Here is a 144,179-nt window from a genome sequence, read left to right as displayed (position 1 = left end):
CCTTGCTGCGCCGGGACTCCGAGTGGCTACTGCGTCGCTGTGAGCCTGTGGGATCCTTCTTTCGGTGGCTTTGCTGCGATTGGCGCTGTTGCTGCTGAGGTCCTGTGTCGGAGGACATGTCCCGCAGCTGCTGCTCATCCTGTGCCAAACTCATGATTTCAGGGGACAGGTCAGCGTGGTGCTTCCTGCGCCTTTCAATCGAGCGTCGGCTTTTTTTTTTTATATATATATATATATATATATATATATATATATACACGCTGGCACCCAGTGATGCCTAGCGCTGCCCTCACGTGACACTGCGATGTGCTCCCCGCGCGTGCGCACTCCCAGGCTTCCCAGTGATGCATTGCGTCGGCCTCACGTGACCACGCTCCGCCTCCCGCCTGCGCACTGCCGCCACGCGGTTCCTGCCGTCTTGCGCACCCGTCGGCCACTGGTCTCCGGTACCTGTCCCCGGCCGCCCAGGCCCGCTTCTAAGGGGGAAGCTATCTCCGGGGGAGGCGGTCTTCTGGGGCCACGACGATGGTAAGCCTGTAGGTTCCCTATGGGGACAGGAAACCAACTGATGCGGGAGAGAGGTACCGCCTTTTGATCTGTAGGTTTCCTGTCCCCGTGGGGTGGATCCCCTCTCTCCGTGGTGCCGTCATTGGGGAAAGAGAAAATCCTCAGCGTTTTCTGGATGAAGCTGGAAAGTTTTTATACGCTTGTGTGAACACGGTCTAATAATAATTTCCACAGCGGTCATTTTCTGAGTGTGTGAAACCGTTCATATCCCCTCGGTGTCATTGATTTCCCCTGTGTGCTATAAAAACATATCCGTTTACCAAAATCACAGTGCGCTTTCCCTTATAAAAGTCCTTTACTTCTAAGTGCAAATCAGAAATCATATACAACATTGCAAGATCACAGCCAAAAAAGTTAATTTCTCAAAAATTCATTAAATATTAACAAAATCATTTCCACACTGGGAGCTACTGTCAATTAGTCCACAAACCCCCCGCATCCATCAGACCACATTCAAATATTGAATATTAAGTGCATAAGTAGGATTCTCAGACGACGACTGTGCTCGCCCCAGCTCAGGACTCCATTGTACATCAGCGTCCAGTAATTACAATGAAGAGACATCGTACATCGCTCCTCGTGTCCGCAGAGTCTGATAGTAATCCACGCCTTCACTTATTGTTCAAAACTTTGACTGTCTTTCGTCCATAATAGTAGTAGCTGTACCCAGAGGCCACAGTGGAGAACGCAGTGATACACCTGGAACAAAGCACACCGACATCAGCATGAAACACAAGAACATACTCCTCATGGCTCTAACAATCATCAGGATTAGAACCCCTCCTCAGTTCATGGTTAGGGGGTGCATACAAAATGTCAGCATGCCCCCACATTCCCAGTACAGAATGCGGGAGTATACCCCATACAGATCACCTGTACGTATCTACAGTAGTAAATGGATATAGGGGTTATATGTAAGTAACCAGGAATGATACCACCATCTACCTGGGATAATTATAGGGGTTGTCCAGTGTAAAAGGACAAGTTCTGACTGTAGACTTGTGAATCTTCACATCACGCGCACTGCAGACTGAGGATTCTCCGGTGTCAGAGCTGGGAATGGTCACTATCCAACTAGACCGTTTCTGGCCTCGCTCAAAGCAAGTGTATTGCGCAAGGCCGTAAAAAGTCTTGTCGGATTGTGTCTGGTAGTATGCATATCGCATACTTGCAGTCACATGACTGTTGTTCCCGGTGCTGACAGTGGAGAATCCTCACAGAGGACAAGATAAGCCCAATCCATATGCCCTATGAGGGCACATGTCCATTAACCCCTTTCCTACATTAGACGTACTATTCCGTCCATGCGACCTGGGACCTAAGTCCCAAGGACGGAATAGTACGTCATAGCGATCAGCGGCGCCCACCCGTGGGGAGCGCCGCTGATCGCGGCCGGGTGTCAGCTTATCACAGCTGACACCCGGCACTATGTCAGGGGCGGTCACAGACAGCCACCGGCACGTTAACCCCTGGCACACTGCGATCAAATACGATCGCAGTGTACCGGGGTTTAGGGAAGCATCGGCAGTGAGGGGGCTCCCTCCATGCTTCCCTGACACCTCCGCAGCAGCGCGATGTGCAGCGCTGCTGCGGGGGCCTCCTTCCCTGCAGGTCCTCGGATCCAATATGGCGGCGGGAACCTTCGGGGGCCTGCAGGGAGCAGTCCTCCTCACTGCCTGCAGAGCGCAGGCATGAGGAATCCTTGTGCAGCGCCTGTGTCAGATCGTTGATTTGTCACAGTGATGGGACAGTAATAGTTTAAAAAAAAAAAAAAAAGTGTAAATCGCAAAAAAAAAATTAATATATATATATATATTCCCTAATAAATTCATTTTTTGAAAATCAAAAAAACAAAAGTACACATACTTGGTATCGTCGTGTCCGTAACGACCCGCCCTATAAAACTGTCTCATTAGTTAACCCCTTTAGCGAACCCCTTAAAATATAAAAAACGAAGCAAAAAATAATTCTTTACCATCATACCGCCGAACAAAAAGTGCTATAACGCGCGATCAAAAAGACAGATATAAATAACCATGGTACCGCTGAAAACGTCATCTTGTCCTGCAAAAAACGAGCCGCCACACAGCGTCATCAGCGAAAATATAAAAGTTATAGCTCGCAGAATAAAGAGATGCAAAAATATTTTTTTTATATATAAAATTGTTTTCATTGCATAAAAGCGACAAAACAAAAAAAGATATAACTGAGGCATCGCTGTAATCGTACTGACCTGAAGAATAAAATCGCTTCATCAATTTTACCACACGCGGAATGGTGTAAACGCACCCCCCCAAAAGAAATTCATGCTGGTTTTTGTTCATTCTGCGTCCCAACAATCGGAATAAAAGCGATGAAAAAAAGTCACGTGCCCGAAAATGGTACCAATAGAAACATCAACTCGTCCCGCAAAAAAATAAGACATCACATGACTCGGTGGGTCAAAATATGGAAAAATTATAGCTCTCAAAAACTTACAATAAAAAGCGTCTTTTAGCGTGCGACAGCTGCCAAACATAAAAACCTGCCATATATAGTAAATCATACCCCCCTTTATCACCCCCTTAGTTTGGGAAAATAAAATAAAAGAAAAATGTATTTATTTTCATTTTCCCATTAGGGTTAGGGCTGAGATTAGGGTTAGGGATGTGTTGGGGTTAGGGTTGGAGTTAGAATTGGGGGGTTTCCACTGTTTTGTTACATTAGGGGCTTTCCAAACACAACATGGTGTCCAATCTCAATTCCAGCCAAAAAAGTCAAACGGTGCTGCTTCCCTTCCGAGCTCTGCAATGCGCCCAAATAGTGATGTACCCCCACATGTGGGGTATCAGCGTACTCAGGACAAATTGCACAATAAATCTTTGGGGTTCTGTTACCCTTGGGAAAATAAAAATTGGGGGTGAAAAGATCATTTTTGTGGAAAAAATATGATTTTTTAATTGTACGGCTGTACGTTATAAACTTCTGTGAAGCCCTTGGGGGTTCAAAGTGCTCACCACATATCTAGATAAGTTCCTTGGGGGGTCTAGTTTCCAAAATGGGGCTCACTTGTGGGTGGTTTCCACTGTTTAGGCACATCAGGAGCTCTCCAAACGTGATATGGTATCCGATATGAATTCCAGCCAATTTTGCAGTGAAAAAGTCAAACGGCGCTCCTTCCCTTCTGAGCTCTGCCATGCACCGAAACAGTGGTTCCCCCCCACATATCAGGTATCAGCGTACTCAGGACAAATTGCACAATAACTTTTCCAGTCTATTTTCTCCTGTTACCCCTGGTAAAATAAAAAAATTGAACCTGAAGTTAAATGTTTATTTTTTTTTTAAACATTCAAAAAATTCCTGTGAAGCACCTGAAGGGTTAATAAACTTCTTGAATCTGGTTTTGAGCACCTTGAGGGGTGCAGTTTTTAGAATGGTGTTACTTTTGGGTATTTTCTATCATATAGACCCCTCAAAGTGACTTCAAATGTGATGTGGTCCCTAAAAATAAAATGGTGTTGTAAAAATGAGAAGTCGCCGGTCAACTTTTAACCCTTATAACTTCCTAACAAAAAAAAATTTTGGTTCCCAAATTGTGCTGATGTAAAGTAAACATGTGGGAAAAGTTACTCATTAAGTTTTTTGAGTGCCATATCTCTGTGATTTAAGAGCATAAAAATTCAAAGTTGGAAAATTGCGAAATTTAACATTTTCGCCAAATTTCCGTTTTTTTCACAAATAGACGCAAGTTATATGAATGAAATTTTACCACTAACATGAAGTACAATATGCACAAGAATAGCTTAGCTACTCACCGATAACGGTGTTTCTCAGAACCCATGACAGTACCACGGAGAGAGGGGGTCCGCCCATCAAGGACAGGAACCTACAGATAAAAAGGCGGCACCTCTCCTCCGCCCCCAGTTGATTACAGAGCATCAGAGGGTCTCCCGGTTAGATAACAACAAAAGTATATACATAACATTATAATATTGCATATTATGGAGAAGCACCGTGTCTTACAAAAGCACTCTACATGCATTAACTCGTGCTCACCGCACACGTGAAGGGGGGGGGAATAAGCGGGTGCCGTCATGGGTTCCGAGAAACACCGTTATCGGTGAGTAACTAAGCTATTCTCTCTCACCCATGACAGCACCACGGAGAGAATTTCAGAGATTGGTAGCTTAGGGAGGAACCACCGCCTGAAGGACCCTTCTCCCGAAGGTTAGGTCAGACGCAGAGGCTAGATCTAGTCGATACTGCCTGAAAAAGGTCAAAGGCGATGACCAGGTGGCCGCCTTACAGATCTGTTCTATCGATACCTCTGATTTTTCTGCCCATGAGGTCGCCATTGCTCTTGTAGGGTGAGCTTTTAAACCCTCCGGGATGGTATTCCCACTGGATGAGTACGCCAGGGCAATCGCATCCCTTATCCACCTTGCTAAGGTACTCTTGGACGCTTTGAGTCCCTTCCGAGGCCCCTGGAAACACACAAAGAGAGATCCTTCCTTCCTATATTCCTTGGTGGCCTCTAAGTACCGAACTAGGCACCTCTTCACATCTAGGGTGTGAAATCTCTCCTCTCCCCTATTCTTAGGGTTTGGACAGAAGGAAGAACTACCTCTTGGGACCTAAGAAAATGTGTCGCCACCTTGGGTAGGTACGCCGGGTCAGGTTTCAGTATAACTCTATCGTCTAGGATTTTAGTGAACGGGGGTATTGCTGACAAAGCCTGAATATCGCTCACTCTGGGAGCCGATGTTAGGGCCACTAGAAGTACTGTCTTTAATGATAGGATTTTTAGGGGTACCGACTGGATGGGTTCAAATGGGGCAGATAACACTAGGTTTAGATCCCATGATGGCAATTTCTGGGTGGTTATTGGTCTAGACCTGGCTGCGGCTCTCATGAACCGTGCAACCCAAGGGTTGCCTGCCACGTCTTGGTTATAAAGGGCACCTAGAGCCGCTATCTGTACCTTCAATCTACTGGTCGCCAACCCCTGTTCTAGCCCCTTTTGCAGAAACTCAAGAATTTTTTCAACCTGGACTCCATCCTGAACCCTTGCCCCAGAGCTGGACAAAAATTTCCTCCAAGTTCTCCCGTAGGCCCTGGTTGTTATTGGCTTCCTACTTTTTTGTAGAGTGGAGATCAGGTTTTCTGAGAACCGCTTCCCCCTTAGCAGTGTCCTTTCAAATTCAATGCTGTTAAATGGAGGTTCACTGCTCGAGGGTGTAGCACGGGACCTTGGGAGAGAAGGTCGGGGAGATCCGGTAGAACCCAGGGGTCAGTTATTGATAGTATTCTCAGCCAGGAGAACCAGGTTCTTTTTGGCCAGAACGGGGCTATTAGTATCATTCTTGCCCCGTCTTCTCTGACTTTCCTTATGACTGCCGGAATGAGAATGGCTACGATGACTGTCGGTTGCGTTCTGTTATAATGACTGTCGTTGCGCTCTGTTATGATGACTGTCAGTAGCTCTCTTTTATGCTGACTGTCGTTTGCGCACTTTTATGATGACTTTCGGTTGCGGTCTGTTATGATGACTATCGGTGGCGTTCTTTTATGACGACTGTCGGTTGCGCTCTTTTATGATGACTGACGGTTGCGCTCATGTACGATGACTGTCGGCTGCTCTCTTTTATGATGTCTGTCGGCTGCACTCTTTTATGATGAATGTCGGTTGTGCTCTGTTATGATTGTTGGTTGCTCTCTTTTATGATGACTGTCGGTTGCGCTTTGCTAAGATATCTGTCGGTTGCGTTCTTTCATGATGAATGTCCGTTGCGTTATTTTATGAGGACTGTAGGTTGCACTCTTTTGTGATGACTGATGATTGCGCTCTGTTACGATGACTGTCGGTTGCGTTCTGTTATGATGACTGTCGTTGCGCTCTGTTATGATGACTGTCAGTAGCTCTCTTTTATGCTGACTGTCGTTTGCACACTTTTATGATGACTTTCGGTTGCGGTCTGTTATGATGACTATCGGTGGCGTTCTTTTATGACGACTGTCGGTTGCGCTCTTTTATGATGACTGACGGTTGCGCTCATTTACGATGACTGTCGGCTGCTCTCTTTTATGATGTCTGTCGGCTGCACTCTTTTATGATGACTGTCGGTTGTGCTCTGTTATGATTGTTTCGTTCTGTTATGATTGTTGGTTGCTCTCTTTTATGATGACTGTTGGTTGCGCTCTGTTATGACTGTCAGTTGTGCTCTTTTATGATGACTGTCGGTTGCTCTCTTTATGATGACTGTCGGCTGCACTCTTTTATGAGGACTGTCGGTTGCGCTCTGTTATGATGACTGTCAGTAGCTCTCTTTTATGCTGACTGTCGTTTGCGCTCTGTTATGATGACTGTCGGTTGCACTGTTATAACTGTTGGTTGCGCTCTGTCATGATGACTGTCAGTTGCGCTCATTTATGACTGTCGATGGCGCTCTGTTATGATGACTGTTGGTTGCGCTCTGTTGACTTTCGGTTGCGCTCTTTTATGATGACTGACGGTTGCGCTCATTTACGATGACTGTCGGCTGCTCTCTTTTATGATGTCTGTCGGCTGCACTCTTTTATGATGACTGTCGGTTGCGCTCTGTTATGATTGTTTCATTCTGTTATGATTGTTGGTTGTGCTCTGTTATGATTGTTGGTTGCTCTCTTTTATGATGACTGTCGGTTGCACTTTGCTAAGATATCTGTAGGTTGGGTTCTTTCATGATGAATGTCCGTTGCGTTATTTTATGAGGACTGTAGGTTGCACTCTTTTGTGATGACTGACGATTGCGCTCTGTTATGATGACTGTCGTTGCGCTCTGTTATGATGACTGTCAGTAGCTCTCTTTTATGCTGTCGTTTGCGCACTTTTATGATGACTTTCGGTTGCGGTCTGTTATGATGACTATCGGTGGCGTTCTTTTATGACGACTGTCGGTTGCGCTCTTTTATGATGACTGACGGTTGCGCTCATTTACGATGACTGTCGGCTGCTCTCTTTTATGATGTCTGTCGGCTGCACTATTTTATGATGACTGTTGGTTGTGCTCTGTTATGATTGTTTCGTTCTGTTATGATTGTTGGTTGCGCTCTGTTATGATTGTTGGTTGCTCTCTTTTATTATGACTGTTGGTTGCGCTCTGTTATGATGACTGTTGGTTGTGCTCTTTTATGATGACTGTCGGTTGCTCTCTTTATGATGACTGTCGGCTGCACTCTTTTATGAGGACTGTCGGTTGCGCTCTGTTATGATGACTGTCGGTTGCACTGTTATAACTGTTGGTTGCGCTCTGTCATGATGACTGTCAGTTGCGCTCATTTATGACTGTCGATTGCGCTGTTATGATGACTGTTGGTTGCGCTCTTTTATGATAACTGACGGTTGCGCTCATTTACGATGACTGTCGGCTGCTCTCTTTTATGATGTCTGTCGGCTGCACTCTTTTATGATGACTGTCGGTTGCGCTCTGTTATGATTGTTTCGTTCTGTTATGATTGTTGGTTGTGCTCTGTTATGATTGTTGGTTGCTCTTTTTTATGATGACTGTTGGTTGCGCTTGTTTATGATGACTGTTGGTTGCGCTCTGTTATGATGACTGTCGGTTGTGCTCTTTTATGATGACTGTCGGTTGCTCTCTTTATGATGACTGTCGGCTGCACTCTTTTATGAGGACTGTCGGTTGCGCTCTGTTATGATGAGTGTTGGTTGCGCTCTGTCATGATGACTGTCAGTTGTGCTCATTTATGACTGTTGATGGCGCTCTTATGATGACTGTCGGTTGCTCTCTTATGACTGTCGGTTGCCCTGTTATAATGACTGTCAGTTGCACTCTTTTATGATGACTGTCGGTTGCGCTGTTATGATGACTGTCGGTTGCGCTCTTTTATGGTGACTGTCGGTTGCGCTGTTATGATGACTGTCGGTTGCGCTCGTTTATGATGACTGTCGGTTGTGCTCTTTTATGATGACTGTTGGTTGCGCTCTTTTATGATGACTGTTGGTTGTGCTCTGTTATGATGACTGTTGGATGCCCTCTTTTATGACTGTCGGTTGCTCTCTTATGACTGTCGGTTGCCCTGTTATAATGACTGTCAGTTGCACTCTTTTATGATGACTGTCGGTCGCGCTCTTTTATGATGACTGTTGGTTGCGCTCTTGTATGATGACTGTCGGTTGCGATCTCTTATGATGACTGTCGGTGGCTGTCGTGTATGATGACTGTCAGTTTCTCTCTTTTATGATGACTGTCGGTTGCTCTCTGTTATGATGACTGTCGGTTGCGCTCTTGTATGATGACGGTCGGTTGCGCTCTTGTATGATGACTCTCGGTTGCGCTCTCTTATGGTGACTGTCGGTTGGCCCTCTCTTATGGTGACTGTCGGTGGCGCTCGTGTATGATGACTGTCGGTTGCTCTCTGTTATGATTTCTGTCGATGGTGCTCTTGTATGATGACTGTCGGTTGTACTCTTGTATGATGACTGTTAGTTGCGCTCTCTTATGGTGACTGTCGGTGGCGCTCTTGTATGATGACTGTCGGTGGCACTCGTGATGACTGTCGGTTGCCCTCTGTTATGATGACTGTCAGTTGCACTCTGTTATGATGACTGTCGGTGGTGCTCTTATATGATGACTGTTGGTGGCACTCTTTTATGATGACTGTCGGTTGCTCTCTGTTATGATGACTGTCAGTTGCGCTCTGTTATGATGACTGTCGGTTGCGCTCTGTTATGATGACTGTCGGCTGCTCTTTTGTATGATGACTGTCGGTTGCTCTCTGTTATGATGACTGTCAGTTGCGCTCTGTTATGATGACTGTCAGTTGCTCTCTTTTATGATGACTGTCGATTGCGCTCTTGTATGATGACTGTTAGTTGCGCTCTCTTATGGTGACTGTCGGTGGCGCTCTTGTATGATGACTGTCGGTTGCCCTCTGTTATGATGACTGTCAGTTGCACTCTGTTATGATGACTGTCGGTGGTGCTCTTATATGATGACTGTTGGTGGCACTCTTTTATGATGACTATCGGTGGCACTCTTATATGATGACTGTTGGTTGCGCTCTGTTATGATGACTGTCGGCTGCTCTTTTGTATGAAGACTGTTGGTTGCTCTCTGTTATGATGACTGTCAGTTGCGCTCTGTTATGATTACTGTCGGTTGCGCTCTGTTATGATGACTGTCGGCTGCTCTTTTGTATGATGACTGTCGGTTGCTCTCTTTTATGACTGTCAGTTACGCTCTGTTATGATGACTGTCAGTTGCTCTCTTTTATGATGACTGTCGATTGCCCTCTTGTATGATGACTGTTAGTTGCGCTCTCTTATGGTGACTGTCGGTGGCGCTCTTGTATGATGACTGTCGGTTGCCCTCTGTTATGATGACTGTCAGTTGCACTCTGTTATGATGACTGTCGGTGGTGCTCTTATATGATGACTGTTGGTGGCACTCTTTTATGATGACTATCGGTGGCACTCTTATATGATGACTGTTGGTTGCGCTCTGTTATGATGACTGTCGGCTGCTCTTTTGTATGAAGACTGTCGGTTGCTCTCTGTTATGATGACTGTCAGTTGCGCTCTGTTATGATTACTGTCGGTTGCGCTCTGTTATGATGACTGTAGGCTGCTCTTTTGTATGATGACTGTCGGTTGCTCTCTTTTATGACTGTCAGTTACGCTCTGTTATGATGACTGTCAGTTGCTCTCTTTTATGATGACTGTCGATTGCGCTCTTGTTTGATGACTGTTAATTGCGCTCTCTTATGGTGACTGTCGGTGGCGCTCTTGTATGATGACTGTCGGTTGCCCTCTGTTATGATGACTGTCAGTTGCACTCTGTTATGATGACTGTCGGTGGTGCTCTTATATGATGACTGTTGGTGGCACTCTTTTATGATGACTATCGGTGGCACTCTTATATGATGACTGTTGGTTGCGCTCTGTTATGATGACTGTCGGCTGCTCTTTTGTATGAAGACTGTCGGTTGCCCTCTGTTATGATGACTGTTGGTTGCGCTTTGCTAAGATATCTGTCGGTTGGGTTCTTTTATGATGACTGTCTGTTGCGTTATTTTATGAGTACTGTAGGTTGCACTCTTTTGTGATGACTGACGATTGCGCTCTGTTACGATGACTGTCGGTTGCGTTCTGTTATAATGACTGTCGTTGCGCTCTGTTATGATGACTGTCAGTAGCTCTCTTTTATGCTGACTGTCGTTTGCGCACTTTTATGATGACTTTCGGTTGCGGTCTGTTATGATGACTATCGGTGGCGTTCTTTTATGACGACTGTCGGTTGCGCTCTTTTATGATGACTGACGGTTGCGCTCATTTACGATGACTGTCGGCTGCTCTCTTTTATGATGTCTGTCGGCTGCACTCTTTTATGATGACTGTCGGTTGTGCTCTGTTATGATTGTTTTGTTCTGTTATGATTGTTGGTTGCTCTCTTTTATGATGACTGTTGGTTGCGCTCTGTTATGATGACTGTCAGTTCTGCTCTTTTATGATGACTGTCGGTTGCTCTCTTTATGATGACTGTCGGCTGCACTCTTTTATGAGGACTGTCGGTTGCGCTCTGTTATGATGACTGTCAGTAGCTCTCTTTTATGCTGACTGTCGTTTGCGCTCTGTTATGATGACTGTCGATTGCACTGTTATAACTGTTGGTTGCGCTCTGACATGATGACTGTCAGGTGCGCTCATTTATGACTGTCGATGGCGCTCTGTTATGATGACTGTTGGTTGCGCTCTGTTATGACTTTCGGTTGCGCTCTTTTATGATGACTGACGGTTGCGCTCATTTACAATGACTGTCGGCTGCTCTCTTTTATGATGTCTGTCGGCTGCACTCTTTTATGATGACTGTCGGTTGCGCTCTGTTATGATTGTTTCGTTCTGTTATGATTGTTGGTTGTGCTCTGTTATGATTGTAGGTTGCACTCTTTTGTGATGACTGACGATTGCGCTCTGTTACGATGACTGTCGGTTGCGTTCTGTTATGATGACTGTCGTTGCTCTCTGTTATGATGACTGTCAGTAGCTCTCTTTTATGCTGTCGTTTGCGCACTTTTATGATGACTTTCGGTTGCGGTCTGTTATGATGACTATTGGTGGCGTTCTTTTATGACGACTGTCGGTTGCGCTCTTTTATGATGACTGACGGTTGCGCTCTTTTATGATGACGGTTGCGCTCATTTACGATGACTGTCGGCTGCTCTCTTTTATGATGTCTGTAAGCTGCACTATTTTATGATGACTGTCGGTTGTGCTCTGTTATGATTGTTTCGTTCTGTTATGATTGTTGGTTGCGCTCTGTTATGACTGTTGGTTGCTCTCTTTTATGATGACTGTTGGTTGCGCTCTGTTATGATGACTGTTGGTTGCGCTCTTTTATGATGACTGTCGGTTGCTCTCTTTATGATGACTGTCGGCTGCACTCTTTTATGAGGACTGTCGGTTGCGCTCTGTTATGATGACTGTCGGTTGCACTGTTATAACTGTTGGTTGCGCTCTGTCATGATGACTGTCAGTTGCGCTCATTTATGACTGTCGATTGCGCTGTTATGATGACTGTTGGTTGCGCTCTTTTATGATAACTGACGGTTGCGCTCATTTATGATGACTGTCGGCTGCTCTCTTTTATGATGTCTGTCGGCTGCACTCTTTTATGATGACTGTCGGTTGCGCTCTGTTATGATTGTTTCGTTCTGTTATGATTGTTGGTTGTGCTCTGTTATGATTGTTGGTTGCTCTTTTTTATGATGACTGTTGGTTGCGCTTGTTTATGATGACTGTTGGTTGCGCTCTGTTATGATGACTGTCGGTTGTGCTCTTTTATGATGACTGTCAGTTGCTCTCTTTATGATGACTGTCGGCTGCACTCTTTTATGAGGACTGTCGGTTGCGCTCTGTTATGATGACTGTTGGTTGCGCTCTGTCATGATGACTGTCAGTTGTGATAATTTATGACTGTCGATGGCGCTCTTATGATGACTGTTGGTTGCGCTCTGTTATGACTGTCGGTTGCGCTCTTTTATGATGACTGTCGGTTGCCCTCTGTTATGATGACTGTCGGTTGCGCTCTTTTATGGTGACTGTCGGCTGTGCTCTGTTATGATGACTGTCGGTTGCGCTCGTTTATGATGACTGTCGGTTGTGCTCTTTTATGATGACTGTTGGTTGCGCTCTTTTATGATGACTGTTGGTTGTGCTCTGTTATGATGACTGTTGGATGCCCTCTTTTATGACTGTCGGTTGCTCTCTTATGACTGTCGGTTGCCCTGTTATAATGACTGTCAGTTGCACTCTTTTATGATGACTGTCGGTCGCGCTCTTTTATGATGACTGTTGGTTGCGCTCTTGTATGATGACTGTCGGTTGCGATCTCTTATGATGACTGTCGGTGGCTGTCGTGTATGATGACTGTCAGTTTCTCTCTTTTATGATGACTGTCGGTTGCTCTCTGTTATGATGACTGTCGGTTGCGCTCTTGTATGATGACGGTCGGTTGCGCTCTTGCATGATGACTCTCGGTTGCGCTCTCTTATGGTGACTGTCGGTTGGCCCTCTCTTATGGTGACTGTCGGTGGCGCTCGTGTATGATGACTGTCGGTTGCTCTCTGTTATGATTTCTGTCGATGGTGCTCTTGTATGATGACTGTTGGTTGTACTCTTGTATGATGACTGTTAGTTGCGCTCTCTTATGGTGACTGTCGGTGGCGCTCTTGTATGATGACTGTCGGTGGCACTCGTGATGACTGTCGGTTGCCCTCTGTTATGATGACTGTCAGTTGCACTCTGTTATGATGACTGTCGGTGGTGCTCTTATATGATGACTGTTGGTGGCACTCTTTTATGATGACTGTCGGTTGCTCTCTGTTATGATGACTGTCAGTTGCGCTCTGTTATGATGACTGTCGGTTGCGCTCTGTTATGATGACTGTCGGCTGCTCTTTTGTATGATGACTGTCGGTTGCTCTCTGTTATGATGACTGTCAGTTGCGCTCTGTTATGATGACTGTCAGTTGCTCTCTTTTATGATGACTGTCGATTGCGCTCTTGTATGATGACTGTTAGTTGCGCTCTCTTATGGTGACTGTCGGTGGCGCTCTTGTATGATGACTGTGGGTTGCCCTCTGTTATGATGACTGTCAGTTGCACTCTGTTATGATGACTGTCGGTGGTGCTCTTATATGATGACTGTTGGTGGCACTCTTTTATGATGACTATCGGTGGCACTCTTATATGATGACTGTTGGTTGTGCTCTGTTATGATGACTGTCGGCTGCTCTTTTGTATGAAGACTGTCGGTTGCTCTCTGTTATGATGACTGTCAGTTGCGCTCTGTTATGATTACTGTCGGTTGCGCTCTGTTATGATGACTGTCGGCTGCTCTTTTGTATGATGACTGTCGGTTGCTCTCTTTTATGACTGTCAGTTACGCTCTGTTATGATGACTGTCAGTTGCTCTCTTTTATGATGACTGTCGATTGCGCTCTTGTATGATGACTGTTAGTTGCGCTCTCTTATGGTGACTGTCGGTGGCGCTCTTGTATGATGACTGTCGGTTGCCCTCTGTTATGATGACTGTCAGTTGCACTCTGTTATGATGACTGTCGGTGGTGCTCTTATATGATGACTGTTGGTGGCACTCTTTTATGATGACTATCGGTGGCACTCTTATATGATGACTGTCGGCTGCTCTTTTGTATGAAGACTGTCGGTTGCTCTCTGTTATGATGACTGTCAGTTGCGCTCTGTTATGATTACTGTCGGTTGCGCTCTGTTATGATGACTGTCGGCTGCTCTTTTGTATGATGACTGTCGGTTGCTCTCTTTTATGACTGTCAGTTATGCTCTGTTATGATGACTGTCAGTTGCTCTCTTTTATGATGACTGTCGATTGCGCTCTTTTATGATGACTGTCGGTTGCGATCTGTTATGAAGAATGCCGGTTGCGCTCGTTTATGATGACTGTCTGTTGTGCTCTTTTATGATGACTGTCGGTTGCGCTCTTTTATGATGACTGTTGGTTGTGCTCTGTTATGATGACTGTCGGATGCCCTCTTTTATGACTATCGGTTGCTCTCTTATGACTGTCGGTTGTCCTGTTATAATGACTGTCAGTTGCACTCTTTTATGATCACTGTCGGTTGCGCTCTGTTATGATGACTGTCGGCTGCTCTTTTGTATGATGACTGTCGGTTGCTCTCTGTTATGATGACTGTCAATTGCGCTCTGTTATGATGACTGTCGGTGGCGCTCTTGTATTACTGTCGGTGGCGGTCTTGTCTGATGAATGTCGGTGGCGCTCTGTTATGATGACTGTCAGTTGCTCTCTGTTATGATAACTGTCGGTGGCGCTCTTGTATGATGTCTGTCGGTGGCGCACTTGTATGATGACTCGGTTGCGCTCTTGTCTGATGACTGTCGGTTGCGCACTGTTATGATGACTGTCGGTTGCTCTCTGTTATGATGACTATCGGCTGCGCTCTCTTGTATGATGACAGTCGGTTGCACTCTTTTATGATGACTGTCGGTTGCACTCATTTATGATGACTGTCGGTTATGGTCTTTTATGATGACTGTCGGTTGCGCTCTTTTATGGTGACTGTCAGTTGCTCTCTTTTACTATGACTGTCAGTTGTACTCTTATGATGACTGTCGGTTGCGCTCTCTTATGATGACTGTCGGTTGCGATAGTTTATGTTGACTGTCGGTTGTTCTTTTTTATGATGACTGTCGGTTGCGCTCTTTTATGGTGACTGTTTGTTGCACTCTTTTATGGTGACCGTCGGTGGCGCTCTTTTATGATGACGGTCGATGGAGCTCTGTTATGATGACTGTCAGTTGCGCTCTCTTATGATGATTGCTGGTGGCGCTCTTTTATGATAACTGTCGGTTGCGCTCTTTTATGATGACTGGCAGTTGCGCTCTTTTATGATCACTGTCGGTTTCGCTTTTTTATGATGACTGTCTGTTGCGTTCTGTTATGATGACTGTCGGTTGCGGTCGTTTATGATGACTGTCGATTGCGCTTTGTTAAGATGACTGTCGGTTGGGCTCTTTTATGATGACTATCAGTTGCGTTATTTTATGAGGACTGTAGGTTGCACTCTTTTATGATGACTGTCGATTGCGCTCTTTTATGATGACTGGCAGTTGCGCTCTTTTATGACTGTCGGTTGCGCTTTTTTATGATGACTGTCGGTTGCATTGTTATGATGACTGTCGGTTGCGCTCTTTTATGATGACTGTCAGTTGCGATCTGTTATGATTACTGTCAGTTGCGCTCTTTTATGATGACTGTCGGTTGCGCTCTTTTATGACGACTGCCGGTTGCGCTTGTCACGGTCCTGTTAGGGTCAGCGTGCAGCCACCGCTGAGCAAGAACTTACCCACACTGCAGAGGGGCCCGGGGTCAGACACGGCCGGATATTTCAAGCAAACAGGACCTGGAGAAGCTTAAGTCAGTGAGCAGTGAAGGACCTACGGTCATGTGACCACAAGGGGGCGGGGCTTAGTGTCCTTCTGTCAGAGATAGGCAGAACACTAATACAGGAATTCTCAAAGTCAGACAAACCGGGTCATACACAGAGATAACAGTAAAGTACCAGGGATGAGACAGAACGGAGAATCGGGGCCAAGCAGAGATCAAAACCAAACAGACGTAGAAGGTACCAAGCAGAATCCAACAAGCAATATCCAGAGAACAGACCGAGTCATACACAGAGTATCAGATAACCAGAACACAGCACAAACACACTCAGGGGTCACCACACAATGCCAAGGGCGAAAGTATAACTGACGGGAATGGGAGCGTCCTGAGGCTATAAGACGCTTTCCCAGGACCAGGGAGAGGCCACAATCATAAGCCCCAGGTGTGCAGGTAAGCCTGCACTGGGATCACAACCTTTAACCCCAGAAATGCCAGTCATCAGCACTGGTTTCAGACATTAACCCCACGTGTGCGAGTCAAACCCGCACTGAGATCATGACAGCGCTCTTTTATGATGACTGTCGGTTGCGCTCTGTTATGATGACTGTCGGTTGCGATCTGTTATGATGACTGTCAGCTGCACTCTGTTATGATGACTGTCGGTTGCGCTCTTTTATGATGACTGTCGGTTGCGCTGTTATGACGACTGTCGGTTGCACTCTTTTATGATAACTGTCAGTTGCGATCTGTTATGATGAATGTCGGTTGCGCTTTGCTATGATGACTGTCGGTTGCGCTCTTTTATGATGACTGTCGGTTGCAATGTTTTATGATGACTGTCGGTTGCACTGTTTCATGATGACTGTCGGTTGCGCTCTGTTATGGTGACTGTCGGTTGCTCCCTTTTATGATGACTGTCGGTTGCGCTCTGTTATGGTGACTGTCGGTTGCTCCCTTTTATGATGACTGTTGGTTGCGCTTTGCTAAGATATCTGTCGGTTGGGTTCTTTTATGATGACTGTCTGTTGCGTTATTTTATGAGTACTGTAGGTTGCACTCTTTTGTGATGACTGACGATTGCGCTCTGTTACGATGACTGTCAGTTGCGTTCTGTTATGATGACTGTCGTTGCGCTCTGTTATGATGACTGTCAGTAGCTCTCTTTTATGCTGACTGTCGTTTGCGCACTTTTATGATGACTTTCGGTTGCGGTCTGTTATGATGACTATCGGTGGCGCTCTTTTATGACGACTGTCGGTTGCGCTCTTTTATGATGACTGACGGTTGCGCTCATTTACGATGACTGTCGGCTGCTCTCTTTTATGACGTCTGTCGGCTGCACTCTTTTATGATGACTGTCAGTTGTGCTCTGTTATGATTGTTTCGTTCTGTTATGATTGTTGGTTGTGCTCTGTTATGATTGTTGGTTGCTCTCTTTTATGATGACTGTTGGTTGCGCTCTGTTATGATGACTGTCGGTTGTGCTCTTTTATGATGACTGTCGGTTGATCTCTTTATGATGACTGTCGGCTGCACTCTTTTATGAGGACTGTCAGTTGCGCTCTGTTATGATGACTGTCGGTTGCACTGTTATAACTGTTGGTTGCGCTCTGTCATGATGACTGTCAGTTGCGCTCATTTATGACTGTCGATGGCGCACTGTTATGATGACTGTTGGTTGCGCTCTGTTATGACTTTCGGTTGCGCTCTTTTATGATGACTGACGGTTGCGCTCATTTACGATGACTGTCGGCTGCTCTCTTTTATGATGTCTGTCGGCTGCACTCTTTTATGATGAATGTCGGTTGTGCTCTGTTATGATTGTTGGTTGCTCTCTTTTATGATGACTGTCGGTTGCGCTTTGCTAAGATATCTGTCGGTTGGGTTCTTTCATGATGAATGTCCGTTGCGTTATTTTATGAGGACTGTAGGTTGCACTCTTTTGTGATGACTGACGATTGCGCTCTGTTATGATGACTGTCGGTTGCGTTCTGTTATGATGACTGTCGTTGCGCTCTGTTATGATGACTGTCAGTAGCTCTCTTTTATGCTGTCGTTTGCACACTTTTATGATGACTTTCGGTTGCGGTCTGTTATGATGACTATCGGTGGCGTTCTTTTATGACGACTGTCGGTTGCTCTCTTTTATGATGACTGACGGTTGCGCTCATTTACGATGACTGTCGGCTGCTCTCTTTTATGATGTCTGTCAGCTGCACTCTTTTATGACTGTCGGTTATGATTGTTTCGTTCTGTTATGATTGTTGGTTGCGCTCTGTTATGATTGTTGGTTGCTCTCTTTTATGATGACTGTTGGTTGCGCTCTGTTATGATGACTGTCGGTTGTGCTCTTTTATGATGACTGTCGGTTGCTCTCTTTATGATGACTGTCGGCTGCACTCTTTTATGAGGACTGTCGGTTGCGCTCTGTTATGATGACTGTCAGTAGCTCTCTTTTATGCTGACTGTCGTTTGCGCTCTGTTATGATGACTGTCGGTTGCACTGTTATAACTGTTGGTTGCGCTCTGTCATGATGACTGTCAGTTGCGCTCATTTATGACTGTCGATGGCGCTCTGTTATGATGACTGTTGGTTGCGCTCTGTTATGACGACTGTAGGTTGCGCTCTTTTATGATGACTGACGGTTGCGCTCATTTACGATGACTGTCGGCTGCTCTCTTTTATGATGTCTGTCGGCTGCACTCTTTTATGATGACTGTCGGTTGCGCTCTGTTATGATTGTTTCGTTCTGCTATGATTGTTGGTTGTGCTCTGTTATGATTGTTGGTTGCTCTCTTTTATGACTGTCGGTTGCGCTTTGCTAAGATATCTGTCGGTTGGGTTCTTTCATGATGAATGTCCGTTGCGTTATTTTATGAGGACTGTAGGTTGCACTCTTTTGTGATGACTGACGATCGCGCTCTGTTACGATGACTGTCGGTTGCGTTCTGTTATGATGACTGTCGTTGCGCTCTGTTATGATGACTGTCAGTAGCTCTCTTTTATGCTGTCGTTTGCGCACTTTTATGATGACTTTCGGTTGCGGTCTGTTATGATGACTATCTGTGGCGTTCTTTTATGACGACTGTCGGTTGCGCTCTTTTATGATGACTGACGGTTGCGCTCATTTACGATGACTGTCGGCTGCTCTCTTTTATGATGTCTGTCGGCTGCACTATTTTATGATGACTGTCGGTTGTGCTCTGTTATGATTGTTTCGTTCTGTTATGATTGTTGGTTGCGCTCTGTTATGATTGTTGGTTGCTCTCTTTTATGATTACTGTCGGTTGCGCTCTGTTATGATGACTGTCGGTTGTGCTCTGTTATGATGACTGTCGGTTGCACTGTTATAACTGTTGGTTGCGCTCTGTCATGATGACTGTCAGTTGCGCTCATTTATGACTGTCGATGGCGCTGTTATGATGACTGTTGGTTGCGCTCTTTTATGACTGACGGTTGCGCTCATTTACGATGACTGTCGGCTGCTCTCTTTTATGATGTCTGTCGGCTGCACTCTTTTATGATGACTGTCGGTTGCGCTCTGTTATGATTGTTTCGTTCTGTTATGATTGTTGGTTGTGCTCTGTTATGATTGTTGCTCTTTTTTATGATGACTGTTGGTTGCGCTTGTTTATGATGACTGTTGGTTGCGCTCTGTTATGATGACTGTCGGTTGTGCTCTTTTATGATGACTGTCGGTTGCTCTCTTTATGATGACTGTCGGCTGCACTCTTTTATGAGGACTGTTGGTTGCGCTCTGTCATGATGACTGTCAGTTGCGCTCATTTATGACTGTCGATGGCGCTCTTATGATGACTGTTGGTTGCGCTCTGTTATGACTGTCGGTTGCGCTCTCATAGAATCATAGAATCGTAGAGTTGGAAGGGACCTCCTGGGCCATCTGGTCCAACCCCCTGCTCAAAGCAGGATTCGCTAAATCATCCCAGTTAGATGTCTGTCCAGCCTCTGTTTGAAGACTTCCATTGAAGGAGAACTCACCACTTCTCGTGGCAGCCTGTTCCACTCATTGATCACTCTAACTGTCAAAAAGTTTTTTCTAATATCTAATCTGTGTCTCCTCCCATTCAGCTTCATCCCATTGCTTCTAGTCTTTCCTTGTACAAATGAGAATAAAGTTGATCCTTCTACAATGTGACAGCCCTTTAGATATTTGTAGACAGCTATTAAGTCTCCTCTCAGTCTTCTCTTTTGCAAACTAAACATTCCCAAATCCTGCAACCTTTCCTCATAAGACAGGGTTTGCAGACCGGTCACCATTCTGGTCGCTCTTTTCTGAACTTGCTCCAGTTTGTTGATGTCTTTTTTAAAATGTGGTGCCCAAAATTGGACACAATATTCCAGATGAGGTCTGACCAAAGAGGAGTAGAGGGAAATAATGACTTCACGTGATCTAGACTGTATGCTTCTGTTAATACATCCTAGAATTGCATTTGCCTTTTTTGCTGCTGCATCACACTGTTGACTCATATTCAGTCTGTGATCTATTAGTATACCCAAGTCTTTTTCACATGTGCTGTCACTTAGCCCTATTCCTCCCATTCTATATATGCTTTTTTCATTTTTATTGCCCAGATGTAGTACTTTGCATTTCTCCCTGTTAAAAACCATTCTGTTAGTTGCTGCCCACTTCTCCAGTTTATTTAAATCTTTTTGAATCCTCTCTCTCTCTTCTCTAGTATTAGCTATCCCTCCTAGCTTTGTGTCATCAGCAAATTTAATCAGTTTACCCTCAATTCCTTCATCTAAATCGTTGATAAAGATGTTGAACAATACAGGGCCCAGGACAGAGCCCTGTGGTACCCCACTTGAGACATTCTTCCAACTGGATGTGCAGCCATTTACGACCACTCTTTGGGTCCGATCACTAAGCCAGTTATGAATCCACCTAACAGTTGCCTTGTCCATTCCATACTTAGTCATTTTTTCAATAAGGATTGTATGAGAGACTTTGTCAAATGCTTTGCTGAAGTCAAGATATACTATATCTACAGCATTTCCTTGATCCACCCAATCAGTAATACCATCATAGAAGGAAATTAAATTAGTCTGACATGACTTATTAGTTACAAACCCATGCTGACTCTGTTTAATCACTTCATTCTTATCCAGGTATTGACATACATGTTGTTTAATAATTTGTTCAAAGATCTTTCCTGGTATAGAAGTCAGACTCACCGGCCTATAGTTGCCTGGGTCCACCTTCTTCCCCTTTTTGAAGATAGGAACAACATTTGCTCTTCTCCAGTCTTCTGGCACTTCTCCTGTTCTCCAAGAATTTTCAAAGATTATGGAGAGGGGTTCAAAAATTTCTTCTGCTATCTCCTTCAGTACTCTGGGGTGTAATTCATCTGGACCTGGAGACTTGAATACATTTAGGTTAGCTAAGTGTTTCCTCACTATCTTTCTGTTTATAGATATCCTGGATTCTTCTATTCCCTTAATAGGACAGTGAATAACAGTTGATGTTACATTTCCTTTCTGAGAGAAAACAGATGCAAAATAGGAATTTAAAAGTTCAGCCTTCTCAACATCCTGTCTTACCATTTCATCATTTTCATCCTGTAAAAATCCTATAGCATCTTTGACTTTTCTTTTACTTTTGACATATCCCCAAAATCCTTTATTATTGCTTTTGACATCTCTTGCAAGCCTCAATTCATTTTCAGCTTTAGCTAATCTGATTTGTGCCTTGCAGGTTCTGCAGACAGCATTATATTCTTCTTTAGATATGCCTCCTTCTTTCCATTTTATAAACATTTTTTGCTTCCTTTTTAGCATGTGCTTAAGTTCTGTGTTCATCCATCCTGGTTTCCTTAAATGCTTCCTATTCTTCCCTCTTTTCGGAATTGTTAACAACTGTGCTTTGAGAATTTCATTTTTCAAGATTTCCCATCCTTCCTGGACATTTTTGTCTTTAAGGATATCCAGCCATTGGATCCCTCCAATTCTCTTTCTGAATCCCTTAAAATCTGCCTTTCTGAAATCTAACCTTGACGTCTGAGTCTTCACAGGTCTTCCGCCTCTAGTTATCCAAAATTCTAAAATAGCATGGTCGCTACCTCCTAGGGTCCCAGCCACTTTTACCTCCTCAACCATTTCCTCCCTGTTTATAAGGATTAGATCCAAGGTAGCAGTTCCCCTTGTTTTCTCCTTTACCTTTTGGAAGATAAAGTTGTCAGCAAGAGAGGATAAGAATTTCCTTGACCTGTTAGTTTTGCCTGAGAGAGATTCCCAACAAATGTCTGGATAGTTGAAATCTCCCATGACAACTATGTCATATTTTTTGGAGAACTTGGCCATTTGATGCATAAAGAGTTCATCCATATCTTCAGCTTGCACAGGCGGCCTGTAGTAAATGCCTACAATGGTGTCCTTTCCATTGTTCTGTCCTTGTATTCTTACCCAAACAGTTTCCACAGAACTCCCAGTCTCTGAAGCTTCAATCTCTGTGCAGATATACGCATTTCTAACATACAATGCGACACCCCCTCCTCGTTTATCAAGTCTGTTTCTTGCAAATAAGTTGTATCCTTCTAGTCTTGTATTCCAATCATGTGTATTGTCCCACCAAGTTTCAGTGATTCCAATGACATCATATTTCTTTTCCTGTGTTAGTAGTTCCAATTCTCCTTGTTTGTTGCCCATGCTTTGTGCATTAGTATAGAAACATTTTAGTTTGTGATTGGTTTCTCCTTCTCCAATATTTTTTTTAATTAGATTCTTTCGTCTTTGTTCTTCCTTTCCACTTCTAATAGCAGAGTTCTCAGTAGCATTTGTCAGGTGTATGGCTTTTTCTGGTCTTTTGCTTCCCTTCCCATGTTGTTCTAGTTTAAAGCTCTCCTTACAAGTGTAGCAAGGCGACTTCCAAATACCTGCTTTCCAGTCTTTGTAAGGTGCACCCCATCTCTAGCAAGTAGTCCATCGTATAAGTAGTTCACTCCGTGATCCAGAAATCCAAATTGTTGCTGACGGCACCATCGACGTAGCCAGTTGTTCACCTGCAGAATCTTATTCCACCTCCTTGTTCCATGGCCATCCACTGGGAGGATGGAAGAGAAGACCACCTGCGCTCCCAGTTCTTTCACTTTCTTGCCTAAGTCTTCAAAGTCTCTGCAGATGGTTTCCAGGTCGTTTCTTGCGGTGTCATTTGTCCCCACATGTAGTAGCAGGAATGGGTAGTCATCTGTAGGTCTGAAGAGTCCTGATATCCTGTCAGACACATCTTTAATTTTTGCACCTGGAAGACAGCACATTTCTCTTGAAGTTATATCCGGTCTGCAGATAGCGGCCTCTGTTCCTCTCAACAGGGAATCCCCCATGACCACCACTCTCCGTTTCTTCTTCACAACATTTTTCTTTCTCCATCCAGGAGGACTCTGAAGGCGTACAAGGTTGCTGTTTGTTGGCAAAGTCTTATCCTGATGTATTTCTTCATCGTTTTCCTGCGTGAGAGCCTGGTACTGGTTTCTGAGCAGTATGGGTGCTGACTGCCTCCTGATCCTCCTGCTTCTCTGGGTCACGTGTCTCCATTCCTCTGTTTCTTCAGGTGCACTTCGAATTTCTTCTCTTTCTGTAACATGAAGAGATAATTCTGCTCTGTCCAAGAACTCTTCACCTTCCTTAATGATCTTCAACGTAGCTAACCTCTCTTCGAGATTTTGCAACTTTTCCTCCAACAGGGTCACAAGCTTGCATTTGTGGCATGTGAAGTTTGGCTTTTCCACTGGTAAATCTGTGAACATGTAGCAAGACATGCAGCTCACCAAATGGCTCCTGGCCTCTTCCATCTTGAGATTTCTTAAAAATGGTGAAAGATGACTCTTTTATGATGACTGTCGGTTGCGCTCTATTATGATGACTGTCGGTTGCGCTCTTTTATGGTGACTGTCGGCTGTGCTCTGTTATGATGACTGTCGGTTGCGCTCGTTTATGATGACTGTCGGTTGTGCTCTTTTATGATGACTGTTGGTTGCGCTCTTTTATGATGACTGTTGGTTGTGCTCTGTTATGATGACTGTTGGATGCCCTCTTTTATGACTGTCGGTTGCCCTGTTATAATGACTGTCAGTTGCACTCTTTTATGATGACTGTCGGTCGCGCTCTTTTATGATGACTGTTGGTTGCGCTCTTGTATGATGACTGTCGGTTGCGCTCGTTTATGATGACTGTCGGTTGTGCTCTTTTATGATGACTGTTGGTTGCGCTCTTTTATGATGACTGTTGGTTGTGCTCTGTTATGATGACTGTTGGATGCCCTCTTTTATGACTGTCGGTTGCCCTGTTATAATGACTGTCAGTTGCACTCTTTTATGATGACTGTCGGTCGCGCTCTTTTATGATGACTGTTGGTTGCGCTCTTGTATGATGACTGTCGGTTGCGATCTCTTATGATGACTGTCGGTGGCTGTCGTGTATGATGACTGTCAGTTTCTCTCTTGTATGATGACTGTCGCTGGCGCTCTCTTGTATGATGACTCTCGGTGGCGCTCTCTTGTATCATGACTGTCGCTGGCGCTCTCTTGTATCATGACTGTCGCTGGCGCTCTCTTGTATCATGACTGTCGCTGGCGCTCTCTTGTATCATGACTCTCGGTGGCGCTCTCTTGTATGATGACTCTCTGTGGCGCTCTCTTGTATGATGACTCTCTGTGGCGCTCTCTTGTATGATGACTGTTGCTGGCGCTCTCTTGTATGATGACTCTCGGTGGCGCTCTCTTGTATGATGACTGTCGCTGGCGCTCTCTTGTATGATGACTCTCGGTGGCGCTCTTATGATGACTGTCGGTGGCGCTCTCTTGTATGATGACTCTCGGTGGCGCTCTCTTGTATGATGACCGTCGGTGGCGCTCTCTTGTATGATGACTGTCGGTTGCTCTCTTGTAAGATGACTGTCGGTGGCGCTCTCTTGTATGACCGTCGGTGGCGCTCTCTTGTATGATGACTCTCGGTGGCGCTCTCTTGTATGATGACTCTCGGTGGCGCTCTCTTGTATGATGACTGTCGGTTGCTCTCTTGTAAGATGACTGTCGGTGGCGCTCTCTTGTATGACCGTCGGTGGCGCTCTCTTGTATGATGACTCTCGGTGGCGCTCTCTTGTATGATGACTGTCGGTGGCGCTCTCTTGTATGATGACTGTCGGTTGCTCTCTTGTATGATGACTCTCGGTGGCGCTCTCTTGTATGATGACTTTCGGTGGCGCTCTTATGATGACTGTCGGTGGCGCTCTCTTGTATGATGACTGTCGGTGGCGCTCTCTTGTATGATGACTGTCGCTGGCGCTCTCTTGTATGATGACTGTCGCTGGCGCTCTCTTGTATGATGACTGTCGCTGGCGCTCTCTTGTATGATGACTCTCGGTGGCGCTCTCTTGTATGATGACTCTCGCTGGCGCTCTCTTGTATGATGACTGTCGCTGGCGCTCTTATGATGACTGTCGCTGGCGCTCTCTTGTATGATGACTGTCGCTGGCGCTCTCTTGTATGATGACTCTCGGTGGCGCTCTCTTGTATGATGACTCTCGGTGGCGCTCTCTTGTATGATGACTCTCGGTGGCGCTCTCTTGTATGATGACTCTCGGTGGCGCTCTCTTGTATGATGACTCTCGGTGGCGCTCTCTTGTATGATGACTGTCGGTGGCGCTCTCTTGTATGATGACTCTCGGTGGCGCTCTCTTGTATGATGACTCTCGGTGGCGCTCTCTTGTATGATGACTCTCGGTGGCGCTCTCTTGTATGATGACTCTCGGTGGCGCTCTCTTGTATGATGACTCTCGGTGGCGCTCTCTTGTATGATGACTCTCGGTGGCGCTCTCTTGTATGATGACTCTCGGTGGCGCTCTCTTGTATGATGACTGTCGCTGGCGATCTCTTGTATGATGACTCTCGGTGGCGCTCTCTTGTATGATGACTCTCGCTGGCGCTCTCTTGTATGATGACTCTCGGTGGCGCTCTCTTGTATGATGACTGTCGGTGGCGCTCTTATGATGACTGTCGGTGGCGCTCTCTTGTATGATGACTGTCGCTGGCGCTCTCTTGTATGATGACTCTCGGTGGCGCTCTCTTGTATGATGACTGTCGGTTGCTCTCTTGTATGATGACTCTCGGTGGCGCTCTCTTGTATGATGACTGTCGCTGGCGCTCTCTTGTATGATGACTGTCGCTGGCGCTCTCTTGTATGATGACTGTCGCTGGCGCTCTCTTGTATGATGACTGTCGGTTGCTCTCTTGTATGATGACTCTCGGTGGCGCTCTCTTGTATGATGACTGTCGCTGGCGCTCTCTTGTATGATGACTGTCGGTGGCGCTCTCTTGTATGATGACTGTCGCTGGCGCTCTCTTGTATGATGACTGTCGCTGGCGCTCTCTTGTATGATGACTGTCGGTTGCTCTCTTGTATGATGACTCTCGGTGGCGCTCTCTTGTATGATGACTGTCGCTGGCACTCTCTTGTATGATGACTGTCGGTGGCGCTCTCTTGTATGATGACTGTCGCTGGCGCTCTTATGATGACTCTCGGTGGCGCTCTCTTGTATGATGACTGTCGCTGGCGCTCTCTTGTATGATGACTCTCGGTGGCGCTCTCTTGTATGATGACTGTCGCTGGCGCTCTTATGATGACTGTCGGTGGAGCTCTCTTGTATGATGACTGTCGGTGGCGCTCTCTTATGAAGACTCCGATGTTGTCACCTCACCTTTCACCACTGAACTGTGAAGAGAGGAGGCGGTAAAATGACGTACTTAAAAATCCCCTCAGAGCTGGACGCGCCCATAGGGCGGGGTTTCTGCTTTCCGTCAGCAAGGTAACGCCGCCTCCAGCCTCGACAGGAGGCGCAGCAAGGGGTTAACGCCGTAAAGTGTGCCGCCTGTCGCACAGACGCGGCCGGGAGTGAGGGCAGGGCGGCCGCATGGGGAGCGGTGAGCCCCAGCTGTCACCATCGCGATGTCGGTGCTAGCGCTGCTGCTGGGCCGGTGCTCGCCCTCTGCGCTCCGCTGTCCGGCACGGCGGCTGATAAGGGGCCGCCATGTGTTCCGGGGCGCCCGGGCTCGCCATGTGCTGGGTGTACGGGACATTCCGGAGAGGGGCCCCCCGGTCACCAGGCCGCTGCTCTCCGCTCATCTGCTCCGGTCCCTGCACGGCCGCGCCGCCCTGCTCCTGCTGCGGCCCTGCGGGAGAACGGCGTGCGGGCGGCACAAGTCCGGGAGCCCCGAGGAGGAGAGCGGCGCCGCCCGGACCCCCGAGCCCGACCTGGTGAGTGTAGGCGGGAGGGAGGGTCACCGGGGCAGCCGCCACTAGGTACCGCTGCTGCCAGTCACATCACCTGTACTGGAGCTTGTGCACATGTTGCAGATTTGGTGCGTTTTTGCCATACATGGTTGTAAGCAAATCTGCACGCCCCAGGTTGTCATGGCGACCCATCGTCGTGTGACACGGGCGCTCCCGGCGTGTGCATGTAGTATGTCGCTGTCAGAGATTGACAGCGGCATTTAACATGTTAACAGCCGCGGTCGGATCACGATTCCACCCACGGCTGTTCAGATCAGCTGTCATGTGCCGGAAAAGGTGTGGGTTCTGTGCGGAGCCTGCACCAAACGGGAAGGCACCCAATGACGGACCCTGCACGTCGTTGGGTGTTAAGGGGTTAATACTACTGCTATACTGCGCTTGTCACTAATGCTAAAAATATATTTACAAAATTGGAACTTGCATTACTTCCATAGTAAAAAGGTGACTGCTACATTATGTACATATGCAATATTGGTACTCAGCACCGGGTGCCCAAGAAAGCGCTCATCATCATTCTCCCCGGCTCTGGCTGTTATCAGCGCTAGCGGGGAGAATGTTGGGAGTTGTCTTCAACTAATAACAGCAAGAGGTGGCGGATGGGAGTACTACACCAATCAGCCTACACCCGCTGCCGCTAATAAGGCCGGGATCACACACAGCGAGATACGGCCGAGTCTCGCAGGTTAAAACCAAGCTCTGGTGCCGGCACTCTGGAGCGGAGCGTGCAGCCGCACAGCAATTCATGGAGCTCCGCTCCGGAGTCAGAGCTTGGTTTTAACCTGCGAGACTCGGCCGTATCTCGCTGTAGTGTGACTCCGGCCTAACAGTGAGAGCAGACGGCTGATGGGATTTTATCAGATGCCGCCTATGCTATTAATGAGTAAATAAAACTGCGCGGGCTACACTGTGTTATTGATAACCAGTTAGGCAAAACTCAGCTGTCAGCAAGATTGGTTATCAAGAGTAGAGGGGGGCCCCATGCCGTATTTTTAATTATTTCAATAAATAAAACAGTGTTGGTTCCTCTACCCCTCCCCTCCCCTCATTTTTGACAACCGGCTTTGCTAAAGATGACAGCTGGGGGCTGGTAATCTCAGACTAGAAAGGGGCCATGGATATTGCACCCCCCACCCCAGCCTAAAAATAGCAGCCCGCAGCTGATAATAGGTGGGCACTGGGAGGTTGTGTATTCCTGGGCTATGATAGGTGGAGACCGGGAGGTTGTGTATTCCTGGGCTATGATGGGTGGGCACTGGGAGGTTGTGTATTCCCGGGCTATGGTGATGGGTGGGCACCGGGAGGTTGTGTGTTCCCGGGCTATGATGATGGGTGGGCACTGGGAGGTTGTGTATTCCCGGGCTATGATGATGGGTGGGCACCGGGAGGTTGTGTATTCCCGGGCTATGATGATGGGTGGGCACCGGGAGGTTGTGTATTCCCGGGCTATGATGATGGGTGGGCACTGGGAGGTTGTGTATTCCCGGGCTATGATGATGGGTGGGCACTGGGAGGTTGTGTATTCCCGGGCTATGATGATGGGTGGGCACCGGGAGGTTGTGTATTCCCGGGCTATGATGGTAGGTGGGCATCGGGAGGTTGTGTATTTCTATACTGGTATTAACCCTGGGAATGTTCTTCATTCTGTTTTACAGTATGAAAATCCATGGACGATCCCAAATCTCTTGTCTATGACCAGGATCGGTCTGTCTCCTGTACTCGGTTACCTGATTGTCGCAGAAAACTTTAATTTTGCTCTTGGAATTTTTGTTCTCGCCGGTATAACGGATTTGGTGAGTGGTCATCAGCTCTGGTCATCAGTGTATAAACCAGACGTTGTTTACTCTTAACAAGGTGTCTCATTTACGTTATACTGCAGAAGATGAGGTGGGTGGGGTATTTGTGTGGGAACAGCAACTTAGTCTTCACATACCATGAAATGGTGGAAGCACAAATAGCCGTTCAGTTTTTCTCATTTTTAGAGTCTGTAGGATGTGGGTTCCATCTCGCGGTCTCTCGCCTATATCTAGAGCTGGTTCCTTCCACCCAAATCCCTTGTGAGAAAGGGGCCGAGCCCCATATTGGATACAAGTGCAGATCCTAGAGGTGTGTGCTGCACCCATCGGACATTTATGATGTCATCCGTGTCTGTGATGGGAGCACCCTGGCAAATTTGTCGATCTGTGGTTCTGAGTATAAACGTGTTTGGCTCGCAGCAATCTCTTATGACCTTTCTAAAAGGCAGGCTTGAATGACAATTTCCACACGTATTTGAGATGGAGATCACTGATTTTTGGCTTTCTAATGTTTGTGTTCTGGTTATAGCTGGATGGCTATATCGCAAGGAACTGGGCCAATCAGAAGTCTGCGTTGGGAAGCGCTCTGGATCCACTTGCAGACAAAATCCTCATCAGTGTCCTGTATGTCTGCTTAACGTATGCAAATCTAATCCCAGGTAAGTAGGTGGCAAGCCAAGATGTCGAATGTCAGGATTTATATGTTTCATGATCGCTCCATCCACCACATTTGCTTTCAAGGGGTTGTACCACAATCAACTTGTCACCTGTCCGCGTGATCAGTCACGAGTGTCTAATCCTTCCAACCATGAGAAGGAGAACTGGGGTCCTGTGTCCCCAATTTGAATGGCGCATGGGTTGTGTGTGTTCACGACCAATGAAAACCGTAACCCTGTCAGTCCCATTAATTTCAAACAGGTGGGCTGCGAGAGTGCAGTCAGCACGCCAGTCACAATGGGGACGCGGGACCATCCTTCTGGTCATCGTTGTGGAAGTCCAGTGTTTACTGGTTTAGTCGCTTTTCAATCACTGGTGTCGTATTTTGTCCTTGTTCTGTGCGGCTCTCAGGAGTTTTTGACTAATGGGTTTGAGGTTAATGGGATTTCATTGTATAAAACTTGTGCACTCGCTAAATGTGCGCATGGGGGGCTAGAGTAAATGAAGTTAATCAATGCGATCCAGTGTTGGCGCTGCTATCCGGGTTAGATGGGTCATTCAGAGAGGGCGTATATAACCACCAATGTAACGCCCAGTACCAGCTCCTGCAATGGCATGTAGTGGGGCCTGGTACTGCCAGCTCTAGATTCATCTAAATTTGGCACTTTTCAGGTATCTGTCCGGATGTGGACACACATCCATGGAGATGCTATGGCCGTGTAGGCTACGTGCAGATAGGGCCAGCAGTAAGTTGATGGCACAGTCATATAATTTGGCTTAGCGGCGGATCTGCGCACGTCAGTTGTTCGTTTGATCAATCATTAATCCTGTGCTGTGTCTGGTGTTACTGTTTTTCAGTTCCTCTGACAGTCATGATCATCTTGAGGGATGTTGCGTTGATCGGTGCTGTTTTTTACGTCCGCTACAAAACCCTTCCACCTCCAGTAAGTACGTGTGATGTGTGCACGCTTCCCCGTGTGTCCACAGCTTAAAGGGGTATTCCGTTGTTTTCTTATACCACACTACTATAAGATTAGTCGCTTCTTGGATTCCGTGAGAATCTATTGTCAGAACCCCCCCCCCCCCACCCAATTTCTCACCAAAATCCTATTTTTTTTTTTTTTTTTTCTTTCCAATACTACAACGGCTCTACCATTGCTCTTTGGTTGCAGATTAGTGATTAGCGAGTGTGCTCGGATAAGGTGTCATAATCGCGTATTTTCAGCGTGCTCGGAAAAAAAAATTGCTTGAGGCGCAGCAGCTGATCTACAACCCCAACATATGCAGGGATTGTCTGTTTGCTCGGGAATCCCCTGTATGTGTGACAGCTGTTGAAGAGCCACGAGACATGCGGTGCCTCGAGCATTTATTACGAACATGCCGAAAATACTCAATTAGAACACGAGCATGCTGGGATAACCCCTTATCCGAGCACACTCGCTCATCACTATTGCAGATCTCTAGAGGACCGGTCACAAGGTTGTGTCCAGTGTTTGCCCTTATTTTATTCCTGCTGCTTCTTTGAGTATTTTGCTTGTGGTATTTGTAGAATCTGCCATACGGTGCCCGAGATACACACATTATGTATCGTGCTAATTTTTTGGTCTTTTGTAGATGGGGTGTGGCTCTGTGGCTCACAGGGCAATAAAGCAGAAAAACCTAAAGACCCGCCCCAGAGGATCCTCTGAGACACACCCCTTTACTAAACCCCCCCCCCCCAAAAAAAAGTGTTAAAAAGTGAGGTCCATATCTCTAGCATCATATGATTGATTAACCCCTTCACCCCCAAGGGTGGTTTGCACGTTCATGACCGGGCCAATTTTTACAATTCTGACCACTGTACCTTTATGAGGTCATAACTCTGGAACGCTTCTATGGATTCCGGTGATTCTGACATTGTTTTCTCGTGACATATTGTACTTCATGTTAGTGGTAAAATTTCATTCAAATAACTTGCGTTTATTTGTGAAAAAAATGGAAATTTGGCGAAAATTTCGCAATTTTCCAACTTTGAATTTTTATGCCCTTAAATCACAGAGATACTGCACACAAAAAACTTGATAACTAACATTTCCCACATGTTTACTTTACATCAGCACAATTTTGAAACCAAAATTTTTTTTTGTTAGGAAGTTATAAGGGTTAAAAGTTGACCAGCGATTTCTCATTTTTACAACACCATTTTATTTTTAGGACCACATCACATTTGAAGCCACTTTGAGGGGTCTATATGATAGAAAATACCCAAAAGTGACACCATTCTAAAAACTGCACCCCTTAAGGTGCTCAAAACCACATTCAAGAAGTTTATTAACCCTTTAGGTGCGTCACAGGAATTTTTTTGAATATTTAAAAAAAAATGAACATCTAACTTTTTTTCACAAAAAAAATACTTCAGGTTCAATTTTCTTTATTTTACCAAGGGTAACAGGAGAAATTGGACTGCAAAAGTTATTGTGCAATTTGTCCTGAGTATGCTGATACCTGATTTGTGGGGGGGAACGACTGTTTCGGCGCATGGCAGAGCTCAGAATGGAAGGAGCGCCGTTTGACTTTTTCAATGCAAAATTGGCTGGAATTCAGATCGGACGCCATGTCACGTTTGGAGAGTCCCTGATGTACCTAAACAGTGGAAACCCCCTACAAGTGACCCCATTTTGGAAACTAGACCCCCCAAGGAACTTATCTAGATATGTGGTGAGAACTTTGAACCCACAAGGGCTTTACAGAAGTTTATAACGTACAGCGGTACAATTAAAAAATCATATTTTTTCCACAAAAATGATCTTTTCATCCCAATTTTTATTTTCCCAAGGGTAACAGCACCCTAAAAGTTATTGTGCAATTTGTCCTGAGTACGCTGATACCCCACATGTGGGGGTAAACCACTATTTGGGTGCATGGCAGAGCTCGGAAGGGAAGCAACGCCATTTGACGTTTTTGGCTGGAATTGAGATCGGACACCATGTCGCGATTGGAAAACCCCTGATGTACCTAAACAGTGGAAACCCCCCCCCCGTCAGGGCTCGGAAGGGAAGTAGTGACGTTTTGGAATGCAGACATTGATGGAATGGTCTGCGGGTGTCATGTTGCCTTTGGAGAGCCCCTAATGTACCTAAACAGTGGAAACCCCCCACAAATGACCCCATTTTGAAAACTAGACCCCCCTAAGGAACTTATCTAGATGTGAGGTGAGCACTTTGAACCCCCAAGGGCTTCACAGAAGTTTATAATGCCCGGGCATGAAAATAAAAAAATCGTATTTTTTCCACAAACATGATCAATTAGTCCCCAATTTTTTTCATTTTCCCAAGGGTAACAGGAGAAATTGGACCGCAAAAGTTGTTGTCCAATTTGTCATGAGTATGCTGACACCCCATATGTGGGAGAAAACTACTTTATGGACACACGTCGGGGCTCGGAAGGGAAGCAGTGCCATTTTGGAATGCAGACTTTGATGGAGTGGTCTGCGGGTGTCATGTGCGTTTGGAGAGCCTCTGATGTACCTAAACTATTGAAACTCCCAACAAGTGACCCCATTTTGGACACTAGACCCCCCCACGGAATTTATCTAGATGTGTGGTGAGCACTTTGAACCCCCAAATGCTTCACAGAAGTTTATAACGCTCGGACGTGAAAATAAAAAAATCATTTTTTTCCACAAAAATGATATTTTTGTCCCCAATTTTTTATTTTCCTAAGGGTAACAGGAGAAATTGGACCCCAAAAATTGTTTTGCAATTTGTCCTGAGTAGGCTGATACCCTACATGTGGGGGTAAAACACTGTTTGGGCGCATGGCAGAGCTTGGAAGGGAAGGAGCACCATATGACTTTTTCAACTCAGAATTGGCTGGAATTGAGATCAGACGCAATGTTGCATTTGGAGAGCCCCTGATGTGCCCTAACAGTGGAAACCCCCAATTCTAACTCCAACCCGAACCCCAACACACCCCTAACCCAAGCCCTAACCCAAGCCCGGAAATAAATACTTTTTTTTAATTTTATTATTTTTCCCTAACTAAGGGGGTGATAACGGGGGGTTTGATTTACTATTTATGGCGGTTTTTATTTTTGGCAGCTGTCGCACGCTAAAAGACGCTTTTTATTGTAAAAATAGTTTTTGCATCACCACATATTGAGAGCTATAATTTTTCCGTATTTTGACCCACCGAGTCATGTGAGGTCTTATTTTTTGCGGGACGAGTTGACGTTTTTATTGGTACCATTTTCGGGCACGTGTCATTTTTTGATTGCTTTTTATTCCGATTTTTGTGACGCAGAATGAACAAAAACCAACGTTTCATGAATTTCTTATGGGGGAGTGCGTTTACACCGTTCCGCGTGCGGTAAAATTGATAAAGCGGTTTTATTCTTCGGGTCAGTACGGTTACAGCGATACCTCATTTAGGTCGTTTTTTTATGTTGGTTTTATGCAATGAAAACTATTTTATATAAAAAAATTATTTTTGCATCGCTTTATTCTGCGAGCTATAACTTTTTTATTTTTTCGCTGATGATGCTGTGTGGCGGCTCGTTTTTTGCGGGACAAGATGACGTTTTCAGCGGTACCATGGATATTTATATGCGTCTTTTTGATCGCGCGTTATTACACTTTTTGTTTGGCGGTATGATAATAAATCATTATTTTTTGCTTCGTTTTTTATTTTTTAAGGGGTTCGCTAAAGGTGTTAACTAATGGGACAGTTTTATAGGGCGGGTCGTTACGGACGCGGCGATACCTAATATGTGTACTTTCATTGTTTTGGTTTCTTATTTTCAAAAAATGAATTTATTGGGGAATATTTTTTTTTTTTTTTTTTTACTAATTTATTTGGCGATTTTTTTTTTTTTTTTTTTTTTTTTTTTAATTATTTTTACACTTTTTTTTAATTTTTTTTTTTTTTACTTTATTACATAGTCCCAGGTGGGACATCACTGTCCTGTGACAGATCGCTGATCTGTTACATCACAGATCACGGTGACAGATCAGCAATCTGTCACAGGCAGTGCACAAGGCTTCCTCATGCCTGCGCTTTGCAGGCACTGAGGAAGCCAGCTTCCTCCAGGCCCCCGAAGGCCCCCGTCGCCATCTTGGATCCGGGGGCCTGGAGGAAAGGAGTCCCCCGCAGCAGCGCTGCACATTGCGCTGCCGTGGGGGGCTCAGGGAAGCACGGAGGGAGCCCCCTCCCTCCCGATGCTTCCCTTTAACTCCTGGTACACCGCGATCATGTTTGATCGCGGTGTGCAAGGGGTTAACGTGTCGGGGGCGGTCCGTGACCGCCCCTGACACATAGTGCCGGGTGTCAGCTGTGATAATCAGCTGACACCCGGCCGCGATCAGCGGCGCTCACCACGTGGGCGCCAACTGATCGCGCTAGACGTACTGTCCATGGGCATAGGGGCCCGGGGCCCATGGACGGGATAGTACGTCTGATGTCAGGAAGGGGTTAAAAAAAAAAAAAAAAAAAAAATTTTGGCTGACACTTGCACACTGTTTGGCACCATGTATCACTTGGCATGTTCCTTTTAAAGCCTTCCTATGAACATTTCCAGGAGTGGTTCCAGAAGGAACTTCCTACTGTTTACACTGTGTTCCAAATTATTAAGCAAATGATATTTTTCTCTGATTTTTCCTAAATAGTCGGTACAAATGACAGTCAGTCTAATAAAAGTCATCACCCGTTAGAGTATACATCAAATTTTATTGAAGAAACCTCCCAATGCTAACAGTATAATTTCCAAAATGAATAAAAGCTCAAATTGCACTGTTCCAAATTATTAGGCACAGTAGAATTTCTAAACATTTGATCTGTTTTAAAGAACTGAAAATGCTCGTTTGTGGAATTTGCAGCATTAGGAGGTCAAATTCACTGAACAAAAAAGCGATTTAACTCCAAAACATCCTAACAAGCCAAGTTACATGTTAACATAGGAACCCTTCTTTGATATCACCTTCACAATTCTTGCATCCATTGAACTTGTGAGTTTTTGGAGAGTTTCTGCTTGGATTTCTTTGCATGAAGTCAGAATAGCCCCCAGAACTGCTGTTTTGATGTGAACTGCCTCACACCCTCATAGATCTTTTGCTTGATGATACTCCAAAGGTTATCCATAGGGTTGAGGTCAGGGGAAGATGGTGGCCACACCATGAGTTTATCTCCTTTTATGCCCATAGCAGTCAATGACTCAGAGGTCTTCTTTGCAGCATGAGATGGTGCGTGGTCATGCATGACGATGATTTTGTTCCTGAAGGCAGGTTTCTGCTTTTTATACCATGGAAGACAGCTGTCAGTCAGAAACTCTATATACTTTGTAGAGGTCATTTTCACACCTTCAGGAACCTTAAAGGGCCCTACCAGCTGTTTCTCCATGATTCCAGCCCAAAACATGACTCCTCCACCTCCTTGCTGACGGCGCAGCCTTGTTGGGACATAGTGGCCATCCACCAACCATCCACTACTCCATCCATCTGGACCATCCAGGGTTGCTCGACACTCAGTAAACAAGACTGTTTGAAAATTAGTCTTCATGTATGTCTGGGCCCACTGCAACCATTTCTGCTTGTGAGCACTGTTTAGGGGTGGCCGAATAGTAGATTTATGCACCACAGCAAGCCTTTGAGGGATCCTACACCTTGAGGCTCGAGGGACTCCAGAGGCACCAGCAGCTTTAAATATCTGTTTGCTGGTTTGTAATGGCTTTTTAGCAGCTGCTCTCTTAATCCGATGAACTTGCCTGGCAGAAACCTTCCTCATTCTGCCTTTATCAGCACAAACATGTCTGTGCTCAGAATCAACCACAAATCTCTTAACAGTACGATGATCACGTTTAAGTTTTTGGGAAATATCTAATGTTTTCATCTCTTGACCAAGGCATTGCACTATTTGATGCTTTTCAGCAGCAGACAGATCCTTTTTCTTTCCTAAATTCCTTGAAACCTGTGCCCTGCTTAATAATGTGGAACATCATTCTTAAGTAGTTTTCCTTTAATTGAGCTCATCTTGTAAACTAATTATCACAGGCGTTTGAGATTGATTTCAGTGATCCAAAGAGCCCTGATACACAATACCATCTATGAGTTTATTTGAAAAATAAAAAATTACATCTTTAGGACACTTAAATCCAATTTGCATAATAATTTGGAACACAGTGTATATTCGTGTTTCCTGAAGGTATGACTGATGGAAAAACCTCCAGATAAGCTTCCTGTAAGAGGAGGATAAAAGAATCTCTAATTCTTATCCAATCTATATATAAAGCTTGTTTTAGCAGGCTGTGATCACTCTTCCTACCATTTTTTGAAAGTGAGGGGTCTTTTGCTGTCTCTGTGGACCCTCTAATCAGTGCTGTGTGCAGCGGGAGGTCCAGTAACGCTCTGTGTAAGAGTATCAGGCCTTGTAAGGATAGGATGTCCCTTTTGGCAGTTTGTCCTGCTTGCCTGTAACTATAGGCCGATCGGTCTTGACAGCTGGCACTGGACAGTTAGGCTAGTTTCACATTAGTGTTACAGGGCGCAGCGCACAGCCGCCGCTAAACCTGGGCCGCGCCCCCTCCGGTCAGTTCCTTTTCTGATCACATGACGCTGCATGCGATCAGCGTACCCTATATTTAGCATTGGGTGCGCTGGTCTACTTTTGCTGGCGCTGCGCCCAGCGCACAACAATGCATCACATCACGCTTTTGTGCGCTGGGTGCAGCGCCAGCAAAATCAGACCAGCGTAACCAACACTAAATATAGGGTACTCTGAACTCATGCAGCGTCATGCGATCAGAGCAGGAACTGACCGGAGGGGGCGGGGCTTAGCAGCGGCCGTGTGCTGCGCCCTGTAACGCTAGTGTGAAACTAGCCTTAGAGGAGAGCCACTATTTTTGGTAATCTATTCCATTATTTCTAAACACTGTTTTTCGGTGATTCCTTTGTATCCCCGTTCATACTGCAGGCACACACACAAATGATACACCATTTTAAAGGTAAACTTGCCCCCTTCAGCAAGAAGATAGCCAAACAAACCACACATCCACGATTTGATCACAATATACAGTTTAAACATTAATTTTCATAAACCTGCAGTAAGGAAAAATGACCTGCAGGTGGCACCACAGTACCCCAAAGCACACTACCAACACATTTGTATACATGCACTGCTTTTTCGTTGATTACTTCGCCCCACACACGATACACCATTTGAAAGGTAAACTTGCTCCCTTCAGCAAGAAAAGAGCCAAACAAACCACACATTCACGATTTTATCACTAAATACAGTTTAGTATTGTCTTTCATAAACCTGCAGAAAGACACAATGACCTGCAGGTGGCACCTCAACCGGAAAACATTTTTTGGCCTCTACTTATCAAAACAATTTATTGTATTAACAATCTACGTATATAAATACTGTTTTCAATCCGTTTTTTCCTTGCTCAGCATGGTTTGGGAGACCCCACCCCCCTCCTGTGTGACATGCACATAAATGAGCTATCTTACACCACAAGCCCATATACTAGGAGGTGCCTGTCTGTATCCTGTTCATTTAGACACTGTTCACATATTCAGGTTTGAAATACATTAGATAGGGACTGCTTCGTGAAGGGTTACCGTGACGTGGTGAAGCAGCTTGGTATACATTTTTTGCAAAAAACGTATCAACTACGAGGGGCGATCCAAAAGTAATAATGATCAATAGAGTTGAGCGACTTTTGGTTTTTTAGGGTCGAGTTTCTTTTCGTGAAACCGGACTTTTCCAAAAGTCGGGTCGAGCAAGATCGGCCGATTATAGGGAAAAGTCGGGGTCGTCCCGAAACACGAAACCCAATGTAAGTCAATGGGGAATAAAAGTCGGCAGTGAGAGGAGGACAGGAAACACACCTACAGTGCCCATTTGAATGCCAAAAGCATCAATTCTTCTTACTTAAGCTTGTCAACCTTAATTAACTTCATAATACAAGTTACGCACTGAAAAATGGGGGTTATTTGGCTAAAGTTGTGGGGGGGTAGGGCTGGCTCCAGGTTTTCATGTGCCCTGGGCGAAAGAGCGCCCCTTTAACACATACCACAACTCATCATGCTCCGATACGGCAGAGAAATAGCGGTATAGTACAATGAAAAATACTTCACTTTTTACATCTCATGACGAGGCCCATCTATTTCTCCATACAGAATCATTGGTCCCATATAATGTTTGAAACAGTATATGATGAGCTCCACATAATGCTACAGTATATGTTGGTCCCCATGGATGAAGCTCCACTGTCTTATGGGCCCAAATAATGCTCCAAACATAATGGGCCCCATTTCTAATGTTCTAGTGTATAATGGGCCCTGTAAATGCTGCTCCAGTGTCTGATGTCCACCTTTGGAATGTTCCAGTGTATGGTGGGCCCCATCTATCATTCTCCAGAGTATAGTGCTCCCCAAAAATTGCTGTCCCAACATTGAAAACAATCAAATAAGTCTCCTCGCTAGGGAATCCCTGTACTAGTCTGGACTCCTCGTCGTCCCCATCTTCCATCTCACTGCACAGTATTTCAACCTTGCAAGTGCTGTGATCCTGAGCAAGCAGGGGGGGCCCACTCGTTGGCGACGGCACTGGCACAGGGCCCCTGATAGTACGGTGGTGTCTGATGGCGGGTGGGCCGAACCTGCACTTTCATCTGCAGCTTCCTCTTTGTCACCGTGTAAGATGGAACTGTATATGGGAAGGGTAACCTGAGTTTCATCAGTGTCAGATTCAGGCCGTGTAGCGTGCGAGGGGAATGTAGTGGTCTGGGTCAATGTACCAGCAGATTCATCGAGCAGTGGCTGGGCATCAGTGCACTTGTGTCGCCCCCAGGAGTACGGTCGCCACAGTGGCATTACCTTCCTCCTAGGGAGTGTGATGTCATGCTTGGGAGCAATGAAGGATCTCTCTAGCAGGTTAACTGATTGGGCGGCGTTATTCCCACGAGTCATGACCCTCCAAACAGCGTTTATGAAGGCAAAGTGTTTGTTTTACGTGGGCAGTATGGTTGCAAAGCTGAACCTTAAAGGAATGTCCAGAAGGGCACCACCAGGAGTGGAGCCTACGGTTAAATTCGACTCCACCTGGGAAACCTCAACCATGCCAGCTACAGAACAGATGCACACATTGCAAGCTTAATTCCATTAACGAACGAGACTCCGTCATGCCCCGCGGTCCAAGTCCGGCTTACTAGAGGGACACGTGAGGCTCTGGCACATGAGATTGGCCAATAACTGGTGTGTCATGCCCTTACATGTCCGTGGCTGCATGTGCGCTACACTGAAAAGGCCAGCGTTTGTCGCTTACAGGTGCAGATAACCCGCTGAATAACGTTAGTGATGGGGATCACTGATTACAATTATTACCCGCGAACGATGATTTCCCAGTAAGTGCAGGTCAACCGCAGTTCCGGAATTAGGCCTAACCGTCATTCCTGAAAAAATGAAAAACTTACGTGTGCAAACCACAGGTGCTGTAGCTTAACAGCTCGCCAGCCGTTCTCACGCCCAGTATGGATTACACGTGATTGCACAAAGGTGAGAAAGGGTACCGTATCCCCGGATAACATGTATGGATAGCATAGCGTACACATTCAAAATATATGTCTATACATCAGGAGGCAGGCTCAGACGGTGTCAGGCCCAGTATGGCTTGCACGTGATTGCACAAAGGTGAGAAAGGGTACCGTATCCCCAGATAACATGTATGGATAGCATAGCGTACACATTCAAAATATATGTCTATACATCAGGAGGCAGGCTCAGACGGTGTCAGGCCCAGTATGGCTTGCACGTGATTGCACAAAGGTGAGAAAGGGTACCGTATCCCCAGATAACGTGTATCGATAGTGTCAGGGCTGTGGAGTCGGAGTCGGTGCTCATTTTGGTGGAGTCGGAGTTGGAGTCGGTATAAAATGGACCGACTCCGACTCCTAAAATATATAATAAATTGGGTACAGTAATTCAATGCAGGATGTGCTGAATATTTTTTCATAGGAGTTTGGGAAAGTTATGAAATGTCCTATAAATGGCTGTTATATTCCTGATCTAAGGCTACATTCACACACAGCGTTTTTCCTGTGTTTTTTGAGGATACGTTTTTCAGCTGCAAAAGCTGATCATCTTTTTAAAAAACTGCATCACCTGAAAGGTTTTTGAGCTCATAGATAATGTTTTCAATAGCAAAAGCAGATTAGAAATCTGCTCTATCTATCCATTTATCCATATCTGTCTATCCATATCGTATCTGTACCAAAAAGAATGAAAACCGGGTAGTACACCAATATATATTCTGTTCTATATAAATATCTTGATTATTGGATCATAAAAATGATTAAATGTCTGAGGTTCACATTGTACTACAATAAATTTTTCACTTAAATATAAGCAATATGTGTGGGAGTCGGAGTCGGTGTAAGGGAAATTGAGGAGTCGGAGTCGCAGGTTTGGCTTACCGACTCCACAGCCCTGGATAGTGTACACATTCAAAATATATGTCTATACATCAGGAGGCAGGCTCAGACGGTGTCAGGCAGAGTATGGATTTGACGGCCCAGACTACACAGCGGAGGAGCAGGGAGAGGTAAAGATTGCAAATGCTGGAGCCCTGCCAAAGCAAGGGGGGCCCACTCGTGGGCGTCGGTACTGGCACTGGGCCCCTCATAGTACGGCGGTGTGTCTGACGGCGGGTGTGCACCACCACCGTCAGAGACACTTGATTGCACTATGAGGGACCCTGTGCCAGTGCCCGCGCCCAAGAGTCGGCCTACCCACCTGTCCAGAGCAACGGCACTCGCACGGTGTCGTGCGCTAGGTGGTGACCCCGGCCATGGGGGGGGGGGGGGGGAGGCAGCACAGTTAGGGAGTTTTTGAAAGTGGCATATGTTGATGTTGGACATTCAGCTGATGCAAAAGGCGAAATAGGTCAAGTCCCAGGAAGAGGTGGACCAAAGCAAGCCATTTTTCTGTCACCCTATGTGTCATCAGGGGAAGGTGGGACAAAATCCTTGGAAACCCATGCATGGTTCATTTTAATGAAGGTTAGATCATCCACATTTTGGGTTGACAGACGGGTCCTTTTTTCTGTCAGGATTGATCCAGCTGCACTGAAGACTCTTTCCGATAGCACACTTGCAGCTGGGCAAGCGAGCTCCTGTAAGGCATATTGTGCCAATTCAGGCCAGGTGTCCAGTTTAGCGGCCCAATAGTCAAAGGGGAATGACCTGTGTGGGAGAACATCCATATGGGAGGAAAAGTAGTTTGTAACTATAGTTGACATTTGCTGTCTCCTGTCACTTTCCATCGATGCAGTATTACCAGTTGTGTGAGCGGTACTTGAAAAATCAGTCCACAACATTGTCATGAAACCCCTGTCTCCTACGCCACTTCTGCTGTGTGCACCACGAACACCTCTGCCACGCTGCACCCGGCCCGTACGGCTCGTGTGAGAACCATCACCGCTGCTGTGTGCTGGGAATGCCTCAAGCAACCGATTTACCAGAGTTGCTTGTTTATTAGCCAATATTAGGTCAAGGTTCTCCTGTGGCATGATGTTTTGTAATTTGCCTTTATAGCGTGGATCCAGGATGCTGGCCAACCAGTAGTCGTCATCGTTCATCATTTTGGCAATGCGGGGGTCCCTTTTTAGGATCTGCAAGGCATAATCTGACATGTGGGCCAATGTTCCCGGTGTCAATGATGCACTGCGAGTGCTGGTTGGAGGAGCACTTTCTGGCAAATCCACATCCCTCCAGTCACGCACAAACCCTGTACCAGACCTTCCCACGCCATCATTTTCACTTGCCCCACGAGATGCATCTTCCTCCCCTAAGTAATCATCCCCATCATCATCCTCCTCCTCCTCTTCTTCCTCCACCTCGTCCAGGAGAGATCCCTGAGCAGACAATGGCTGAATGTCATCAAGGATTCCCTCCTCGTCAACATTGGCTGCAGATGCCTGCTCCTTAAGATGCGTCAAAGTTTGCAAGAGCAGACGCATAAGTGGGATGCTCATGCTTAGGATGGTGTCGTCTGCGCTTACCAGCCGTGTGCATTCCTCAAAACACTGAAGGACTTTACAGAGGTCTTTCAGCTTCGACCACTGCACACCTGTCAACTCCATGTCTGCTCTCAAAGTGCCTGGCCGTGTATCCTCCCACAAATGCATTATGGCCTGCCTCTGCTCGCACAGCCGCTCAACCATGTGCAGGGTGGAGTTCCACCTTGTTGCAATGTCGATAATGAGGCGGTGGTTGGGAAGGTGGAGCAATCGCTGCAGCTTCTGCATACGAATGGAGTGTACAGGCGACCGGCGGATGTGCGCGCACAGTCTTCGCACCTTCTGGAGCAGGGCTGTTAACTCCGGATAATTTTTGAGGAAGCACTGCACCACCAGGTTCAAGGTGTGAGCCAAGCAAGGTATGTGGCTGAGTTTTGAAAGGGCTATGGCTGCCACAAAATTACGGCCGTTATCACTAACTACCTTGCCTGCCTCCAGATGTACACTGCCCAACCATGACTCAGTTTGTCGCTGAAAGTACTCGGCCAGCACCTCGGCGCTGTGTCTGTCGCCCAAACACATCATCTGCAACACAGCCTGCTGACGCTTTCCACTAGCTGCTCGATAGGGGGACACCTCGTGTGCAACAGTGGCAGCTGCAGACGGAATGCTCGTACGACTGCGCTCTGTGGACGAGCTTTCGCTTCTGGAGGAGGAGGGTCGAACGCCTACAGCCAACTGTTTCCTATACCGTGGGCTAGGCAGCAGTGTCCCACCACCGCTGTCCCATGTGGACCCTGCATCCACCACATTAACCCAGTGCGCAGTGATGGACACGTAACGGCCCTGGCCATACCGACTGGACCATGCATCAGTTGTGAGGTGCACCTTTCCACTCACTGACTGCTTGAGTGCATGGACAATGCGGTCTTTCACATGATGGTGGAGGGCTGGGATGGCTTTGCGAGAGAATTGGCGACTGGGTAGGTCATAGCGTGGTACTGCATAGGCCATGAATTCGCGGAAAGCTGCGCTTTCCACCAACCGATAGGGCATCATCTCAAACGAGATTAGTTTGGCAATGTGGGCGTTCAAACCCAGTGTACGCGGATGAGAGACTGAGTACTTTCTTGACCTACTCATAGTGTCTGGGAGGGTGAGCTGGACTTGAGAGCTGCATATGGTGGAAGTAGCGGTGGACAGGGCGGACTGAGAGAGGGTTGATGATGGTGATGGAGTTGGTGTTCTTTCTGATGGCCTAGATTCAGTCTTTCGTTGATATAACCGTGGGATTCCCTGACTGCTGTGGCCTTGCAACGACACCTCAACATTTGCTGCTGTGCTAACCGGTGGGCTTACAGTGGGGGAAACAATGTAGCGTTGCTGACTACCTTCGTTGTGATCAGTTGCACATGTGGCACTTGAGGTTTGGTGTTGTGTCCACGCTTGCAAGTGCATGGTGGTTAAATGTCTAAGCATGCAACTGGTATTCAAATTTTTCAGATTTTTCCCTCGGCTAAAGGTCTTTGCGCACTTCTTACAGATAACCTTGGCCTGATCATGAGGATTTTGTTCAAAAAAGTGCCACACTGCACTCTTCCTACTTTGGCAGACATTTTGCGGCCTAGCACGCTGTGATCTTTTGACCCTCTGGACAAGCTGTCCAGCAACTCTTTTTTTTGATTTTTGGAACCTGTCTTTGGAGTGCTCCGGGCCTGCCAGATAACAGCTGTTGCGATGTCGATGTCTGCTGTGGATGCTCCTCATCTGAGCTATTGGAAGCAGCACCCTCTTCCCCCAATGGATGCCAATCTGGGTCAACAACTGGGTCATCCATCACCTCCTCTTCAATGTCATGTGCACCTTCCTCTGTGTCACCGTGTATGGTGGTATAGTGTGCGGGAAGGGGCACCTGAGTCTCATCAGGGTCAGAATCTGGCTCTGTACACTGCGAGGACAATGTAGTGCTCTGAGTGAATGTACCAGCAGAATCATCTATCAGCGGCTGTGCATCAGTGCACTCCATGTCAGATTCATCTTGGCCTGGGTAATTCACCATTTCACTTGATAATCCAGGCATGGTATGTGAAAACAGCTCCATGGAGTAATGAGTAGTATGGCCTGCGTCATCCTTCAATCTTGGTTGGGGTGAAAGACACAAGGAAAGGTGTGGTTCATGAACATGAGCCTCCAATGACGACTCAGTGCTTTTACTTTTTACAACTTCAGAAGAGGAGGCAATAGAGCTGGAGGCTGAGTCAGCAGTGTAAGACAAAACTTTTTCCTGATGCTCTGGCTTTAAAAGCGGTTTGCCAACTCCTAGAAAACTAAGCCTTCGAGGCCTTATGGAGCCAGACGATGACGCAGGCTCAACACCTCCTGCATTCGGTCCTATTTTGCTCTTGCCACTACCATCAGATCCACCACCAACACCATCATTACCAGCTGCCAACCCCCGCCCAATTCCATGGCCTCTTCCACCAGCCTTCCTCATTTTTTGTAGAAATGTAGACAAAATCCAACAAACTATATAGTAATGTAAAACAAGGTGTCTATAGGACAGGGGAGATTTTGAATTTCTGCACACACTAGTGGACACTGGACACTTATGGATTGTGTGAGGCCCACTGAATATCAGAGCGCTATGTCACAGGCTCGATGGCACAGGTGTGAAAAAAGTGACTACAGGATCACAGAGATTTTGAATTTCTGCACACACTAGTGGACACTGGACACTTTTGGATTGTGTGAGGCCCACTGAATATCAGAGCGCTATGTCACAGGCAGAAATTGGCTAGTGTATCACAAACTACAAGGTGTATGTAGAATTGGGCAGAATAGGAATCTCCCTAGAGTGTAGGTCTGTAAGAACGGAACAAGTCCTCCACTTATCCTTCCACAGTGACACACAGCTTCACTGTGGCCGTGATAACAGCCGTTACACGGTACTGAGAGGAGCGTGCACGTACACGGCTGTCCGGTGTACGTAAAATTGTCAAGCTCCGTGTTTTTTAAGTATACGGACTGACACGCTGTCTCTCTATAGTTTTGAATGTGATCAAACGGCAAATATATTTAACTGTTTGAAAGCTAGACAAAACTAGTAGGTGCAGGTCTGTAAGAACAGAACATGTCCTCGACTTATTCTCACAGAGTGACACACAGCTTCACTGTGGCTGTGATAACAGCCGTTACACGGTACTGTGTGAGGAGCGTACACCGCTGTATGGTGTGAAAAAATGCACGCTTAGTACCTCAGCAGGACAAAAAAAAAAATTGGGATTGCTTTTAAAAAAGCAGTTTGCAGAGCAGTGGGTAAACAGCAATGCAGCTGTCAGGAAGCCTTAGAAGGCAGCCTAACAACCAACACCGCTGATCCACCACAATATAGCCTCCCCTTGCACTGCACACACAGTGACTGGTGTGTTGTACAGGCAAAATCGCTAGCAGCAGAAGCAGTTTTTTTCTTCTTCTCTGCCTAACGCTCTCCCTACAGAATCAGCAGCAGCAACCTCTCCCTATGCTAAGATCGGCAGAAGTAAGATGGCGGTCGGCGTGCACGCCCTTTTATACCCCCTGTGACGCCCACCAAAGCAAGCCAATCACTTGCATGCCCTTCTGAAAGATGGTGGTGACCCCTGCCTATGTCATCACGTTGCCCACAGTTTCCGTGGATCCTGATTGGCTGAAAAAGAGCGCAAAACAAACTTTTGAAATGCGACTTTTGAAATTTTTCGACCTGTATCGCTCAACTCTAATAATCAATAATAAACACAATGAATATAGTAAAAAAAAAAAAAAAAAATTATTTTTCTACATAGTCTCCTACCAAGTCTATACATTTAGTCCATCTCTATTCTAAACTTAGAATTCCCTTTGAAAAAAATTCTTGATCTTGACCCTCAAAAAACTCCCCAACAGCGGTTATCACGTCGCTATTGTCGTCAAATTTCTTGCCCCGGAGGTGTTCCTTGAGCCGAAGAAAGAGAAAGAGGTCACTGGGGGCTAGATCTGGCGAATAGGGGGGGTGTTCCACCAGTTCAAAGCCCGCTTCTTGAATGGTAGCCATGGCAACTGCAGCTTTGTGAGCCGGTGCGTTATCTTGGTGAAACAGCACTCCAGCCCGCAGTTTGCCGCGCCTTTTCTCCTTGATAGCCTCCCGCAATCTTCTTATTTGTTCTACGTAGTAGGAGCCCGTAATAGTGGCTCCCTTCTCCAAATAGGCCACCATAATTCCTTCAGCGTCCCAAAAAACGGCCGCCATAACCTTCCCTGCTGAGCTTGACACTTTGAATTTCTTCGGCGTCGGTTCGTCGGCTCGTTTCCATGTCATCGATTGTTTAGTTTCGGGATCAAAGTGGTGGATCCAGGTCTCATCCATGGTCAAAAAACGTGACAAAAAATTCTCCTTGTCTGCTTGGAACTTTTCGAGATTTGCTATTGAAATGTCAACTCGTTTCTTCTTTTGCTCGTCGGTTAACATTTTTGGCACCCAATGCGGGGAGACCTTTCTCATATGCAATTCTTTTGCAAGGATTCTTTCAATACTGCCATATGAGATCCCTGTGACCTCAGCTACATGCCTGATAGTCACTCTTCGATCTGCCAACACAACTTCTTCAATTTTTTTCATGTTTTCTTCATTGAGGGTCGTGGGTGGGCGTCCTTCGTGATGTTCATCTTCCGTCGATGTTCTTCCCAGCTTAAATTCCTTGGCCCAGCGTGCAACTGTGGAATATGGAGAAGAGTCCCCCAATGTTTCCACCAAGTCGCTGTGTATGTCTTTGGTAGACATTTTTTTTTCAAGCAGAGGTATTTGATGACAGCTCTGAACTCGTTTTTTTCCATTTTGATGTTCACTCCTTGGCAGTTCATATTCAAATGAATGTAGCTCCCGGCAATCGTGGCCTATTTAAGTGATTTTTTTTTTTTTCCTGGGCTAGTGGGTACCTAAGAGAGAAGAAAACATTTTATTTTAATTTCTGTGTGCAATAGAAATACCCTGTATTTGTTATACAGCACTTGCTGATTACTGTCATGTTTTTTACTGCAGAGTATTGTTTGCAAATTTGTCATTTTGTGTTTTCTTGTTGTGTATATAAATAATGTGTTCATCAGTATATAAATCTGTGTTCATCAGCTCATGAAATACATTTAGGCTATGTGCCCACGTAGCGTTTTAATCTGGACACTAAAAACTGGACTCCTTCCCAGAAATCGTACGGTTTTACCGCAATTTCATCGCGATTATGTTCGCGATTTTGTGGCGATTTTCGCGTGCGATATTCAAGCACTTTCCAAGCGATTTGAAGCATCGCTTGGAAAGTGATTGACAGGTTGGTCACACTCGTCAAACAGTGTTTGACAAGTGTGACCAGCTTTTTACTATTGAGGCCGCCTATGCAGCATCAATAGTAAAAGAATGTAAAAAATAATTAAAAAAAAATCGGGGTATATTTACCTTCTGATGTCACGCGCTGCATTCCCGGGCCTCAGCGTTCCCAGTTTTATTTTTTATTCTTTTTTTACAGGGGTATGGTACCCAGGGCCTGGAGGACAGTCTCCTCTCCTCCACACCGTGGGTACCAACCACACATTAGACGCTTCACTTCCCGCATGGTGGGCATAGCCACATGCGGGAAGTAAGCGGTTCTCATGCATTCCTATGGGTGCGGAATTGCGGCAATTCTTTGCGATTCCGCACAAAAGAATGAGCATGCTGCCATTTTTTTCCGCGATGCGATTCTGCCGCAGAAAAAGCGCAGCATTAGCACAGCATGTGCGGAATGCCATAGGAATACATGCGGTGCGTTCTGTACAAGATTTTTAAACGTTTTCGTGCCGAAAATCGCGGCAAAAACGCTTAAAAATCACATCGTGGGCACACAGCCTTACATTTGACTGGCTTGCATTTTCTGAAATTGCCTGTGCCCCTGACGGTCAGTGTGCGAAAATTACGCTTTTGATAGTGGCTACATAGGCAATCTAACAAGCTCTTTTTTTTTTTTTTTTTTTTTTTTTTTTTGGTTGAAATCTGTCCATTTTAAAGAAATTATCAAAGATCCTCTGGAATCGCAGTGGGTCTGTGGTTTTGTGGCTGGAGTGATGAGACGCAGGACCTCTGCTGTGGCAGTCGGTGGAGTCCAAGCTGTTATAACCACACTGGTCTAACATTTATAATCCAGTAGTGATGATCTGTTTATACCCCTTTAATGAGAACTCATGCTGTTGGCTTTTAAGCTTTTTGAACCCAAACCAGAAGTGGATCCAAAAGGAATGGGAAACATACAGAACCTTCTTACACCTTTTCTTCATGCTGGATCCAGATTTTGGCTCGGGGGGGGGAAAAATGCATCAAAAACTATTGTTGATGATTTGTATTTTTAAAGCCCCATCAATTCCAGGGTGCTGCACACGTGAGAAGGGGTTACATACATATAATAGCCTACAAGTAAATGAGCAGAAACAAAAAGCACAGAATGACAAATGTGCAAAAATACCTTGCAATAAGACATATAACAGTAGTCAGCAAGTGCTGATAAAAGGTAATAACAAACACAGGGTATTTAGTCTATACGTTTTTTTGCAAAAAAATGTATACCAAGCTGCCTCACCAACGTCAAGGTAACCCGTATTGAAGCAGTCCCTATCTAATGTATTTAATACCTGAACATATGAACTGTGTCTAAATGAGCAGGATTAAGACAGGCGCTTTCTGGTATGGGCACGTGATGCAAGACAGCTCCTTATGTGCATGTCACACAAGAGAGGGGTGGGGTCTCTCAAATCATGCATAAGCATGAAAAAAACTGGATTAAAAACACACATGTGACATGCACAATGTGAACAAGTCTGTTGGGACCATGTTCACTCCACCCTGACTGAAACACAAACAAAAAGCACAGAATGACAAATGTGCAAAAATACCTTGCAATAAGACATATAACAGTAGTCAGCAAGTGCTGATAAAAGGTAATAACAAACACAGGGTATTTAGTCTATACGTTTTTTTGCAAAAAAATGTATACCAAGCTGCCTCACCAACGTCAAGGTAACCCGAATTGAAGCAGTCCCTATCTAATGTATTTAATACCTGAACATATGAACTGTGTCTAAATGAGCAGGATTAAGACAGGCGCTTTCTGGTATGGGCACGTGATGCAAGGCAGCTCCTTATGTGCATGTCACACAAGAGAGGGGTGGGGTCTCTCAAATCATGCATAAGCATGAAAAAAACTGGATTAAAAACACACATGTGACATGCACAATGTGAACAAGTCTGTTGGACCATGTTCACTCCACCCTGACTGAAACACAAACAAAAAGCACAGAATGACAAATGTGCAAAAATACCTTGCAATAAGACATATAACAGTAGTCAGCAAGTGCTGATAAAAGGTAATAACAAACACAGGGTATTTAGTCTATACGTTTTTTTGCAAAAAAATGTATACCAAGCTGCCTCACCAACGTCAAGGTAACCCGTATTGAAGCAGTCCCTATCTAATGTATTTAATACCTGAACATATGAACTGTGTCTAAATGAGCAGGATTAAGACAGGCGCTTTCTGGTATGGGCACGTGATGCAAGACAGCTCCTTATGTGCATGTCACACAAGAGAGGGGTGGGGTCTCTCAAATCATGCATAAGCATGAAAAAAACTGGATTAAAAACACATGTGACATGCACAATGTGAACAAGTCTGTTGGACCATGTTCACTCCACCCTGACTGAAACACAAACAAAAAGCACAGAATGACAAATGTGCAAAAATACCTTGCAATAAGACATATAACAGTAGTCAGCAAGTGCTGATAAAAGGTAATAACAAACACAGGGTATTTAGTCTATACGTTTTTTTGCAAAAAAATGTATACCAAGCTGCCTCACCAACGTCAAGGTAACCCGTATTGAAGCAGTCCCTATCTAATGTATTTAATACCTGAACATATGAACTGTGTCTAAATGAGCAGGATTAAGACAGGCGCTTTCTGGTATGGGCACGTGATGCAAGACAGCTCCTTATGTGCATGTCACACAAATCCTGCTCATTTAGACACAGTTCATATGTTCAGGTATTAAATACATTAGATAGGGACTGCTTCAATACGGGTTACCTTGACGTTGGTGAGGCAGCTTGGTATACATTTTTTTGCAAAAAAACGTATAGACTAAATACCCTGTGTTTGTTATTACCTTTTATCAGCACTTGCTGACTACTGTTATATGTCTTATTGCAAGGTATTTTTGCACATTTGTCATTCTGTGCTTTTTGTTTGTGTTTCAGTCAGGGTGGAGTGAACATGGTCCAACAGACTTGTTCACATTGTGCATGTCACATGTGTGTTTTTAATCCAGTTTTTTTCATGCTTATGCATGATTTGAGAGACCCCACCCCTCTCGTGTGACATGCACATAAGGAGCTGTCTTGCATCACGTGCCCATACCAGAAAGCGCCTGTCTTAATCCTGCTCATTTAGACACAGTTCATATGTTCAGGTATTAAATACATTAGATAGGGACTGCTTCAATACGGGTTACCTTGACGTTGGTGAGGCAGCTTGGTATACATTTTTTTGCAAAAAAACGTATAGACTAAATACCCTGTGTTTGTTATTACCTTTTATCAGCACTTGCTGACTACTGTTATATGTCTTATTGCAAGGTATTTTTGCACATTTGTCATTCTGTGCTTTTTGTTTGTGTTTCAGTCAGGGTGGAGTGAACATGGTCCAACAGACTTGTTCACATTGTGCATGTCACATGTGTGTTTTTAAGTAAATGAGCAGAGACAGACAGGTACAGAGGGGAGAGTACCCTCACGGGCTTACAGTCTACAGAGTAATGGGGAGGGAAAGGGTAGGCCGGGGTTTGGAGCAGCTTCAGTGATAGTGAGGGGACATTGCAGGCTTTACTGTAGAGATGAGTTTTCAGGTTGCTTCCAAATGTTTCAGCTGTGGGAGACCATCGATGAGATGAAGTACTAAACTCCAGAGGATGGGGGGGGTGCTCAGGAAAAATTGTGCAGGCTATGGGATGAGGAACGTGTATGAGAGATGACGGTCTTGTGAGGAGCAGAGATTGCGTGTAGGAAGGTATAGGGAGATGAATGGAGGAAACCAATTATGGACGGCTTTGTAATTCATTGTGGGTAGGTTAACTTGGAGCCGCTGTGAAATTAGAAGCCTCTGAAGGGATCGGCAGAGGGGACAGCGATGGAAGAGGAGGAGCAGCAATTGGGCAGCAGAGTTGAGGATGGACTGGAGGGTTGCGTGAGTGTTGGATGGGGGATGAGCCTGCTCTGTCCTAGGTTTGAAAGCTATTTTAACAAATTGTCTTACACATTGATAGTAAATTTTTCTTTTTACCTTTAGAGAACTCTTGGCAGATATTTTAACCCTTGCCATGCAACTGCTCAGTTAGAGCCAACGTTTATCAGTAAGGTAAGTATATATCTATTCATTTGTTGTCTTTTGTGTGGACGATATGTGAATTAGAAAGTCCACCACCGCAGCTTTTATACGGCAGACGATGGTAATGCTTACCTCCAAGGTGTCTTCTAGCGGCGACAATGTTCCGTCGCCAAGAATACAATCAAAGTCCACAGTGAATAGAATAAGATGATGGTTGCAGCATTCACTAAACATTTGCAACCTCTACATGGGCATCTAAAGGGTAACATTTTTTCCTTGTGGAGAATACCAGTGTGAGGAGGCTTAAGTCATGGACTGCTCTTCTTGGATATTAAATATGCAAATTGCCTCTTCAGAGCGAAAGAGCACTAGAACTCTAGTTCCACCAATTGGAAGTAGCAATCTTAAATGTCATGGCTGTTAAGTATCCTCACACTGGAATGCCAGACCAGGCATGTGACTCTCCACAAGCAGAAATGTTACCCCTTAGATCTCGATCAGAAGTCTCTCACCTAGCCAAACCATGTCTCACGCTTTGCAATGACGAGTGGCAACGCCCCGAAACAGTGTCTGCAATTTGAGATTCTGGTTTGCCTTTAATCCAATGTTGTGTGGCAAGGCTCGTTAAAGGGTCCATATTGACTTTTAGGATTGCTACTTCCAATAGGTGGCACTAAAGTTCTAGTCCTCTTCCTCTCTGAAGAGGCAGTTTCCATTTTCAACCTCTATATAGTGACACAAGCAGGTAGGAGAGGAGTAAGTCCACCTGCCTTCAGTTGTTTCATGTGAGTGCTGCTCCCCCGCAATCACTACTTTATCTCTTGTCTTACAAAGCCTCTCAAACATTTTTCCATAGCTGTGATTTATATTATATAAACCTCATGCCATGAGTTTGTTCTTGTCTTAAAGTAAAGGTTCTCACTGAGAAGGTTATTCCCACCCTACATAATTGTAGTAAAGGCACAGCATATTACAAAACTGTCTTGATAGATGTGTGGGGCCCCTGCAAAAGCCACCCTATATAAGGAGAGGATGACTGGGGAGTTGACAGAATACGCTATTAAATAGATTTGGATCTTACTGCTTAGATGCTGTGGCCGCTATTGATCATGGCCGCTAAGGGTCTTCTCCAATCCCAGCAGTTATTTAGGTGTCATCAGCCAACATCTGCCTCATACTCTACCAATGCACTTGTGGCTTACAATGTAGTTCACTCATCGATAAAGGGTTAAATCCCCCTCGTCTGGTGTCTGCTGACTGCCGCAGTGACCATGGGCTGCACATGCGACCATCACTGATTTGCTTGCAGCGGTCAGGTGTCGGTGCAGCATGTCCTCGCTGCTGTGATGTGACCAGGGCTCCAGAGGATCATGGGCGCGTTGGCTGTGGAGCCTCGGGGTTCGGTACACGCGATTTACTTGTTTCTTACTTTTTAGACCTTTAACATTCAGATTTGGATTACATGCTTTACAAAACCTCTTATTAATCAATGGTCTCTGAATTTGTCATTTAACACCCAAGAAATCGGATTTACTGTATTATGTCTCTTTTAGATGAACACCGCAGTCCAGTTAATACTGGTGGCAGCGTCGCTCGCGGCCCCGGTATTCAATTATGTGGATAGTGCCTATCTTCAAGCGTTATGGTAAGTTACACATAATCAAGGGGTTTTCTAAGATATTGGAGACTAGTCCTAGGATAAGTTATTATGCTTGATCGGTTGGGGGCTCTGGATGTACAACGTGGGGGGAATAGAGCACAACATGCCATTCATTTGTAATGTCAGTCTGCCAGAGAAAGAAATGGCCGTTTGTTACCGCTTGCCTTTCTTAGGCTAGATTCACATTGAGTTAGGGCAGTCCGTTCAACGCATGCATTAAACGGACTGCGCTAACGAAACTGCCTTCTTTTATCGCATTATGCGATCGCGCTAGCGCAGATGGAGACCGCTTTTGAGGGTCCGTCACAGCATGACGGCACATCGCTAACACATGCCGATTATGACATGCCTTAGCGATCCGCTACGTTATGGCAGTCTATGGGTGCATTAACAGATGCGTTACATCGCGTTAATGCCGCGCTGTTATGCAATCTATTACACGGACTGCCATAGCGCAGTGTGAACTCAGCCTTACTCTTTAACCCCTTTACTCCCAAGGGTGGTTTGCTTGTCAATGCCCGGGCCAATTTTTACAATTCCGACCACTGTTCCTTTGAGGTGGTAACTCTGGAACTCTACCATGGATCCCGGTGATTCTGACATTGTTTTCTCCTGCATATTGTACTTCATGTTACTGGTAAAATTTCATTCATATAACTTGCGTTTATTTGTGAAAAAAAAAAACGGAAATTTGGCGAAAATCTTGAAAATTTCGCAATTTTCCAACTTTGCATTTTTATGCTCTTAAATCACAGAGATATGGCACTCAAAAAACTTCATAAGTAACATCTCCCACATGTTTACTTTATATCAGCACAATTTGGGAACCAAAATTTTTTTCCGTTAGGAAGTTATAAGGGTTAAAAGTTGACCAGCGATAGCTCATTTTTACAACACCATTTTATTTTTAGGGACCACATCACATTTGAAGTCACTTTGAGGGGCCTATATGATAGAAAATACCCAAAAGTGACACCATTCTAAAAACTGCACCCCTCAAGGTGCTCAAAACCAGATTCAAGAAGTTTATTAACCCTTCAGGTGCTTCACAAAATTTTTTTGAATGTTTTAAAAAAAAAAAATAAAAATAAACATTTAACTTTTTTTTTTTTTACAAAAAAAATTACTTCAGGTTCAATTTTTTTATTTTACCAGGGGTAACAGGAGAAAATAGACTGGAAAAGTTATTGTGCAATTTGTCTTGAGTATGCTGATATCTGATATGTTGGGGGAACCACTGTTTCGGTGCATGGCAGAGCTCGGAAGGGAAGGAGCGCCGTTTGACTCTTTCACTGCAAAATTGGCTGGAATTCAGATCGGATGCCATATCACGTTTGGAGAGCTCCTGATGTGCCTAAACAGTGTAAACACCCCCACAAGTGACCCCATTTTGGAAACTAGACCCCCCCAAGGAACTTATCTAGATATGTGGTGAGCACTTTGAACCCCCAAGGGCTTCACAGAAGTTTATAACGTACAGCCGTACAATTAAAAAATCATATTTATTCCACAAAAATGATCTTTTCACCCCCAATTTTTATTTTCCCAAAGGTAACAGGACCCCAAAAGTTATTGTGCAATTTGTCCTGAGTACGCTGATACGCCACATGTGTGGGTAAATCACTATTTGGGTGCATGGCAGAGCTCTGAAGGGAAGCAGCACCGTTTGACTTTTTTGGCTGGAATTGAGATCGGACAGCATGTTGTGTTTGGAAAGCCCCTGATGTAATATAATAAATTTTATTTTTATAGCGCCGACATATTCCGCAGCACTTTACATTTCAGAGGGGATTTGTACAGACAATAGACATTACAGCATAACAATAATCACATACAGTAGATTATAACAAATACCAAGAGGAATGAGGGCCCTCCTCGCAAGCTTACAGTCTATGAGGAAAGAGGTAGACACGAAAGGTGGATGGTAACAATTGCCCTGATTGTATGGACCAGCCATAATGTTAAGTGTGTGACAGTACAGACACAGAGGGCTAATGGATGCATAAAGCATGTGGGAACATGATGCGGGAAATCTGGTTATGGTAAAAATTTTGGCTGTGCCACACAGGGATAGATTAGGTTAATGTGTTGAGGCAATAGGCCAGTCTGAATAAATGTGTTTTCAGGGCACGCTTAAAATTGTGGGGATTGGGTACTAATCGTATTGACCTGAGAAGTGCATTCCAAAGAATTGGCGCGGCACGTGTAAAGTCTTGGAGACGGGAGTGGGAGGTTCTGACTATTGAGGATACTAACCTCAGGTCATCAGCAGAACGGAGGGCGCGGGTAGGGTGGTATACTGAAACAAGGGAGGAGATGTAGGGTGGTGTGCTGAGCCATGGAGGGCTTTGTGGGTGAGGGTAATAAGTTTATACTGAATTCTGGAGTGGATGGGTAGCCAGTGTAATGACTGGCACAAGGTAGAGGCATCGGTGTAACGATTGGTGAGGAATATGATCCTGGCTGCAGCATTCAAGACAGATTGGAGAGGGGAGAGTTTGGTAAGAGGGAGACCGATTAGAAGAGAGTTACAATAGTCGAGACGAGAATGAATAAGAGAAACAGAGTGTTTGCAGAGTCAAAAGTAAGAAAAGGTCGAATTCTAGAAATGTTTTTGAGGTGCAGATGACAAGAGCGAGCCAGTGATTGAATGTGGGGGGCAAAGGAAAGCTCGGAATCAAGTATGACCCCAAGACAGCGGGCCTGTTGCTGGGGAGTAATAGTGGAGCCACACACAGAAATAGCAATGTCGGGTATAGGTACATTAGTAGAGGGAGGAAACACCAGGAGTTCAGTCTTTGACAGGTTCAGTTTCAGATATAGTGAGGACATATTAGACACAGCGTTTAGACAATCGCCGGTGTTTTCTAGAAAGGCTGGCGTGATGTCAGGAGAAGAAGCGTATAATTGGATGTCGTCAGCATAGAGATGGTACTGGAAACCAAATCAATAGGGGCAGTGTACAAGAAGAGGAGGGGGCCTAGAACCGATCCTTCGGGGACCCCAACAGTAAGGGGAAGGTGAGAGGAGGAGGAACCGGTAAAGGAGCGGTCAGAGAGATAGGAGGAGAACCAGGAGAGAACGGTGTCCTTGAGGCCGATGGAACGGAGCATAGTGAGGAGGAGCTGATGATCCACAGTGTCGAATGCTGCAGAGAGATCCAAGAGAATTGGCATGGAGTAATGACCATTTGATTTAGCTGTTAGCAGATCATTAGAGACTTTAGTGAGGGCAGTTTCAGTGGAGTGTAAAGAGCAGAAACCGGATTGGAGAGGGTCGACAACAGAGTTTTCTGAGAGATAGCGGATAAGACGGGAGTGGACCAGGCGTTCCAGGAGTTTAGAGATGAAGGGAAGATTAGAGACAGGTCTATAGTTAGCGGCACAGTTTTGGTCAAGGGATGGTTTTTTAAGTAGTGGATGTATGATGGCATGCTTAAATGAGGAGGGGAAAAATACCAGAAGAGAGAGAGAGAGGTTAAATATTTTAGTTAGGTGAGGGGTGACAGCAGGGGAAAGGGACTGGAGGAGATGTGACGGAAATGGGTCACTGGTGCAAGTAGTTGGGCGAGAAGATGCAAGGAGCCTACTTACTTCTTCTGTGACTGGTTCAAAATCAGAGAGTGAGCTAGATGCAGTGGGGGAGGGAGGACAGTGCATGGTATGAGGTGATTGGGAGATAATTTCCTGTCGAATCTGGTCAATTTTTTCTTTGAAGTAATTGGCCAGATCGTCAGCTCGGAGCTCCGTGGTTGGGGCCTGTACTCTTGGATTGAGTAGAGAATGAAAAGTGTCAGAGATGTTTCGGGTTATTGGACAGTGAGGTGATGAGGGTGTTGAAATAGGTTTGTTTGGAGAGGTGAAGGGCAGTGTTGTATGTTCTAAGCATAAACTTATAATGGATGAAATCTTCGTGTAGATTGGATTTTCTCCACAGACGTTCTGCGCACCTAGAGCACCGTTGCAGGAAACGTGTTTGCAGGGTGTGCCAGGGTTGTCGCCGTCTGCATTGTGGTGTTCTATTTATAGGGGGTGCAAATTCATCCAGGGCACTTTGAAGTGTTTCATTGTAATGCTTCAATGCAGAATCAGGACATGAGAGGGAGGAGATAGGGGCCAATGAAGACTGCAAGTTCTTCATAAGTTTCTGGGTGTTAATGGCCTGTATGTTTCTATAAGTCTGGACAGTGGGGGTGACCTGAGCAGCCTGGCAGTTCTTTATAGAGAATGAAAGAAGATTGTGGTCAGAGAGCAGGAGAGGGGAGTTTGCAAAATCATCCACTGCACAAAGCCGAGAGAAGACCAAATCAAGGGAATTTCCGTCTTCATGTGTTGGAGAATTAGTAAGCTGCGAAAGGCCAAATGAGGAGGTGAGAGATAAAAGGTGAGTAGCAGATGGTGAGAGGGGAAGAGCAATGGGGATGTTGAAATCGCCCATGAGGGTAGGGATGTCACAGGAGAGAAAATGTGGAAGCCAAGTGGCAAAATGATCCAGGAACTGATGGGAGGGGCCGGGAGGACGATACACCACCGCCACTCGCATGGAGAAGGGGGTGTAGAGTCTGACGGCATGGACCTCATAAGAAGGGAAGACAAGTGAGGGTACTTGAGGGATAACCTGAAAGGTACATTTTGGTGATAGGAGCAGACCAACGCCTCCACCAGCTCTACTGTCTGATCTTGGGGTATGAGAGAAGTGTAGCCCCCCGTATGAAAGAGCAGCAGCAGCGGTAGTGTCTGACTGCTGGATCCAGGTTTCAGTAAGAGCCAGGAGGTTAAGAGAATTAGAATGGAAGAAGTCATGGATGAAGGAGAGTTTGTTACACACTGAGCGAGAATTCCAAAGTGCACAATTAAGAGACAGATGGCAGGCAGGGAATATTAATCAGATTAGAGGGGTTTCTAAGTGTAGCAGTCGGGGGGGTTTGACTTTCTATAACATGGGGGACCAGGGTTGGGAGCAATGTCTCCTGCGACTAGGAGAAGGAGGATAGAAAGAGTGAGCAGATGGTTAAGTGATTTGTGAGAGCGTCTCTGATGTTGAATGGTGGGACTGACTGGATCTGTGCAGTTTAACAATGTGAAAAGAGCGTGAGTGCTATACATAGGAGAGGAAAGAAGCGAGGGGTCAATATGGATGGAGTGTAGAGAGTTAATGCCAGGGCGGTGGATGTGTGTGAATACAGCGGCCAGGATATAAATTACACAAATGCATATGGTATATATTTGTTGTACTCCTAATGTACAGGGAGTAGATGTATATAAATGTCTTACCTGTCTCCTGCCCAACTGCCATGTTATAACTGCCAGTAGTACTTTGATGTGCTTAGATTACATGTGCATAAATGCCACCCCTGCATAAATGCTCCCCCTAGCTAGGTCTGAATATATAGGAGGTTAAGGCTAAGATTTTTTTTTTTTTTTTGCTCTCTTCTCGTTAATCAATCACACTAAATTGAGACACCAGGACCCAATAAAGTGTTGTGGTCAAATAAACACATGTCCAGCACTACATGGATCATAAAGCACTTTGAAAAGTTTCTTGACCTCACAACATAAGGGGACAAGCAGAGTAAGTTGAAAAAAAACACTATATACCAGATATAAGCTTGCAGAGTTGAAAACACAGAAATGTACCAAAACAGTGGAAACCCCCCAATTCTAACTCCAACCCTAACCCCAACACACACCTAACCCTAATCTCAGCCCTAACCCTAATGGGGAAATAAATACATTTTTCTTTTATTTTATTTTCCCTAACTAAGGGGGTGATAAAGGGGGGTTTGATTTACTATATATGGCGGGTTTTTATGTTTGGCAGCTGTCGCACGCTAAAAGACGCATTTTATTGTAAGTTTTTGAGAGCTATAATTTTTCCATATTTTGACCCAGTCATGTGAGGTCTTATTTTTTGTGGGACGAGTTGACGTTTCTATTGGTACCATTTTCGGGCACGTGACATTTTTCCATTGCTTTTTATTCCGATTGTTGGCAGTCACAAGCAGAAAAGAATAGGCCACAAATCGGAGATCACCCTGAATAGGAATTTAGCAAAAATATTACAATTTTTATTTATTTAAATTTAAGCACAGCAAACAACAACACATTAAAAACATTAAAAAATGGTCACACATGTGACACATTCAAAAGATATACATATCTCATAATAGAGAACCAAACCTGATAACCACTACCACTTTTGGTGGAGAAAGTGTCTTATACCCAAGGTCCATGTAAACTAATACCCAATTAGAAGGTTTTGAAAGCACACTAATACACTGTAGCCATCACAAATGAATCATGGATATCAGTGATGCAGATAAAGTTTAAATGGATGTTATCACAAGCTTAAATAATGCCTTGAGACAGTTCATACAATTGGTTATATAGCTCTGGCATACTCTTATTCACAATGTGGTACATAAAAAACAAACGTTTCTGGAATGTACTGAATAAACCCCAATTAGAAATACCTCAGCCTGAAATCGGGCTCCAAGAGCAGACCAGATCATCCAGACCAGAAATGGGCTGTAAAGAGTGCAAACAACCAAAGGACATCTACATGTCCACCTTCAAATAATATACATAGATGCACAGAACCCAATACATCACATATGAAGTGGAGTGGGGCAGGCTGGACTAATGACCCGACGCGTGTCGCCACTCTAGCTTCGTCAGGGGTACCTTTTGCCAGTCACTGTGCGGTCAAAAAGACGCATATAAATATCCATGGTACTGCTGAAAACATCATCTTGTCCCGCAAAAAACGAGCCGCCACACAGCATCGTCAGCGAAAAAATAAAAGTTATAGCTCGCAGAATAAAGTGATGCAAAAATAATTATTTTTTATATAAAATTTTTTCATTGCATAAAAGCCCCAAAACACGAAAAAAGCCATAAATGAGGTATCGCTGTAACCGTACTGACCCGAAGGAGAAAATCGCTTTAGCAATTTTATCGCAAGTGGAACAGCGTAAACGCACCACCCAAAAGAAATTCATGAAACGCTGGTTTTTGTAAATTCTGCGTCTCAAAAATCGAAATAAAAAGCGATCAAAAAATGTCACATGCCCGAACATGATACCAATAAAAGCGTCAACTCGTCCCGCAAAAAATAAGACCTCACATGACTCGGTGGGTCAAAATACAGAAAAATTATACCTCTCAATATGTGGTGATGCAAAAACTATTTTTACAATAAAAAGCGTCTTTTAGCGTGCGACAGCCGCCAAACATAAAAACCTCCATAAATAGTAAATCAAACCCCCCGTTATCACCCCCTTAGTTAGGGAAAAATAATAAAATGTAAAAAATTTATTTATTTCCATTTTCCCGTTAGGGTTAGGGGGGTGTTGGGGTTAGGGTTGGAGTTAGAATTGGGGGTTTCCACTATTTGGGCACATCAGGTGCTCTCCAAACGCAACATGGCGTCTGATCTCAATTCCAGCCAATTCTGCGTTGAAAAAGTCAAATGGTATTCCTTCCCCTCCAAGCTCTGCCATGCACCCAAACAGTGTTTTACCCCCTCATATGGGGTATCAGCCTACTCAGGACAATTTGCAAAACAACTTTTGGGGTCCTATTTCTCCTGTTACCCTTAGGAAATTAAAAAATTAAGGGCAAAACTATAATTTTTGTGGAAAAAAATGATTTTTTTATTTTCACGCCTGGGCGTTATAAACTTCTGTGAAGCACTTGGGGGTTCAAAGTTCTCCCCACATATCTAGATAAGTTCCTTGGGGGATCTAGTTTCCAAAATGGGGTCATTTGTGGGGGGGTTTCCACTGTTTTGGCACATCAGGGGCTTTCCAAACGTGACATGGGGTCCGATCTCAATTCCAGCCAAAAAAGTCAAATGGTGCTGCTTCCCTTCCGAGCTCTGCCATGCGCCCAAATAGTCGTTTACACCCACATATGGGGTATCAGCGTACTCAGGTCAAATTGCACAATAACTTTTAGGGTCCTGTTACCCTTGGGAAAATAAAATTTGGGGGTGAAAAGATCATTTTGTGGAAAAAATGATTTTTTTAATTGTACCGCTGTACGTTATAAACTTCTGTGAAGCCCTTGTGGGTTCAAAGTCCTCACCACATATTTAGATAAGTTCCTTGGGGGGTCTAGTTTCCAAAATGGGGTCACTTGTGGGGGGTTTCCACTGTTTAGGTACATCAGGGGTTCTCCAAACGTGACATGGCGTCCGATCAGAATTCCAGCCAATTTTGCATTGTAAAAGTCAAACGGCGCTACTTCCCTTCTGAGCTCTGCCATGCGCCGAAACAGTGGCTCCCCCCCCATATATCGGGTATCAACGTACTCAGGACAAATTGCACAATAATTTTTGCAGTCCAATTTCTCCTGTTACCCTTGGTAAAAAAAAAAAAAAAAAAATTGAACCTGAAGTATTTTTTTTGTGAAAAAAAGTTTGTTCATTTTTTTTAAATATTCAAAAAATTCCTGTGAAGCACCTGAAGGGTTAATAAACAACTGGAATGTGGTTTTGAGCACCTTAAGGGGTGCAGTTTTTAGAAAATACCCAAAAGTGACACCATTCTATCATATAGACCCCTCAAAGTGGCTTCAAATGTGATGTGGTCCGTAAAAATAAAATGGTGTTGCAAAAATGAGTAATCGCTGGTCAATTTTTAACCCTTATAACTTCCTAACAAAAAAAAATTTTGGTTCCAAAATTGTGCTGATGTAAAGTAAACAGGTGGGAAATGTTACTTATTAAGTTTTTTTGTGTGCCGTATCTCTGATTTAAGGGCATAAAAATTCAAAGTTGGAAAATTGCGAATTTTTCAAAATTTTCGCCAAATTTCCGTGTTTTTTTTTCACAAATAAGCGCAAGTTATATGAATGAAATTTTACCACGAACATGAAGTACAATATGTCACGAGAAAACAATGTCAGAATCACCGGGATCCATGGAAGCGTTCCAGAGTTATGGCCTCATAAAAGGACTGGTCAGAATTGTAATAATTGGCCCAGGAGTTAACGTGCAAACCACCCTTGGTAGTGAAGGGGTTAATTTAGCGATTTACACTTTTTTTTTTTTTTTTAACTATTACTGTCCCAGTGGGGACATCACTGTCATGTGACAGATCGCTGTGACAAATCAATGATCTGACACAGGCGCTGCACAAGGCTTCCTCGTGCCTGCGCTCTGCAGGCAGTGAGGACTGCTCCCTGCAGGCCCCCGAAGGTCCCCGCCGCCATATTGGATCCGAGGACCTGCAGGGAAGGAGGCTCCCGCAGCAGCGCTGCACATCGTGCTGCTGCGCAGGTGTCAGGGAAGCACGGAGGGAGCCGATGCTTCCCTAAACCCCCCGGTACACTGCAATCGTGTTTGATCGCAGTGTGCCAAGGGGTTAACATGCCGGTGGCTGTCTGTGACCGCCCCTGACAGTGCCGGGTGTCAGCTGTGATAAGAAGCTGACACCCGGCCGCGATCAGCGGCGCTCCCCACGGGGGGGGGGGGCGCAGCTGATCGCTATGACGTACTATTCTGTCCTTGGTACTTAGGTCCCAGGTCGCATGGACGGAATAGTACGTCTAATGTAGGAAAGGGGTTAATGGACATGTGCCCTCATAGGGCATATGGATTGGGCTTGACTTGTCCTCTGTGAGGATTCTCCACTGTCAGCATCGGGAACGACAGTCATGTGACTGCAAGTATGCGATATGCATACTACCAGACACAATCCGACTAGACTTTTTACGGCCTTGCGCAATACACTTGCATTGAGCGAGGCCAGAAACGGTCTAGTTGGATAGTGACCATTCCCAGCTCTGACACCAGAGAATCCTCAGTCTGCAGTGCGCGTGATGTGAAGATTCACAAGTCTACAGTCAGAACTTGTCCTTTTACACTGGACAACCCCTATAATTATCCCAGTTAGATGGTGGTATCATTCCTGGTTACTTACATATAACCCCTATATCCATTTACTACTGTAGATATGTACAGGTGATCTGTATGGGGTATACTCCCGCATTCTGTACTGGGAATGTGGGGGCATGCTGACATTTTGTATGCACCCCCTAACCATGAACTGAGGAGGGGTTCTGATCCTGATGATTGTTAGAGCCATGAGGAGTATGTTCTTGTGTTTCATGCTGATGTCGGTGTGCTTTGTTCCAGGTGTATCACTGCGTTCTCCACTGTGGCCTCTGGGTACAGCTACTACCATTATGGACGAAAGACAGTCAAAGTTTTGAACAATAAGTGAAGGCGCGGATTACTATCAGACTCTGCGGACACGAGGAGCGATGTACGATATCTCTTCATTGTAATTACTGGACGTTGATGTACAATGGAGTCCTGAGCTGGGGCGAGCACAGTCGTCATCTGAGAATCCTACTTATGCACTTAATATTCAATATTTGAATGTGGTCTGATGGACGCGGGGGGTTTGTGGAATAATTGACAGTAGCTCCCAGTGTGGAAATGATTTTGTTAATATTTAATGAATTTTTGAGAAATTAACTTTTTTGGCTGTGATCTTGCAATGTTGTATATGGTTTCTGATTTGCACTTAGAAGTAAAGGACTTTTATAAGGGAAAGCGCATTGTGATTTTGGTAAACGGATGTTTTTATAGCACATGGGGGAAATCAATGATACCGAGGGGATATGAACGGTTTCACACACTCAGAAAATGACCGCTGTGGAAATTATCATTAGACCGTGTTCACACAAGCGTATAAAAACTTTCCAGCTTCATCCAGAAAACGCTGAGGATTTTCTCTTTCCCCCATGACTGCACCACGGAGAGAGGGGATCCGCCCCACGGGGACAGGAAACCTACAGATCAACAGGCGGTACCTCTCTCCCGCATCAGTTGGTTTCCTGTCCCCATAGGGAACCTACAGGCTTACCATCGTCGTGCCTGTAGAAGAACGCGTCCCCCTCAGAAGCGGGCCTGGGCGGCCGGGGGCAGGTACCGGAGACCAGTGGCCAACGGGCGCGCAAGATGGCAGGGACCGCGCGGCGGCAGTGCGCAGGCGCGAGGCGGAGCGTGGCCTAGTCACGTGGGGCGGAGCGCCGCCAGGTCACGTGAGGCCGACGCAATGCACTGGGAGGCCTGGGAGTGCGCACGCGTGGGGAGGACACCACAGCGTCACGTGAGGGCAGCGCTAGGCATCACTGGGTGCCGGCGTGCAGTGTGTATATGTATCTGTGTGTGTATATATAAAAAACGGCGCTCGATTGAAAGACGCATTAAGCACCACGCTGACCTGTCCCCTGAAATCATGAGTTTGGCACAGGAAGAGCAGCAGCTGCGGGACATGGCCTCCGACGCAGGACCCCAGCAGCAACATCGCCGATCGCAGCAAAGCTACCGAAAGAAGGATCTCACAGCGACGCAGTAGCCACTCGGAGTCCCGGCACAGCAAGGAGTCCGGTGGGACAGGGGTCCCAAAAGACAAGCCTCCTGCAGACCCTGGAGCCCCTTCAGACTCGGTATCCTTCTTCGGTCCGGTGGGTGAGTGAGCTGCGTGAATGTACATATTATAACTAGGGCCTATCCTCTTATAGGGGAAGAAGTGCACGCAAAAGGTCAACCACAAGGTTTGCCCACTCTGTAAAGAGGAGCTCCCTGCAGGGTGGGGGAAAAGGCTCTGGCAATCCTGCATAGAGCACACTATATGCAAAGAATCCTCAGGCTTCGCTTCTGACCTTAGAAACCTAATAAAACATCAGGTAGAGAATACCCTCAAGTCCCTCCAGGGAAAAATTAAAAAGCCTAAAAGCAGGGACCCCGAGTCAGATCACAGTGATAGGGAGAGCGATTCCTCTGCATCAGACACGGACAGCCCGTCATTCGACTCCTCGTCCTCTGCCGAAGAAGGTCGCAGCTGTTTCCCTATAGAGGAAACCGATAATTTAATAAAAGCAATCAGGACCACTATGGGACTAGTAGACACCAGGCCCAAAAGGACTATCCAGGATGCTATGTTCAGTGGGTTAGAGCAGAATAAAAGGAGATCATTCCCTATGAAGGATAAAATTTAGGCGCTAATACAGAGGGAGTGGAAAAGACCGGAGAAAAAAGGCCTTTTAGCCCCCAAAAGAAAATACCCCTTTGAAGATCGAAGCTGTTCTTTTTGGGATAAAGCACCAAAGGTGGACGTAGCCACCGCAAAAGCATCCAAAAAATTCTCTCTGCCGTTTGAGGACATGGGTACACTAAAAGACCCCATGGATAAAAAAGTGGATACGTTCCTGAAGGGTTCGTGGGAGGCAGCCGGAGGAGGCCTAAAACCCGCCATAGCCACCACTTGCACGGCTAGAGCCCTTATGGTGTGGCTGGATCAGCTGGAGGACCAGCTAAAAAACAAATCCAAGAGAAGCGCAATCCTAGACTCCGTCCCATTGATGAGGAGCAGCGGCCTTTTTAGAGGATGCATCTGCAGATTTAATCAGGCCATCAGCGAAGGCAGCCTCATTCTCAAACGCAGCCAGAAGGGCCCTATGGCTCAAGTGCTGGACGGGGGACTTGCAAACAAAATCAAAACTTTGCTCCATTCCATGTGAAGGTGAATTCCTTTTCGGACCTATGCTAGACGATATACTTGACAAAGCTGGAGATAAAAAGGTCTTTCCCTAATCCATCCAATTTCCCCTTCAAGCGTTTTCGGAGCAGGAAATTTATCCAGAGGAAGCCGCCCTAGAATTCCCAGGACAAGTGGGAAGATAGAAGAGGCAAAGGAAAGGGGTTCATGTTTGGAAAACCGACAGACAAAAAGCCACTCCAATGAAGGTGTTTCCAAGGTAGGGGGAAGATTGGCCCTCCTCTACCAACCTGGGAAAACATTTCAAACAGTCAATGGATCTTGGACATCATAAAAACAGGCCTCAAATTAAAATTTCTCACCTCACCGAAACCCTCTTTCGTAGTGACCCCACAGAGGCAGTCGGCGGAAGAACAAGCCGCAATCCAATAGGAAATCCAGACCCTGGTGGAGAAATTGGTACTGCAAGAGGTTCCTCACCAAGATAGAGAAGGCTTCTAGTCCCCTGTTTTCCTGAGGAAGAAGCCAGATGGGACATTCAGGACAGTAATAGACCTGAAAAAAACTAAACAGGTGTCTGGTAATCCACCGATTCAAAATGGAAACAATAAAATCTGCGGTGAAAATGTTTCCATCCTGTTACATGACTGTACTCGATCTAAAGGACGCATACTACCACCTCCCCATACACACGGACTACCGCCGATTTCTCAGGATAGCAGTAACCATAGGGGGAGAAATAAAGCATTACCAGTTCAAGGCTCTCCCATTCGGGCTGGCCATCGCCCCCAGGGTATTCACAAAAATCATAGCAGAGGTTATGGCACGTCTAAGAGAACAGGGCGTACTAAAATTCCCATACTTGGACGATTTCCTAGTAATAGGCAACTCCCCATCACACTGCAGGGACCAGTTGAGCAGGACCATGAATTCTCTGACCGACCTAGGTTGGCTGCTAAACCTACCAAAGTCCCGGACGGTCCCAAGCCAAGTACTAGAGTATTTGGGTATAACCATCGATTCCCTCAGGCAGGAATGTCGTCTCCCAGAAGGGAAAATGCTACACATAAAGCAGAGAGCAACAGGGGCAATAACTCACACAGCAACAACACTGAAGAAGGCCATGTCTCTGCTCGGGTCAATGACTGCCTGTATACCAGCCGTGCAATGGGCTCAAGCCCACACAAGGGATCTACAGTGGGAAACAGCGGCAGAAGTTTCCCTTCACGGAGTTTTAGAAGGGCAGTTAGACATATCACCCGAAACGGCGCAGTCACTACAGTGGTGGACGGAATCTTCCAACCTATCCAGGGGGGTTCCTTGGGTAATACCAGAATCACGAGTCCTCACTACAGACGCAAGCCCCAGGGTGTGGGGGGCTCACTTGGACAATCAGGTAGCTCTAGGGGTCTGGACAGAGGACGAAAAGGCAGCCTCCCCGAACATGAAGGAGTTGTTAGCGGTAAAGCTCGCCCTCCTGCATTTTGCGGAATCCCTCAGATCCCACCACGTAAGGGTGTTTTCAGACAACAGCACGGTAGTGGCTTACTTAAACCACCAGGGGGGCACGAGGTCCCGCGCCCTAATGGCAGTGACAGGATCGATCCTCCAGTTTGCGGAGGTAAACCAAGGCTCACTGACTACACTCCACATAAAAGGGACAGACATCGTCACGGCGGACTTTCTAAGGCTACTTTCACTCATCAATTTTTTGCCATCATGCAGGATCCGGCTATTTTTAGAAAAAACGGATCCGGTGTAAATTTTGGACAACTGTAGAAACGGATCCGTTTTTCTGCCGGATCCGTCTAGCAGGTTATATCTGTTTCCTGGGGGCTGGCCAATTGGATCTAAGCATGCGCAGACTTCAAAAAACGGATCCGGTGGCTGGTTCCGTCTTTTTCTGGATCCGGCGCATTCCGGTGCCTATAGACTTTCATTGTGGCAAAAAGCCGGAAGCGTCGGATCCGGCGCTTCCGGCTTTTTTGCCGGAGACAAAAAATGTTACAGTAGCCGTTTTTTCCAGACGCCGGAATGAGCCAAATAGCCGTATCCGGCAAAAACGGACGAACCGCAATGCCATCCGGCACGATCCGGCGCTAAGACAAGTCAATGGGGAAAAACCGGATCCGGCATTGCATTTCGCCGGATCCGGTTTTCCAAAAAAAAGCCGGATCTCGCCTGACGGCACAAAACGGATGTGTGAAAGAGGCCTAAGTCACACACAGCTGAGACAGGGCGAGTGGAAGTTGAACCAGGAAATCTTCCACCAGGTCACGAAACTATGGGGGAAACCCGATATAGATCTGTTCGCCAACAGGACGAATCGGAAGGTGAAAACCTTCTGTTCCATAGACCCCTCCGGGAATCCGGTAGCCCTGGATGCCCTCATGACCCCTTGGTACTTTCCCCTTACTTATGCGTTTCCACCAATAGCCCTAATTCCATCAGTTCTGAGGAAGACTAGGGAGGACAAAGCAAGGGTAATATTAATAGCCCCCTTCTGGGTCCTCCCGGATATCTCGAACTTACTCTCCCAGGGCCCAGTACTGCACCCTCAGGTGGAGAACCTACATATGACAACCTGGAATTTAAAAGGGTGCTGTTAATTAACAGAGGTTTCTCCCAAAATTTTGTTTCCACTCTACTATGCAGCAGGAAACCGATAACCACTAAACAGTATGGGAGGGTCTGGAGGAAGTTCCTTTCAGTATCAAAGGCCAGTCCAAAGGGGAAGGTCCCCTTACCAAAGATCTTGGAGTTCCTGCAAAAGGGCTTCGAGCAAGGCCTAGCTACCAGCACATTAAAGGTTCAAGTGGCAGCCCTGGGGGCCCTATACAACTGTGACTTGGCAGGGAATCGTTGGGTGTCCAGGTTCATTGAGGCAGCCAGTAGGTCCAGGCCCGTGTCTTCCCTAAACACCCCTCCCCGGGATCTAAACTTGGTACTCTCAGCCCTGACCAAGCCCCCTTTTGAGCCTTTGCAGGAAGCACCGCTAAAATTAATCTCTCAAGACCTCCCTCTTGATAGCCCTCACATCGACCTGTAGAATTAGCGACATCCAGGCCCTGTCAGTCTTCCCTCCATTTACACAGATCCTGGATGACAGGGTGGTACTTAGGCTGGGTCTGTCCTATCTGCCGAAGGTAGCGTCCCAATTCCACAGAACTCAGGAAATCTCCCTCCCCTCCTTTTGCCCCAATCCCAAAAACAAGGGAGACGAGACCCTGCACACATTAGGAGGTGCCTAATGGAATACCTAGCGGCCACCAGGGAGTGTAGGAAGGATAGGTCTCTTTTTGTCTGCTTCCAGGGGCCAAAGAAAGGGCGAAAGGCATCAAAGAGCATGCTGGCGAGGTGGATAAGGGAGGCCATCACCTTGTCGTACTCGACACAAGGGGCGGACATTCCAGGCAGAATAACGGCCCATTCCACAAGAGCGGTGTCAACTTCCTGGGCAGAGAGAGCAGGCGTCTCCATTGAACAGATATGTAGAGTCGCTACTTGATCCCTTCCTTCGAGTTTCTTTAACCACTATCGGCTGGACCTGACCACCTCCTCAGATCTAACCTTTGGTAGTAGGGTGCTGGAGGCAGTGGTCCCCCTCCTAATATATAGTCTCTGCAATTCTCTCCGTGGTGCCGTCATGGGGGAAAGAGAAAATCGTAGTTACTTACCGTTAACGGTATTTCTCTGAGGCCATGACGGCACCCGTATATTCCCTCCTTACACTCGTGGGGTGCGCACTTATTGTAAATACAGTTTAGTCAAAAAGTCACGTGGTGTCTCCTCTACGTAGTTTATTGATTATAGAAATTCCTTTTCTTAAAGTGTTGTGTTAGTATTAGGCTGAAGTTCCATTAATGCTCTGTAAAACAACTGATGCGGGAGAGAGGTACCGCCTTTTTATCTGTAGGTTTCCTGTCCCCGTGGGGCGGATCCCCTCTCCGTGGTGCCGTCATGGGCTCAGAGAAATACCGTTAACGGTAAGTAACTACGATTTTTTTTCACTTGTCACCCTTGTGTAATCCATGTACCGTCACTTCTGTTACAGCAGCAGCTATTAATATATTTTTTATCACACGTAACTTTGGTTACATGAAAAAAAAAATTTTACCGACCAGTTAGACCGAAAATAAAGCTGTTTTTGACCTCTTACAGGGAATCTGTCAGCAGGTTTTCATTATGTAATCTGACAGCAGCATGATGTAGGGGCTGAGACCCTGATTCCAGCGATAATTCAATTAATTTATTTGGTGCAGCAGTTCTGATAGGATCACGTTTTTCTCTGGTGTGAATCTAGCAGAGCGCCAAATGCTGAGCTCTGTATAACCCCGCCCACACCGCTGATTTACAGCTTTTTGTCAATATTCATTGTTCACAAAAAGCTGCCAATGTACAGTGGGGAAAATAAGTATTTGATACACTGCCGATTGTGCAAATTTTCCCACCTACAAAGAATGGCGAGGTCTGTAGTTTTTATAGTAGGTACACTTCAACTGTGAGAGACAGAAACTAAAAATAAAAATCACGTTGTATGATTTTTACATAATTGGTTGGCATTTTATTGCATTAAATAAGTATTTGATCACCTGCCAGCCAGCAAGAATTCTGACTCTCACGGACATGTTCGTTTTTCTGTAAGGCCGGGATCGCACATGCGAGAAACACAGCCAAATCTCGCATATTAATACCCGGCACTGCCGCCAGCACTCGGAGCGGAGCGTGAGGCCGCATAGGAATACATGCAGCTGAACGCTCTGATCAGAGTGCCGGCTTTTAACATGCGAGACTCAGCCGTGTTTCTCGCATGTGATCTCGGCCTAAGAAGCCTCCTGCTCTACACTCATTACCTGTATTAATTGTACCTGTTTTGAACTCGTTATCTGTATAAAAGACACCCGTCCACACACTCACTGCAATAGAAAAGAAACGAGAGAAGATGGAAGAGTCTAGTTGGCACGTGACTGTAAGTACAGTATGTACATCATATACATGTGGTTGTGTGACCGTTTAAACTGAAACTATAAGCAACGGGTGAATATTCCACAATAGGTCAGTAGAGTTTAGCAACATGTGGTAATATTAAACTAAACTTTTACTGTTAAATATAAAATCATAAACTCAAAAGTCTAAATAGACAAACAGCGCAGTGCCACACAGACAAGGACATAACAAAATTAGAACCAACACTGACCAACACATAGGACCTGTAAAGCCCTGACAGTGCTAGGTGGTGGTTATGATTACTTATAGATCAATGTATAATCTCACATTTGATATCATTCAATGTCAAAATACATATACCCCAAAGGAACAATCTCCATTGGGTAACATCCCTTTGATCAAAATTATTAAGGAACCCTCTCACCCGATCAGTCGTATGGGATTGTCAGAGTCTAATAAATGATGACCAGGGTAGGTGATAAAAATGATAAAGGGTATGCCGCTCGCAACGTGTTTCCTCTAATGTAGATTCTTCAGGGCAGTCACCCACCCTGTCGGTTCTATCTCCCACCATCATCATTTTCACTGCGGTCTGCTGTTACAGTAGCTTACCGTTTACCTGCACGGGGAATAGTGACGGTAAGCGCATCACACACTATTCATGGAAAATGTTCCTCGTAATGATTTTGCTGTGTGTTTGCAAAGCAGGAAAGTCGGGAGACCTCTGCATTAGAGGATGTGGATTTGAGATTTAAAATCGCCCTAAAATTCAGGGAGGTATCCCCTCCCCCTTCCTTTTCTCCTCCAAAAAGAGTCTGTGGAGTCTCGCACCGTCACTTCCTTCCATTATACTATGTTGGAATAATGAAAAGGCACAATCATTAAAAAAGTTGTTCTGAGACTCCTGCTCATCAAGAGGCACTGACGATGCTGCATCAGTAGGGGGCGTTTCTCGCCTGTCATTAGAATAGAATGCATGCAATGTCTCCAGTGCCTCTCCCCACAGTTTTGAGGTGTAAGAGAACACATTTACAGAGAACGTTTTATCACAAAATGACCTGTGAGTTAATTCAGGATTTTTTTGTGATAGCTACTGTATACTCATTTTAAAATTTTGATGCGGGTTTTTCAAATATACAGCTCTGGCAAAAATTAAAAGACCACTTCCAAATGTTCAGTTTGTCTGATTTTTCTCTTTATAGGTCTATTTTTGAGTAAAATGTAAATTGTTCTTTTAGTCTATAAACTTCTGACATGTCTCCGAATTTGTAAGCAATAAATTTTTGTTTTTTTGTTTCTGAAAAGTAGAAATGGTCAAAATTAAAAAACAAACAGTGCTTTCACACCTCAAATAATGCAAAGAAAACAAGTTCATAATCATTTAGAAATAACAATACTAATGTTTTAACTCAGGAAGAGTTCAGAAATCAATATTTTGTGGAATAACCAAGATTTTTAATCACAGCTTTCATGCGTCTTGGCATGCTTTCCACCACTCTTTCACACTGCTTTTGGGTGACCTTATGCCACTCCTGGTACAAAAATGTTGCCTTTGGAGAGCCCCTAATGTACCTAAACAGTGGAAACCCCCCACAAATGATCCCATTTTGGAAACTAGACCCCCTAAGGAACTTATCTAGATGTGTGGTGAGCACTTTGAACCCCCAAGGGCTTCACAGAAGTTTATAATGCCCGGGCATGAAAATAAAAATATCGTATTTTTTCCATATACATGATCAATTAGTCCCCAATTTTTTTTATTTTCCCATGGGTAACAGGAGAAATTGAACCCCAAAAGTTGTTGTCCAATTTGTCCTGAGTACGCTGACAACACATATGTGGGAGAAAACTACTGTATAGACACACGTCGGGGCTCGGAAGGGAAGTAGTGACGTTTTCGAATGCAGACTTTGATGGAATGGTCTGTGGGTGTCATGTGCGTTTGGAGAGCCCCTGATGTACCTAAACTATTGAAACTCCCCACAAGTGACCCCATTTTGGACACTAGACCCCCCACGGAACTTATCTAGATGTGTGGTGAGCACTTTGAACCCCCAAGGGCTTCACAGAAGTTTATAATGCCCGGGCATGAAAATAAAAAAATCATTTTTTTCCACAAAAATGATATTTTTGCCTCCAATTTTTTTATATTCCTAAGGGTAACAGGAGAAATTGGACCCCAAAAGTTGTTTTGCAATTTGTCCTGAGGAGGCTGATACCCTACATGTGGGGGTAAAACACTGTTTGGGCGCATGGCAGAGCTTGGAAGCGAAGGAGCACCATTTGACTTTTTCAACGCAGAATTGGCTGGAATTGAGATCAGACGCCATGTTGCATTTGGAGAGCACCTGATGTGCCCAAACAGTGGAAACCCCCAATTCTAACTCCAACCCTAACCCCAACACACCCCTAACCCTAATCTCAGCCCTAACCCTAGCCCTAACCCTAATGGGAAAATGGAAATAAAGACATTTTCTTTTAATTTTATTATTTTTCCCTAACTAAGGGGGTGATAACGGGGGGTTTGATTTACTATTTATGGCGGTTTTTATGTTTGGCAGCTGTCATACGCTAAAAGATGCTTTTTATTGTAAAAACAGTTTTTGCATCACAACATAGAGAGCTATAATTTTTCCGTATTTTGACCCACTGAGTCTTGTGAGGTCTTATTCTTTGCGGGACGAGTTGACGTTTTTATTGGTACCATTTTCGGGCATGTGACATTTTTTGATCGCTTTTTATTCCGATTTTTGGGACGCAGAATGAACAAAAACCAGCGTTTCATGAATTTCTTTTGGGGGGGTGCGCTTACACCGTTCCGCGTGCGATAAAATTGATAAAGCGGTTTTATTCTTCGGGACAGTACGGTTACAGCGATACCTCATTTAGGTCGTTTTTTATGTTTTGTCGGTTTTATGCAATGAAAACCATTTTATATAAAAAATAATTATTTTTGCATCGCTTTATTCTGCGAGCTATAACTTTTTTATTTTTTTGCGGATGATGCTGTATGGTGGCTCGTTTTTTGCGGGACAAGATGACGTTTTCAGCGGTACCATGGATATTTATATGCATCTTTTTGATCGCGCGTTATTGCACTTTTTGTTCGGCGGTATGATAATAAATCATTATTTTTTGCTTCGTTTTTTATTATTTTTTAAGGGTTTCGCTAAAGGGGTTAACTAATGGGACAGTTTTATAGGGCAGGTCGTTACGGACGCGGCGATACCTAATATGTGTACTTTTATTGTTTTTTTTTTTTTGTTTTTTTTTATTTCCAAAAAATGGATTTATTGTGGGAATATTTTTTTTTTTTTTTTTTTTTTTTTTTTTCTAATTTATTTGGCATTTTTTATTAATTATTTTAACACTTTTTTTTTTTTCACTTTATTACATAGTCCCAGGTGGGACATCACTGTCCTGTGACAGATCGCTGATCTGTCACATCACAGATCAGCGATCTGTCACAGGCACTGCACAAAGGCTTCCTCGTGCCTGCGCTTTGCAGGCATGAGGAAGCCAGCTCCCTGCAGGCCCCCGAAGGCCCCCGTCACCATCTTGGATTCGGGGGCCTGCAGGGAAGGAGCCCCCAGCAGCAGCGCTGCACATTGCGCTGCCGTGGGGGGCTCAGGGAAGCACGGAGGGAGCCCCCTCCCTGCCGATGCTTCCCTTTAACACCCGGTACACCGCGATCATGTTTGATCGCGGTGTGCAAGGGGTTAACGTGTCGGGGGCGGTCCGTGACCGCCCCTGACACATTGTTCCGGGTGTCAGCTGTGATAATCAGCTGACACCCGGCCGCGATCAGCGGCGCTCACCCCGTGGGCGCCGCTGATCGCAGTAGACGTACTATCCCGTCCATGGGCATAGGGGCCCAGGTCCCATGGACGGGATAGTACGTCGGATGTCAGGAAGGGGTTAAACAGGAATAATCATGCATAGGGATAGGGGATAAGGAGCCATGCCTACCAGGACAGCGACAGGGGAGCCATGCATGTAGTGACAGGAACGGAGGAGCCATGTATACCACGATAGGGATGAGGGGACAATACATACCCGGCTTATACTCGAGTCAATAAGCTTATCCAGTTTTTCATGGCAAAATTAGGTGCCTCAGCTTATACTTGGCTCGGCTTATACTCGAGTATATATACAGTGTGTCCGTAACGTCATGGTGAAGTTTTGACCAATCACTGGAAAGCAACAAAAGACGACAGAAATGTGAAATCTGCTCCAAATATAAGAAAAACTCCCAGTTTCATACCTATTCAGTGCAGTTCGATGTGGGATCCATTATCAACGACATTAATCACTTAAAACAGAGAATCACAGACGTTATTCACTCTGTTACACCAGACGTCCTTACCCGTGTGTGGCAAGAACTTCACTATCGTTTGGATGTGTGTAGGGCAACAAATGGAGGCCACCTCGGACTGCACTGAATAGGTATGAAACTGGGAGAGTTTTTTTTTATATTTGGAGCAGATTTCACATTTCTATCGTCTCTTGTTGCTTTCCAGGGACTGGTTAAAAGAGCACCATGACGTTACGGGGACACTGTATATTTCTTGCAACTTTTTGCCACAGCCTAAATTCCAAATGACTTCAGTCACAGTCTTTGCAGACATGATTAAAATTACAGATTAACCTCTGTGCATACTGTAGAAAACAAACAGGACCACCATTCAAAATCAGTGACGGTCACAGCTCACCTCTTCCCCCTCCATTCACAATGATCTGTGCCGTAATAAGAACATTCTCATTCTACATTTCAATAGACGTCAGTACTCCGCAGGGTCTGAGTCAGACTATCGCTGCTGTCGTCTATGTGCCCAACAGGATGCAGCAGTGTAGCACTTGGCCTACTGTTCAATGAGACCAATGCAAAATTAGTTTTTTGTTTCTGAGAATCTATAAACACATTTCTTTTAGATTACTATAAAAAAAATTAACAAATTTGCCTAAAACAGAATTAAAGAATAGTTCATTTTTGATTACACATTTCCATTAAATTGCTTGTCAGCAGCTGAACGATAGCTGGGAATAGGTCCTCAATATGAGATTGTTGTAGTCTGACATGTGGCATCACCACTGATCAACTGGACTTTAATGATCGTCGGATGCACTCCTGCGATTGTTTTCTCATGCCGACATACATCTCTGCCTGTGACTAATCTCTAGTAAACCATCCGATCAACTAGCTGAAATCAGACATGCCAGATTGATATTTTCCTTGACAATAAATTGTCATAGCACAGCATTCAGAGCCCTGCTAGATCTGCAGCAGATCCGTGACTACATGGCGGCAGGTTTATTTGTCCTCTAGTGATAATCACCTGCTAATTACATCACTGTTTTATCCTTCAGCCCAGTAAGTGACACATTGCTTGAATCGGGATCTCTGCCCCTACGTTGTGCTGCTCTCAAATGGGATAGCAAAAATCTGGTGACAGATTCCCATTAAGAAAGAAGTTGCTCCACAGAATGGGGTTTGTAACAAGACTTTAATGATAAGATGGGATGGTACACTGATACTCAAATGCAGGGTTCTTATAGGACACAAGGCGCGTGTTGTACTTACAGACAATGCTGTTTCTACAAGCTTTGTATAGGCAAGCAGAGAGTACCAAAATGGCGACCAGAAACAAGCCACCGAGAGCACTTAATATGGACAGGAGGAGGATGTAACTGGGTCTGGTCCTGAATTCAGCGCAGGGAGTTCTCGAGCCATTTGTTGGAGCACTGTGCCCTTTCTTATTAAAAGCCAATACACAAATGTTATATGTAGTAAATGGCGCTAGGTTATACAACGTGTACTCTCTCATTGTCACGTGAATGTTATCAACTGTTTCATTCGCACCACTCTCGGGTTGAAAAACTAACTTGTACTTTTCCACTATGGAATTTGGGGCACACCAAAGTATCTGTGCCGACGTGTCTGTTATCTCGAATACTCCATGTACTAGAGGGGCATCTGGAATTATGTGATCTCCTGAAAGTCCAGGGCACAAGCATGGTTTGAGTAATTGAAGCTCAGAGCAAGGAGCCTGAAGATGTCTACAATGGTCATAGTCACACGCCACCATTTTGCCGCCTACTATTGTTACACTAGGTGGAGTCTCTTCTTCGTCATATTCTTCTGTGTAGTCCCGTTGGATTTCTGATTGGTTTCCATTAGAGCTGCCACTGTCTGGAAACTTGTGTGGAGTTATTGGTTCTTCGCTGGTGCTGACGGACTCTGCAAGTTCTTTAGTTGAGGACTCGCTGTCGCTCTTTGGGCTTGTGTTTGGACTGACCACACCAGATCGTGTTGTTGAGTCTATTTCAAAAGCCATAGTCGCTAAATCTATAGTGTTTTCTGTGAGAATATATTTCTGTCCTATTGTACGTGGTGTTAATAAGCTTTCTGTCGTTCCTTGTATATAATCAGGAGTCATTATCGTTGTACCGGGGGTCACAGACTCTTCGCGTTCAGTATTTAGGTCACTCCTTTTGCATCGCTTATGTAGTTCAATCATTGGCATATCTGGTTGGTCTCCCTTCAAGTAACCGCAGAAAGTTTCATTTGGCCTAAATGATAAAAAAAAAATAGGAGAAAAAATGGCAAAAATGTTAAAACAGAATAGAATATAATGGCAGCTGTTCACAAGAATGGGATAAAGTTGCAAGATTGAGCACAGCCACTACGGAAAAAGTACAAACAAGGTATTCGTCAGGACTGGGGAGAGCCGTGACACCACTGACTTTATATTGATAGCCTGTCCTAAGGCTAGGTCATCAATTTTGAAATCTGGTAATTACTTCTGTATTTTGAGTTGAGCAGGATTTGTGGGATCACATCTACAAAAATGTGTGTGTGCATGGCAGATACTTCTTGGCTATCGGTCAGACACTTCTCACAAAGCCAAACCAGATCTCACACTTTGCACTGATGAGGGGCAGTACCCCGAAGCAGTGTCTGCAAATTGAGATTCTGGTTTTGGCTTTTATCCTAAGTCATGTAACAAGGCTCGTTAAAGAGTCGACATTGACTTTTAGGATTGCTACTTCCAATAGGTGGCACTAGAGTTCTTGTCCTCTTCCTCTCTGAAGAGACAATTTACATATTTCCCAGAGGACTTAGAACAATGAGGGTAATGTACTAATTAAAAATAATAAAAAATAATAAAAAACAACCCCTCTAGAATTATGGATGGCAGACCATCCGGTGAAAGAACCCAATGCCAATGAGTATGGTGGAAGATGATACTGACAGAGTGCCAAGTGGAAATAATATATACAGCAACACGTGGAAGAAGATAAAAACACCTTTATTATTATATAAATGGGTGTACACTTAAATAAAATAAAAAATAATAAAAAGGCATCCCAAATAAATGCATAATATTGGATTATAATATCCTACAACATAGGGTAAAATATATACCCAAAAGGCACAGGCTCAAAAAATATATAATTAAAATGGGTATTAATAGAACCTTAATAAAGCCCCCAAAAGAAATTGTGTGTATAGTGCGCCATATAATGATGAATATCCAAAAATTGTGTAAACACAGTATACAAGAAATAATAATAAATAATAAAAGCAACAACAGCTGTGCAGACAAAGTGAAAAATGAACAGTGCAATGGAGAAAATAAGTGCAGTGAACAAAAAAGGGGGCACTGCAGGAATGTCACACAATGTGAGAGAGGATAATGGGAACGGAAGGTGAAATAATACCTAATGAGCCTGAAGATGATGCCTGGGGATGCCTGAGAACGCGCCCCGACGCGCGTTTCGGAATAAAGCTTCCTTCGTCAGGGGGTAGATACAAGGCCGGTCAGTACCTCCTTATATGCTGGACAGATTGGCGGGCAGGACACATGACGGCGCATGCGCCGCCGCCGCGACCCGGAAGACGCATCGCGCGCGGCGTCACATGACCAAGCACCGCCGGGTGAACCCGGCGTGCATGGTCATGGGAAGATGCCGTCTCCATGTGAACGACCGGCGCCGAGGCGGCGCATGCGCACCAGTGCCCGTCCATGGAAACAAGGGATGTGTAAGTGCAGCGATAGCTGTATAACAATTCACAGCATATTGAGTTAATGCAATAAAATGAAACTAATGAGGACAAGGTATATGTATATGTATGAAAAAGAATCAATATGGTGAAAATAAGTAACAATAAAATATGTGTGAATATATTAAAAAGACAAGGTGCACGGTCACATGAAAAAATGTGTGAAAAAATGAAAAATAAAAAATAAAAAAATAAATAAAAAATAATAATAAAAATAATAAAATAAAAAATAAAAAATAAAGTGAATGATTAATACAGCATACCACAAAATTTTATGAATGCTTGTGAACCAACCAAAGAGCATAATATGATGTGTAAATACAATATAAATGCGCGCAAGTCTTCTCATTTTTTCATATTTTCATTTTTCTTTGTTAATCAATGTGAATAATCCACCATGACATAGATACCGACCAGGCCATCTAAAATAAGAATACAAATTGTATAAAATATTAGTAAGTGTACAAAATATAATATCATAAAAATGGAATAAAAGAAAGACTCTTGTTCAAACCCAATGGGGACACAGTATTCAGTGTCCAGATCCACTGGGTTTCTAATTGAGCAAGGCGTTTACTGACATTGCCTCCCCTAATCCCCCTACAAATCATGTCAATACCAGACACCTTTAATAAAGAAGGATCACAGTTGTGATGTATTTTAAAATGTTTGGGCAGAGTTTTAAGGGAGGCAATATCATCAACCTCCCTCGCTGCCTTTATGCCTAGAACGTGTTCGCGAACCCTCACCTTCAGTTGGCGAGTGGTAAGGCCAACATTCCTTGATGTTTTGGTGTCTGGTATTGACATGATTTGTAGGGGGATTAGGGGAGGCAATGTCAGTAAACGACTTGCTCAATTAGAAACCCAGTGGATCTGGACACTGAATACTGTGTCCCCATTGGGTTTGAACGAGAGTCTTTCTTTTATTCCATTTTTATGATATTATATTTTGTACACTTACTAATATTTTATACAATTTGTATTCTTATTTTAGATGGCCTGGTCGGTATCTATGTCATGGTGGATTATTCACATTGATTAACAAAGAAAAATGAAAATATGAAAAAATGAGAAGACTTGCGCGCATTTATATTGTATTTACACATCATATTATGCTCTTTGGTTGGTTCACAAGCATTCATAAAATTTTGTGGTATGCTGTATTAATCATTCACTTTATTATTATTTATTATTTATTATTTTTTATTTTATTTTTTATTTTTTATTTTATTATTATTATTATTATTTTTATTATTATTTTTTATTTATTATTTTTTTATTTTTTATTTTTTCACACATTTTTTCATGTGACCGTGCACCTTGTCTTATTAATATATTCACACATATTTTATTGTTACTTATTTTCACCATATTGATTCTTTTTCATACATATACATATACCTTGTCCTCATTAGTTTCATTTTATTGCATTAACTCAATATGCTGTGAATTGTTATACAGCTATCGCTGCACTTACACATCCCTTGTTTCCATGGACGGGCACTGGTGCGCATGCGCCGCCTCGGCGCCGGTCGTTCACATGGCGACGGCGTCTTCCCATGACCACGCATGCCGGGTTCACCCGGCGGTGTTTGGTCATGTGACGCCGCACGCGATGCGTCTTCCGGGTCGCGGCGCATGCGCCGTCATGTGTCCTGCCCGCCAATCTGTCCAGCATATAAGGAGGTACTGACCGGCCTTGTATCTACCCCCTGACGAAGGAAGCTTTATTCCGAAACGCGCGTCGGGGCGCGTTCTCAGGCATCCCCAGGCATCATCTTCAGGCTCATTAGGTATTATTTCACCTTCCGTTCCCATTATCCTCTCACATTGTGTGACATTCCTGCAGTGCCCCCTTTTTTGTTCACTGCACTTATTTTCTCCATTGCACTGTTCATTTTTCACTTTGTCTGCACAGCTGTTGTTGCTTTTATTATTTTTTATTATTATTTCTTGTATACTGTGTTTACACAATTTTTGGATATTCATCATTATATGGCGCACTATACACACAATTTCTTTTGGGGGCTTTATTAAGGTTCTATTAATACCCATTTTAATTATATATTTTTTGAGCCTGTGCCTTTTGGGTATATATTTTACCCTATGTTGTAGGATATTATAATCCAATATTATGCATTTATTTGGGATGCCTTTTTATTATTTTTTATTTTATTTAAGTGTACACCCATTTATATAATAATAAAGGTGTTTTTATCTTCTTCCACGTGTTGCTGTATATATTATTTCCACTTGGCACTCTGTCAGTATCATCTTCCACCATACTCATTGGCATTGGATATTTCCCAGAGGAGCATTGCAGCTTTAAGTCTCCTCATCTCGGCATGCAAGGAGAAATGATACTTCTTGGATACATGGCAGATATTGCACACCTGTCATGCTCGTTCATATACAATAGCATGTAAAAGTTTGGCCACCCCTGGTCAAAATTACTGTTAGGCTGTGTGCCCACTTTGCGTTTTTTAAGCATTTCCGCCGCGTTTTTGCCGCAACGGAAACGCTTAAAAAGCGCATCCCCATTCAATCCTATGGGATTCCGCAGTTGCTGTGCCAATGCTGCGGATTTTACCTCTGCAGAATCGCATAGCGGTAAAATCTGCAGCATGTTCATTATTTCTGTAGAATCGCGGCGATTCCGCTGCCATAGGATTGCATTGAAACGCTCACTTTATGCATGTGGCTATGCCCACCATGTGTAAAGTGAGCACTTCATGTGCGGATGGTACCCAGGGTCTGGAGGAGAGCAGACTCTCCTCTAGGCCCTGGGTACCATAATCCTGTTAAAAATAGAATAAAAAATCGGGATATACTCACCCTCTGATGGCCTCCGGAGTCCTCCCGACTCTCAGCCACGGTGCCGGCATCTTCTGTTCCCAGGGATGCTTTGTGCGCAAATCACCTGAGATGACGTCACAAAGGTCCTTCGTGCAAAGCATCCCTGGAAACGGAACCTACCCGTAGCGCCGCTGAGGAGATCGGAGGCCGTCAGAAGGTGAGAATAACCATATTTTTTATTTTTTTTTATTATTTTAACATCCTATCTTTTACTACTGATGCTGCATAGGCAGAATCAATAGTAAGCTTGACAAGTGTGACCAACCTGTCAATCACTTTTCCAAGCGATGCTTCAAATCGCTTGGTAAGCGCAAGCATTCTGCAAGCTAAAAATGCTGGCAAAACGCTTGTGTTTTGCGGGAAAACGCATGTGATTTCTGCATGCGTCTTACCCACAGCAGGGAGTTGCGGAAATGCTGCGGACATTTCCACAGCATTTCTACAATGTGGGCACTTAGCCTTAAAGATGTAAAAGATGACACATTTCCTTTGTATTTTATATATATATATATATATATATATATATATATATATATATTAGCTGAAGAGCCCGGCGCTGCCCGGGCATAGTAACTAACTGTGGTTAGTTATAACAAATTATAATTATCCTCCATCCCATAGTCCCGTGCCCATATACCCATCACACATCCTCCATTCCATAGGCCCGTGCCCATATACCCATCATACATATCCGCCATCCCATATTCGAGTTCCCATATACCCATCACATCCTCCATCCCATGGTCCCATGCCCATATACCCATCACACATCCTCCATCCCATAGTCCCAAGCCCATATACCCATCATACATATTCTCCATCCCATAGTCCCATGCCCATATACCCATCATACATATTCGCCATCCCATAGGCCCGTGCCCATATACCCATCATACATATCCTCCATCCCATAGTCCAGTGCCCATATACCCATCACACATCCTCCATCCCATAGTCCCATGCCCATATACCCATCATACATATTCTCCATCCCATAGTCCCATGCCCATATACCCATCATACATATTCTCCATCCCATAGTCCCATGCCCATATACCCATCATACATATTCGCCATCCCATAGTAGAGTGCCCATATACCCATCACACATCCTTCATCTCATATTCCCATGCCCATATACCCATCATACATATCCGCCATCTCATAGTCCCGTGCCCAAAGACCCGTCATACATATCCTCCATCCCATAGTCCAATGCCCATATACCCATCACACATCCTCCATCCCATAGTCCCGTGCCCATATACATATCCGCTATCCCATAGACCTTGCCCATATACCCGTCAAACATATCCTCCATCCCATAGTCAAGTGCCCATATACTCATCACACGTCCTCCATCCCATAGTCCCATGCCCATACACCCATCACACATCCTCCATCCCATAGTTCCGTGCCCATATACCCATCAAACATATCCTCCAACCCATAGTCAAGTGCCCATATACTCATCACACGTCCTCCATCCCATAGTCCCATGCCCATACACCCATCATACATATCCTCCATCCCATAGTCCCATGCCCATATACCCGTCATGCATATCCTCCATCCCATAGTCAAGTGTCCATATACCCATCATACATCCTTCATCTCATAGTCCCATGCCCATATACCCATCACACATCCTTCATCTCATATTCCCATGCCCATATACCCATCATACATATCCGCCATCTCATAGTCCCGTGCCCAAAGACCCGTCATACATATCCTCCATCCCATAGTCCAATGCCCATATACCCATCACACATCCTCCATCCCATAGTCCCGTGCCCATATACATATCCGCTATCCCATAGACTTTGCCCATATACCCGTCAAACATATCCTCCATCCCATAGTCAAGTGCCCATATACTCATCACACGTCCTCCATCCCATAGTCCCATGCCCATACACCCATCACACATCCTCCATCCCATAGTTCCGTGCCCATATACCCATCAAACATATCCTCCATCCCATAGTCAAGTGCCCATATACTCATCACACGTCCTCCATCCCATAGTCCCATGCCCATACACCCATCATACATATCCTCCATCCCATAGTCCCATGCCCATATACCCGTCATGCATATCCTCCATCCCATAGTCAAGTGTCCATATACCCATCATACATCCTTCATCTCATAGTCCCATGCCCATATACCCATCATACATATCCTCCATCCCATAGTCCCATGCCCATATACCCATCATGCATATCCTTCATCCCATAGTCGAGTGTCCATATACCCATCATACATCCTTCATCTCATAGTCCCATGCCCATATACCCATCATACATATCCTCCATCCCATAGTCGAGTGCCCATATACCCATCAAACATCCTCCATCCCATAGTCCCATGCCCATATACCCATCATACATATTCTCCATCCCATAGTCCCATGCCCATATACCCGTCATGCATATCCTCCATCCCATAGTCGAGTGTCCATATACCCATCATACATCCTTCATCTCATAGTCCCATGCCCATATACCCATCATACATATCCTCCATCCCATAGTCCTGTGCCTATATACCCATAATACATATCCTCCATCCCATAGTCCCGTGCTCATATACCCATCATACATATCCACCATCCCATAGTCCCGTGCCCATATACCCATCATACATATCCTCCATCCCATAGTCCCGTGCCCATATACCCATCATACATATCCTCCATCCCATAGTCCCGTGCCCATATACCCATCATGCATATCCACCATCCCATAGTCCCGTTCCCATATACCCGTCATACATATCCTCCATCCCATAGTCCCATGCCCATACACCCATCATACATATCCTCCATCCCATAGTCCCATGCCCATATACCCGTCATACATATCCTTCATCCCATAGTCCCGTGCCCATACACCCATCATACATATCCTCCATCCCATAGTCCCATGCCCATATACTCATCACACGTCCTCCATCCCATAGTCCCGTGCCCATATACCCGTCAAACATATCCTCCATCCCATAGTCAAGTGCCCATATACTCATCACACGTCCTCCATCCCATAGTCCCATGCCCATACACCCATCATACATATCCTCCATCCCATAGTCCCATGCCCATACACCCATCATACATATCCTCCATCCCATAGTCCCATGCCCATATACCCGTCATGCATATCCTCCATCCCATAGTCGAGTGTCCATATACCCATCATACATCCTTCATCTCATAGTCCCATGCCCATATACCCATCATACATATCCTCCATCCCATAGTCGAGTGCCCATATACCCATCACACATCCTCCATCCCATAGTCCCATGCCCATATACCCATCATACATATTCTCCATCCCATAGTCCCATGCCCATATACCCGTCATGCATATCCTCCATCCCATAGTCGAGTGTCCATATACCCATCATACATCCTTCATCTCATAGTCCCATGTCCATATACCCATCATACATATCCTCCATCCCATAGTCCTGTGCCTATATACCCATAATACATATCCTCCATCCCATAGTCCCGTGCTCATATACCCATCATACATATCCACCATCCCATAGTCCCGTGCCCATATACCCATCATACATATCCACCATCCCATAGTCCCGTGCCCATATACCCATCATACATATCCTCCATCCCATAGTCCCGTGCCCATATACCCATCATGCATATCCACCATCCCATAGTCCCGTGCCCATATACCCGTCATACATATCCTCCATCCCATAGTCCCGTGCCCATATACCCGTCATACATATCCTCCATCCCATAGTCCAGTGCCCATATACCCATCACACATCCTCCATCCCATAGTCCCGTGCCCATATACCCGTCATACATATCCTCCATCCCATAGTCCAGTGCCCATGTACCCATCACACATCCTCCATCCCATATTCAACCATTATGACATCATAATGAGCGGCAGCGGGGCTTACAACCTATGATGACATCAGCGTCACCATGGCAACCATTGTGACATCATAATGAGGGGCGGGGCTTGATACGCACACACTGCTTCCCCAGTATGCAAATAGGGGCATTATGACATCAGAATGAGGGGCGGAGCTTGACACGCGCACACTTTTTCCCCCAGTATGTAGATAGGGGCAAAATTGTTTGGTGAATTGGAATGCGCGGGGTTAAAATTTCGCCTCACAACATAGCTTAGGACGCTCTCGGGGACCAGACGTGTGACTGTGCCAAATTTTATGGCTGAAGCTGCGACGGTGCGTATGCCTATCTCGGACATACACACACACACACACACATACATACATACATACATACATACATACATACATACACACACACACACACACACACACACACACACACACATACATACCTTAAATGGGACAGTTTCCATCCAAAACACATAAAAAACTCTATTATCTACAGCCAAGCCATCAGATACAATCATATATGTTCCAACCCCATGGATAGAGATGAACACCTTGGTCACCTCAGAAAAACCTTTTTGAATCAGGGCTACCATCCAAGAACAATTGAAAACCAAATTACAAGGGCCACCAGAATATCAAGAAATCACCTGCTACATTAAAAAGCTAAAGAAGAGAATAACCGGGTGCCTCTAGTGGTCACCTACAATCCAAATCTGGAGGTGCTAAGGGGAGCTGCACGGAAATTACAACCTTTACTGCAAAAAGATGCCCGATTGCAATCCATATTTCCAAACTCCCTACTGCTGTGTTTGAGGCAGCCCCCAAATTTAAGAAGCATAATTGTCAGAAGTTCCCTGTCCTCGCCAACAGCTGCAGGAACCTCTCCTTGCAACCAGAAAAAATGTAAAACCTGTCCATTTATAATGACCACGGACAAGATAAATATCCCCAACTCACAACAGGACTACAAGATCCCAGGTATGTTCAGCTGCATCAAATCTAATGTGGTGTACTTAATTATTTGTACTAAATGTCCAACTGGGGGTCTGTGTGTGGGGGAGACAGGGCAAAAACTGAGAACAAGGATGAATTCTCATCGCCACACAATAAGAGAAAAAAAGAATGGATCTACATATGGCAAAACATTTTTGTTTCCCTGGTCATAGCATGATGGACATTAAATTGCTTGTATTAATAGGTAACTTCAAGTCTCAGAGAGAGAGAAGAATCTTTGAGTACAAATTTATGAAAACTTTCGACACATTCAGTGCAGGTATTAATGTGTCGCACAGATTTGTGTCTTTTTACATCAATTAAGGAATTTGCTCCTCAGATCTTCTGGGGGCATCACAACACAGAACCAGACCCCAATCAGAGGGCAATAAAACCTTCACACTGCTTATCTATGAACTGCTCCAATATTTATGCTTATCTCTCTCCCATAATGACTGTTCCGCTTCAAATCACTTGTCTTATCTATTGCGTTATTTCTGTGCTGTCTTGTGTATAAATATGTGATTCTTCAGATTTTGTATTAGTCTAGCCTGATGAAGAGACCTGAGTAGTCTCGAAACCTTGCAATTTGTTAACATCTTTTCAGTTAGCCATTAAAAGGTATCAACCACTGAGGACTCTCAATTCTGAATATTCTGTTGTCCTGTGGACAGACTGTCCCACCTCAGCTGTAAATCTCTGCAGTTCATCCAAAGTGATCATGGGCCTCTTGGCTGCATCTCTGATCAGTCTTCTCCTTGTTTGAGATGAAAGTTTAGAGGGATGGCAGGGTCTTGGTAGATTTGCAGTGGTATAATACTCCTCCCATTTCAATATGATCCCTTCCACAGAGCTCCTTGGGATGTTTAAAGTTTTGGAAATCATTTTGTATCCAAATCTGGCTTTAAACTTCTCCACAACAGTATCACAGACCTGCCTGTTGTGTTCCTTGGTCTTCATGATGCTCTCTGTGCATCAAACAGAACCCTGAGACTATCACAGAGCAGGTGCATTTAGACAGAGACTTGATTATGCACAGGTGGATTATATTTATCATCATTAGTCATTTAGAACAACAATGGATCATTCAGAGATCCACAATGAACTTCTGGAGTGCGTTTGCTGCACTGAAAGTAAAGAGGCCAAATAATATTGCATGCCCCACTTTTCAGTTTTGGAATTTCCACAAAAATGTAAAATAACCAATAAATTTCGTTCAACTTCACAATTGTATCCCACTTGTTGTTGATTTTTCACCAAAAATTTATATTTGGTATCTTTATGTTTGAAGCATGATATGTGGGAAAAGGTTGAAAAGTTCCAGGGGGCCAAATACTTTAGCAAGGCACTGTATACATATATAGGAAAAAAAGAATTTTTTGGCACAGCCAGCTCACCGCTTTGAAGAGAACCAGGAATAAGTCTAGCCTGTGATTGCAGTTCGCACGGAAAACGGATTAGGATAAATCCTCACATGTAAAGGAAATAGTATTGTTTCTCTAGCGATCAGTTCAATGGTAGGGTAAAATATAACTTTTATTTTTCCATTAAAAAAAGTTCCATGTTTCTTCAATAACAATTTTGCATATAGTCAATCCCTTTTGGATCCAGGGATCGCTGGAGAAACAATACTATTTCCTTTAATGATATATATATATTTATATACAGTATATATTTGTAATTTTTAGCACTTTAAAAATTACAAAAAGGAAAATGGTCTGATGCAAAAGTTTGAGCACCCTGCACGGTTAGTACCTAAGTAGCACCCCTTCTTGGAATTATCACGGCTTGTAAATGCAAACAAGTCTTTCAATTCTTGTTTGAGGGATTTTTATCTGTTATTCCTTAAAAAATTCTTCCAGTTCTGTGAGATTCCTAGGTCGTCTTGCATGCACTGCTATTTTGAGGTCTAGACAAAGATTTTCAATGATGTTTAGATCAGGGGACTGTGAGGGCCATTGGAAAACCTTTAGCTTGCGCCTTTTGAGGTTATCTGTTGTGGATTTTGACGTGTGTTTAGGATCGTTATCCATTTGCAGAAGCCATCCTCTTTTCAACTTCAGCTTTTTTTTTTTTTTTTTTACAGATGGTGTTATGTTTGCATCAAGAATTTGTTGAAATTTAATTTAATCCATTCTTCTCTCTACCTGTCAGATGTTCCACTTGCCATTGGCTACAATTAGAGTTGAGCGACTTTGGTCGGATCGGGTTTCATGAAACAAAATTTGTTTCAGATGAAACTGGTCCGACTAGGGCAAAAAAAGTCGGAGTTTTGTCCGAAACCCGACCCCAATGCAAGTCAATGGGAAATAAAAGTCGACATTGAGCAGATGACATTCAATCCGTGGCAAGCCGAGGCTCAGCTCCTGCTGCGGACCGGAGTGGGACAGTGGTGGTGAGAGCGGGGCGGCTGCGGGTGGCGGGGGACAGGCCACAGCCGCGGGCTGAGGAGAGGCGGCAGTGGCCGCGGGCAACCGTGGACAGGTTGCAGCTGTGGGCTGAGGAGAGGCGGCAGCAGCCGCGGGCGACCGCAGGCAGGCCGCAGCCGCGGGCTGAGGAGATCGCGGGCAGGCCGCAGCCGCGGGCTGAGGAGATCGCGGGCAGGCCGCAGCTGCGGGCTGAGGAGAGGCAGCAACGGCCGCGGGTTGGACTGGGGCTACAGTGGCCGCGGGCTGTAGCGGGGCGACGAGTCTCAGCTGTTCGTCTTGATGTAGTCTCTCTGGAGCCCTCAGTGAGCGTCTTGCCTGACCCTGGTAAGTTACTCTCGCTTGCAGTTGCTTCCTTCGTCTCCAGCTGCCTCTGTCCCGGTCTGCTGACTCATCGCCCGGGGAATTCCCCACCCTCTTTATACTAGTCCCTCCCCTAGCTCTCCTGTCTGTCACAACGGTCCGTCCCTGAACTCTGTCCTCCGGGAACAGTTTCCCCCGGAACCTGGATGACGGCTCCTTTGGTTCCGGCCCGGACACTCAACGGGGGGGGACCGTTCCTCCCACACCTTTCCAGATCCAGGCATGTATATCTTGTAGAGACGCAAGCCTCCGCAAGATAAATTTCACCTGTACAATGTATTGGACGCGATGAATCCACACCGTTCTGTGAACACATGCGGATTCACCTGCATTCAATAGCCGGCAGTGCTCTGGACTCAGCGGACATGTGCTGCGTCAAAAGTGCTACCAATTACTGAACCACTACATATACCCTAAAGAGGCTGGGGAACAAGCGTCAAAAGACTTAAATATTGTCGATCACGATCGTTTACCGGCCTGAACTCAGCGCATGTAAATACAAAAAAAATGTTTCTGTGTGATGGTGCAATATGTGAGCATTTGGGGCCCCACTTTGTCTAAAACCGGCCCTGATTGAGGCTTAAATGTCTCCTCAGCTTGGCATGTCAGGCTTGATGTGTCACACTCCGCAAGGAGGAACGTTACCCCTTGGATCCTTGTCACATGTCTCTCACCGAGCTAAACCAGATCTCACACTTTGCACTGATGAGGGGCAGTGCCCCAAAACACAGTGTTTGCAAATTGAGATTTTGCTTTTGGCTTTTATCCTAAGTCATGTGAAAAGGCTCATTAGGCGAGTCGATATTGACTTTTAGGATTGCTACTTCCTGTAGGTGGCACTTGAGTTCTAGTCCTCTTCCACTCTGAAGAGACTATTTGCAGTTTGAAATGTCAATTTTTTTTTTCCACTAGAGCACAGCGTAGTCAACAAAAGTGACATCAGTTTTCTATGTTTTTCCAGTTTCCAATCTTCTAAAAGCTTAAAGTTGTCTCATACAGCTGTCATACAAAGACTCGTGACTAGAGTTGAGCGACTTTTGGTTTTTTAGGGTCGCGTTTCGTTTCGTGAAACCCGACTTTTCCAAAAGTCGGGTCGAGCAAGATCGTCCGATTATAGGGAAAAGTCGGGGTCGTCCCGAAACACGAAACCCAATGTAAGTCAATGGGGAATAAAAGTCGGCAGTGAGAGGAGGACAGGAAACACACCTACATTGCCCATTTGAATGCCAAAAGCATCAATTCTTCTTACTTAAGCTTGTCAACCTTAATTAACTTCATAATACTAGTTACACACTGAAAAATGGGGGTTATTTGGCTAAAGTTGTGGGGGGGGAGGGCTGGCTCCAGGTTTTCATGTGCCCTGGGCGAAAGAGCGCCCCTTTAACACATACCACAACTCATCATGCTCCGATACGGCAGAGAAATAGCGGTATAGTACAATGAAAAATACCTCACTTTTTACATCTCATGACAAGGCCCATCTATTTCTCCATACAGAATCATTGGTCCCATATAATGTTTGAAACAGTATATGATGAGCTCCACATAATGCTACAGTATATGTTGGTCCCCATGGATGAAGCTCCACTGTCTTATGGGCCCAAATAATGCTCCAAACATAATGGGTCCCATTTCTAATGCTCTAGTGTATAATGGGCCCTGTAAATGCTGCTCCAGTGTCTGATGTCCACCTTTGGAATGTTCCAGTGTATGGTGGGCCCCATCTATCATTCTCCAGAGTAACGTGCTCCCCAAAAATTGCTGTCCCAACATTGAAAACAATCAAATAAGTCTCCTCGCTAGGGAATCCCTGTACTAGTCTGGACTCCTCGTCGTCCCCATCTTCCATCTCACTGCACAGTATTTCAACCTTGCAAGTGCTGTGATCCTGAGCAAGCAGGGGGGCCCACTCGTTGGCGACGGCACTGGCACAGGGCCCCTGATAGTACGGTGGTGTGTCTGATGGCGGGTGGGCCGAACCTGCACTTTCATCTGCAGCTTCCTCTTTGTCACCGTGTAAGATGGAACTGTATATGGGAAGGGTAACCTGAGTTTCATCAGGGTCAGATTCAGGCCGTGTAGCGTGCGAGGGGAATGTAGTGGTCTGGGTCAATGTACCAGCAGATTCATCGAGCAGTGGCTGGGCATCAGTGCACTTGTGTCGCCCCCAGGAGTACGGTCGCCACAGTGGCATTACCTTCCTCCTAGGGAGTGTGATGTCATGCTTGGGAGCAACGAAGGATCTCTCTAGCAGGTTAACTGATTGGGCGGCGTTATTCCCACGAGTCATGACCCTCCAAACAGCGTTCATGAAGGCAAAGTGTTTGTTTTACGTGGGCAGTATGGTTGCAAAGCTGAACCTTAAAGGAATGTCCAGAAGGGCACCACCAGGAGTGGAGCCTACGGTTAAATTCGACTCCACCTGGGAAACCTCAACCATGCCAGCTACAGAACACATGCACACATTGCAAGCTTAATTCCGTTAACGAACGAGACTCCGTCATGCCCCGCGGTCTGAGTCCGGCTTACTAGAGGGACACGTGAGGCTCTGGAACATGAGATTGGCCAATAACTGGTGTGTCATGCCCTTACATGTCCGTGGCTGCATGTGCGCTACACTGAAAAGGCCAGCGTTTGTCGCTTACAGGTGCAGATAACCCGCTGAACAACGTTAGTGATGGGGATCACTGATTAAAATTATTACCCGCGAACAATGATTTCCCAGTAAGTGCAGGGCAACTGCAGTTCCGGAATTAGGTCTAACCGTCATTCCTGAAAAAATGAAAAACTTACGTGTGCAAACCACAGGTGCTGTAGCTTGCTTAACAGCTCGCCAGCCGTTCTCACGCCCAGTATGGATTACACGTGATTGCACAAAGGTTAGAAAGGGTACCGTATCCCCAGATAACATGTATGGATAGCGTACACATTCAAAATATATGTCTCAGGAGGCAGGCTCAGACGGTGTTAGGCCCAGTATGGATTGCACGTGATTGCACAAAGGTTAGAAAGGGTACCGTATCCCCAGATAACATGTATGGATAGCGTACACATTCAAAATATATGTCTCAGGAGGCAGGCTCAGACGGTGTTAGGCCCAGTATGGATTGCACGTGATTGCACAAAGGTTAGAAAGGGTACCGTATCCCCGGATAACATGTATGGATAGCGTACACATTCAAAATATATGTCTCAGGAGGCAGGCTCAGACGGTGTTAGGCCCAGTATGGATTGCACGTGATTGCACAAAGGTTAGAAAGGGTACCGTATCCCCGGATAACATGTATGGATAGCGTACACATTCAAAATATATGTCTCAGTAGGCAGGCTCAGACGGTGTTAGGCCCAGTATGGATTGCACGTGATTGCACAAAGGTTAGAAATGGTACCGTATCCCCGGATAACATGTATGGATAGCGTACACATTCAAAATATATGTCTCAGGAGGCAGGCTCAGACGGTGTTAGGCCCAGTATGGATTGCACGTGATTGCACAAAGGTTAGAAAGGGTACCGTATCCCCGGATAACATGTATGGATAGCGTACACATTCAAAATATATGTCTCAGGAGGCAGGCTCAGACGGTGTCAGGCACAGTATGGATTTGACGGCCCAGATTACACAGCGGAGGAGCAGGGAGAGGTAAAGATTGCAAATGCTGGGGCCCTGCCCAAGCAAGGGGGGCCCACTCGTGGGCGTCGGTACTGGCACTGGGCCCCTCATAGTACAGCGGTGTGTCTGACGGCGGGTGTGCACCACCACCGTCAGAGACACTTGATTGCACTATGAGGGACCCTGTGCCAGTGCCCGCGCCCAAGAGTCGGCCTACCCACCTGTCCAGGGCAACGGCACTCGCACGGTGTCGTGCGCTAGGTGGTGACCCCGGCCATGGGGGGGGAGGCAGCACAGTTAGGGAGTTTTAGAAAGTGGCATATGTTGATGTTGGACATTCAGCTGATGCAAAAGGCGAAATAGGTCAAGTCCCAGGAAGAGGTGGACCAAAGCAAGCCATTTTTCTGTCACCCTATGTGTCATCAGGGGAAGGTGGGACAAAATCCTTGGAAACCCATGCATGGTTCATTTTAATGAAGGTTAGATCATCCACATTTTGGGTTGACAGACGGGTCCTTTTTTCTGTCAGGATTGATCCAGCTGCACTGAAGACTCTTTCCGATAGCACACTTGCAGCTGGGCAAGCGAGCTCCTGTAAGGCATATTGTGCCAATTCAGGCCAGGTGTCCAGTTTAGCGGCCCAATAGTCAAAGGGGAATGACCTGTGTGGGAGAACATCGATATGGGAGGAAAAGTAGTTTGTAACCATGGTTGACAACTGCTGTCTCCTGTCACTTTCCATCGATGCAGTATTACCAGTTGTGTGAGCGAAAACCAAAAGCAAAACACAAAACAAATATCCTGGAATAAAAAAGTAAAAAAATATATTGCAAAAATTGCATGAAGGTAGTAATAATAGTAATAATAAGGGTATTTAGTTAACATAATTTTGATCAAAATAATGTAGATGTCTGAGTTGGAAAATCCATCCTGTCTGGCCTATACTATTACTGGTGGTTCAGTCCCTCTGTCCTTGTTCACATTTACGTCACTTGACAAGTGGAAAGGTTTTAAATACAAGAGTTAGGACTGTCCCACAAGGGTTGCCGTGACGTGGCGGGATGGCTTCTACATTATTTTGATCAAAATTATGTTAACTAAATACCCTTATTATTACTATTATTACTACCTTCATGCAATTTTTGCAATATATTTTTTTACTTTTTATTCCAGGATATTTGTTTTGTGTTTTGCTTTTGGTTTTCTCTGTGTAAAGGTCATGTGTTCATATGCAATTACATTTTGCATGCACATTAATTTACTTTTTCTGCTCAGACCCAGTTTCTCAGTTGTGTGAGCCGTATTTGAAAAATCAGTCCACAACATTGTCATGAAACCCCTGTCTCCAACGCCACTACTGCTGTGTGCACCACGAACACCTCTGCCAAGCTGCCCCCGGCCCGTACGGCTCGTGTGAGAACCATCACCGCTGCTGTGTGCTGGGAATGCCTCAAGCAACCGATTTACCAGAGTTGCTTGTTTATTAGCCAATATTAGGTCAAGGTTCTCCTGTGGCATGATGTTTTGTAATTTGCCTTTATAGCGTGGATCCAGGATGCTGGCCAACCAGTAGTCGTCATCGTTCATCATTTTGGCAATGCGGGGGTCCCTTTTTAGGATCCGCAAGGCATAATCTGACATGTGGGCCAATGTTCCCGGTGTCAATGATGCACTGCGAGTGCTGGTTGGAGGAGCACTTTCTGGCAAATCCACATCCCTCCAGTCACGCACAAACCCTGTACCAGACCTTGCCACGCCAACATTTTCACTTGCCCCACGAGATGCATCCTCCTCCCCTAAGTAATCATCCCCATCATCATCCTCCTCCTCCTCTTCTTCCTCCACCTCGTCCAGGAGAGGTCCCTGAGCTGACAATGGCTGAATGTCATCAAGGATTCCCTCCTCCTCTTCCTCCTCATCAACATTGGCTGCAGACGCCTGCTCCTTAAGGTGCGTCAAAGTTTGCATGAGCAGACGCATAAGTGGGATGCTCATGCTTAGGATGGCGTCGTCTGCGCTTACCAGCCGTGTGCATTCCTCAAAACACTGAAGGACTTTACAGAGGTCTTTCAGCTTCGACCACTGCACACCTGTCAACTCCATGTCTGCTCTCAAAGTGCCTGGCCGTGTATCCTCCCACAAATGCATTATGGCCTGCCTCTGCTCGCACAGCCGCTCCACCATGTGCAGGGTGGAGTTCCACCTTGTTGCAATGTCGATAATGAGGCGGTGGTTGGGAAGGTGGAGCAATCGCTGCAGCTTCTGCATACGAACGGAGTGTACAGGCGACCGGCGGATGTGCGCGCACAGTCTTCGCACCTTCTGGAGCAGGGCTGTTAACTCCGGATAATTTTTGAGGAAGCACTGCACCACCAGGTTCAAGGTGTGAGCCAAGCAAGGTATGTGGCTGAGTTTTGAAAGGGCTATGGCTGCCACAAAATTACGGCCGTTATCACTAACTACCTTGCCTGCCTCAAGATGTACACTGCCCAGCCATGACTCAGTTTGTCGCTTCAAGTACTCGGCCAGCACCTCGGCGGTATGTCTGTCGCCCAAACACATCATCTGCAACACAGCTTGCTGACGCTTTCCACTAGCTGCTCGATAGGGGGACACATCGTGTGCAACAGTGGCAGCTGCAGATGGAGTGCTCGTACGACTGCGCTCTGTGGACGAGCTTTCGCTTCTGGAGGAGGAGGAGGAGGAGGAGGGTGGAACGCCTACAGCCAACTGTTTCCTATACCGTGGGCTAGGCAGCAGTGTCCCACCACCGCTGTCCCCTGTGGACCCTGCATCCACCACATTAACCCAGTGCGCAGTGATGGACACGTAACGGCCCTGGCCATGCCGACTGGACCATGCATCAGTTGTGAGGTGCACCTTTCCACTCACTGACTGCTTGAGTGCATGGACAATGCGGTCTTTCACATGATGGTGGAGGGCTGGGATGGCTTTGCGAGAGAAGAAGTGGCGACTGGGTAGGTCATAGCGTGGTACTGCATAGGCCATGAGTTTGCGGAAAGCTGTACTTTCCACCAACCGAAAGGGCATCATCTCAAACGAGATTAGTTTGGCAATGTGGGCGTTCAAACCCAGTGTACGCGGATGAGAGACTGAGTACTTTCTTGACCTACTCATAGTGTCTGGGAGGGTGAGCTGGACTTGAGAGCTGCATATGGTGGAAGTAGCGGTGGACAGGGCGGACTGAGAGAGGGTTGATGATGGTGATGGAGTTGGTGTTCTTTCTGATGGCCTAGAATCAGTCTTTCGTTGATATAACAGTGGGATTCCCTGACTGCTGTGGCCTTGCAACGACACCTCAACATTTGCTGCTGTGCTAACCGGTGGGCTTACAGTGGGGGAAACAATGTAGCGTTGATGACTACCTTCGTTGTGATCAGTTGCACATGTGGCACTTGAGGTTTGGTGTTGTGTCCACGCTTGCAAGTGCATGCTGGTTAAATGTCTAAGCATGCAACTGGTATTCAAATTTTTCAGATTTTTCCCTCGGCTAAAAGTCTTTGCGCACTTCTTACAGATAACCTTGGCCTGATCATGAGGATTTTGTTCAAAAAAGTGCCACACTGCACTCTTCCTACTTTGGCAGACATTTTGCGGCCTAGCACGCTGTGATCTTTTGACCCTCTGGACAAGCTGTCCAGCAACTCTTTTGATGTTTGGAACCTGTCTTTGGAGTGCTCCGGGCCTGCCAGATAACAGCTGTTGCGATGTCGATGTCTGCTGTGGATGCTCCTCATCTGAGCTATTGGAAGCAGCACCCTCTTCCCCCAATGGATGCCAATCTGGGTCAACAACTGGGTCATCCATCACCTCCTCTTCTATGTCATGTGCACCTTCCTCTGTGTCACCGTGTATGGTGGTATAGTGTGCGGGAAGGGGCACCTGAGTCTCATCAGGGTCAGAATCTGGCTCTGTACACTGCGAGGACAATGTAGTGCTCTGAGTGAATGTACCAGCAGAATCATCCATCAGCGGCTGTGCATCAGTGCACTCCATGTCAGATTCATCTTGGCCTGGGTAATTCACCATTTGACTTGATAATCCAGGCATGGTATGTGAAAACAGCTCCATGGAGTAATCAGTAGTATGGCCTGCGTCATCCTTCAATCTTGGTTGGGGTGAAGGACACAAGGAAAGGTGTGGTTCATGAACATGAGCCTCCAATGACGACTCAGTGCTTTTACTTTTTACAACTGAAGAAGAGGAGGCGATAGAGCTGGAGGCTGAGTCAGCAATGTAAGACAAAACTTTTTCCTGATGCTCTGGCTTTAAAAGCGGTTTGCCAACTCCTAGAAAACTAAGCGTTCGAGGCCTTATGTAGCCAGACGATGACGCAGGCTCAACACCTCCTGCATTCGGTCCTATTTTGCTCTTGCCACTACCATCAGATCCACCACCAGCACAATCATTACCAGCTGCCAACCCCCGCCCAATTCCATGGCCTCTTCCACCAGCCTTCCTCATTTTTGGTAGAAATGTAGACAAAATCCAACAAACTATATAGTAATGTAAAACAAGGTACAAGGTGTCTATAGGACAGGGGAGATTTTGAATTTCTGCACACACTTTTGGACACTGGACACTTTTGGATTGTGTGAGGCCCAATGAATATCTGAGCGCTATGTGACAGGCTCGATGGCACAGCTGTGACCTAAGTGACTAGAGGATAAGTGAGATTTTGAATCTCTGCACACACTTTTGGACACTGGACACTTTTGGATTGTGTGAGGCCCACTGATATCTGAGCGCTATGTGACAGGCTCGATGGCACAACTGTGACCTAAGTGACTAGAGGATAAGTGAGATTTTGAATCTCTGCACACACTTTTGGACACTGGACACTTTTGGATTGTGTGAGGCCCAATGAATATCTGAGCGCTATGTGACAGGCTCGATGGCACAGCTGTGACCTAAGTGACTAGAGGATAAGTGAGATTTTGAATCTCTGCACACACTTTTGGACACTGGACACTTTTGGATTGTGTGAGGCCCAATGAATATCTGAGCGCTATGTGACAGGCTCGATGGCACAGCTGTGACCTAAGTGACTAGAGGATAAGTGAGATTTTGAATCTCTGCACACACTTTTGGACACTGGACACTTTTGGATTGTGTGAGGCCCACTGATATCTGAGCACTATGTGACAGGCTCGATGGCACAGCTGTGACCTAAGTGACTAGATGATAAGTGAGATTTTGAATCTCTGCACACACTTTTGGACACTGGACACTTTTGGATTGTGTGAGGCCCAATGAATATCTGAGCGCTATGTGACAGGCTCGATGGCACAGCTGTGACCTAAGTGACTAGAGGATAAGTGAGATTTTGAATCTCTGCACACACTTTTGGACACTGGACACTTTTGGATTGTGTGAGGCCCAATGAATATCTGAGCGCTATGTGACAGGCTCGATGGCACAGCTGTGACCTAAGTGACTAGAGGATAAGTGAGATTTTGAATCTCTGCACACACTTTTGGACACTGGACACTTTTGGATTGTGTGAGGCCCAATGAATATCTGAGCGCTATGTGACAGGCTCGATGGCACAGCTGTGACCTAAGTGACTAGAGGATAAGTGAGATTTTGAATCTCTGCACACACTTTTGGACACTTTTGGATTGTGTGAGGCCCAATGAATATCTGAGCGCTATGTGACAGGCTCGATGGCACAGCTGTGACCTAAGTGACTAGAGGATAAGTGAGATTTTGAATCTCTGCACACACTTTTGGACACTGGACACTTTTGGATTGTGTGAGGCCCAATGAATATCTGAGCGCTATGTGACAGGCTCGATGGCACAGCTGTGACCTAAGTGACTAGAGGATAAGTGAGATTTTGAATCTCTGCACACACTTTTGGACACTGGACACTTTTGGATTGTGTGAGGCCCAATGAATATCTGAGCGCTATGTGACAGGCTCGATGGCACAGCTGTGACCTAAGTGACTAGAGGATAAGTGAGATTTTGAATCTCTGCACACACTTTTGGACACTGGACACTTTTGGATTGTGTGAGGCCCAATGAATATCTGAGCGCTATGTGACAGGCTCGATGGCACAGCTGTGACCTAAGTGACTAGAGGATAAGTGAGATTTTGAATCTCTGCACACACTTTTGGACACTGGACACTTTTGGATTGTGTGAGGCCCAATGAATATCTGATCGCTATGTGACAGGCTCGATGGCACAGCTGTGACCTAAGTGACTAGAGGATAAGTGAGATTTTGAATCTCTGCACACACTTTTGGACACTGGACACTTTTGGATTGTGTGAGGCCCAATGAATATCTGAGCGCTATGTGACAGGCTCGATGGCACAGCTGTGACCTAAGTGACTAGAGGATAAGTGAGATTTTGAATCTCTGCACACACTTTTGGACACTGGACACTTTTGGATTGTGTGAGGCCCAATGAATATCTGAGCGCTATGTGACAGGCTCGATGGCACAGCTGTGACCTAAGTGACTAGAGGATAAGTGAGATTTTGAATCTCTGCACACACTTTTGGACACTGGACACTTTTGGATTGTGTGAGGCCCAATGAATATCTGAGCGCTATGTGACAGGCTCGATGGCACAGCTGTGACCTAAGTGACTAGAGGATAAGTGAGATTTTGAATCTCTGCACACACTTTTGGACACTGGACACTTTTGGATTGTGTGATGCCCACTGATATCTGAGCGCTATGTGACAGGCTCGATGGCACAGCTGTGACCTAAGTGACTAGAGGATAAGGGAGATTGGATTGCTTTTAAAAAAGCAGTTTGCGGAGCAGTGGGTAAACAGCAATGCCAGCCTGTCAGGAAGCCTTAAAAGGCAGCCCAACAACCAACACCACTGATACACCACAATATAGCCTCCCCTTGCACTGCACACACAGTGACTGGTGTGTTGTGCAGGCCAAATTGCTATCAGCAGCAGAAGCAGTTTTTTTTTCTTCTCAGCAGGACCAAAAAAAAAAAATTGGGATTGCTTTTAAAAAAGCAGTTTGAGGCCCAATGAATATCTGAGCGCTATGTGACAGGCTCGATGGCACAGCTGTGACCAAAGTGACTAGAGGATAAGGGAGATTGGATTGCTTTTAAAAAAGCAGTTTGCGGAGCAGTGGGTAAACAGCAATGCCAGCCTGTCAGGAAGCCTTAGAAGGCAGCCCAACAACCAACACCACTGATACACCACTATATAGCCTCCCCTTGCACTGCACACACAGTGACTGGTGTGTTGTGCAGGCCAAATCGCTAGCAGCAGAAGCAGTTTTTGGTCTTCTTCCCTGCCTAACGCTCTCCCTACAGAATCAGCAGCAACCTCTCCCTATACTGAGATCGGCAGAAGTAAGATGGCGGTCGGCGTGCACGCCCTTTTATACCCCCTGTGATGCCCACCAAAGCAAGCCAATCACTTGCATGCCCTTCTGAAAGATGGTGGTGACCCGTGCCTATGTCATCACGTTGCCCACAGTGTCCGTGGATCCTGATTGGCTGAAAAAGAGCGCAAAACAAACTTTTGAAACGCGACTTTGGCGCGTAAGTCGCCGACCTCGTGGCCGACCTCATCCTAGGGTCGGGTTTCGTTTCATGAAACCCGACTTTGCCAAAAGTTGGCGACTTTTGAATTTTTTCGACCCGTTTCGCTCAACTCTACTTGTGACATTTTCGGCACAGGTCACTAGCTTTCGCTTACTGAGATTGGATGGAAATCGTCTGTGAACAACAATTTTCATGTCTTGCCACAGATTCTTAATGAGATTTAGGACTGGACTGTGACTGGGCCATTCACACACATGCATATGCTTTGATCTAAACCAATGGTTCCCAAACTCCAGTCCTCGTGGACCCCAACAGGTCATGTTTTCAGGATTTCTATAGTGTTACACATGTGAGAGAATTCCTGATGCCTTGATGATACTTCCATCACCTGTGAAATACTAAGGAAATCCTGAAAACATGACATGTTTGGGGCTGTGAAGACTGGAGTTTGGGAAACACTGATCTAAACCATCCATTGTAGCTCTGGCAGTATGTTTAGGGTCATTGTCCTGCTAGAAGGTGAACCTACACCCCAGTCTCAAGACTTTTACAGCCTCTAACAGGTTTTCCTCCAGGATTTAGCTCCATCTATCTTCTCATCAACTCTGACCAGCTCCCTATCCTTGCGGAAGAAAAGCATAATACCGCGATGGTGGGGATGGTGTTTTCAGGGGGATGTGCAGTGTTATTAATCTAAATAGTAAACGTTTTTAGGCATGCATTTTACTATTTTAACCTTACCTTATCAAGACGAGGTTCTCGTGGTTTGAAAGCAGCCACTCATGGTCTTCACAAATGCAGTGTAATGGATTGCCTCGAAGGTCAATTTGTACAGACTTTGAGCTGATGTTCCAAGGTGAGAGGTAATTGAGACTGCAACTGCAAAGATGGTAGAAATATAAAGGATTAATTTAGTCTTATGTTGCGTATTCAAATAAGTTATGGTCCAGGATGTTGTTTTGTTCTGCAGCCCACCTAAGAATATTAAGAATATTAGATTTTCTTCCAATAGTGTTAGGTGGTCTGCTGAACAAAAAAATAGCCTGTTGGAGGTCCTTTGCATATTGCTAAACAAAAGGCCCCCCAAAAAGCCATCTGTATGCTTCTATTGGCCAGTCAGTCGCCTGACATAAATCCCACAGAACTGGGCTATGCTTGATCGTGCTGTGAGACGACCTGCATGAACCTTTAGAAGTTTTCTGCACGCTGAGTGGGTCAGCATTCCACAGGTCAAGATAGCAGATCTCATTGATGTCATGCCCGGCCACATTAAGCCATTCTTGACGTGATGTGCATATAAGTCACACATGAGAGCTGTTGGTGTATTGATTGGGCACAGGTGATATGGAGCAGGTGCAAGCTGTCTTAGGCTATGTTCATGTTTCGGCTTGTGTTTGCGGTATACAGTGCACCAATTGCTATGATCTTATTTTAAAATCTAAACAAAACCGCGTTTATTTCTGTTAATGTTGATGATTATGGCTTACAGCCAATTAAAACCCAAAAGTCATTATCTCAGTAATTAGAATACTTTATAACACCAGCTTTAAAAAATTATTTTAAAATATGAAATGTTGGCTTACTGAAATATATGTTCAGTAATTGCACTCAATACTTGGTCGGGGCTCCTTTTGCATCAATTACTGCATCAATGTGGCGTGGCATGGAGGCAATCAGCCTGTGGCACTGCTGAGGTGTTATGGAAGCCCAGGTTGCTTTCATAGCAGCCTTCAGCTCGTCTGCATTGCTGGGTCTGGTGTCTCTCATCTTCCTCTTTACAATACCCCATAGATTCTCTATGGGGTTAAGGTCAGGCGAGTTTTCTGGCCAATCAAGCACAGTGATACTGTTGTTTGTAAACCAGGTATTGGTACTTTTGGCAATGTGGACAGGTGCCAAGTACTGCTGGAGAATGAAATTTCCATCTCCAAAAAGCTTGTTGGCAGAGGGAAGCATGAAGTGCGCTAAAATTTCCTGGTAGACGGCTGTGCTGACTTTGGTCTTGATAAAACACAGTGGACCTACACCAGCAGATGACATGGCTCCCGAAGCCATCACTTATTGTGGAAACTTCTCTCTAGACCTCAAGCAGATTGGATTGTCTGTCTCTCCACTCTTCCTCCAGACTCTGGGACCTTTGATTTCCAAGGTCTAGTGTGAAGTATCCACAATCAGTGATGGTTCCCTAGGTCTTTCTATTGTGTGAGAAACCCACCCATGCAAGCAAGGGGAGAACATACAAACTTCTTACAGATGTTGTCCTCGGTAGGATTCAGCACCCCAACACTACAAAGCAACAGTGCTAGTCACAATCTATGACATTACATTCGGTCTGTGAACTGCCACATATTGGCAAAGTGGCAGCCTACTGTAGTCTCTATACACACAATACACTTTTTTTCTACTAACACTCACTTTTGGAAGTCAAGATACTTAAGACTTGTTGCATTTTTGAATATCTCCGTTTTGACATAGTGAAGTCTCTTAGAACCTGCACAGTCGAGAAACTGCAAGTGTGGGAACCATGCGTAGAGGTCATCTTCTAGAACTTCCATATTAATCATCTTCCTGATATGAAGCTCCCTCAGGTTGGATAAATCTTTGATCCATGAATAATTCACTAAAGTAAAAAGATATTAGTATTACTGGGTAAAGAAGCAGACACGATCTAGTAGATTTGAGATACTATGTCAGGTGTGCACAGAATGTTGCGAGGTCACATTGTCTACAATCATACTTGCCAGCTTTTGAAGGGGACATACAGAAGGTGATCATGACATGAAAAAGTGAGGGATGAAAATTTTTAACACTCTCCACATCTCTTCTATGATCCTGTATATTCAGATGCTAATGCTCTGTCTAATGGAACATCCTGGCATAACACACAAGAAGCCTTTGTCTTATCAGTTGTGTTCATTGGCTCACAGGAGACTGAGTTTCCAGCTCTTCCCAGAGTTTGGGAGGTCTCAATTTGTTCTGGGAGCCTTTCAGATAGCTCAGGAGAGTTGGCAAGTATGTCTAATAGTATGAGTGTGACCAATGTTCTTCTACTAAGCTTGGAGAACAATACTTACCCATGTGGTTAGCACCCGTAAGGCATCCTGCACATACAGGTATATCCGCAGCTCTGTCATCGCTTACATCCAGTTCTTAAGAGTGTTTTCTGGTACTTTAATATTGATGTCTTTTTCTTAGGAAAGGTTTTCAATATCAGATCGGTTGGTTTTGGCACCCCACCGATCAGCTGTTCTCTATGCTGACGGTGGCCGAATGTGATCAGTTGTGGAGTTTCACAACTCCATCAACTGTATAGTAGCCACAGCCCATGAATAAGAGTGGATCTGCAGTACCCCTATGCAGTTGAGAGGATTGTGCTGTTCAGCGCTGCAACCAAGCATATCCAACTGCCACTGATAACAGCTGATTAACGGGGGTGCCGTGTGTTGCACCCCCTCCAATCTGGCATTGTTGACATATCCTAAGCAAAGGCCATCAATATAAATGTAACAGACAACCCTTTTGACTAAAACTCTGGATGGAAACTGATTGATTCCATTGTTTGCAATGGATTTGTTTCCACCTGTCCTGCACATTAGTTGTTGCACCAGACAGGTGCAGGTGGCAGTCTGGTGGGCTGAGCATAGCATTTCAAGTAATGTTGGCAATGGCATCAGACACCGAACCAGCTCAAGGAAGCAAAATATTGAAAAAGCTTCATGGTAATGTTTGCATTAGTTATGACATCAGTCATGATACACTTGAGTTGCACAAGTCTTAAATATATGTGAACCAAGCCTTAGAAGCTCTATTGTATCAAAATTTTTTCGTGAGGTTTTTACCTTCCTCTGGATCAATATATTAGGTTATAGATCTGGATGGACTTAGGTCTTCTAAAAGGAAATGCAGGTCTACTGTAAGGAAGTAGAGATGCTGTCACATCCCCCCTTGAAGAATTTGTGCTTATGTAATGCACTGTACTGTTTTGTCTAGCTGGTAACTTGCATTGTTGTTCATTTTCTGCCCAGCAAATGTTAGTTGTTCGCAGACAGGGTTAATAATTGAGACTAGCTCAAATGGAAGGAGTTATATGGGCACTAGCTGAGGCAGATTTCCTGTTATGACTTATTTAGGGCTCAGCATTCAGTAGTGAAAGACCTAAGGTCTAATAACTTGCAGACTTTCATGCCAATGGGTATTGCATGCAAAGTGGGTGGACCATTACGCTTCAGATAGTATGTCCTAAGGACCTATGAAAGTGAAATTTGGCAGTTTGGAGCCCAGGCCAGGGAGGCCTTGTTAAAGAGAGATAGCAGAGTCTAGATAAACGGCAGGATGAGGTCCTTGGTTCAGGTCAGGAAGACCATTTAAATGGTAGGGAACTTTGCCTAAGGGGAGCAGAAGGCCTACTTAAAGGGGATTGAGAACGGAAGGAATTGAATTGACGGGACTGTGGTTGACAATTGTCTGTGTTGGAAGGAAGCTATGGTCGCCACATTAGGACATGAATTCTCCTATAGAGAGCAGTGGGCTTTCAAGGTACTGTTGAGGAGTCATACCAACGCACCACAGGAAATGGGGTCCTCATTAGTCAGCTGGCAACTGGGAGTAGATGTGAGGGACTGTTCCATTTTATTTTACTGGACTCTGTAGAGCTGTGAAGCACGTGACATGTCGCCAACTGTAACAAAGTTTTCATAAAGTGTTGTGCTTACTATCTGATGTTCATAGTTCTTATCTAGTTCATGTTATTTTAGGACTTTGATCTCCCTCTTTCATCTTCAAACCATATGGTCCTGGCCTGCCCAGCTCAGCGGCAGCGTGCCGTCTGCAGAGGCATATCGTCATGATAATGACAGCACACACACCTAGCCTGGACTCCCATTTTCATGTAGCATGTAGGGGTCTGGTAGACTAGTATCTCTCCCATGGCTGCTACCCTGCATCACGTTACACTACCTTCAACCTTAAAAACTATGGAACTATCTTCTTGTAAGTGAATTATTAGGAGGCCTTCAACCTAGTGTTGTATGTTATAATCAGTAAATTTCACCTCTAAGATGTGTAATGAAATGAATAGACAACTACAGTTTTAAATATGGTTTTAAAAAAATACTGGCAGAGCCAATTTTGAGATAAATGACCAAGCCCCATTTTTCAAATCTGACCAGTGCCAGTTTATGTTGTAATAACTCTGGAATACTTATACATATCCTGGTGATTCTAAGAGTTTTTTCATGACACATTGTACTTCATGTTGGTGGTAAATTTAGCTCAATATGTTTTTTATTCTTTTGTGAAAATATCGGAAATTTGATGAAAATTTAAAAAAATTATTGATTTTCAAATTTGAATGCTTAAAGTATATCCTTAAACGAGATAGTCATACCACACAAAATAGTTAATAAAAAACAGTTCCCATAAGTGTACTTTATGTCAGCATCATTTTTCAAACTTTCTTTTATTTCGTTAAGATGTTAGAAGAGTTAAAATTTAGCAGTAGTTTTTCATTTTTTTTTTCAAGTACATTAAGAAATTAAATTTTTTATGGACCTAATCAGTTTGAAGTGTCTTTGAGGTGTCAACATATTGGAAAACCCCCCAAATTATACCATTTAACCCCTTCACAACCCGACCTATGACGTATAGGTACGCCATATGTCGTGTCCCTGCACTCCATGCAGGCTCCGGGGCTGAGCCCGCATGTTTTCCTGCATATGACAGCTGATCTGATCAGGTGTCATGCCTCTAACAGCCGCAGGTGGAATCGCGATCCACATGCGGCTGTTAACATGTCAAATGCCGCTGTCAATCTCTTAACATGGAAGCACGTCACTAATCCCGCCCATTGGTCGCCGATGGGTTGGCATGACAACTCAGGATCTGCAGGAGACCCCGGTGGTTGTTATTGCCGGAATGCTATGAGCGCTGCCCTGCGGCTGGCGCTCATAGCAGGTAAGCATTTTTGCTACAAACAGCAGGGCTGAAGCACAATTGGATGATTGCAGCTTCTAGTTGCCCATGGAATATTGAAGCATGTGAAAACTAAAAAATAGCTAGACGTGATAGGACACTGATACTTTATTTTCGCAATTTCACCGCACTTTGAATTTTTTCCTATTTTCCAGTACACGATATGGTAAAACCAATGACTCTTGGAAGACAGTGAGCAAAATATGGAAACGCAAAAATGGAAAACCCCAAGGTCGTGAAAGGGGTTAAAAAACAACACCTCTCAAATTATTTTAAACTGCTGTTAGGGAATTGTTAATCCTGCAGGTGGATTGAAAAAAAATGAAAAATTACATTTTTAATTACTAAGATATTGCTTTTTTTTTCATTTTAACAAGGCATAATAGGAGAAAACGCACCATTAAATGTATTACGCAATTTCTCCTGAAAGTGGAAATATCTTATATGTGGTCAAAAACTGCTGTTTGGGCGCATGTCATGGCTTGGAAGAGAAGAAGCGCTATTTGGTATTTGGAGTGTAAGTTGTGCTGGAATAGATTGCAAACACTGTCGCATTTGCAGAGCCCCTGAGGTACCAAAATAGCAGAAATCTCCATAAGTGACCTAATTTTGGAAACTAGACCCCTTGATAAATTCATTTAGGAATGTGTTAAGCATTTTGAACTCACATGTGCTTCACAGTACTTTATAACATTTGGACGTGATATTAAAAAATTACGTTTTTTTCTCCAGTAAAATGTTATTATAGGTCCAATTTTGTAATTTTTACTACGGTTAATAGGAGAAAAGTGACACAATGTCTCCCAAATGTATCAATATTTCATATGTGGTCAAAAACTGCTGTTTGGGTGCAAGGCAGGGCTCTGAAGGGAAGAAGTGACATTTGGTATTTGGAGTGTAAATTGGGCTGGAATAAATTGCAGATACCATGTCTCATTTGCAGATTCCCTGAGGTAACAAAATAGCAGAAATGCCCATAAGTGATCATATTTTGGAAATTAGACCCATCAATGAATTCATTTAGGGGTGTATTGAGCATTTTTAACACATAGGTGCTTCACAGAACTTTTTAAAATGTGAATGTGAAACAAAAATTACATTTTTGTCTGCTAAATTGTTCTTTTAGCCTTAAATTTGTAAAATGTTCACAATGGATAATAGGAGAAAACAGACCCTATAATTTTTTACACAACTTTTCCCAATCGCGATGATGCCTCATATGTGGTCAAAAACTGCTGTTTGGGCACAAGGCAGGGCTAGGAAAGGGAAGACTGTTATTTGATTTTTGGAGCGAAAATTTGTTTAGAATAGATTGGGTATGTAATGCCACATTTGCAGTACCCCTGACATGCCAAAACAGCAGAAATCCCCACAAGGAATTCATCTAGTCGTGTACAGAACATTTAGACCCTACAGGTCATTGACAAAACTTTATAACATTTAGATGTGAAAAAAAAATGACATTTTTTCCACTAAAATATTTTTTTTTTTAGCACCAAATTTATAATTTACAAGAGGGGTAATAGGAAAATTTTTTAATGCAATTTCTCCTGAACACAATGACACCCCAAATGCGGTCAAAAAATTAAGTTTGGGTACATGGCAAAATTTGGAACGCAAAAAGTGCTATTTAATTTTTGGAATGGAAATTTGGACACTGTGTTGCATTTGCAGAGAGCCCCTGAGGTGTCAAAAAAGCAGGAACACCCACAAGTGACCTCATTTAGCAAACTAAACCCCATAAAGAATTTATCTATTGGTGTGGTGAGCATTTGTAACCGTCAGCATACCATTGGCACAGATTACCTCTGGGTATGATGACAACTATCGGCACCTGTGATTATGGTCATGGGGGGGTAGATAGTGCTACAGAGGATGTTTTAACCCCCTTTTAACCAGTTAGATGACAACATTGCGATTCACAGTGGTATCTAACCCCTTTACGACCTTGGATGTATTCATACATCCAGGTTGGCTGGTCCTTACCACCATTGGGAATATGGTTATATCATGGCAATTTTGCGCTCACAGGGACTGTGCATGCATGATTGCCATCGGATAGCAGCTGATAGTGACAGCTGACATTTGGCACTCAATGCCAGGGACGGTGCTCACATTGCTCCCGTCACTTTAACCCTCTAAATGCTTCGATCTATATCGATCTCAGCATTTTTAAAGCAGGCAGAGGGAGGAATCCCCCTCCGCCCTCCGATTGGCGCACAAACAAGATACTTGGATCATGCACAGTGCATGATCTAACTAACTTGCATCTGCAGGGCTGACAGTACATAAAGCATTGCAATGCTCGGGCATTGCAATATGTTATAACAGTGATCAGACTGCAAAATGTGAAAGTCCCATAGTGGAACTAAGTAAAAAAAATTTAAAAAAAGTTGGAAAAATATTTTTTTTAAATCATAAAATAATAATAAAAATATATATTTTACCCATAAAATAAAGATTTTTATGAAAAAACCCCCAAACAATAAAAGTACATGTTTGGTATTGAGGAGTCTGGAACGACTGGACCTATAAAACTGTCCCACTAGTTAACCCCTTCAGTGAGCACTGTAAAAAATTAAAATAAAATAAATCGAGGCAAAACACGATGCTTTATTATCATGCTGCTCAACAAAAAGTGGAGTAAAACGTGATTTAAGAAAATGAATGTAAATTTCAATAGTATTGCTGAAAATGACATCTTATCGCACAAAAACAAGCCTCAATACAGCTTCATCAGTGGAAAAATAAAAAAGTTATAAGTCTCAGAATAAAGCAATGCAAAAATAACTATTTATTTCTATAAAACAGTTTTTTGTTGTGTAAAAGTGTCAAAACACAAAAAAAAATAAATGTGATATTGCTGTAATTGCACTGACCCAAAGAATAAAGATGCCTTATCAATTTTACCACATGCGTAACTGCATTAAAAAAAATCACCCAAAAAAACAATTCTTGAATTCCTGGTTTTTGTTAATTCTGCCTCTCAAAAATCGAAATAGAAAGCGATAAAAAATGTCATGTGCCCATAAATGGTACTAATAAAAATGTCAACTCGTCCCGCAAATACAAGCCTTCACATGACACTTTCGGCAAAAATATGGAAAAATTATAGCTCTCAAAATATAGCGATAAAAAAACAATGTGTGTGAAAGCAGCCAAACAGAAAATACCTATATTAACTTGGTATTGCTGTAAACACACAGACCCAAAGAATAAAGTCGTCTAATCACTTATCCTGCACAATATACAGAGTAAAAAATAAATAAGATCAATTCTTCACCTGCTGTTGATTTTTTCATTCTGCCTCCCAAAGATTACAGTATGGTTCAGCTCAATTTTATCCTGGGCTCTACGCTGGCTTTCAGTGGAAATCTCTGAAATACGTGATTCAGACAGAAAGCCCGGCAGAAGATTCCATATAATGAGGCAGATGGAGGCACTGTGGATGCCGTCTGGCTGCCTATGATTCAGCGGTGTTTGTCTTTTTAGGTGTGCATAAAGGTGCACTAGGCCATAGTTTTGTGCGCTTCTGAAAAGAAGGACAATGCTGAATAGAGGCCAGACAGAGTCCATAGTAAGTCTGCTGCCTCATTATAGTAAATGAATCCCTAGGGGTTTTCTTCTGAATCACATCACTCGGAGATTTAGATGGAAAACCTAAAGTAAGTGCTCAGGGTAGGGCGCAGGATAAATGTGATTCTAAACATTATATAAAATGTTCCCATAAAAAGCTCCAAATTAATCCACAAAAAAGCAAGCCCCACTCAGGTCCACTCACACCTGCTATCAGAAATATTAGAGGCCTCCACATTGCTGGTAGTACAGTACAAAGGCTCTGAAAAAGGGAAATGGCTCCTCACCTCCCAAAAAATTCAGAAAATTCTTTGCTCCCAAATCCAAATGCCCCCTCCCTTCTGAGCCCCAGTGTGCCTTAACCACATTTAGTGTCTACATATTTGGCATTTCTGTAGCCATGATAGCCCACCTAATTTATGGGTGCATATCTTCAGAAGAATGAGCTGGACATAAAATACTGGGCACCACAATGTACTGGTCACTTCAACATACTGGTCACTACAATGTACTAGGAACTACAACGTACTGGAGACTACAACGGCAGTTTGCTATTTTCACTCAGCAACATTCACTGCTGCTTGTTTCTGGAAAACACCCATGGAGTCAAAATCATCACTACACTTGTAGATAAATTCTCAAATGGATATAATTTCCAAAATGGGGTCACTTGAGGGGGGATTCTGCTATTCTAGCACTTAGGAGTTCTGAATATGGAGTCCGCAAACTATTCTAGGAAAATCTGCTCTCCGGGAGGCAAATAGTGCTCTGTCCCTCCTGAGTCTCGCTGTATGGCTAAGCAGCACTGTATACAGTCACATATGGGGCATAACTACATTAAGAAGAAATTATGGAACACATTTTGGTGCTATTTTTGACTATTTCCCCTTGTAAAAATGTTAAATCTGGGGCTTAAACTAAATGTTGGTGGTAAAAATGTAATTCTTTTGTATTCACTGCATAATGGTATAAAATCCTATGACAACCCTGTGGTCTCAATATGATCGCTGCACCCCTAGATGAATTCATTGAGAAGTGTAGTTTGTAAAATGGTGTCATTATGTTTTTTTTGCTGTTCTGGCTCTGCCAATGGGACATGGCAGCCTAAAACCAATCCAGCAAAATCTGAGCTCCAATATGACACTTCGTTCTTTCTGACCTTTTCACTGTACCTCAAAAGTAGTTGTCGACCACATATGAGGGTATCGGTGTGCTCAGGAGAAATTGCACAACAATTTGTAGAACAATATGACACTAAAATAACATTTTGGTGGGAAAGTCATTTGTTTTTTCAAAAGTCCATCCCTTCTGAGCCCTGCTGTGTGCCCAAACAGTAGATTTCCCTCACAAAAGGGGTATCAGCATGCTCAGAAGTAATTGCACAACAAATTGTATGGTACAATTTCTCCTGTCACCCTTGTGAAAATGTAAAATTTGGGGCTAAAAACATTTTTATGGGAAAAATGTGATTTTTTTACTTTCACAAATCAACATTATTAACATCTGTGAAGCACCTGTGGGGTCAAGGTGCTCACCACACATCTAGATAAGTTCCCAGGTGGTCTAGTTTCCAAAATGGTGTCACTTGTGAGCAGTTTCCACTGTTTATGCACAGCAGGAGATCTCCAGACGCGACATGGTATCTGCTAATTATTCTAGCAAATTTTACATTCCAAAAGTCAAATGTCACTCCTTCCCTTCTGAACTTTGTCGTGTGCCCAAACAGTGTTTTTCCCCCACATATAAGGTATTGGTATTTCCAGAAAAAAATCTGACTTTTATTTTCCCTCTAATATACAGATTTATAGCGATTTACTGGTATATAGAGAATGTGCATGTAAAGAAGATGAATGTCATTTACTTACAGTATTTAGGGTGAGAAAATTATTTTTTTTATTGGCAGTGCAGCCTGTGACTCAATGCAAAAGCTGTTGTCTCCTCAAGGTAGTGAGTCTGAATCCCAGGGAAGCCCTTACTTCAAGAAAAGTGAAAAATTTAATTTATTTCAAATGAATGCATGTGCAAAGCTCAGACAGATGTTAGGGGACTAAGCCACACATTGTGTGAAATCAGAGGTATTGCCATGCTGCTGCTCCCTGAGAAATAGCTCAGACCTATGCTTGAGGTGAAATGCTCATCTTGCCTCATGGGTCCTCCACCCACTCTGTTCTGCAGAGCCCATCTGAATAGAGTAGTGGCAGTGCATGCATTCAGTTGCTCCATTCATTTAATTCTCTATAGGACCGAAGGGGATAGCAAAGTACAGTGCTTGGCTTTTTTCCGGCAGCCCCATAGAGAATAATTCTCATGATACAGCATAATACTGTATGAAGGATGTGAGAGACATCACACTGTATGTGGGGCTGTGGGGTTCATCATTCTTCATGGTGGTCATGTGGAGCATCATAGTGTATAGGGGGCTGTAGAAGCTTTCATAATGTGTGTGGGGGCCATCACACTCTGTTTGGACCCATGCGGGCATAATTCTGTATGGATAATGTGAAAGACTTCATACTGTATTGGGGGCTATGGGGCTTACCATAATTTATAGAGGTGCTGTGGGCATCATAGTGTATGGGGTGCTGTAAGGGAAATCAAAATGTATGTGTGGGGACCATCATACTGTGTTAGAGCCCATGTGGGCATAATACTGTATGGGAGGCTGTGGGTTTAATAATGCTTTGTGGGGTATTGTGGCATAATAATACTGTATGGGGGCTTTGGAAGACATACTGCGGGTGGGGCTGTGTGGAGCATCATACTTTAGGGGAGGCTGTGGGGTCCATCATACTTTGTGTTGGATTTTGGGTTTCATTTTACTGTGTGTGGGGGTGGACTGTGGGTTCAATCATATTCTGTGTGGGACTGTGAGGAGTGCTCAAACTCTGTGTGTGACTTTATGGGACCATGATACAATGTGTGGGGGCATAATACCCTGGGCAGGACTGTGGAGGGCTATCATAATGTGTGCTGGGATATGGGGCCATCATACTGTATAGAGGCTGTGGAAGCTATTACACTTTGTGGGGGGGACTGTGTGATCCATCATACTTTGAGGGGGATCCGTTTGCTCATGGTAGAAAGAAACTCATAGAAATGCAAGTAGAATATCATATCATTACCAAAGGTAACCATTTAAGTAATAAAATGTAACCATTTGATAATATAAAGCTTTACTTATCTGAATTATTTTTGATTTTCGCTTATCATTTTGACTTACCTCTTCTAATGTATGTACCACTTAGATCAAGCAATCGGAGTGACTTTAATGAACTCTCTTGGGCTTCTGTTCCATTAAGTTCAAATGCTGACCAACCAATATCTTCAGATGAATCAATTCCGATCAAAGTCATAGATAAATTAAGGAAAGACAAGCTTGGAAAACTGGAGAAGGCAAATGGATGGATGAGAAATATGGGATTTTCAGCAAGTGATAGCCTTGTGAGATTCTTCAACATAAGGCACTTTGGTACAACTGATAACCAGTTATTGCTTAGATCCAATGAGTCCAGTTCAGCCAATACGTGAGTTTTCCAGTGAATCTCTTTGATGCGGTTGTGAGATAAAGACATAATGCGAAGTTTAGAAAGATAAGCCACATCTTGGTCCCGAATTACAGTTATGTTGTTAAAACTCAAATTCAAGTCCTCGGTATTTGTAGGAAGACAAGATGGTAACACTTCTAAATTTTGGTGCTGTAGATGACATTTCACATTGCATTGCTCTCCACACTGAGTGTCGGTAATATTCCTTTCTTCTGTTAGATTTTTGGAGACAGTAACTGTTGGGTCTGTGCTGCTTAGAAGAGCAACTAACATTCCCATCTTACACACAAGGAGCAGCAAGATGAACATTTTCTTCCGGAGGTAGTCAGTAAACAAAGAGGAAGCCTGTAAAAATAAAGTAAGAACATACAGAGAATAAAGTCATTTGGTGTAAGAATATCAATGATCAAAAAATGAAAACTTTCCAGTGGTCTTAGATCCTCGTATGTAGTATCTTTTGGGTAAGTTCACACTGGGTGTAATTTCAGCATTTTGTTTTCTGCGGCAAAACCTGATCTCTTGGCAGGAAAGAAGCTGCAGAAAAAAAGCAGGTTTTGCTTGGTTTAGTGCAAAAAAAAAGTCCTATTCTACAAAATAAGGTTTTGGCACAAAAACACAGGAAAACTTGAAACCTGCGTTTTTGCTGCAGATTTTCACCAAATACTGATGACAAAGAAACAAAGGTGTGTGCATGAGATTTCTGAAATCTCATAGGCTTTGCTTCTTCTTTAAAGAGCAGCTGAAAACTTGCATAAAAAAAATGCTGAAACGTGTTCCGCATTTGCTCAGTATTTGGAAGTCGATATCAGGATTGAAACAAAGGAAAAGTACTGTATAATAGAAACCCGTCCCCACTTTTGTATTTCTCACTCACTCCTGGTTTTAGCTTACAAATACTGATGTAAATTACATACCAAATACTCAGCGTGTCATTGTTGCCTACAGAGGTTTCCTGTGATTAATTATCATGAGTTTCCTGGCTTACCCAGTATAACAAACTGAGCATTACTTACTCACCGCGGTCTACTTTGTCACTGAAACCAGTGACATCACAGCTTCAGCACGTCAACAAAGACCAGGGGCAGTGGAAAGGCAGCACTGGACCTTGTGTTTACAGATCAGTTTGTTATTTTTATGCTGGACTTGATACGAAATTGAAAGTAATTGAAAAACAGTTAAAATATAATTTCTGAAGTCCAGTCACCAACATACTTTTTCTACAAGCCTATGAAATGATGGTGTAGTAGTTCCCCTCTTCCTATCCCTCTCACTTGCTAGTACCATTGTTGTGGTCATACCCATATCACATAGTGGAATCTGTATGTTTGAAAATGTGCAGAGGCGACTGTAATCACTGAACTCTATCAGTTAAAGGGAATCTGTCACCTATTTTTTGGTATATAAGATACGGCCACCGCCATCAGGTACTTATCTACAGCAAAGAAAATACCCTTAAAGTACATAATAATTAATAATTCATGCTGTGCCAGTAGAATGCTGTAGATAAGCCCCGATGTAACCTGAAAGAGAAGAAAAACGAGTTATATTACATTAGTTTAAGATTAACACACTGGCGCCAGTCCACTTGGACAGAGAAGGAAGGTCCACTATTCCCAGATGCAGCTGGTGAATAACAGGCTCTGTGCTGGTGCCTGTTTAAAAGAGCTAAAGCTGATAAGAAAAGAAATACACCGCGCTATACTGGGAACTGAAAAAAATATATAATATAACTGAGTACTTACTTGCTGGTGTGTGAAAAAATCACGTGGTGGTGTATGTATAGCAGTATTCTGAGACTATTCACCTTGTCATAGATGTATATATTTGGATGCAAAAACTGCTGAGTAGATAATATAGGGTTAAATGGGGGTGAGCCCGTTAGTGTGTTACAGAGGGGAAAAAAAAAAAAATATATAAATAAAATAAAATATGAACTAATCTTGATTTACTCACTTAAGGAAATCAGAACCATATAAAATATATGCTGTAAATGTAGCCATTGCCAAATATTAAGATTGGAATGTTGCAGCCTGTTTCTGAAAAAAATATAATAGTTGAAAAATAAAACCAAAAAAAAAAAAAAAAAAAAAAAGGATGGGGATAAATAGATGTTTGAGATGATAACTGAATGCTGACCTTACTGCATGCCAATTTCAACAGGCGAGGTCAGAATGATTAATCCTGTGCAAAACAAATGATGGCACAGTTCCTGCAAAGTGAATGAGCGTTAGTGACAGCATGTGCCCACTAGTGGAACGAGGTGCTTAATTCTGGTGCACTTACTTGCAGGGCCAGTGCTCAGTGAGACAGGCTTGGGTGCTCAGCGTGGGGGCTGGGGCTGCTGCTGCTAATCCGTATGGACGTGGAGACCGCTGTTGCCTCGCGTGCTCCGGCCGAGAGCAATGCTGAGGGACTCGGCGTGTGATGGGGCAGGGCTAGCGTGACGTCACACTGGGGGTAAGACGGTGGCTCAAGGGCAGCACAATACCGACATGTTTCGAGAGATAGCTACTCTCTTCATCAGGGTTGTGCCTATTAGTGTGCAGACCATAAATTTATAGCAGACTGAGCCTGAGCATGTCCTGGAACCATTGGAGTGGAATGACAATTTTACTTTAGCAACTCTGGACATTAAATCATTATATACGGTCATTGACCCTTCTAAAGGTCAGGCGGCAGCACAATTTTTTCTTGGCGCTTTAAAAACTTACAAACCTCTACAGATCCAATTCATCCTTGACAGTATTGACTTTATCATGAAACACAACTATTTCACGTACGAAAACCAGTTCTATATTCAGACCCATGGCACCGCGATGGGCACGAGATTCGCGCCTAGTTTCGCAAACATCTATGTAGGCATGTGGGAACATGAACATATTTACAGCAATGGCACATTACATAAGAATATAAAATTATGGCGCCGTTTCATTGATGATATTTTGTTCATTTGGGACGGCCCCTTTATCAGACCTTAATTTATTCATTTCTAGATTAAACATCAATGATTTTGGACTGGAGTTTACACCCACGGTCAGTAGATCCAACATAAATTTTTTGGACTTAAGCATTTGTATTGAACAAGGCAAATTAATTACAAAAAGCTATCATAAAGAGGTAGACTCCAACAGTTATATTCATACTAGTAGTTGCCATCTACCCACATGGCTAATTAATATTCCAAAAAGCCAGTATATGCGAATTAGACGTAATTGTACAAACACTATTGACTATCAAAAGGAAACACAATATTTAACCAATCAATTTGTAGCCAAAGGGTATGATATAGAGCTTCTCAATAGGACCAGGCAGGAGGTAAAATCCATGCCAAGATCTCCTCTGATCCACAAACCTCCCACAGTTGATAACCCACCTACTATCCAAGAACAAATTCAAAATTTACCCATTATTACTCAGTTTCATGCAGGCCATAAGGTATTTAACAAAATCATATGTAAACATTGGTCACATTTACAGGGAGACAAGTATGTAGGCGACTTGCTTCCCAAAAGACCTCGGTTCGTGTACACTAAAGCGCAAAATTTAGGCCTATTATTGGCGCCCACGACTAAAATGCGCAGTTCTATTAATCATGTCCACCAATTAGCTCGGTCAAGTTCAAACCTACCAGGCTTTCAATCATGTGGGAAGTGTGTTTGTTGCATCAGAACAGCAACGTCTAAACAATTACATAATCATTTCACGGATTCATCTAACAATAATACTTATTATATCCAAGATAGCATTTCGTGTCAAACATCAGGCGTTATTTATATTTTAAAATGTCCCTGTGGTAAGATTTATGTAGGGAGAACTAAGAGACCCCTTCAGGTTAGGATTAAGGAGCATCTAGATAATATTAGAAAAGGCTATAAGGGACATCCATTATCCCGTCACTTTTTGGATACTCCTAATCGATCGTGCAAAGGAGTTTCCTTTTTGGGCATTCAAATAGTTCGGTCAAACCCAAGAAGGGGCGACTACCTTAAAGCAATGTCCCGGGTAGAATCCAGGTGGATCTACACTCTGGACAGTCTGGCCCCATAGGGCCTCAATCATGAAATTGAGCTGTATGCATTCTAGCCCCCTCCTTTTTTTCCCTCCCCCCATATATTATTATTATTGATCATAATTTTAGACATGGTTTTATACAATCCCCCAAGATGACATAAATTTTTTTATCTTTTAGTACACTCAAATGGTGTTTTATTCACGTATTTTTTTTTTTTTATGCTGAATAAGACCCCAATATCGTGCATTTATTTGGCCATCATGTAAGCCTATGAACCCTTCGAGTATAATGAAACAAACATCTAAAGAGGCACCTCATCGGTAGATTTTGGGCTTTGGGCTTTGGCACATTTTCATTGTCATTTTTTAAACTGATTTTTTATACACAATTTTAATAACACTTTTTATACATTTATATAAATAAAGGTTATGTTTTATTTTTATTTTTTATTTTTTCACTTTTTAATTCTCATAAGGAATTTTTGGACCAAATAGGGTTAAAATTTAACCCATCTCTGTAGCACATTGGTAGTGATAGGGTCCCGCAATCATTTAGTTACATGTAGACACACCAGTACTTTGTACTACATCTAATTAAGTCGCTCAATCAGGCATTTGGGTCAGGTGATCACTTAATTCAGGCTCAGTCTGCTATAAATTGACGGTCTGCACACTAATAGGCACAACCCTGATGAAGAGAGCAGCTATCTCTTGAAACATGTTGGTATTGTGCTGCCTTTGAGCCACCGTCTTACCCCCAGTGTGACGTCACGCTAGCCCTGCCCCATCACACGCCGAGTCCCTCAGCGTTGCTCTCGGCCGGAGCACGCGAGGCAACGGCGGTCTCCACATCCATACGGATTAGCAGCAGCAGCCCCAGCCCCCACGCTGAGCACCCAAGCCTGTCTCACTGAGCACTGGCCCTGCAAGTAAGTGCACCAGAATTAAGCACTTCGTTCCACTAGTGGGCACATGCTGTCACTAACGCTCATTCACTTTGCAGGAACTGTGCCATCATTTGTTTTGCATAGGATTAATCATTCTGACCTCGCCTGTTGAAATTGGCATGCAGTAAGGTCAGCATTCAGTTATCATCTCAAACATCTATTTATCCCCCTCTTTTTTTTTTTTTTTGGTTTTATTTTTCAACTATTATATTTTTTTCAGAAACAGGCTGCAACATTCCAATCTTAATATTTGGCAATGGCTACATTTACAGCATATATTTTATATGGTTCTGATTTCCTTAAGTGAGTAAATCAAGATTAGTTAATATTTTATTTTATTTATATATTTTTTTTTTATTTTTTTTATTTTTTTCCCTCTAACACACTAACGGGCTCACCCCCATTTAACCCTATATTATCTACTCAGCAGTTTTTGCATCCAAATATATACATCTATGACAAGGTGAATAGTCTCAGAATACTGCTATACATCCACCACCACGTGACTTTTTCACACACCAGCAAGTAAGTACTCAGTTATATTATATATTTTTTTCAGTTCCCAGTATAGCGCGGTGTATTTCTTTTCTTATCGAGTTATATTACACTCACCCAGAGGCGGTCCGGGTCCGGTTCGGGTCCGGAGGGTGCCGCCGTCCGGTGCCTCCCATCTTCTAGCAATGACAACCTTTTCTTTGCTTCCCGTCGCGGCTCCGGCGCAGGCGCACTGCTCTGCCGTGTTTCAGGCGCTGGACCTCTTCCGGCACCTGCGCACTGCAGTACTCTGCTCTGCCCTCAACAGGGCAGAGCAGTGCGCCTGCGTACCTGCGCTGGAACCGTGATAGGAAGCAAAGAAGAAGGAGTCATCGCTAGAAGATGGGAGACACTGGACTGGACTGCGGCACCCTCCGGACCCGAACCGGACCCGGACCGCCCCTGGGTGAGTATAATATAACTTGTTTTTCTTCTCTTTCAGGTTACATCGGGGGCTTATCTACAGCATTCTGTAATGCTGTAGATAAGCCCCTGCTGGCGGTTGCCGCATCTTATATACCAAAAAATAGGTGACAGATTCCCTTTAAATCACTCTGCAGACCTGTGCAGATGAGGTGCTGTATCTCTCTCTCTAAGGGGTTATGTATCTCATTGTGGAGAATGCTTAGCAGGTGTAATGAGACTTTTAGGCCATGCAATGCTCCTCTGGGAAATTAAATATGCAAATTGTCTCTTCAGAGAGGAAGAGGATTTTTACTCTAGTGCCACCTATTGGAAGTAGCAATCCTAAACGTCAGTATTGACCCTTTAACAAACTTTGCCACATGACTTGACATAAAAACCAAATAGACACTTTATTTGCCAACATAAGTTTGGGGTGTTTGTCCTTCCTCAGTACAAAGCAAGAGGTCTGATTGGGTTGTATGAGAGGCTTCTGACTGGGGACTAAGGGGTAACATATCTTCTTTAGCCCAAACTTTTTCATTTTGACAGGAGTAACAGGAGAAAATGTACCATACAATTTGATGTACAATTTTTCCTGAGTAGGTGATACCCCACATGTAGTGAAAAACTACTGTTTGGGCGCATGGCAGGGCTTGGACGGGAAAGAGCAAAATTGACTGGAATAGATACCAGGCACCATGTCACATTTTCAGAGCCCCTGATGTGCCTAGACTGTGGAACATCCTACAGGTGACCCCATTTTGGAAACTACACCCTTCAAGTAACTCATCTAGATGTGTTGTGGTAAGCAACTTGAACCCACAGGTACTTCACAGAACTTTGAAAATAAAAAATCACATTTTTCCCATAAAAATGTTGCTTAAGCCTCAAAATTTTCATTTTCACAAGATTAAAACTAGAAAATGGACAATATAATTTGTTGTGCAATTTCTCCTGAATACGCCGATGCCCCATATTGGTGGAAAACAATTGTTTGAGAGCATGGAAGGGCTCGGAAAGGAAGAACCATTGGACTTTTGGAGCGCAAAATTGGCTGGAATAGATAGCGGATGCCATGTTGAATTTGCAGAGCCCATGATGTGAATAATCAGTGGAACCCCTGACAACTGACAAAACATTGGACTGTAAAAATGAAGAATTATGTTTTGCCCACAAAAAGTTGCTTTAGCCCAAAATTTTTCATTTTCACAATGGTAATAGAAGAAGATGGACTACCCAATTTCTTGTTCAGTTTCTCCTGAGTATACTGATGTCCCATATGTGGTGGAAACAACTATTTGGGCACACGGCAGGGCTCGGAAGAGAAGAAGTGCTATTTAACTTTTCGAGTGCAAATTTGGCAGGAACAGACCACGGGCACCATATCGCATTTGAATAGCCGTTATGGTGTCAAAACAGCAGAAACCCCTCACACATTACCCCATTTTGGAAAGACCAGCTCTTGAGGAATTTGTCAGAGTGTAGTGAGCATTTTAAACCAGCAGATGAATCACAGAATTGTATAACATTGTGCTGAGAAAATGAAAAATTATTTTTTTCCACTAACATGCTGTTTTAGCCTCAAGTTTTATTTTTCAAAAGGGCTGTCAAGAGGAAATGGGCAACAAAATTGGTTGTGTAATTTCTCTTGAGTTAACCAATATCCTATATGTGGTCGGAAAGTACTTTTCAGGTGCAGTGCAAAGCTCAGAATGTAAGAAGCACCATATTGGACTGCAGTTTTGCTGGAATGATTTGCGGTTGCCATGTCACATTGGCAGAGCCTCTGAGGTGTTATAACAGCAGAAACTCTCATAAATGATCCTCATTTTTCAAACTACACCCTTCCATTAATTTATCTAGGTGAGTATTGAGCACCAGAATATTGACAACACAGGTGTGTCACAAAATTGTATACTATTTGGTAATGAAGAAAAAATAATGACATTTTTATCATTAAAATATTTTTTTAGCCCCTATTTTTTAATTTTCATAACAGGAAATAGGAGAAAATGAACCCCATAATTTGTTGCACAATTTCTCCTGAGTACGTCAATATCTTATATGTGGTCAGAAAGTACTTTTCAGGCACAGTGCAAAAGTTAAGAAGGAAACGGGCGCCATATTGGAGTGCAGATTTTGCTTGAATGGTTTGTGGGTGTCATGTAACATTAGCAGAACCACTGAAATGACAGAACCATCTTTAAGTGACCACATTTTACAAACTGCACCCCTCAGTGAATACATCTAGTTATGTAGTGAGCATAGACACCACAGGTGTGTCACAGAATTTTATACCTTTGGGTGGAGAAGAAATAATAATTTAATTTTTATCACTAAAATACTGTTTCAGCCTTAGGTTTTTCATTTTCACAAGAGGAAATGGGTAAAAAAAGACTCCATAATTTGCCACACAATTTCTCTTGAATGTGGTAATACCTCAGATGTGGCTGTTTGGCCGCACGGTAAGACTTGGGAGGTAAGGAGAGCTTTTTAACTTTTGTAGCGCAGATTTTTCTAGAATACGTTATGGATTCCATTTGCAGAGCCTCTGATGTGCCTAAACAGTGGAAACTCCCCCTTAAGTGACCATTGTTGGAATTTACACCCCTCTGAGAATTCAACTACTGGTGCAGCTACGATTTTGATTCTTAAAGGCAAGAGGCCTACTTAAAGGAACGGACAATAGTGTGAGCGGTTAAAGGCAGGAGTGAGCTGAGACCTGGAGGCCGAGACAATGGTACAGAAGGGACTCGCCAGTAAACTACAGGACAGACTTGTGGCTTATATGAGAAATAAAGTTGACTCTTGTTACAGGGCCTGTAACAGTGAATACCAGGACAGAATTAGCTTTTAGGTGGCTGCCATCATGGTTGCTACACAAATTTTGACATATCACGGACTAGTGAACTCACTAATTTAATGTCAAATATGTGGACACTAAATGTGAGGACTTGTGTTTTGTAGGTTGAGGTGAAGCTTTACTGGTGCCATTTTTGGGTACAGAACATTTTAGATCAGTTCACATTCATCTTGTGCTTTACGCTAAGCACTTATATCAGGGTTTCTATCCAAATCTCTGAAATAATTGATTTAGATAAAACCCCTGAAGGATCCATTCACTAATGAGGCAGCAGAGTTACTCTGGACTCTGTTTGGCCTTTGTTCAACAGTGTCCGGCTTTTCAGTGGTACACAAAACTGTGGCTGACCATGCTTTTGTGCATGCTTAAAAAAGACGCCTAAAAGATGGACACCGCTGGATCATAGGCTACCACAGTGTCCACAGTGTCTCCATCTGTCTCATTACAGGTAATCTTCTGCCGAGGGTTCTGTCTGAATCACACATTTCAGAGATTTACATGAAAACTCCAATGTGATGGAACACTGCCTGGATGATATTGTTTATATGATTAGGGTCACTTTGCATACAGTCCTGCGGGTACAGAGACCAAGCCCTGCAGTGGCACCTCAAAGTACTAGTAAAGCAGATAGAATAATCTGGCGGAGAGATAGGAAGTGTGAGATTTGAAGACCACAACCCTGTTTTTTTACCCTCTAGGAGCCAGACAATCCTATGGTGCAGGACTGCTGTAGGTATAGGAGGTAGAGATTATAATGCCCTACTCGAGCCAATGTATTTGATTAGGATGCTCACCATCCATGCAGTGCACCAAGTAGTAAACATATGCAAAGGAAGAGTCCCGGTACAGGTATTTGAACTATGGGGAGGAAGAGGTCCACCTGCCTCGGTACTCTACGTTAGCCATGCTATGTAGGATTGGCACTAATGCAGTCAGTGCTTCCAAACCACTAACTCTCAAAGGTGTCATTGATGATCCAGGGCCCTTAATAAAATGATGTCCGGAGTTGCACATTGGTGCCATCACTACTTATCAACATGATAAAAATGGTGCTCTGAGGGTAGCACAAGAGTATGGTCAGGTATTTTGCAAACACCTCCTTGACTTTGGTTGATTAAGCTCCATCCAACATCAAATACAAATAGGGACTAACCTGCCAACAAAAGAAAAATACAGACCATTACCCACTTCAAATTACCAACAGGTAAAATATATGTTAGGAGAGATGAAACAGGCAGGAGTGATTAGGGAAAGCTATAGACCCTGGGCTGCCCCTTTGGTTTTGATTAAAAAGAAGGATGGGAGAATCCGCATGTGTGTGGACTACTGAAAAATTAACATTGTTAATCATGAAGATGCATACCCATTACCCTGCATTGAGGAGTCTCTGGCTGCTCTTGGTGAAGCTAGTTATTTCTCTACCCTGGACTTGATCAGTGGGTATTGGCAGGTTCCGGTTGCTGAAGCTGACAAGGAGAAGACAGCCTTCATGTTGCAAATTCAAGCTATTTGAGCACAGCTTTATGCCGTTTGGACTGTGCAACGCACCGGAAACTTTACAAAGATTAATGGAGTGCTACTTGGGGCTTAAGAACTTTGAAACAGTCCCCTTGTATCTTGATGATATAATCATCTATTTCAAGACCTATGAGGAACACTTGCAACATCTTGCCGAGGCATTCAAATCCCTGGAAATTTTTTTATTAAACTTGAAGCCAAAAAAGTGCCATTTGCTGAAACCAAAGGATCAGTATCTGGTACATGTTGTCAGCACAGAAGGAGTGTCTCCAGATCCAGATGAGGTGACTGTTATCTGCGACTGAACAGCGCTAACCATCGTCCAGGAAGTCTGTCAGTTTTTGGTCTTGTAGGCTACTACCACCGCTTCATTTGCAACTTCACGAAGTTGGCAGCTCCACTGCAAGAATTGCTGATATTACTACAGCTTCTCCGAATCTTAACCAACTGTCCGGGAACGTACCAAGTACAGTGGGCATTGTCTTCTCTCTTCTTGTTGTTTAGGAGGTCCAGTTCGCCCAGGCTTTTCTTCTTTACGTAGTTGGGATGGACTCAGTTTAAGATTATTTCGGTGTGATTACAATGATATCAGATTTATATTGGGTTTTTTATGTATGGCTGCTATCAAACACTAAAAAATGCTGCTTTTTTTCTACAAAAAAAAGTTTATGCATCTGCATATTTTGAGAGCTATAATTATTATATTTTCTATATTTCAGCCCACGGGTTCATGTGAGGGTTTGTTTTTTGCAGGATAAGTTGATGTTTTTATTGGCAACATTTTGATAACTTTTTTAGATAACATTTTAGATCCAGCAATTCAGGACTTGTTTTTTTTTAATGCCATTCACCATGTGGTAAAATTGATGAGACAACTTTATTTTTTGGTCAGTACGATTACAGCGATATCATTTTTTTTTAATGTTTTTTGACACTTTTACACAATAAAAACTATTTTATCGAAAATTAATTGTTTTGGCATCGCTGTATTCTGGCTGCTATGACTTTTTTAATTGTCCACTGATGGAGCTGTATGGCGGCTTGGTTTTTGCAGAACAAGATGACGTTTTCAGCTGTACCATTTTATTTACATTCGTCTTTTAGATCGCGTTTTATTCCACTTTTTTCTGTGGTATGATGAAAAAGTATATTTTTTTGCCATGTTTTTTATTTATTCATTTTTTACAGTGTTCACTGAAGGGGTTAACTAGTGTGACATTTTTATAGATGGGATTGTTCCGGACATGGTGATACCAAATATGTGTATATTTGTTTTTACATATATGTGCATGTATTAGTATAATATTTTGTTTTCATTTTTGTATGATCTTAAAAAAAATATTTTTATAATTTCCTAAAACTTTTTTTTTTTATTAGACCCTATATGTGACTTCAACTTTATTACTCTGATCACTGATATACTGAATTGCAATGCTCATACATTGCAATGCATCATACCTACAAGTATTAGGGCGCACTCAGGCAACTGTATTATTCGCTGGAGGGTCACATTGCAATTCTTGGACTGGCTATTAGTTGTCATGATCTGAGTGTGACAGCTGCATAGAAATACATGCTGTCACTCTCAGGTCAGGAGAGCGGATGGCCAGTCTGAGGAATGCGGTGCAATCGCGCTAGCAATACGGCAGTCTGACTGCACTCTCACACTGACAGAACGCCTTTTACCACATGCTCCTGGCATGGTTTAACAGGCCACCATAGCTGCCAGATCTGAAGGTCACTAGTTGACATGCTGTCATGGCAACCATCAGGCCCCTGTGATGACATCGCAGGGGTGCCGATTGGGTGGGAGAGGGAACCCCCTCCCTCTCATAGCCTTTTAAATGCTGCAACTGCTATTGATTGTGGCATATAGACTGTTAAACAGCCCACTGCCATGACATACCGGTACGTCTATTTTTGCAGGAAGCACGCGCAAAATATGACATACTGGTACATCATATGTTGGGAAGGGGTTAATGAGCCTTGCCACATCACTTAGGATAAGAAGCCAAGTCAGGCATTGCAGACTCATGTTTAATTTGGGAGATTTGGCATCTTAAGATATATGAGCAAGACTTGTTAGAGGGATGAGCTTGACTTTCAGGATTGCTTCACAGATCTGCAGTAATGAGCCCCCAACACAGCTGTGTTACCATACCTGGCCTTTAGGAGATCATCGCCGTCTCCGCAGGGGAAGTCACTGATCTCTGCCAGGTATGATCGCTGTGTTGCCGGCTCTTTACCGCAGAACTCTTATCGCACAGTGCAGGGACTGAGCAAGGACTAGCCCAGGCCCCGTAACGTGTGTCACTGATGACGCTTTGTTTCAGTGAGGTGGCCGGGGATGCAGAACTGACCGCAGCCTCTGCCCCATGCTCTCATGATGCTTCATTCATCAAACTGGGAGTAAATTAAAAATATTGCCTAGCAGATAGAAAAATATTCAGAATTGAGAGTCCTCAGTGGTTGATACCTTTTAATTGCTAAGGCCGGAGTCACACTAGCGATTAAATCGGACGAATGCAATGCGATAAAAAATCGCATTGCATTCGTCCCAATGTTATTCTATGGGGCAGCTCCCATCATGCGTTTTTTTATCGGATCCGTTCCTCGGACCGAGACAATCGCAGCATGCTGTGATTGTCACCGATTTTCGGATCGGATTCGCCAATGCAAGTCTATGGATGCGATAAAAAAACGCATGGAAAACGCACCACACGTGTGACTTGCGATTAAATCACAAGACTTCTCCAGGTCAACAGGAAAAAGCATTGGCATTGGATGTCAATTTGATGCTTAGATGTGAATAAAATCGGTTAATCGCCGGAAAATGGGATGACAGACGGATATCTGGCCAAGAATTCTATGTGCGATTTCGTACTGTTAAAATCTGACCGATTTTTTAATGGTTGTGTGTGACTCCAGCCTAACTGAAAAGATGGTAACACATTGCAAGCTTTTGAGACTACTCAGGTCTCTTCTTCAGGCTAGATACAAAGATATACATCTTTCCTGCCTAGCAGATAGAGAATTTTAAAGCAAGTATATTAGAAAATAGCTTAAATTATGGCATCAAATGGATAGGAATTTAGATAAAATTTAGTTTTGCCTTCAGACCTCCTCTTTAATATGAGTTTAAATGTGATTGTCTAATTCTGAACACAACCACATCTCCCAGAGGGTGTTCACACTTGTGCAACCACATTATTAGTTTAGTTATTATTTACCCACTGAAAATGATTTCAGCTTGTTTCTCAATTGTTTTGTTTAGATTATGGTAGACAATAAAAGTGGGAAAAGTCATATAAAATAATAACATATAAAGAGAAAAAGAAAACTTTTCATCTGGCTCTGTAAATACAGCAACAGAATCCCTCTCCATAGCACAGCTTTTTTCTAAAAAAACTAACTGAGCTTTACTCACCCTCTCCAGGTCCAGCACTTAGTCTCCACCGCTGCTCCTGATGACTGTTATTTTCTGCAGTGCTGAAGTCATGTTGACAGCACTGCAGCTAATCAGAGAGCTTGGTGGCTCTGCCCGAGTTGACAGCACAAGCTGCTGAGCCCACTGATTGGATGTAGCGCTGTTGACATGACTTCAGAGCTGCAGACAATACCAGGCATTGGGGGCAGCATTGCAGACTCAGTGCTGGACCTGGGAAGGGTGGGTAGGGCACGGTTTGTTTGTATTTGAAACCAAACCACAATAGGGCAACAGTGGTTTTCCGAAACCAGAAAACCCCTTTAATGATCATAAATAATCAATTGAGTAGGGTTCTTCGTTACAGCACCATATAATGTCCTAATATATAATAATAAGTTATATATTCAGACAATATTTTGAAATACCTGAACCGTGTTATTCACTGGAGCAGAGGACAGTGCTATGTGAAGGAGAAAAGCTTGATATATTTGTTCTGCATCAGTAAAACTCTTGAACGTTTAATCTCTTTCTGGATGGGTATGAACTTGACCATAAAGCTGAGATTAATGCACTGTATTGCCACATGTAGCCGACTGCACATGACCATACAGCTGGCATCAGACATTGGTGGGTTCAATAATAAAATTGGTGCATTAAATTTGGTAATTCTAAAGAAATGCATGAAACAGTTATTGTATAACAGTTCAAAAGTTTAAAAAGAAAATAGAAAAAATAACTTTTTATTTCCCCCAGAAACTGTGCCACTCTTATCAATGGGCTGTGATTGGTATTTCAGCTTATTCTGATTCCCCTCCATAGGGCCGAGTGATAATAGACTAAGGACTCGTTCACATGTCAGTGATTTTCTGGCGTGAGAAAATCGGTTTGAGTTGCATCAGTGTTTTTTATCAGAATTTCATCAGCGTTTGATCTGGGTATATGTTTTTACCACTGGAGTTTGGTGAAAGTTTTTCTAGGATGAGAAACAAAAAAGAAAAGTTTCTCCATCTTTCCCTATTTATTTGAAAGTGAAAAACTGACGACATCCTTGAGCTGTCTGTTTTTTTTTTTTTTTTATGAACCCGTAGACTTGCATTGCCGTTTTTGATCCCACAATCAGATCAACGTTAGACATATCGCCGTGATTTTGCTCGCAACGCAAAAAAGACAAACATGTAAACAGACCTATAGACTTTCATAGGTATGTGCTATCTGTGAAAGAGCAGTTGTACGAAAAAATCTGACGTGTGAATGATCCCTAACCCACTGAGAAGAGAGACAGTTAGGCTGGCATCACACAAGCGAGAAATACGGACGAGTGCTATGCGAAAAAATATTGCATTGCACTCGTCCCAATGTTAATCTATGGGACAGCTCCCATCATCCGATTTTTCTCACCCGTTTTATGCAGACTGGGAAAATCACAGCATGCTGCGATTGTCAGCGATATTCGGCCGAGACTCGCCAATGCAAGTCTATGAGTGTGAGAAAAAAACGGATTACACACGGACCACAAATGTGACTTGTGAGAAATACGCATCGGTGTCCTTTTACAAAAGCCGGCAATTCATTTTGTGATACAGTAAAATCACACTGACATGTTTAATAAAGAATAGAAAGAATAGATCTAGACACATAGAATACACACATATATATATATATATACACATGTAATTGAGACACACACATATATATATATATATATATATTTATTTATAGTTCATAGAGTTCTACATAGCCTAACAGTAAAATCATTACAAAACCCGACATGAAATGACACATGGTTTATTACATACAGTAAACCATTTCATTTCATTTAGCTTTTTATGTCTTTGACTAATAATTAGATTAGGGTATGTGTGTAAAATTTTGATCATGTAGGTGTTAAACTAACGGGTAAATTCATTGAAAAAAATTGTGTGGGCTCCCGCGGTAATTTTTCCATGAGTGAGGGCAGATATTAATAGCCTAGAGAGGGACTATTGTTTTTGCCCCCCCGGCTAAAAAAATCTGCCCCCAGCCATCCCAGAAAAGGCGCATCTATAAAATGCGCCTTTTCTGGCACTTAGGCTCTCTATTCCCATGGCCTTTAGCGGTGGCTCATGGGTCAATAATAATGGTTTAATGTCACCTTGCTATTGAAAGATGACATTAAGCAGGGTTAATAATGGAGAGGTGTCAATAAGACACCTATCCATTATTAATCCTATAGTATTAAAGGGTTAAAACACACACACATTAATAAAAAAATTCTTTTAATGAAATAATCACACAAAGTTTTTGACCAAATTTATTATTCTGCTAATACAACAGAATCCCTTGTTGTCCTGTAAAAAGACAATATCCATACCTCTCCTCTATTCAGTCAGGTCCCCCGCTGCAATCCATCACAAGGGATTAACTAGTTTACAACAGGGACCGGTGCTAATGCTACCGGCCCCACTGAAAACCACTGCAGAATGAATGAAATCATGTCTGCGCAGGCGCTCCGGCTGACCGGGATGAACTAATAAACGTGGGAAAGTTTCTGAGTTCAGGGACTCAGCGCAGCCTCCGCGCAGCCTCAGTGACAACTGCTGACGTCACTGAGGCTGTGCGGAGTCCCCAGCTGACCGGAGGTGAACTCGGGAGCATGGGAAAAAGTTCAGAAACTTTCCCGCGTTTATTAGTTCATCTCTGGTCAGCCGGGGCGCCTGCAGTACAGATCAAATAAACAAAATTCTCCCCATTGCATAATCAGAGCTTGTGGCTCAGAAGTTTAAGTTCCTGTGTGTAACATTAAGGTTACGGGTTTTAGACATGGGGAGACTCACAGAAAAAAATTACATTTTTGTAATTGCTTATTATTTTTACTACTTTTATAGGAACAAAAAAATATTTTTCTTCACCTCAGTATGCAGGGACCATAGAGATACATTACTATACACAATGTATTTCTATATACATGTATAACCTGCTTCTTGGTTTATTTCCTGCAGTAGAGGTCAAGATTACCAAATTCTCTTTTCTACATAATTGTGCGCTGTGGCTCCTGTATAGAGTAAGAGCCTGGAGACATGAGTTAGTGTCCCGGGGAAACCTGAACATTGTAATAACACAATTAAATTTATTCAGAGAGCAGCCCCACCCCGAGGGGGAAGAAGACAACATCTGAGAGAGGAGAGGTGAGTATAGAAGCCGGAACAAAAGCACTGACGTGCCCGAAGAGTCCCGCTGAATATGGAATGGTTGCGAGCTATGTATAGAAACATGAGCACCACTTCAGTATTTTTCATCCTCTAATGGTTTTGGCTTCTTTTTTTCTTTCATTCTCAAAATTCTCACAGACAAATTCCTTCTTCTATCTTCTATAACTGCTGATTTTCCCATTACTGAGATAGGAGATGGGAGTTGTTTCTATGGAACAGTCATCCTATTTACAGCGCAATGCCTGTATCTGCTGTAGCTCCCCTCCTCCCATCTTCATAGAATCTTATAAGCACCAACTGTCCCCTCTTATCTCCGTAATGGGAAAATCTGTTTTGACTGACTACAGATTTTACCCATACATTGAGGGTGAAAAACAATTATGCAGGAGAAAGAAGCAGATTTCTTTGAGATATATCACAAAGTTTCTTATGTTCATGTGTACTATTCATTTAAGAAAAGAAAATTCAAATGACTGTAATTCTTCAAGTTCTCTTATGGGGCAATAGGATTTTTTGCAGCCTCCGTTGCCCAGTTTGGATGCACCATAAGTGAATCATGCTGCTATATAACAATACTGCATTCCCTTATTTTTTGTTTTCTTTTATTCTGCATTTTCCCTGATTGATGTCCTAAAAAAATCCAGTTCATTACAAAGTTACGCTGCGAAGCTTAGAGATAGAAAAACAGGCCAATGTAATACACATGTATAATAACACCGTAAACAGAGGATATCAGGTTTCTTAGTTCAAACTTTATCTATCATATTAAATTAAGGTTGCAGCCACCAGTAGTGTTTGAGATAACGGCTATGGATCTACAGTGAGTAGGTGTGGTTTAGCGATGCACGTTTTGATAAAAAATCACAATCACATTGCAAAAATTCCTTGCTGATTATACAACTAAAAAGTTTTACTTTTCTTTATTGCAAAGCAAGGGAAGATGCACATACACAATTGGTTTATTAAGGCAAATTAAATTTTTTAGGTTGGATTTGCAAAAATCTAATGTCCTGTGCTGGTCATTTGTGCTATAATTAAAGGGAACGTGCTAGATGATACATGCTGCCTAATCCACGGACAGTGTGTAACAGACACTACTGGCTGCATGATTTCAGCCACGTAAGTTTATCTCTGAAACGCTGCATGATTTCACAGAAAACATACTTTAAAGACCACCAGGGACTGAGCTGCACAAAACACTAGTCAAAGAGTCGGATCCCCTGCGACTTCTCCCTGCCCGACTGCCAGTGACTGACAGATATAACCAGTGACGTAACTAGAGTCCGATGGGCCCTGGTGCAAAATTTGGACCTGGGCCCTCACCTGAATGTTCTTCAGATGTATGGGCCCTTGCAGTGCTCCAGATCCTGTGAAGACATACATGTTCACGCTCTCATTTCTCTTGGCCAATTCCTATAATTACGTCCTCCATACTGGACTCCTTTTTGTAATAATATCTCCCATTCTGGCCCCTTCCTGCAATAATAATAATCCCCGTCTTGGGCCTCTTCCAGTTGTAATGGCCTCCATCTTAGTACTTTTCCTGGTGTAATGTCCCACCCATCCTGGTATAATGTTTCCATCTTTAGCCCCTTCCTGGTATGATGTCTCCCTTTCTTGGTATAGTGCCCCCCATCCTGAGTCCCTTCCAGTAATATATGTCCCTCATCCTGGTATAATGTGCCCCATCCTGGGCCGCTACTGGTAATAATGTCTTTGTTTTGTGACTTTTCTCCAACAAATATAAAAAAGTAAATAATTCTCCTCACCTTCTCCCGCTCGGGCTGTGCGGTGTCCTCTTCTATAGCCTGTGTAGAAGCTGGCAGCTGACTTCAGCATGCAGGTGACAGGCAGCACATGACATCGCTACCATATGCCGCCAATGATTTCATGCCATCCTCAGCTGCTGGTCTCTGATTGGCCGGCTGTGTGTATTACAGTGCAGGGACACACATTCAGCTGAAATAACTGCCCAACTGCGATTGCTGCGCCCCTGGATCTCTCCAACTGTGTGCGTGTATGGAAAGACGTGTCACTGCAGGGCAGCGGCTGGGGAGAAGTCACCGGGGACCCACCTTTCTGACTATTCTCCCGTGCAGCTTGGTCTCTTTGTTTCGATAGCGCTGTTTAACCCCTTAAATGCCACTGTCAATCTCTTACAGTGGCATTTAAGGTACTATCCCCCTTGCAAGACGGTCCAGTAAAAAACAATTTAAATGTTCCCCAAACCAATATCGCTAAAAACATCAGACAGATCCCTCAACCAAAAAAATTTAAAAAAAGCTTCAGATCTCAGAAAATAGCAAGACAAACACCCCATTTTTTCCCATAACGGTCTACATTTTTTAGCCACTAAAATACAAAAAAAACCTATACAAATTTGGTAATGTCAAAATCTTATTGACCTGGAGAATCCATCCTGTTACCATAATATTTAGAATTGAGAGTCCTCAGTGGTTGATACCTTTTAATGGCTATTTGAAAAGATGGCAACACATTGCAAGCTTTCGAGACTACTCAGGTCTCTTCATCAGGCTAGACTAATACAAAATCTGAAGAGTCACATATTTATACACAAGACAATACATAAGGCAATACATCCTGTTACCAAGTCATTTTTACCATTCAATAAGTGCCATAAAAATAAAACCTCAACAAACAATGGTGTAATTCCAGGCTTTTTTTCACTATTTCACCCCACTTGGAATATTATAACGTGATTTACTACTTTTTATGGTAAAGATAAATTGCATAAAATGCAAAATAGAAAATACAAACGCTTCCAGCAAAAAATAAGCCCTCATATGGCCATATGGACAGAAAAAAGTTATGGCTTTTTGAAGGAGAGGGAAAAAAAAAATGAAAGGGCAGATATTAAAAATGTCCCTGTCATGAAGGAGTTAAAAACTGCTACCTTCACAATTGTAATTGTGTACCAGTGGCAGCAAAATATTATATTATTATATTAAAGACCGTCTTACTGTAAATTATAGGAATATTAGCAATCTGGCAATTCTGTTACCAGATAAAAGCATGGGGCAGAGACATTCATACAGATCATAGAAGGGACTTTTTATATTCCTCATAATTTATAGCAGTAGGTACGGTATTCCTTATGCTGCGAACCTCATCTGCTGCATAACCTCTTTTTCAAGTGTAGATTGAAGCTTCCTTTCTGTTAGTGATTAATAGGAAATACTCTCATTTTTTGAAAAAGGTTTGCCGTATATGAGGTTTTAATTACTCACAACTGTAAAATACACATTCTCACCCCTTGAGAAAGTGGACATGCGAAACGCGCGTCGATGTGATCCAGGAGTGGATCACTGTACTGGTAATTCAATATGGATAGGAACCCTGCATAGATGATTTGATGTGATAATGCATGTTGGTATAGGTAGAGAACAATAGTGGTTGGTCAGTGAGCTGTCAGGACTATGGATGAGCGGAACCATGGATGTTTGAGTTTGTCGGGTTCAAGCAAACCTTAGTACAAAGTTTGGTTCGGATACCAGAACTGTACCCGAACTCCACAGAAGTCAATGTGGACCCGAACGTTGGTGCTGTAATACGGTCTCTCTCTCGATATAGTGTTGACCCCACATTTTTCTGCTTTTATAGACTTTGGATTGATACTATCTTGCCTGTATTCACATACTGGTATACATTCCCACTACTGATGCTTTTATTTGAGTCCTCATTTATTTCGATGTAACTATATAAGACATAAAATAAATGGTATTTTTATCTGTGATAGTTTTAAGACTGCTGATTTTTTGGCGAATCTGTATAATACACAATGCAGCTGCTGAAGAACCTCTTTTTTTTTAAAGAAAGAGGGAGCCTTACATGTAAAAGAGACAAGCTTTCCTGCAGAAGCACTCTGTAGGAAGTAGCTGCGCTCATCTCTGGAAAAGCGTCAGGTTGTGACATCAAAATGTGTTTATACAGATATTGTATACAGAAAATATCTAATTATAATAATGCATTTCAACATCTTTATCAAAGGATTCTGAAGACACAGATTACGACAACTGCGAATATTTAAACCAAAGATGGAGCCAGAGATTTTTTTAAATTATTATCCTTAAATATATAAATATTATATTTGTTGACAATGAAAACTAAAAAAACCCCCATAATATAAGAAGAATAATTACAGCAATACTAATGAATGATATTGATGATTGATCATACCTCTAAATTTGTAAATAAAGCCCCCGATGAAGAAGTCTCTTTCTTCCTCACGTCTGTAAAATCTGTAGACAGGAAGATCTAAGGAAAGAGCTTTGTGAAAGATGTCTTGGTTTCGTTCCCTCTCCCACCTATGCTGAGACACTGGTGCCTGTGGTATGCGGTGGGAGGTCTTTGTTCCCTTTAATCACTATGAACCCTGTACATTGGTTTAGTTATTGTGTAGAAATAATAAATTACATGTTATTTGATAAGAAAAAAAAAACGTAGCACATGATGTTAATGGTATAGTGCACCACCGGTTGCGAGACAAGGACTTTGATAATAAAAGTACGCATTGTCTACTGAAGCTGAAGGTGGTTACAAGTCATCACTCCCAGTTCCTTAAAAATAAGGGGTTTACTCCATGTACAATAATGGGTGGAATTGGGAAGGGGGTGATTACATAAATCGTCCTTTTGTCATGTATTCTCATTTCTCTACAGTGGTTTTGGGGGTTTTAGCATTCATCTGTGCAGGAGATAATATGTGTAATGTTTTTTGTAATGTAGTAGTTCGAATAAAGAATAAAAAAAGATGTGGCACACGATTTTTTTTTTCTTGCCCACTGATAAAGCAGGAGGGAAACATTTCATGAAGTGGGTTGGGAGCAATCATGTACCAAGGTCCGGCCCTAATGCACTCTCAATCCTGGAAAGTTTCCACAAAGAAAAAGATTTGTAAAACCTGGGAATATTGTAACAAAATGTGAAAGTAAAAACATGTGCAATATTTGTTTTTTTTATTTTACTTACAAATGCGATATAAAAATATATACAAATTATATAAAATATACAAATCGTATATATAGCACCTTCCTATTCCTCAGGCTTCACAGACATTATGCTCAATGGCCCTATTGGGGCTCACAATCTAAGTTTACCATAAATATGTCTTTGGGAGTAAAGCCATGCAAATGCTGGGAGAAAATACAATGCTTTTAGGTGTGGTGGGATTTGAACCCAGGATCTCAGCAAAGCAACAGTACTAACCACTGAGCCACCATACTACTCATACCTTGCCCACTTGGCTCTAGTTCACCACTCTTCCTATGTATCCACCACTGCTTCTGTTGTTTCTAATGTGTCCTTGATTATCATGACGTGTCAGGTCACCACTAGTGATGAGCGAGTATGCTTGTTGCTCTGGTTTTCCCGAGCATGCTCGGGTATCCTCCGAGTATTTTGGCGTGCTCGGAGATTTAGTTTTCGTGTCTCATCTGCATGATTTGCGACTGCTAGACAGCTTGAATACATGTGTGGGATGCCTGTTTGTTAGGAAATTCCCACATGCATTCAGCCTGTCTACAAGTCGCAAGTCATGCAGATGAGACGATGAAAACTAAATCTCTGAGCACGCCAAAATACTCGGAGGACACCCGAGCATGCTTGGGAAAACCTGAGCAACGAGTATACTCGCTCAACACTAGTCACCAGCCCAACTGCTACCCAAAGAGGTGATGGTGCAAGTCAACACGATGTGCATTGCGATGTCACTCCATGTGACTGCTCCAGCAGTTGGGGTGACATTTAGCACTGACATCCAGATATATGTACGAGCAACCACATTGCCAGAAGCTAGAGACTAGAGTTTGTTTCCTATGTGTTATGCAGCTTTTTGCTGACGGTTAAGAGCAGAATTTTTTTCTGCAATGATTAAAAAATAGTTGATGACATAGCACGTATATCAGAATTACATGAAGATCCCTCAGCATGTTTTAGTATGTTAGTGGAAGAAGGGTAAACTGAACACATATGATATTTTGGATGTCTCAATCATTCCTGGAAATTGTGAAGAAACAGACCAGCCAAGGATTTTGGAGAGATTAGTGTCTTTTAAAAGCAGGTGCTAAAGTGCAATTCATTGTACCATTTACTGTTATCTTTAGGAGTCTGATGATAAGGACTTGTGTGGAAAGACAGCAGCACTTGACCAATGTATCCTCAGTTATTTAGGTTCCCGTGACCCCCACACCAGAGACCATAGCAATGTTGACTATGAGAGACCTTGCACCTCCACTGCTTTCAAAACAAGAAGTGAAACAAAAAAAAGTGTTAAAATAGATGATTTTGTCTTATTTTCTGTAAACAAACTACTCATTACTGATTGTTTAGAGTCAGGGGTCACCTTTTATCATCTTGTCATTTTTTAACACAATGTCCCTGCTGAATAATTTCTTACTAAAGTGCTTGTCCTCTCCTTATTTTCCATTACAAACCGTGCCAGCATGGTATAAAAATAAAGCAGAACACATTTTTTTTATCTTCTGATCTTCTCTACTGCTCGTGATCGGTCTCCTCTTTTTCTCTCTTTCATTATTATGTGTCCAATCAGTGGCCACAAAACTCTGTTTTGTCAGATGCTAATTTCTGAAACTTTTGCATAGACATGAATTTGAAACATACGGTAACATTCTGGATCTTGCTCTACCCCCAGGGGTGTTCTGGTTTTCAACCTTTCACCCCTATACATGGATCTGGCCTTTGCTACACAAGCTTCTGTTTTGCATTTATGTATTAGCCGCTGGCCGGTGGAGCTTGTTTAGGTAAGAGGTGTTACCAAGCTGAACCAGGTGCAGATAGATAAGGACAATGACATTATCAAATAATGAGACAAAGTCCGGGGATAGCTTGGATCAAGCCTAGAGGGCCGGGCACAGATGTGAAGCAGACAACTAAACTGACTGTCCAAGGTCAAAAAGGCATCTGAGGGGTTAATCAGTAGAAAAGTCAAAGTACAGGAGCCAGGCAGAACACAAAGGGTCAAATCAATATTAAGAGGCAATTTAAATAGGGCACCACCGAACCCACCCTATCATTGATTCTATTTGGTGGCATCCAATAATAGAGCAGTAGACCTATCGGGAAGTCTGAGAGCTGTCAGGAGGGATTTGATAGTTAATGATGTAGTTCAAAGGATATCAGAGACTTATCTTCAATATACATAAGGGATCACGTACTGAACTGATGGTCATACTGAAGATCACATCATATCTGTCAACTTTGAAAGATAAGAAGATGCCCCCACAGTCCCTCCCACACACAGTATGATGCCGCCGACAGCCCAACCCACACAAGATATGATGCCACCCCACAGACAGTATAATGTCCCCAATGTCCACCCCACACAGTATAACTCCCATACAAACATTTCACTTGCCTATATGGACTGTTTTTCTACTGAACTAGTCTATGATGCCATGTCTACTGTCCGAGAATGCTACGTCACCTAAGGTCTTTGCAGGTCCTTCAGTTTCTATTCAGAATGAATGATGGAGTAGGAATCTGATGGTTTTCTTCTCCTCCTTTGCATTCAACTGTATCTATGTCACTGATACGGTTGAGGTCAGGATACAGCCCCAATCTTCTGGGATGGCAGGGCAGCTCCCCAAATGTATTTAACCTCTAGATACTCTGATCAGGCACAGTTTGGAGGTATGATCATATGACACAACCACTCATAATAATAGAGTCAAAATGTAAAATAAATGTGCTGTCCTCCTTGTGTTGCATGATCAAGGAGAGCTGCTAAAGATCAACCACAGGACCAGGTCTTACTTCAATCTCTTCAGACCCCATAGTTACACAATATTTTACATGCATTGCTCCCACTTCTTAAGAAACAATTCAAGTGATAGACATAAATAGACATTTACTGAATAGTTTCTTAAACAGGGGAACTGTGTAGCTTGTGATGGGTTGTGACTTCACAGTGAACCTGTCATTTTATAAACCTTATGGTATACCATAAATGCAAAAGATTTTAAAGGTCTCAAAAGAGGACCAAATAGAAGACAAAGAATGGTTTGGCTGAGAGCCTGGAGTAATGGATAGGGAAGTAATTTTACCACCTTTTTATCAATGAAATTTATGTGTTCAGGGCCGATCCAGAGAAGCTGGTACTGTACTAATTGACAGTAGCTGAATGGCATGAGATGTAGTCAGATTGACAGGGACTTTCGCTTGTACATCCATGGTGAACATACTGCTGGTGAAGTTACACCGAGGCCCGGTGGTGGAGGGGAGGCCCTTGCAGGCAGGGGCCATACTGCCTATAGCGGCAGACTGCTCAGCTGAAATGGGGCCCCTCAGTCAAGGGGCCCAGTGCTGCTTGCTTTCACTCCCACCCGTAATCATCTGGGTACCTACAGCTGAAAGGGTGCTACCCAGAGTGCAGGAAGGAAGGCCACTGGCTAATGAACACTTTACTATAAGACTGATGAGAACACTCAATGACTGCTGTCTCTGTCTTCCTGTATGGCACCCCAATGGTGAGTGTTCATCAAACAGCACACAGGTGACCATAGTGGAGGAAGCACAGAATGACTTACAGTGTGTCTTTTGTTTCCTGCACATTTGGATTTGTGTTCGGAATTCCGAGCATTCTCCTCAAAATCTGAAAAATTTGGCCGAAGTTTGGTAAATGATCGAGTTTCCACTAAGGCTATGTGCACATGACGGCTCTGATCGGCAGTAACGTTACTGTCAGATCGTTACCAATGGTAAGATCGTTACCATCGGTTAGAGCGCTGCAGGGTCACATTGTCAGATGTCAATGTGACCCCGCAGCTGTGACTGTGACCCATGGTAAAAGGCAGGTCACAGGCATCGGCTGATGAAAGACTACTACTGTCACTGATAACAGCAGGAAAAGGCAGTGGCTGATAGGTGTAGTCATCAGTCAGTGCCTGTGCTCAAAGTAAAGAAAAAAAAGTTAAAATAGAGACATACATATTGAAATAAAAACACAGTATATACTCACCTGATATCTAATCCCTGAAGCCATTTGTCTTCTGTAAAAAATAATAAAACACCATATACTCACCTTAACGCTTAATCACCGATGCCCATGTCACCTGGAAAAGAGAAAAAATAATAGACCATATCATACCTAACTTATCTGCTGTAATCCCTACTGTACCAAGACGATTCGGATCACTTGTAGAGCAGTCACATCTGCTGATGCGACTGCTATACCTGGCAGGTCAGCGACACACTGACAAGAGCGTGTAGTCAATACTGCAGTGTGTAGTGCTGAGCTGTGGTGAGAAAGTTCACCAGAGTTCATTAGCTGATGATCTCACTTACGGCACTGCTGCGTGAAAAAGTTCTCTGATGAACTCCGGTGAACTTTCTCACCACAGCTCAGTGCTATACACTGCAGGAGTGATTACATGCTCCTGTCAGTGTGTCGCCGACTGCTAGGTAGAGCAGCCACAATAGTAACTGCTCTCAAAGACATCAGGATTGTTATAGCACATTATGGAATATCTTCTCACTTCAGACAGGTGAGAAATATTGCTGTTTATTATTTTAATTCATTTGAACGGGACATTTGTTTCTGTGGACTTCGCCATGACATGAGTATGGTTTAATTCAGAGTCAATAAAGGTGTCTGGTCATTATTTCAAATAAAGTACTTTATTCTGGGTGTGTGTGTTTATTTTTGACAATATCACAATGGGGTCAGTAATGGGGGTGTTTTATAGATTCCTCTCCACTACTAACCTCTGGGCTTGATGTCAGCGGAGAATACAAAGGTGATATCATCCCAACAAATATGAACCCCACTTGCCATCGCCACAGTGCAAGTTTGAAGAGCTGGGCAAAGTGCCAGAATTGGTGCATTTAATAGATGCACCCTTTCTGGGCAGCTGCGGGCTGCTATTTTTAGGTTGGGGGGGCAATATCCATAGCTCCTTACCAGACTGAGAATACCAGCCCCCAGCTGTCAGCTTTAGCTTGGTTGGTTGTCAAAAATGGGGGGACCCCAAGACATTTTTTTAAATTATTTATTTAAATAATTAAAAAACAGCATGGGAACCCCTCAATTTTTGATAACCAGCCTTGCTAAAGCTGATAGCTGAGGGTTGCAGCCTGCAGCTGTTGCTTTTGCCTGCCTGGTAATCAAAAATACAGGTAAACCCATGTCAATTTTTTTTAAAATTTATTTATTTATAGTGCAATTGATGGGTCAATTGGTGATACTTTTCCTGGTGTCTACTCCTAATATGAGCTGTTTTGTCAGCTTTTTTACTCCCTGAATGTGATTTGATTTTGCCTCCTTTTGACGTCAATGGGGTTCGGGTGTGTTTGTCGAACTGGTCTCAAACTTGGCTGGGTATATGGGCTGCACATAGAAAAAATTTAATTGAAATAAATTCGGAGTCTGCATTCTTTACAGGACAAAGTCACATTTTTAGTGTTACCATTTTTTTCTATACACCTTTTCATAATTTTTTAAAATGTTTTTTGGCTTGTTTATTATATACTTTTAAACTGCATTAATCGTTTGGGTTATGGTACAGTTTTGTAGCTTGGGTTGTTATGAATGTGGTGATAATAAACATGCATTTTTTTGGTTTATACTGTATGTAAAATATCATTTTTTTAGTGGCAAAATATTTTTTAATGCTTTATTTTGAATTCTTTTTTTACATTATTTCAATTTTGTTTCCCTCAGTCGGCCACATAGAGTAATATTGTCTTACAATTAGCACCATATAGTAATTCTGGCAAACATATTGTAGTAATGTGCCTCATCCTGGTCTGCTTCTTGTAGTAGTGCCCCATCGTAGTCCCCATCTTGTAGTAATGTCCCCATCCTAGTTCTCATCTTGTACTAATGCCCCATACTAGTCCCCATATTGTAGTATTGTCCCCATCCAAGTCTTCATCTTGTAGTAATGTCCACATCCTAGTCCTCATCTTGAACTAATCCCCCATTCTGGTCCCCACACTAGTAATGTCCCCATCCTAGTCCTCATCTTGTAGTAATGCCCAATCCTGGTCCCCTTATTGAAGTATTGGCCCCATCCCAGTCCTCATCTTGTAGTAGAAGTGTCCAAATCCTAGTCCTCATCTTGTACTAATGCCCCATCCTGGTCCTCATACTGTAGTAATGTCCCCATTCTAATCCCCTACTTGTAGTAATGTGCCCATCTTAGTCCTCATCTTGTAGTAATGCCCCTAACCTAGTCAGTCCTCATCTTGTAGTAATGTCCCCATCCTAGTTCTCATCTTGAAATAATGCGCCATCTGGTCCCCATATTGTAGTAATGTCCCCATCCTTGGACACACATGCAACTGAAATGTATTACTGTGCAAATACCAGTTATCTGTACAGCAATACCAATGCCATCCGCCAGCCAATCAGAGGCCAGCAGCTGACATTGGCGTGTGTCAGTAATGTCATACGCCGCCGCGTCATATGCACATTCTACTGAAATAAAACGCTGATGTCAGCAGATCCCTGGACCAGGCCACGATCTTCAAGGGGCGTACGGTGCCTGTGGGCAGCATGAAGCAGCCTCAGGGGCAGCATGCGGACCATGGACTGCATCTTTGATACCCCTGGTATACACCATGATGCATGTGTTAAACAGTTGCCTCCTATGTATGCCACTCAGTAGTTTCCAACATCCACTGTAAAAGAAAGATGGAAATGTTCTAGGTATGTCTTTTACATAATACCGTTGTATGGAATAGCGCAGTCTACTACACTATCCCATACTTTTACTTGTAGTAAGCTACCAGATACCAGACAGACATAACAGACATATAATGTAATTTAATATACACATGGTTGTGCTCTGCCGATTCCAGCAGGCATCACGTAATCACGAAAATGCGCTTCGTACACATGCTGTCAAGTTCCAACTAGAGTGTCATCCATGTCTTGCAATGTTCTATTCAACGACAAAGCTAATGCTCTAGTTGTCACTTGACTGCAAGTATGATTGTGTTGGACCCAGGAGAGCTAAATCCTAATGGACATACAGTGCCTTGCGAAAGTATTCACCCCCTGGAACTTTTCAAACTTTTTCCACATATCATGCTTCAAACATAAAGATGCCAAATGTAAATTTTTGGTGAAGAATCAACAACAAGTGGAACACAATTGTGAAGTTGAATGAAATTTATGAGTTGTTTTAAATTTTTGTGGAAATTCAAAAACTGAAAAGTGGGGCGTGCAATATTATTCAGCCTCTTTACTTTCAGTGCAGCAAACTCACTCCAGAAGTTCATTGTGGATCTCTGAATGATCCAATGTTGTCCTAAATGACTAATGATGATAAATATAATCCACCTGTGTGTAATCAAATCTCCATATAAATGCACCTGCTCTGTGATAGTCTCAGGGTTCTGTTTGAAGCACAGAGAGCATCATGAAGACCAAGGAACACAACAGGCAGGTCCGTGATACTGTTGTGGAGAAGTTTAAAGCCGTACTTGGATACAAAATGATTTTCAAAACTTTAAACATCCCAAGGAGCACTGTGCAAGCGATTATATTGAAATGGAAGGAGTATCATACCACTGCAAATCTACCAAGATCCGGCCGTCTGGGAGACACTGCAAACATGTGGAAGAAGGTGCTTTGGTCAGATGAAACCAAAATCGAACTTTTAGGCAACAATGCCAAATGATATGTTTGGCGTAAAGGCAACACAGCTCATCACCCTGAACACACCATCCCCACTGTCAAACATTGTGGTGGCAGCATCATAGTTTGAGCCTGCTTTTCTTCAGCAGGGACAGGGAAGATGGTTAAAATTGATGGGAAGATGGAAGGAGCCAAAGACAGGACCATTCTTGAAGAAAACCTGTTGGAGTCTGCAAAAGACCTGAGACTGGGACGGAGATTTGTCTTCCAACAAGACAATGATCCCAAACATAAGGCAAAATCTACAATGGAATGGTTCACAAATAAAGGTATCCAGGTGGTAGAATGAACAAGTCAAAGTCCAGACCTGAATCCAATCGAGAATCTTTGGAAAGAGCTGAAAACTGCTGTTCACAAACGATCTCCATCAAACCTCACTGAGCTCGAGCTGTTTGCCAAGGAAGAATGGGCAAGAACTTCAGTCTCTCGATGTACAAAACTGATAGAGACATACCCCAAGTGACTTGCA

General features: G+C 43.9%; 2 protein-coding genes across 3 annotated transcripts; one reads left to right on the top strand and one right to left on the bottom strand.

Moving 5' to 3' along the window:
• The first annotated feature begins 26,833 nt into the window (after positions 1-26,833).
• On the top strand, positions 26,834-64,371 carry CRLS1 (cardiolipin synthase 1). Its single transcript, XM_073553875.1, has 7 exons — positions 26,834-27,255; positions 28,944-29,081; positions 29,614-29,743; positions 30,600-30,685; positions 52,110-52,178; positions 53,702-53,793; positions 63,949-64,371. The coding sequence occupies exons 1-7, from the start codon at positions 26,947-26,949 to the stop codon at positions 64,034-64,036; spliced, it is 912 nt and encodes a 303-aa protein (XP_073409976.1). The 5' UTR covers positions 26,834-26,946; the 3' UTR covers positions 64,037-64,371.
• Positions 64,372-76,754: 12,383 nt separating this feature from the next.
• Positions 76,755-135,414, bottom strand: LRRN4 (leucine rich repeat neuronal 4). 2 transcript variants are annotated; one of them, XM_073553873.1, is made up of 5 exons: positions 135,230-135,414; positions 113,815-114,484; positions 103,464-103,668; positions 101,790-101,927; positions 76,755-77,839 (listed from the first exon to the last, which is right to left on the bottom strand). In XM_073553873.1, the coding sequence occupies exons 2-5, from the start codon at positions 114,446-114,448 to the stop codon at positions 76,774-76,776; spliced, it is 2,043 nt and encodes a 680-aa protein (XP_073409974.1). In that variant the 5' UTR covers positions 114,449-114,484; positions 135,230-135,414; the 3' UTR covers positions 76,755-76,773. The 2 variants fall into 2 exon arrangements, with proteins under 2 accessions (XP_073409974.1, XP_073409975.1); XM_073553874.1 differs by lacking the exon at positions 135,230-135,414 and adding an exon at positions 132,802-132,907.
• Positions 135,415-144,179: the final 8,765 nt, after the last annotated feature.

The sequence above is a fragment of the Dendrobates tinctorius genome, unplaced genomic scaffold, assembly GCF_039654945.1.
Source record: "Dendrobates tinctorius isolate UK_male_01 unplaced genomic scaffold, ASM3965494v1 ptg000203l, whole genome shotgun sequence".
NCBI lineage: Eukaryota > Metazoa > Chordata > Amphibia > Anura > Dendrobatidae > Dendrobates > Dendrobates tinctorius.
Note: the sequence above shows the minus strand (reverse complement) of the source record. Positions and strands in the feature narration are given on the sequence as shown.

Excerpts from the sequence above, each read along its gene's own strand:
- LRRN4 (XM_073553873.1), bottom strand. The coding sequence starts at position 114,448 with ATGTTCATCTTGCTGCTCCTTGTGTGTAAGATGGGAATGTTAGTTGCT. Across the intron at positions 103,669-113,814 it reads TGGTACATACATTAGAAGAG|TGAATTATTCATGGATCAAA; the intron begins GTAAGTCAAAAT and ends TTTTTACTTTAG. Across the intron at positions 77,840-101,789 it reads GAGAACCTCGTCTTGATAAG|GCCAAATGAAACTTTCTGCG; the intron begins GTAAGGTTAAAA and ends TTTATCATTTAG.
- CRLS1 (XM_073553875.1), top strand. The coding sequence starts at position 26,947 with ATGTCGGTGCTAGCGCTGCTGCTGGGCCGGTGCTCGCCCTCTGCGCTC. Across the intron at positions 29,744-30,599 it reads GTATGCAAATCTAATCCCAG|TTCCTCTGACAGTCATGATC; the intron begins GTAAGTAGGTGG and ends ACTGTTTTTCAG. Across the intron at positions 30,686-52,109 it reads ACAAAACCCTTCCACCTCCA|AGAACTCTTGGCAGATATTT; the intron begins GTAAGTACGTGT and ends TTTTACCTTTAG.